This window comes from Acomys minous, assembly GCF_964271855.1.
Source record: "Acomys minous genome assembly, chromosome: 20".
Taxonomy (NCBI): Eukaryota; Metazoa; Chordata; class Mammalia; order Rodentia; family Muridae; genus Acomys; species Acomys minous.
This window is the reverse complement of record NC_140502.1, coordinates 10654610-10798788: the sequence shown is the minus strand read 5'-3', so window position 1 is coordinate 10798788 and position 144179 is coordinate 10654610. Positions and strand designations below refer to the sequence as shown.

Genomic DNA, 144179 nt, shown 5'->3' with positions numbered 1-144179 from the left:
GGAGGTAGCTTGATAGAAATTATTAGAAGCAGATGGCATGGGATTGGGGCAGGTATAGTATACCACTTTCAGAAGTAGTTGAGAGGATTAATATCTGCCCTGCCACAGGTTAACTAAGGCTATTTTAAAATAAAACAGTTGTCTTTGTCTGTGACTTGATTGATTGCTAGCCTGTTAGAAAATATACTCTAACAATAATTATAAGACTGATAATAAACATTATTAGGCTGTACTGGGTAATTAACAATAAATTGGCACCCAACATGGTAGGCCTAATTGTATTGATTGTTTTACCGCATTGTGTATGTATTTATGTATGTTCAACACATTCATACCTGTGTGTGCATGGAAGCCAGAACAAAGGAATTGGATCCCCTGAAACCGACGTTACAGGAGAGTGTAAGCCACTCTGTGAGTGCTCAAAATTTCATCTCGGTTTCTTTAGGAACAGATAGTGCTCTTTAACAATGAGACTCTCTCCAACCTATCCTCCTGAAAAATTTTAAGGAAATACAATATTTAGGTGGTACCCTAGTTAGTACTTTACTATCCAGTATGGTAGCTAAACAATAGCTACTGAACATTGGAATGTGGTCTGTATTACAATGATACTTTGAAAAATCATAGGTAAGGTATACTATACCAATATTAATTGTTCATAATGCCTTTTATTTTCTTCAATTACATTTACTTTTGTGTGTTGGTACACACACACACACACACACACACTACAGTATGTGTATGTAGAGGTGAGAGGAAAACTTGTGAGAGTCAATTTTCTCCTTCTATCATAAGGGACCCTGGGCTCACACTCATACAAGCTTGCAGAGCAAGATTTTACTTGCTAAGCCATGTTACCAGCCCTCATATTACTTTTGATATATTTATGAGAAAATATATAATATGTGTTCATGTTGAGGTTATTTTGACAACACTAGCCCAGAAAGTAGCTTGTGTATAAATTATAAAAATACATCAATATAATCCATCATATATTCAAACCTTTAAAAAAAGAAAAGCATGAACATCTTAGATGCCATAAAATCATTTTTAAAAATCCATCACCAATTCATGCTAAAATCTGAAAAATATCAGAAATAAAAGCACATACCTAGATATACTAAAGACAATATACAGCAAGCCAATAGCCAACATCAAAATGACTGGAGAGAAAGTTAAGTCAACTACACAGAAATCAGGGACAAAGAAGGGCTGTCTACTCTCTGTATCTCTTAAATATAGTACTTGAATTCTTATCTTGCACAATAAGACAACAGAAGAAGAAGAATATACTACAAGTTGTAAAGGGAGTAGTCGAGGTATCACTATCTGTACATAATATCATAGTAAACATAAGTGACCCAGAATATTATACCAAGAAAATCTTTTAGCTGAAAAACACCTTCAGCAAAGTGGCTAAATACAAAATCACTTCAAAAAAATCAGTAACCCTATTTTATATAAAAGACAAACAGGCTGAGAAAGAAATTAGGTAACACGACACCTTTCATAATAGCCACAAAACATAAAATAACTCTAGCCAAGCAATTGAAAGGCCTGTTTGAATAAAAATTCAAGTTTGTGAGGAACGAAATTGAAGAAGGTATCAGAAGATGGAAAGATCTCCATGCTCATGGATCCTTAGGATTAGAATAATAAAAATGACGATCTTATCAAAAGCAATATACACTTTTCAATGCAGTTCTAATAAAGACAAACACAATTCTTTACAGAACTTGAAATAACAATTCTCAAATTCATTTTGAGAAAACAAAAAAAAAAAAACCCAAATAGCAAAAACCAACCCTACAAACCTAAACAACTAAAGATCATCTCGAGGTAAATCCATCCCTGATCTCAAGCTGTATTATACAGCAACAGTAGTAAAAACTGCATGTATTGGCATAGAAATATAACAATTCATCAGTGGAACCAAATTAAAAACCATGAAATAAATTCACACACCATGGATATTTGATATTTGAAAAAGAAGCCAAAATCACTAATGGAAAAAAGACAGCATCTACAACATATGGTACGCTACTTATTGAATGTCTACATGTAGAAAATTGCAAATAGATCCATATTTATCACACTGCACAAAAGTAAAGTGCAGGTAGATTAAGGACCTCAACATTAAACCATACACACTAAATATTTTAGAAGTGAAATAGGGGACGAACCTTGAGCAGATTGGCAAGGAGGTAACTTCTTGAATAGAATGCCAATAGCTAAGGCTAAAAGATCCACAACTGAACTCCCTTCCTGATGGGAGGAAACAAGGAATAGGATAACAATTGACATGTAATATGAATAAATTAATAAAAATGTATTTTAAAAATTTAAAAAGATAGTAAGAATAAATGAAAAAAATACAGTTTCTTTGAGAAAATCAACAAGATAGCCAACACTTAGTCAATTAATTAAAAGACAAAGAGATAATATTCAAATTAACAAAATCTAAAACGATGAGGGGAGCATAAAAATAGACACTAAGGAAACCTAAGGGATTATTAGGTATTACTTTAAAAGTCAATGCTGTATGAAACTGAAAAATCTAAATGAAATTAATGGTTTTCTGGATTGCTTACGTTTGCCAAAGTAGAATTACGCTCAGGATAAGAACCTAAATACTCCAATACAGCTTAACAAATTAGAAACATTCATAAAGATCTCCCAATCAAAATGAAGCTAGGAACAGATGGTTTCAGATTAGAGTACAAAGAGTAGAGTACAACCAAACATTTATAAAAGAGCCAATACCAATCCTCATCAAACTTGTCCACAAAATATAAAGAGGAGGAATATTGCATTTCTCATTCTATGATGCTACATTCACTTCAAAACCTAAACTAAGCCGGGCGTGGTGGCGCACGCCTTTAATCCCAGCACTCGGGAGTCAGAGGCAGGTGGATCGCTATGAGTTCGAGGCCAGCCTGGACTACAAAGCGAGTCTAGGACAGCCAAGACTACACAGAGGAACCCTGTCTCGAAAAACAAAAAAGAAAAAACAAAACCTAAACTAAACAAGGATTCAACCACGGAAGACATTTTCAGACCCAAATCCCTTATTAACATTCACACAATTACACTCAATATAATACTTACAAATAAAGTCCGGGAAAAATTCAAAAACCTCATAGACAATGTTGAAGTCATCTTCACACCTGGGACATAGGAATGACTCAACAGTTGAAAAGAGATCAACGTAATTCACCTTATAAACAAATTGAAAGACAAAAGAAACACAGTCATAGCACTCGATGTTTAAAAATCCTTTGAGAAAATCCAACACTATTTCATGTTTAAACACTTGGAGAGATCAGAAATACAAGCCCCATATGTAAAAATAGTAACAACAGAATGCAGCAAGCCATTGGCTAACATCAAAATAAAGGGACAGACACTTAAAACAATTGCAGTAAATTGGAGTCAGTACAAGACTGTCCATCTTTTCATATCTGTTCAACATAGAATTTGAAGTCCTAGCTTGGGCAATAAGAAACTGGAAAGAAAGAAGCTAAAGTATTGCTATTCCTAGATGATATGATATTATATGTAAGTGACCCAAAATTTATACCAGATAACTCAGAGAGATTAGCAACACCTTAACCACAGTGTATGGATATAAAAATAAGTTTAAAAATTATAGCCATCTTTCTACATAAGAGAAATGTACTGGGGAACCAACACTATTCGGAATAGTTACACATACTATAAAATATCTTGGTAGAACTCTAACCAACAAAGGAAAAATCCAATAAAATAATAATTTTAAGATTGAAAAAAAAGAAAAATAGATGAGAAGCTAGAAGTATCTTACATGCTCTAGGATCAGTAGGATTAACATAGTCAAAAGGGGCATCTTACTGAAAGGAATCTACAGAATCAATGCGTTTCCCATCAATATCAACCAAATTCCTCATAGACCTTGAAAGAGCAATTCTCAAATTTGTATGTAACAATAAAAGAAAGCTCTGGATAGCAAAACCAGTCTTGCACAATAAAAGAAATTATGGAGGTATCATTAGCCCATATTTCAAGTTGTACTACAAGCAATAATAATAAAAATAACTGCATGCTATTGGAACAAAAAGAGACAAGTTGAGCAATAGAATCAAATGGAAGACCCAAAATTAATCCCATTCAACTATGGCCACTTGATAAGGACAGGGAAGCCTTAATCATATTATGTAAAATAAAAAAGAACATCTTAAATAAATGGAGGTGGTCTAATCAGGTGTTTATATAGAAGAATGCAAATAGATCCATATATATCACCCTGCACAAAATAAAAGTCCAAGTGTATCAAGAACTCAACTTAATACCAGATAGGTGAAATCTAATAGGAGACAATGTGGGGATGAGCCTGGAACTAATTGGCACATGAAACAACTTCCTGAACAGAACAACAAAACCTCAGGGACTAAGATCAAAAATTAGTAAGTTGGACTTTATGAAACTGAAAAGTGTTTGCAAGTCAAAGAAAACTATCAATTGCACAAAGCGGCAACCTACGGAATGTGGAAAGATTTTTACCAACTCCACATCTGATTGAGGTCTAATATCCAAATACATAAAGAAATCAAGAAACAAGATATTAAAAAACAAAATAAAACATTATAAAAATAAGTTACAGATCTTAACAAAGAATTTTCCATAAATGAATCTGAAATGGCTGAGAAACAATTAAAGAAAGTTCAATCTCCTTAGCCAGCAGAGAACTTAATATTCAAACAGCTTAAAGATAGAATCTTACTCCTGTCAGAATGAGTAAGATGAAAGAAAAAACACAAGTGACAGCATATGATGTAAAGAGTAAAAAAAAATAAAGGGATGACTCTGTCATTGCTAGTCAGAATGAAAATTTGTACATTCACTGTAGGAATCTATATTGCAACTTGTGAAAAAGTTGGGAGTAGATATCTCAAGATCCACTTATATCATTCTTGGGCATATGAAATGTTAATGGATCTTTATATCATGATATTTACAAATGGTTGCAACTAGAAAACATCATCATGAGTGAGGTAACCTACATGAAAGAGATAAATATGGTATCTATTCACTTGTAAATTGATATTAGCTGTTAATTAAATAATAGTCAAGCTGTAAACTATAGACCCAGAGAGGCTTGGTACAGGGCAAGGCTCTAAGGAGATATATTAGGAAGGGAAATAGAATCAATTTTGTGGGTGTACTGGATCCAGTGGGTTGGGAGGGTGATGAGAGGCCTGCCAATGTTGGGGTTCACTTGAAGCTCACACAAAGAGATGGAGCCCGTGTCCTCCACTATCTGAATGGCCAGGAACCAGACTGGTTAGTTCAGAGACCTAAGGTAAAATAAAACATGACTGACAAAAAGAAAATAAGAAAGGAAAAACAATAAAATTATTCCCAATAATGTTCTGCTATATTAATAGGCCGTTCTCCAGCCAACATAAGAGAGTCTTCCTCCAGCAGCAGATGAGAGCCAGTGCACAGACTCACATCAAGACATGAGTGAAGACTAATTTGGTTGCAAACAGTTGCATCTCCCTTGAAGATCAGGGAGCATAGCTGAAGAGGGGGAGGAAAGACTGAAAACAGGGGGAATGGAGGCCAACAAGAGAGCACAGCATACTTAATCCCTTAAGCAGGTCTCACTCACATAGGCTCACAGAGACCGAAGCAGCAAGAAAAGGTCATTATGGATCTTCACCAGGTCCTCTAGGTTCATGCTATGGCTGTTCACTTGGTGTTTTTGTGAGACCTCCTAATAGTGTGGGGAAGATGTTTCTCTGACTCATTTGCCTGCTCTTTGGACTCTATCCTTCCTATTGGTTTGCCTTCTCCTCCCTCTATATTAGGGCTCTTGGTTCAGAGGTAGTATACTTATTTCACATACACATGACTTGGAGTTTGTCTCCAGTCCTGTGAAAATGGGCATTATTACATCAGAGTTTCTAGGGAATTTGGAATTTGTGCTTCAAGCTGGGTTGGTGGGAAATATCTGAAACCTGGGGAGGCTGATGGCAGAGAAACTAAAGATGGGTGCCAGCATTGGCAATACAGCCAAGACTGCCATCAAGCCTGATGCCCTGACTTCCATCACTGAGTCCATTTTACCAAGGCTATGAAGTGGCACACACACACATACACATTACGCAAATAAATAAAGGTAAAATATTATGTATAATATTGGTATTTGTTTTTAAATGTAGGACACACACAAGCAAGTGATTATTGTAAAGATGAGTAAATGAACAACTGAATATAATCTAAGCCTCTTCCACTCTCTCATTATTCACCTCCATCTCCCAGTTTTGTTTTCTTATCCTCAAGTTCTAATCACTCATCACTTATACAAAAATGAGAAAATAAAAATGAATATATTGAAGAAAATGTTTTTCATCATATAAAAATTTTACTTAACCAATATTTTAAATATGAACATGGTTATATCGGGATGAAGAAATGTCACAGAGGTCAAGAAAACTGGCTGGACATCTAGAGGTCCTGAGTTCAATCCCCAGCAATCTCGTGGTGGTGTACAATCATCTGCAATGAGATCTGGGGCCCTCTTCTGGACTTCAGGCATACAAGTAGGCAGAACACTATTTACATAATAAATGAATAAATAAATAAATCTTTAAGAAAAATCTGATTAGAATCAGAAGATAAAGGTGGGGATTTAGATATGAAGGGGCATCACCAATAAATACCTGTGGAGATGGCTATCACGCTGGAATTCAGCTGGAGACCAGAAGACACAGAGGAGTGCAGAGGAGAGGTGAGCACGATTAGGAAATTTCCTCTTCATTTATCAGTGCAATACCAAATGATATCCTGGTGACTCCAGCTAACCTACCAGCAGGGCACATGTAGACTGAAGAGGCCAACCTCTAGTTAGATTGCATTATTAGTAGTGAGTGGGAAACATAAACAAACCCAAAAAATAATTTCAACCAAAATTTTCCCTGCCTGTAAGATGTGACAAAATAAAAAGCAAGCAAAAATTAATTGAATGTCCAAGTAATTCATAGCAACACGATGCATGAGAGCCAACCTTTGACACTATTATCAATACTCTGATGCACTCACAGACAGGAGCCTACCATAGCTGTCCTTTAAGAGGATCAACCAAGAAATCAATAGAAATGAATGCTGAGAGTAACATTGAAACATCTGGGAGAGCACACAGTTTGTGGAAAAGTGGAAAGAAAGAAGGCCTTGGAGGGAACACTAGCTCCACAAGAAGACCAACAGAGCCTAAGAATATGTGCCAAAGGGGGTTTAATGAGACTGCAACATCAGCCAGGGGCCATGTATGGGCTGTACTTATGCCTGAAAATGGCTGAAGGTGTTGGGATGTGAGTGACAGGTGAAAACAGTATTTAGAAAAATACAGAAGAAAATACGACAGTTATTGAAGAAATTGAGCAAGCACAAACTCTCAAATGATATAGAATCAAAGGGAGGATTTTCAATTGAGAAATGAAATCAGTAGTAAGATTAATCCTAGATACGGATGACAGAGAGAAAAAATGCTTGTTAGGTACCTGACATGTATGAGTGCCTGTTCCATAAGGTATCCCACTAAGCTGTATGAATGTGTAAATAAATGAATAATTATTATTACACACTAAAACTGGATACCATGCTCCATATCACATAGTGGAAATTTCACTTGCCAGCTTAAGAGATGATTTTTTTCTGTCTTCCTAGGAAAGCCTTCTCTGGTGACTTTCCTTCCTATCCATGTCTTAGCACCCCAGGAGAGCTCATCACAGGACCACAGGTCATGTATAAGTTAAATGATATTTCTTAACTATACAACAAGACACAGAGAAATATACAAACCTTGTGTTCTCATCTCAAATGCTAAATATGCTATATCAGCACAAAACCTGACAATTTTCTGCATTTGTCCTGCTTTTCTTGAACTCCATATGTATTTCAAGAGGGTGATGAGCCTAAACTAACTCATCAGTAGATGAACAGAAAATTACATAAGGGTTTACAGATTAAGCCCAGTATTCCTTCCTAGTTGTTATTTGCTTCTTAGATACTCAAGACAATACTTCTTCACAGCCATGACTGGAATGTAAAACGAGAAAAAAGAATGTAATAAATTAAAAGTAATGTGGGAAAAGTGGGTCAGCACACAGCATTGAATTTGAAAATGGAGAATCTGGGAGGGAGATAATGATTTAGAAGGCAAATATTCAACTTACTTTCCCATGAAAAATGAGTGGTTGAGTGTAGGACTGCTTGGTATTTTCTAGAATCTGAAACAAGGTACACAGATCTGATGTTCTCTCTTGATCTTGCTGAACCTTTAATATCAACCTTTAATTTGGAAACAAGATAGATAATTTTTGATATAGCAATACTGAGTAGATTTTTATATTGGACCTGTTAACTGATTTTCAAGACAATGGAAGCAAAGGCTTTGTTTGGATAATCTGTACCATTGCAAAGTGTAGCATAGTCCCCAATACGCTTGTTTTTTGAGTCTCAATTGTTCTAAATGTGTACAGATCTCTCTGAATTGGATTTTGCAATACACTTCCCAATGTGTCCGCATAAATTGGAGTGTTGTAAGTCTTTCCGTGACCATTTCTGCATGTCTCACTGTTTATCATCTCACACAATACGCTGAGATCATTTATAATTTTACTCATATAATGGTTTTGTTAGGACATTCCAAGGAACAAATTTGAACAAAAGACTTTTCTCCCAGAGGCTTCCAATTTTAAAACATGAATGATTTCATGGAACTTGGGACTGAATTATTCACATATTTATTTACCTACCCATGCTTTTCCTATGGACTGTGGACATCAGGTGCATAACCCAAGGGAAGAGGGTGTTCAAAATTCCTCCTGGAATCAGGACCAATGTGGAAAACAAGGAAACAAGAACATACAGCTAGAATCTCTTTGACCAGAGAAATAAAAGCAGGTCAAAAAACATAGGTTCTCATTTGATGTACTGATGGTGGTTCAGATTCCACATTGCCCAGGTTTAAGGCAGGACAAGTATGTGTGCTTTGAATTTCCATTTCTTGCTACTGAACGTCCCCCTTCTCCTGGCCAGTTTCAGTCATCCTAGGTGCTATTGGAGAATGAATTTGAAGGAAGACAAAGAACTGGACTTGGGGGCAAATTGTGTCTTCTTCATTCAAGCAACCACTGAGAAACTAGGCAGAGAGCATTGGAACAAATATCTGAATAAATTGTAAGTGCTTTTAAAATCTTCCATATAAATATCCTAACACATATTTCATGAGGTATTTGATAAGGATAATAGCAATACTTTGAGTTTCCTGTCCTATTCTCACAGCATGCATACCAAGCGTGAATTATTACTACTTTACAGACACTTTCATTTTTTTCTGCTTTTAATTCTTTTCAGGAGTTAACTGATTTTATTTCTGTTAGGCACCTTATTTAAAGCTGTAGGCTGTCAGAAAAAACATCTCCCACAGTGACCCAAAATATATAGTCCTCCTAATCAAGTTTCCATTATACCATAGCCAGGGATGTATGACTGAAAGCAATCCCATATAGTTCAACAAGTTTTATCCTAAGTGCATTACAGTAAATGACTGTACAGTCTGCTGTATCTCCTAGTGCATGTAGTGTTTGTGTTAGTAGTGTTTGTGCTACACATGGCTCTTGAGAGCTTCCACATAGATACAAAGACACTCTTCAATTCTTTGCATGTGGTCAAACTATGGTTTCTGAAGATGTACTGAGAACGGAAGTAAGAGATCAGGTTACTGGGAACAATGTTCCTGTTGCTCCATACTTACTGGTATAGATTTACAAAGACTAGCTTTTTTATATAACCAAGGTGAGCGCTTCACACTCTTGGACTGTAAAGGATAGATTTGGATTCTTTGAAAAGAGAGGCTATCCCTCATAATGTTTATAGTTTACATCCCTTTTTTTGGTTGGTTGAGTGGCAGTTGTGTCATGTGATAGGTGGCAACACTTGAGAACAGAGAGAGAAACTACTTACTAATTCAATTTTGCCATTATTTAATAACCATACATCTTCTCCCTTCATGTATGAATTGTCTATTTACTGAGACTTCAGTAATATTTACCTCTTTCATTTCTCTTTCAGTAATTTTGCTACCCATAGCTGAATGTTTTAGAAATATAGGATTCATATGAAGTATCTGAATTTCTCAATTGTTTCAAACGCAGAACATTGGACAGCTAAGCTAGGCATGCAGTTGAAATAATTGATGTTTCCCAACATTTGTTGTAGGATATAGTGATTGAAAGCACAAGTGTTGAATCTGAATTCTTTTTTCTGTTACTGAAAATCTCAATGATAAATGTTCTCTGTATAAGTAAAGGATATTCTAATAGAAACTCTTTTTATAAATAAAAACACCACAGAGATACAAATTTTATATGGAAACTGACTGTATTTAATTCTGAGTGAATCATTCAAAATGATGTAGGAAATTTGATGTATATTAGTTAGATAGGGCTTGACACGGAAGACACAGGAGTTATTTTTTTTCTCATAAACAAAACTGCAATATATTATTATTTTACAATTGATATGTTGCCTATTTTAATTTAAAAATTAACATTCGCACCCATTTTTGTATTCTATTTTATAAATACAAATTATGGCATTTACAAAGTTCACTGCAGTTTCTGAATATTCCTGGTTCTCAGTAGGGAGCTACAGTTATGTTGGTGTTACCAGAGAGTTGGTCAAAATAATGTTTTTTGAGACAATTTTTGGCAATGTCTTGGCTGTTCTGCACTCATTTCATAGAAAATGATGTCTTCAATCTAACAGTAATCTGACTGCATCTGCCTCCCTGAGTGCTGTCATTACAAGGCATGTGCCACCACATCTAGTTTAGGATGTCTTCTAGTAGAAAAATTGTGTTACCAGCGTATGCTCAGTGTGAGTACATCATATGTGTGTGTATGGGAAAAAAATAGGTGAATCATCATTGGATGGTGTCTTGGGATCTTATTCTCTGATCTCAGTACCAGAAACAAGTATGTGCATCTGCATTTGAGTCACAATAATCTAGAGCAAACCAGGAATTGTATTATCATATTGTGGCCTAAAATTTTGATTGTCCACACAAACATGTACATACATATTTTTATCAATTATTCTTTAGAGATAATATTTTGCATAACACTAAAATTTACAAAAGGATTTTATTAATCTAGTAGTTAAACTGGAAGAAAAAACACAGGAGATGGAGATGGAAATGAGGTGATTTGTTAAATATATTGCCACTAATTATAAATAAATTTAAGTACAGGAGCCAAAAGCAGCCCCTGATAAGGACTATTGTACACTCCTAATTCTTCCTTTTACTGCCTTAGCTAATTTCATTATAATAACCTAAGACATCTCACAGTCATATATATTTTTATATTGCTCAATAATTTCAAATTAAGATTTTGAGAATTTCTCTTTTGTCAAATATGTGCTCATGTCTTTACCTTCTGAGCCAGCATCCAAAAGCAAGACACAGAAACAGTCTCTGTAGAAGATGTCAAAACCATATATTATCAATGGGAGTCACATTCCCAGAAGTGTTTAAAGCATGTATAATTTCCAGCTTCTTATGTCATTATAATCTCACCACAGAGTACATCTTTTTCAATCTTTGGAGGTGGGAGGAAATACTGTTCAATAAATGATATTTCTTGTATTCATTACAAATGATTAGCTGCTTATATCTGCTCATAATAAACACTGTTTCCTTTTGCAGCACAACACCAGAAAGCCAGCGATTTGCTTTTGCATTGGCTTTTTCCATGAATGAAGTCAACAGGAACCCTGTTCTTTTACCAAATATGTCTCTGCTTGACTACATTGAGTTTGGTTGTAAGACACTGCCACAATTCACCAGTTATATGCGTATGGTCATAAATAATGCTCTACCTAATTATGACTGTACAAGAAACACATTGTGCGCAGTGTTACTTACAGGAACAAGCTGGGAAACAACAGCAACAATACAGACATTCATGACCCTCTTCCTAGGTTACAAGGTGAGAGTTTTTTGGAGTGGGACTTTTGATATCATGTCTCTTGTGGTAGGACTCAGAAATTCTAAGAAGAATTTAAGGAGGAGAATAACCTCATGATTCCATCAATCTATTTGTTAAAAAGGCCTTACTATTTACAGACATGATAGGTCTTCCACCCACATGTCCTTCTTTGAAATAGAGATGAGGGAAGACATAAGAGCTAATTGGTTTCTCTAGAACCCTCTGAAGAGAAATGTGTTTACAAGTTCTTGTATATTCTTGCTGCCTCATGCTATTACCTGTGTCCTAGGTCTTTCTGCTTACATTTGGGCCTTTCCATCCTGTCCTAAGTGATCATGAACAATTTCCTCTTCTATATCAGATGGGCCCTAAGGACATGCCTCTAGCCCTGGCCATGGTCTCCTTCCTACTTTATTTCAGATGGAACTGGATTGGACTAGTCATCTCAGACAATGATCAGGGCATACAATTTCTCTCATATTTGAGGAGAGAGATGGAAATAAACACAGTCTGCTTTGCCTTTGTGAGCATGATCCCAGTCAACATGGAGTTATACATGTCAAGAGCAGAAGTGTATTACAACAAAATCATGACATCTTCCACAAATGTGGTCATTGTTTATGGTGACATAGAGTATACACTAGCTTTGAGTGTAAGAAGGTGGGAATCTCTAGGTATAAAGAGAATATGGATCACAACCTCTCAGTGGGATGCCACTATAAGTAAGAGGGACTACACACTGGACTCATTTCATGGGACTCTTACCTTTGAACACCATCGTCCAGATATTTCAGTTTTCAAAACTTTTGTCCAGACAGTGAACCCTATCAAATACTCTGACAAATACCTGGCAAGCCTGGAGTGGATGGACTTTAGCTGTGAAGCCTTGGCATCTAACTGTAACACAATGAAGAACTGCTCATCCAATGCCACATTGCAGTGGCTAATGGAACACACTTTTGACATGGCCTTTAGTGGTAGCAGTTATGACATATACAATGCTGTGTACGCCTTTGCTCATGCCAGTCATGAGTGGTTATTTCACTACATAGCTCATCAGGAAATAAGCGCATGGAAGAACTCCAATCATCAGTGCTTTAAGGTACTGTTTCTTCTGTTGTATAATATTTGAAGTCATCAAAGACATACTTTTATAAGGCTCTCACAGGCGCCATGCGAGTGCAGTAGAAATGAAATATAAAGCTTTGTAGGGTGAAAGAGGGAGAAAAGGGTAATGGGAAGATACAAATGAGGAGATAACAATTGGGATATAATCTGATTCAATTATTTAAATATAAAAAAGGAAATAGCAGGAAAAAATGTAAAATGTAAAAGCACTAGTGTGTGGTAGGGAATGTTGTTTATGATGCCTATTGACTTTGATACATATGTCGTTTGGTTCTGCAAGTATGTCTCTGTGTTTTGTAGTATACTCTTGAGAGCTATAAAACTATAGTAACATTTTGATAATTTTTAATTTAATTAATTTTTTTATTCTCTTTATATCCTGAGGGTCGGCTATTCGCATTTTATGTCCATCCCCACTACCCTACTCCTCAGAAAAGACGATCCCTCTTACCCACTCACCCAAGCTCATTAAGCTGCATCAGGGTTGAGCATTTCCTCTTCCCTGTGGCCAGGTCAGGCAACTCCACTAAAAAGTAGTGATCATAGAGATCCAACTGAGTCCTAATCTGAGACATCCTGCTCTCTCTTTATTATGGAGCACATATAAGCCTACCTGCCCATTGGCTTTATCTGTGTAGGGGACCTAGGCACAGTCTATGCTTGATCCTCAGTGTGTGTTTCAATCTCCACAACCACTTTGTGCCCTGGTTAGCTTCCTATTTTGGCCTACTTGTGGAACTCTGTTACTCCCAGATATTTCTTTCTTTCCTCCAACTTTTCCACTAGACTTCATACATTTCACCCTGTCTTTGGCTGTGAATATCAGCTTCTGTTTCTATCCACTTCTGGGTGTAGGGTCTCAGAGAATAGCTTTACTAGGCTCCCATGTGCAAGCATGGAAAAATGTCATTAATAGTGTAAGGGTCTGGTTTTCTCCCATGGGGGTGTGTCTCCTGTTGGTCCTGGAATTTTATGGACATCCCTCAATCTCACTGCTACCTTTATCCTTGCATTTTCCATAGGCAGGGTAAATTTTGGGCTGAAGTTTTGTTGGGTGGGATGGTGTTTCCTTCCCTCCACAAATAGTTGTGTCTAGTCTCCATCCATGACCCTTGCTACTAGGACTCTTACCTAGACTCACTCCCACATGCTCCCAGAAGGCCTCCATATCTCTAGGTCTCCAGATTGTCACAGAGATTTTAATTTTATTTATCCAGTTGCTACCACTGAGATTTTGCTCCTGGATATGTTCATTGAATTTACCTTTAAAATAATGTGAGATTACACTGTCTGGCTTCAAGAAAGGGATTGTGCACTAAAGCATGCTATTTCTATTTCAGCTTTATGACATTCTGATGAACATTCACTTCACAAATCCAGTCGGTGACAGAGTAAATATGAACCAAAGAGAAAAACTGCAATGGGAAACTGATATTTTCTATATTTCCAATTGGCAACAAGGTATTGGAATTAAGGTGAAGATTGGAACTTTCAGCCCCTATTTTCCAAATGGCCAAAAGCTCCATTTATCTACAGAGATGATGGAGTGGGCCAAAGGAAGTACAAAGGTACGTTTGAACTGATTGTACTGATTTTCCTGACTAACCAGGCATCAGTGTCATGTGTGCACATTCTAAATTAGTAAAATAAAATAGATTGTCAAATAAGGGATCAAAAGGTGTCCTCTTATACTTTGTTTCTTATTTTTTCTTTTGATGTGATATATTTACTAGTATGTTGAACATTCAATTTCCATATAGTTACATTTAAAATATTAGATCTCTTACTGGTTTTTTGGTTTTTTGTTTGCTGGTTGGTTGGTTGATTTGTTTTGGGTTTTCAAGACAGGGTTTCACTGTGTAGCCTTGTCTGTCTTGGACTCACTTTGTAGACCAGGCTGGCCTCAAACTCACAGAGATCCACCTGCCTCTGCCTCCCTGGGATTAATGGAGTGTGCTACCACTGCCCAGCCTCTCTTTCTAGTTTTTAATATAACTATAACACTGTGTTTTACTACTGTTTTATATTACTTGCTCTAAAGTGAGCAAGTGTTTCTTGTTTCCAATCTTATTACAACACAATGATTTTCCCACTTCTGTGGGACTCTGGCACAGATTTCAAAGATACTGATGTTATTGAAAGGATGGAGCAAAGAAAAAATATCATTCATTTTATTATGTAATACTTTTCAAGCCTTTTTAGATCGAGCTTCTAAATTCTAAGTGCTTACCTATATGAATGTAAATTTTCATGAACCATTTTAGATTTTCTAAGATTTATAACCTTGGTTTTTTTTTCAACTAATTTTTTTCTTTCACGTGTTTATGAATGGTGCATCTGTATATATGTCTATGCAATACTGGCACATGTAATGCATATGGATTCTAAGAAGTTATGCAGGTTCGTGGGAACTTAAGGTGGATTTCTAACCAAAAAATTGGTTTTCAAAATCAAACATGGGTCCTCTTCTTGAGCAATAATTTTTACTGACAATGTAACATCTCTACAGCCCTGAGTCATACACTAGAGAAGAAATTTTTCACCAGAAGAATCTTATTTAACCCCCTGAATTATGATATAGTTCATTCCAATCAATAATGGGGTTTTATTTTTAATTCTCTATATGTGGTGAATTGATAGGAATACAAATGTGGCTTTATCAAAAGAAATTTCACATGATATGTGATTTGTATACTATAGCTATGAATTGTGATGTGGGTGATATTAAGGTATTCACTGGAAATTGCCCAACCCCAAAGGTCATTGAATTTTTAAAAGATTTAATTTCAGGAATGTCTTCAATTTTGATATCAAGTGATATGTCCTATTGCTCAGAAAATATAAAATTTATAGTAAATTATTCTCTTCAGTGTGATGAGAAAAGTCTATCTAAGGGAAAAGAACATATGAGCTGAAGGTGTAGCAACTGAAATATATATCAATTCTGTAAGTAGAAATGAACACTCATTTTTGGTATAACCACATCTTAGTAGAATATTACATAAGCAACCACGGGAAGAGCATACAGAACTCAAAACAATATAAACAATGCTCTGCTACCTATATTCATAACCCAATGTAAAAAAATAACCAAAAATATGAAGATATGGAAATGAATAACATAACTCTAATGTTATAGACTTAAATGAAAGAATGTTCAATGTCATATTAAGCAACAAATTGATAATTATTATAAGAGGATCCAAGATGGCAGCACAGATCATGTTCTATGATCAGAGAGACTGAGCCTAGGGACTGGGTTGAGAGATTCAGAACATCAAAGCTCTAGTATCCTGGGTGAGATGGGTCCACACTGTCTGGAACATGGTGAGTCTGGCCTCAGGCCACATAAACTAGGCCACAAAGACATTGCTGTGTCCCTGTGGGCATGAGCCCAGACCCCAGAGACTGGATGTGTGCCTGAGAGCTCCATCTATACTTTATATCTCTGACTCTGTGTCTGGGAGTAAACACATCTGAATTTTCATCAGAGGCCATCAAAGCCAAAATGGCCTGGGAAGAGGTCTTGCAAACCCTAACACTCTACAGATTAATTCGATTAATATGTCCAGCAAAGTTTTCAATAACCATGGATGAAGAAAAGGAGATATTCCATGAAAAAAATAAACTTAAACAGTACCTTTCCAAAAATCCAGCCCTATAGAAGATGATAGGAGGAAAACTCCAAACCAAAGAGGCTAACTAAAACAAGGAAAACACAGGAAATAGATAACTTCACTTTAGCAAAACAACACCAGATAGACACACTACCACCACATAAATCAAAATATACAACCTAACATTCACTGGTCATAAAAATCTTTAAATATCAATGGTCAATATTCTCCAATAAACCAAAAAATAGACTAACAGAATGGATAAATAAAGCAGACCCAATGTTCTTCTGCATTCAAGAAATGCAACTCAGCCACAAAGATAGAAATTATCTCACAGTAAAAGGTTGTAAAATGTTCTCCTAAGCAAACAGACAGAAGAAAAGAGTGGAAGTAACCATTCTAATATCCAATAAAATAGACTTTCAACCAAAATTAGAGAAAAGACATGAAGAAACACACCTCATACTCATCAAAAGAAAACTCAACCAAGATGAACTCACAATTCTGGTCACCCATGCCCCAAATAAAAGTGCACCTACATTTGTAAAAGAAACAATAATAAAGCTTAAACCAGACATCTTTACCACATACTAATAGTGGGGACTTAAACATTCCCACCCATTAATCAGTGGGTAAGTAATGAAATGAAACACAAGCTAAACTGAGAAGTAATTATACTAAGAGATGTCATGTATCAAATGGGCCTAACAGATATCTACAGAATGTCCATCCAAACACAAAAGATTATACCTTCTTCTCAGCACCTCATGGAGCCTTCTTCATAATTGGCCAAATAGTAGGTCACAAAGCAAGCTTCAACAAATACAAGAAGATTGAAATAATATATTGAATATTATCAGAAAACCATGAAATAAAGCTGGACCAGAACCATAGCAGAGATAACAAAATGCCTACATACACATGGAAACTGAAAAACTCTGTACTGAATGACAACTGGGACAGAGAATCAATAAAGAAAGAAATTATGGATTTCCAAAAACTCAATGAAAATGAAGGTACAACCTATTCAAATTCATGGGATACATTGAAAGCACTACTAAGCAGAAAAGAAGTGCATTCATAAAGAGATTGGAAACAGCTCATACAAGCAACTTAAAGAGACATCTGGAAGTGCTAGGAAAAAAAGAATGAGAAATACCCAAAAGGAGTAGATGGCTGGAAAAAATCAAACTTGTGGATGAAATCAATTAATTAGAAACAAAGGGAACAATTGACAGAATAAACAAAAACAAGAGTTAGATCTTCAAAAAAATTAACAAAACAAAAAAGTAACTATAAGGTAGAGAGGCATTATTCAAATCAACAAAATCAACAGTCAGAAAAGGACAACAGAAACCACAACCACACATCAGAGACAGCAAGATAACTAAAGGCCAGTGGGACAAAACATGATAAAAGCCAAAATAATATGGCATCTCCAAAACAAAGTTATACAAAAGCAATCAGATCTGGAAACTCTCTGACAACTGGAGCAAAGAAAAGGACCTCTAATTCTTCAAAATGAAGATAATAATGGATGAAAGAAATGTAAATCATATAAAAATACAGGAAGATAGAGCCAAACAATTTGGGGAACTTAGGCTGAGACAGAGGCCAGTACAAAGGAAGTTAAGAAATCACGGGAAGAAATTCAAGAAAATGCAAACATTCAGTTGAAGGAAATAAATAAAACAGCTCAGGACCTGAAGATGAAAATGGAAACTAATAAAAGCACAAACTGAGGAAATCTTGAAAAGAGAATTTACAGAGGAAAACAGAACCTGCAGAGGCAAGCAGACCCAACACAGTACAAGACAGGGAAGTAAGAATCTCAGGTATAGAAGATACAATAGAATAACTTGATGGAACCATCAAAGAAAATGTTGCTGACATAAAGCACCCAAGGAATCAAGTAGAGCATGAAAAGATGAAACCTAAGAATAAAAGGAATTGAAAAAACATAAGATGCAAGGATCAAGCCCAAGATACTATTTTCAACAAAATAATAGCAGAAAACTTTGGCAATTTGAAGAAAGAGATGCTTATAAGCATACAAGAGGTCTGCAGTGCACCATAGAGGGTAGACTATAAAAGAAAATCCTGTTGCCACATAATAACCAAAACACAAAATGCACAGAAAATGAAAAATGTTAAAAGCACCAAGAGAAAAAGGCTAAGTAATCTACAATTGCAAACTTACCAGAATCACATCTGAGTTTTCAGCAGAGGCCATAAAAGCCAGAAGGGCCTGGACAGAGGTCTTGCAAACACTAATAGTCTAGACATACCAGTCCAGATGACTATGCACAGCAAAATTTTCTTAACAATGGATGAAGAAAATTAGATAATACATGAAAATAAAATTAGATGATACCTATCCAAAAATCCATTCCTAATGAAGATGATAAGAGGAAAACTCCAAACCAGAGGCTAACTAAACTAAGGAAAACACAGGAAATAGCTACCATTACTTTAGCAAAACAAATCCAGAAAACACACTACCACAACCAACATCAAAATAAAGAACATAACAATCACTGGTCATAAAAAATTTATTTCTTTGTTATTATTATTTAATTATTCAAATTACATCTCAATATAATTACCTTGCTTCTCTCCTCCCATTCCTCCCACTGTCCTTCTTTCACAGACAGAGGGGGACCTCCTCCCCCATATGGTCACAGCCTTTCAAGTCTCATCTTGGTAGCCTTCCTATTCTTTCTCTGAGTACTACCAGACCTCCTCACCAAGGGGAAATGGCTAAATATGGGGCTCCAGAGTTCATGTCAGAGTCAGTCCTCACTCCCACATGACTGAGAATAATGACCTGTCTCTTGCTTATATCTGATTAGGGGTCCAAATTTTACTGTGTATGTTGTCTTGGTTGGTGCAGTAGCTTAAGCAGACACCCTGGTTCCAGATCTGCTGATCATGATGTGCTTCTTGTAGGTTCCTAGGACCCACTGGATCCTTCTATTTCCCTATTCTCATGTACTTTGCTCACCTGGAATCCCAATAGGATGTCCCCTTATCTATCCTAGTCTCATGGTTAGTTAAGACTTTCAGGGGACATCCTTGTTGGGCTAGTGTCCAATTATATGCATGTATACACCATGTGAGTCTTTCTGAGCCTGTGTTAACTCACTCAATATGATCATTCCTAGTTCCATTCATTTGCCCACAATTTTCAGGATTCTCTTGTTTTTAATAGCTGAGTATTATTCAATAGTGCAAATGTACCACAGCTTCTTTAACTATTCTTTGACTGAGCAACATTTAGGTTGTTTCCAGGTTCTGGCTATTACAAATAAGGCTGCTATAAATATGGTTGAGTATATGTCCTTGTGGTGTGGTACAACAACTTCTGGATATATTAAAAGGAGCGGTATAGCTGGGTCTTAAGGGATTCTTAAGTATTCTGAAAAAGAGCCAGATTGATCTCCAAAATGGTTGTACAAGTTTGCGCTCCCACCAGCAATGATGGAGTGTTCCCTTTCTCCACGTACTTGCCTACATGTGCTGTCAATTGAGTTTATGAACTTGTCCATTTTGATGGGTGTCAGATGGAATCACAACATAGTTTGACTAGCATTTCTCTGTTGACTAAGGATGTTAAGCATTTCTCAGCCATTCAATATTCATCTCCTTAGAATTCTCCATTTAGTTCTGAGATCCATTTCTTTATTGGATTATTTGGTTTGGTGGTGTTAATTTCTTGAACTCTTTATATATTTTGGATATTAGTCCTTTGTCAGAAGTAGAGTTGGTGAAAATCTTTTCCCATTTGTAGGCTGTCGCTTTGTTCTCTTGACAGTATCTTCTACCATATAGAAGCTTCTCAGCCTCATGGAGTCCTAGTTACTAATTGTTGACTTTATTGCCTTGGCTCTTGGATTTCTGTTCAGGAAGTTGTCTCCTGTGCTACTTACAGGCTCTTTCCTACTTTCCTACTTTTCCTTCTAACATTGATTGTCTCTGGTTTTATGTTCATGTCTTTAATCCACTTGGATTTGAGTTTTGTGCATGGTGATAAATATGGGTGTCCTTGCATTTTTCTACATGTAGACATCCAGTTATACCAGAAACACTTGTTGAAGATGTTATCTTTTTCCATTTAATAGATTTGGCTTCTTTGTCAAAAATCAAATGTCCATATGTGTGTGGATTTATTTCTGGGTCTTCAATTTGATACCTTGATCAACCATCATATTTTGATGCCAGTACAATGCTGTTTTAATTATTGTTGCTCTATAGTACAGCTTGAGATCAGGTATGGAGATTCCTCTAGAGGATCTTTTATTGTACTGGTTTGTTTTAGGTATTCTGGGATTTTTGTTTTTCCACATGAAACACTTAAAAATGCTGAATGTTAGTCATCAGTGAGAGCTAAATGAAATCACTTCTGACATTCCATCTTACACCCACCACCATGGCTAAAACAAAAAACTCAAATGGCAGCAACTGCTGTCTAGAATGTGAGGAAAGGGTAACACTCTTCCATTGCTGGTGGAAGTGTAAACTTGCACAACCAGTATAAAAATCAATCTGGCACTTTTTCAGATAATGGAGAATAGTGATACTTAAAGCCCTGCTATACCACTCATGGGTATATATGGAAAAATGCTCAATTATACAACAAAGACATTTGCTCAACTATGATTAAAACCACCAGAATCTGGAAACAACCTAGATGCACCTCAACCAAAGACTGTGTAAGGAAACTAAGGTACATTTACACATTGGAATCCTACTCATCTTTTAAAAACAAGGAAACCTTGAAGTTTCCAGGAAAATGTATGGAGCTAAAAATGGTCATCCAATGTGAGGTAACAGAGACCCAGAAATTCAGGCAGGGTGTATATTCACTTATAAGAGGATATCAACTCAAAATTGATGTCCTATGAGAGGCTCCACCCAGGGGTGGTTTAGCACAGATGCTGGGACTTGCTGCTGGACACCTGGTAGGGTACAGAGAGTGGGATGGAATAATTGGAGATTAGACCACTCGTTATCTCTCAGTTTTGTGTACAGTAGACACTGCCTCTGACGAAAACTATATTTCCCCATAATTGATCACTTCCATGTGGTGGGAGGCCCTTTGGAAAACAGAAGGAGAAGAAGGCACCAGGATGAGACCTTATATGCTGTAGCCATATGGTGAAGGAGGAAGTCCCCTGTTGTCAGAGGTCTAGGGGAGAGAAATAGGGGAGAAGAAAGATCATGGGAACATGAAGATACAAGTGAGTAGTAAAAATCAGGATGTAATCTGAAAAAATGATATAAAATTAGGGAAAAATAATTTTGCTGTAGCTGGGCATTAAAAACAATACCTAATTTCATTGGTTCTTATAACTGAGCTTCATCTTACATTCAAATATATATTTTAACTACATCTGTACCATTCACAAGATATACGTCTTTGAACCATTAATTCCATGGGCATCAGTTTATTTTTAATTGGCTTTTGGTCAAGATAACATGCTATATTGAATCCTTTTAAGATAGCCATGATGTAATATTTAAATTATGTAATATAAAAAAATTATAGGAGTTCCCGAAGAATTAAGAATCCGAATCAAATTTGAGAGCAAACAATGAGATGTTGAAAACTTGGATACAAAAAACACTGAGTGAAGAGTTGAAACAAGAAGGCAGGGAAGATACAAAATGTTGTTAAATAATCAAACTAAAATAGGGAAGGGAACAACATAGTAAATCAAATAAAAGCATCAGTGTTCTCACCAAAAGAATATTTCAAGTTGAAGATTGGATGCAAAGACTTGAAAACAAGACATATGAGTTAGAATGATCAAAGTATGATGAAGATAAAACAATAAAGAAGAATGAAATACAGAGTATACAAAGGGCATATGATGAGCAGGTCAATTTCACAAACCATCGCCACAATGAGAGAAAAAGGACAGACTGAAGGCATCTACGTTGTATCCAGTAAAATGTAGCTTTAAATTTCTTAAGTAAAAAACGATCTGTGGCTACACAGAGAGAGCACTTGTTAAGTACTAACCTCTCAACATCAGAAATGGTCCAACTTTGTTTTTAGTTGTTGTTTCTTTGTTTTGTTTTGTTTTTCTGGATAAGGATTCTCTGTGTAGCCTTGGCATGCCAGGGCTCACTTAGCAGAGCAGACTGGTCTCAGAGTCACAGCAATTGCCCTGCATCTGCCTCCCTGAGTGCTAGGATTAAAGGTATACATCACCACAAAAAATGAGCCAGAACTTGATATATATTATTTAATTTTGCTTTGAACCAAGATGAGAATATGGAATGCTTCTATATAAAGCCCCATTCATAGAATAGCAGCACATGAAGAATTGAAGATTCCACTATGGAGGCTCTTAAAGGAGAAGAGTAACAATGATGTGTGTCAAACATTTAGGCACATAATTGTCAAGGCTAGTTACTACACATAGTATTTTGATATCTAATAATAGAAGGATAGGGACCAAAGTTCAATAATGAACATAATTACAAAATTCATGTGCACTGAAACAGAGCTATAAATGATACTTTAAGAACTCCTTCACAAATATAAATATGATGAGCAAAAGTTTCCAATGCTACATAAAGACAACACTAGGATGGCAGAAAGAAAAACATCTATTAGAAAGGAATCAATATCGCAGTAATAACATGCAGAATTAATTAACAAATAATTATAACAAATAACTGAATTGTAGTAGTCACATTCTCTAATGGAAACACAAAGGCAATAAGAATTGCTTATGAGAAAGACAGGTTTCTTGCCTCCATAGGGAAAAGAGAAACTCATTCACATACATGAAGAGAGCTGTTCTATAAGAGTAGTGGAAATGCATTGCTTTAAAGTGTAATATAAACTATTAGAAAATCATCTCTACACCGGCTATGCATTGAATAATCTTGACTAATCACCTACCAAAAGAACTCCGCAACAAAAGAGAAAGATCACTCTCTTAGCAGAACATGACTTCATTCCTGGAATAAAAGCATGACTCAACATACATATATCAATAAGGTTGATCCATCACAAAATTCAACTCAACTATAGAGCGAAGTACTCAAACTGGGAAGGAAGAAACGGACCAATTATCCATGCAGTCCCCAATTTCAATGTTCATTGTCATGCAAATGACCTTCAAGTTCAATATTTTATTTCAACTTAAATTTCTTCAAATTAAATTAAACAAACTTTATTCAAGTGTTCTCATATTCACAGGCCCTGTGGAGCCTGTTGACCTCAGGAAACACTCCACCCTACAGCTCAATACACAGAAATTCAGCACTTTCTTACTACAAATAAACCAGGATTTGCCCACTCACTTCTTTGTCTCTTTATACTCAACTTGTCAAAGTTTACACTGTCAGATTACTGGAGGTCATGTTTGGTTTCTGAGATTCTAGGATAAATTTTCCTGGGTGCATGAGTCTTTTAGTATTACACACCTAATCTGTTGCTGTGATTAAATACTGACCCTAAGCAAAAGGAAGAAAGAGTTGATTTGTCTCACCCATGACTGTCAAAGGAAGACAAGGCAGGGCATCTGTGGATTGGAACTAAATCTAGACCCTGAAAAAGCTCTGTGTACTGACTTGTTCTGCTAGAATTCTCATAGATCCCTGCCTAGAAAGAGCATCTCCCACAGTGGGATGATAACTCATACATAAATTACCACTGAATGAAATGCCTCACAAATATGGGAACAGTCTAGTCTGCTGGACCTAACTTCTCAGGTAATTTTCCTCTATCTTTTTACTGTACTTGGTGTCAACTTGACAATCATTAGCTAGAAAAATCCAGCTGATGTTCTGTAGTGTTTGTATACAGAACACCATCAATTCTTGTTACTTCTTTTCTAGGAATTGGGAAACAACTCAATTTTTCATCAATTTTGTTTCCATATGTTTATGTGCTTGACATTATACAATGTACTAAGTGACATGTGCTCCATCAGTTCGTGTTTATAGAATAAGGTCATTCATAACTCAACAGGCTAATGTAATATATATGGAAGAAGTAGGTGAAAAAATCTGATATGAGCATGTGTCTACTTTTTCTCAGATATTGCCCTCTGTGTGTAGTGCTGACTGTGGTCCTGGATTCAGAAAATTCTGGAAAGAGGGAATGGCCACCTGCTGTTTTGAATGTAGCCCATGCCCAGAAAATGAAATTTCTAATGAGACAAGTGAGTGTTGCTGCTGTACAGAAACCTTCACATTTATCATCATCTCCTACCCACTTTGAGATAAATCACTTGTGAAAAAAAACAGGAGAAAAATTATATATATGTGTGTGTGTGTATATATATATATATATATATATATATATATATATATATATATATATATATATATATATATATATAACTTTCCTATGCAGGTCTTTGTGGAGATACAAATATCAACAATTTCTTAAACAACAGCAAACAATAAACCCTTATGGACACTGTGACTCATTTTCAGATGGCAGAGGAATATTTTGGTAATCAACCTTCAGTTCCATGAATTTTATAGATATTCTTAATGACTTATCTCTTCTAAAACTCTATGTATATACCATTTGACTCATTCTGCTTCTGGGTTAACTCACTCATTATGATCATATCTAGTTCAATCCAATTGTCTACAAATTTCAGGAATCCCTTGTTTTTAATAGCTGAGTAGTATTCCGTAGTGTAAATGTACCACTGTTTCTTTATCCATTCTGCTACTGAGGGACACTTAGGCTGTTTCCAGGTTTTGGCTATTATGAATAAGGCTGCTATAAGCATGGTTGGGCATATGTCCTTGTTGTGTGCTGGAGCATCTTCTGGGTATATTTCAAGGAGTGGAATAGCTGGGTCTTGAGGAAGCCCTATTCCCAGTTTTCTGATATAGTGCCAGATAGAGTTTCGAAGTGGCTGTACTAGTTTGCATTCCCATCAGCAATGAAAGAGTGTTCCTCTCTCTCCACATTCTCGCCAGCATGTGGGGTCACTTGAATTTTTTATTTTAGCCAATCTAATGGGTGTAAGATGGAATCTCGGAGTTGTTTTGATTTGCATTTCTCTGTTGAGAAATTTGAGCATTTCTTTAAGTGTTTCTTATCCATTCAATAGGCCTCTGTTGAGAATTCTCTGTTTGGTTCTGAGCCCCATTTCTCAATTGGGTAATTTGGTTTTGTGGTGTTTAATTTCTTGAGTTCTTTATATATTTTGGAAATTAAACCGTTGTCAGATGTAGGGGTGGTTAAGACCTTTCCCCAGTCTGTAGGCTGTCACTTTGTTCTGTTGACAGTGTCTCCTGCCTTACCGAAGCTTCTCAGCCTCATAAGGTCCCATTTATTAATTGTTGACCTTAAAGCCTAGGCTGTTTATGTTCTGTTCAGGAAGTTGTCTCCTGTGCCAATGTGTTCAGGCTCCTCCCCACTTTTTCTTCTAAGTGACTTAGTGTCTCTGGTTTTATGTTGAGGTCTTTCATCCACTTGTATTGAGTGGAGAGTGGGGTCTGACTTTCACATGCACTCTGGTGCCCCATATTTGACTACATCTCCTGGATGAGAAAGCCAGGTGGCACTCAGAGGAAGGATAGCAGGCTACCAAGAAGAAACTTGATACCTTATGAGCATAACAGGAAGAGGAGGTCCCCCTCCATCACAGTCATATGGGAGGGGAGTAAGGAGAAAATGGGAGGGAGAGAGGAATGGGAGGATACAAGGGATGGGATAATGATTTAGATATAATATGAATACATTAATAAAATATACTTAAAAAGTAAAACTCTATGTAGATTAGATTCTAGTCATGGATCTTTTAAAATGCTTATTTATTCTCTTTGCATGTATTTATGTGCCCCTACATGATTTGTGCACACCACATAGATACAGGATTCCATGCAGTACAGAATATGGCATCAGACGTGCTAGATCCTGTCATGTCACTATTGGGTACCAAATACAAGTTCTCTGTTATATTAATATAGAGGGAAAACATTTCTCTTATAATTATGATAATCTAAGAATTAGGTGGAAGATATTTTGTAATATCCAAGGACCAATTTTCAAATGTCTGATGTTATGTAATTCTAAGTATGGGGGCGGATGATTCTTCAGACATAACGTAGGAAATATGAGGATTCTAGGAATCAGTAGTTTATATACAGCATCCAATTAATGTAATAATATTATAGCTTAGAATAATTGATACAGAAGGAACTTAGTTCAAAATATTATCACCATCTACACACAACGTGTTAGTCAAGATTATTTATTTAGCAGTGACTAAATGCAAATAGTCAATGGATAATTTTTCAAGTATTTTGCCTGTTATTCTATATAACTAACTGAAAGTTCTTAAAGGGCACTAGTGGCAATTGAGATGACCCAGAATCTAAATCTCTTGACACTGGGGCTGACGAACTGAATACATGCCCAGGATCCATGTAGAAGGAGTAGGTATCTAACTCCTAGAAAATGGCTTCTTATATACATGCATTCCAACATACCACATTCTCTAAAATAAACCACATGTGATGAAATTGTTTTCAATGTAAAAGCAAGTAGTAGTAGAGGAGATTTAAATTAATATATTCCACAAAATTACAAAAAACTATTCTTATCACTTTAACTAGGTTTATGTTTTGGAGGAAGGTAGATGCATGTCACAAGTGCAGATGTAGGTGAGAGGCTACAGAAACACATGTAGATCAAGTTACATGCAGTTTTGAGACACCAGACATAAGTACTGGAATTTGAATTCTAATTTTCTGAGAAATATTTATATTCTCTTGACAGTTGAATGAACTAGTTAAGGTGTTTAAAAACATTAACTAGATATATCTATCCATAAATACATTCCTCTACATAAAAATAATGAAATGGCTTGAAGCATATCATCACTTTCTGCAATTATCCAATGACTGGGTGAAATTTCACATACATATATATCAGTTGCCATTCTGGATCGATCTTGCAACTTATGAATGAAGTATTAAGGGAAAATAAAAAATATTGGTTAGCACTATTGGAATCCTTGTGTTATTTTGCTCATGTTGTTTTTCCATGTGTATTTCACCCTTGAGTCCACTCACAGAGTCTGAGTCCCATAGAGATTAAAGGAAGGGAGGAGGAATGGGCTGAATGATTCCAAACAAAATGGAATCAAGATGAAAAATTTTAGTGCTCAGTAAGATCAAAGTTTTCTACTCTCAGTGTTAACAAGTATCATGAGTCTTGGTCCCTATGACCAGATAAGCACAAAACTGAGAACAGTGTTATTTAATATGTTGCAGTTTTCAATCATTAACTCTATATTAATATGTCATTCAACTCTCACTCTCACATACTACATCCTCTTTATAACTCCAATAAAACTCCGATTCACAAGATTTCTTATTACTTCTGCATTCACACACAAAATAATATAAACCACACATACAACCTGCTCATTACATTTATGTGAGTGTGTTTGGGCTACTGAATTGAACCTCAAAATATTACAACAGGTCATTTCCCACTAGAAGGCAGAGTCTTTTTCTGTCAAAGAGGCAATAGTGATAAAACAGTCAACAACCTCAGGACACAATGAACATACAGAATTTGTTATTTTAAAATACACTCAAGTACACTGTCACTAATTAATTTACCTTTCCTGAACTCAAGAGTCTAAGTCATTTAAGTATAACATGAAGAACAATGTAGAAAACTGTACTGACAGAAAACATTATAAATGATATCATCAACAAAATTCAATAAACATAGAAATGATTGCTTTTTCTTTAAAGAGAATGAGTATGATCAAATAAAAACACTGCTGTGCAACGCTGTCCGTGAGTTACAAAAACAGTATTAAAATGTGCATACTGCAACGTTTCTCTAATATCCTATCAATAAAATGCTGAACGCTACTAATAAAACCTCCCTTTTTCCATCAGATGTGGATCAATGTGTGATGTGCCCAGAGGAGCAGTATGCCAACCCTGAACAGAACCACTGTATAGACAAAGCTGTGGTCTTTCTGAGCTATGAAGATCCATTAGGTATGGCTCTTGCCTTAATAGCCCTGTGCTTCACGGCATTCACTGCTGTGGTTCTTGGGGTCTTCGTGAAGCACCATGACACTCCTATTGTAAAGGCCAATAACAAAACCCTCAGCTACCTCTTACTTCTATCACTCATGTTCTGTTTCCTCTGCTCCTTGCTCTTCCTTGGACGACCAAACACAGCCACCTGCATCCTGCAGCAGATCACATTTGGAGTTGTATTCACTGTGGCTATTTCCACAGTTCTGGCAAAAACAATCACTGTAGTTCTGGCTTTCAATCTCACAGGTACCAGAAGAAGGATGAAGTATATCCTAATATCAGGGGTACCTAATTACATCATTCCCATCTGCTCTCTATTCCAAGTGATTCTGTGTGCAATTTGGCTAGGATCTTCTCCTCCATTTGTGGATATTGATGCACACTCTGAACATGGCCATATCATCATTGTGTGCAACAAGGGCTCAGTTACTGCATTCTACTGTGTCCTGGGATATTTGGCCTGCCTGGCCATGGGAAGCTTCACTATGGCTTTTCTGGTGAGAAACCTGCCTGACACCTTCAATGAAGCCAAGTACCTGACATTCAGCATGCTGGTGTTCTGCAGTGTCTGGATCAGCTTCATCCCTGTATATCATAGCACCAAGGGCATGGTCATGGTTGCTGTGGAGATCTTCTCCATCTTGGCATCCACTGCTGGGATGCTGGGATGCATCTTTGTTCCTAAATTCTACATAATTTTGTTAAGGCCAGAAAGAAATTCTATCCAAAAGATCGGGAAGAAATTCTAGTCCGAAACTCAGTATATGAACTAATACTTACAAATAAATGGGTCTACACAGCCACGAAGTATACGGTTGCAATACAATATCTATTTGCTATTAGAATGACTCTCACACTTTTTTCTAATGGTGATGCTAGTCAGTATCTTATCTACTAATGTTATCTACCTTTTTCATATAATCATATGCTAAACCTTTCTTCTTTAGAGATTTATGTTTTTGGCGTGTGTACAGTGCAGAAAAGTCTTTTCTGCTCTAACATAAAAAAATTTAACAATAAACTCCAAGTATTCTTTAACACTTGGATGAATGAATGACATTTTTTACAGTTCAATAGTGAGAGTAAAATGCAAGGAAATTTTGGAGAGTGAACAGTTGTTTACAGATGAAATTGAAACAATGTCCCTCTTACAGGGGGATGGTAAAATACACCTAACAGTATTATATGAGTTAAATGAATATTACCTAGGATAGAGAGTAATGTCTTAATTAACAAATAAAAAAGTTACAAAGATGGATTGAAAGCTTACTAGTTAATAGTATGACTTTCAGTGGTAGAGGACCTGATTCAATATCCAGTCCAGTCATGAGAAAATGATTATTCCAACCACCTGTAACAATATCCAAACAGAAAATCCAACTGATGCCTTCTTTTGGACACCATGTGCATGTGAACTCATAGGTGTACACAAAAATATTCTAAGACACACACTGAAATACATACATGTACATACATGCACACAGATATGTTAGTGAGTCAGGAACTGTCGAGAACTTGCTTGCCCTGTCTTGGCAGAGTTTTGCCATCAACTTTGCTTCCATGCAGATTTACCCACTTTTGCGCAGAATTCTGTCCTTGGCAGAATGAGGCAGAAATGGGACTTTTTGCCCAATGGCAAGTTGCAGCATTTGAAACCATCTCCATAAAGAGGTTCTTTGGTGTTCATCATCTTCTTTGAGGTAGACTGGGTATTGTCAGTGTTTAACCTGTCTTGTTCCCAAAAATCTTTAAAATAATAAAAATATCTTTACATGTCATATTCTGTGGATCTTTGGGAGATTTCAAGACATTATCTAATGATTTTACCACATATATCTATAGAATCATATCTATCTGTTTAATGTAGGACATACATAATTGTGTTAAAAAACAGACTTATAATTGACATGAACATGATTTGATCAACTAACAATTAGCTTGTACCAATTATCTTAAACAAACTGCAATACCAGTTTTAAGGTATTAGAAATAGACCGCGTAATCTACTTGAGTAGAGTGGATATAATACCTCATATTACAGTAGAAATTATATATATATATATATATATATATATATATATATATAATCTTTGAAGAATAATCTTAAATTTGAGTTCTATGCCAAGGTAGACAGAGTGGACATAGCAGGACGGAACAGCCACAGTAACATGATCTTTTAAAAATTAATTCATTCATTTTACAACTCCGTTCTTATGCCATTACTTGTATCCTCCCATTCTTCCCTCCCTCCCACTTTCACCCTATTCCTCTCCCCTAGATCTATGATCAAGGGGGATCTCCTCCCCCACTTTATGTTCATAGGCTATCAAGTCTCATCTTGGTAGCCTGCTTATTCTTTCTTTGAGTGCCAACAAGGCTCCCCACCAATAGGAGGTTGGAAATTATGGGGCACCACAGTTCATGTCACAGTTAGTCCCTGCTCTCCACCCAACCTTGGAGAATTCCTGTACTTTGGCTAGATCCAACTAGGAGTTCAAAGTTTACTACTTGTAATGTCCTCAGTGAGAGCAATAGTTTGAACAGACTCGCCCTTGGGACCTGATTTTCCTATTACAAGGTTCTTCTTGTAGGTTTTTACGATCCTCTGGATCCTTCTATTTCCCAATCTCCTATATTTTTCTTACCAAGAATCCCAGTGTGATGTCCTCCCATGTATCCCAATCTCCTGGTAAGTGAAGACTTTCATAGGCCATGCCTTTTGGGCTAGTGCCTAATTATAAGTGAGTATATACCATATAATTCCTTCAATTTCTGGGTTAACTAATTCATTATTATCTTTTCTAGTTCCATCCATTTATCCACAAATTTCAGAATTTCCTTGCCTTTAATAGCTTAGTGTTCCATCATGTAAATGTACCATAGTTTCTTTATCCATTCTTCAACTGAGGGACATTTAGGCTTTTTCCAGGTTCTGGCTATTATGAATAAGGCTGCTATGAAGATGGTTGAGCATATGTCTCTGTTGTGTGGTGGAGAATTTTCCGAGGATATTCCAAGGAGAGCAATAGCTAGGTCTTGAGGAAGACCAATTTCCACCTTTCCGAAGGTTCACCAGATAGATTCTTCAAAGTGGTTGTACAACTTTGCATTCCCAGAAGCAATGAAGGAGTGTTCCTCTTTCTCCACATCCTTGCCAGCATGTGGTGTCACTTGAATTTTTGATCTAAGCCATTCTGATGGGTATAAGATGGAATCTCACAGTCGTTTTGACTTGCAATTTTGTGATGACTAAAGACATTGAGCATTTCTTTAAATGTTTGTCAGCCATTTGATATTTCTCTGCTGAGAAGTATCTGTTTAGTTCTGAGCACCTTTTCTTCTTTTATTTTATTACACATGTATAAAACAAACGACATACAGCAGGGAGAACCATGTGACAGTCATAAGAATAATGAGTTCTATATATGTTACATTCATGGTGACTTGGCCATCTGCATTCGTCTCGTTTGACATAAGTGTTTTTCCTGTCTTGTTGGGTCTAGATTTCCAAATGAGATTCAATATCTATCTTATCTCAACTCTAATAGCTTAAATTCTTTATCTTGATCTAAAATGATCAAGAAGAGCCCCTTTTCTTAATTGGGTTATTTGGTTTGTTGGTGTTTAATTTCTTGAGTCAGTTCTGTATTTTGAATAATAGACCATTGTCAGATGTAGGGTTGGTGAAGATCTTTTCTCAGTCTGTAGGCTGACGCTTTGTTCTGACACTGTCTCCTGCCTTACAGAAGCTTCTTAGTCTCATTAGGTCCCATTTGTTAATTGTTAACCTTAACACCTGGGCTGTTGGTGTTCAGTTCAGCAAGTTTACTCATGTGCCAAGGTTTTCCAGGCTCTTCCCCACTTTTTCTTCTAAATGATTCAGTGTCTCTGGTTCTATGTTGAGGTCATTGGTCTACTTGAACTTGAGGGAAATGGACAATTTTCATGAAGGATTCCACTTGCTACTCCACAAAATAGAAATGGATGGAACACCCTCAAACTCCTTCTATGAAGTCTCAGTCACTTGGATACCTAAATCTCACAAAGATCCAACAAAGAAAATTTCAGACCAATTTCTCTTATGAACTTTGGTGCAAATATACTCACTAACATACTCTCTAACCGAATAGAAGAGCACATCAAAAACATCATTCAACAAGACCAGGTAGGCCTCATTCGAGGCATGCAGGGATTTTTAAAATATGGAAATCCATCAATGTAATCCACCATAGGAACAAATGGAAAAACAAAACACATGATCATCTCCATAGGTGTAGAAAAAGCATTTTTAAAACTCCAACATCCATTCGGGTTTAAAGGTTTAGAGAGATCAGTGATACAAGGCACACACCTGAACATAATAAAGGCTATATGCAGCAAGCCAATAGCCAACATCAAATTAAATAAAGAGATACCTAAGGAAATTCCTCTAAACACGGGGACTAGGTAAGGCTACCCACTTTCTCCATGTCTCTTCAATATAGTTCGTGAAGTTCAGGCCAGAACAATATGACAACAAAATGATATCCATGATTCCAAATGGGAAAGCAGGAAGTAAATTATCCCTTTTTGTACATGATATAATACTGTGCATAAGTGACCCCCAAAATGCCACTTCAGCAAAGTGGCTGGATACAAAATTAACTCAAAAATGTCAGTAGCCTTCGTATATACAAATGACAATCAATATAGCAACAAGCAATATAAAATATCTATGAGTAACTCTAACCAAGCAAGTGAAGCACTTGTTTGAAAAAAAAAATTCAAATCTCTGAAGAAGGGGATTGAAGATGACATCAGATGATGGGAAGATCTTCCTTTTTCGTGGATTGGGAGAATTAACAGTAAAAATGGACATCTTACCTGTAGCAATTTACAGATTCATGTAATCCATATCAAAATGCCTACACAGTTTTTTAAAGACACTGAAAAATCAATTCTCAACTTCATATAGAAAAACAATAAACCCAGAATAGCTTAATCAATCCTGTACCATAAATGATCCGCCAAAGGAATCGCCATACCTGATCTCAAGCTGTAGCATAGAGCAAAAGTAATTAAAACAGCATGGTACTGGCACAGCAATAGGCTCGTTGATCAATGGAATTGAATTGAAGACCCACACATGAAGGCACACATATACGGACACTTGATTTTTGACAAAGAATCCAAATCTATTCAATGGGGAAAGGATAGCATCTTTAACAGATGGTGCAGGTCTAATGGGATGTCTACATGTAGAAAAATGCAAGTAGACCCATATTTATCACCATGCACAAAACTCAAGTCCAAGCAGATTAAAGACATCAACATAAAACCACACACACACACTAAATCAGTTCGAAGAAAAGTGGGTAAGAGCCTGTAATACATTAGCACAGGAGACGACTTCCTGAACAGAACATTTACATCGCAGGCTCTCAGGGAAACAATAAATGGGACCTCATGAGCCTGAAAAGTTTCCAGAAGGCAGAAAACACTGTCAACCTAACAAAGTGACAGCCTACAGACTCAGAAAATATCTACACCAGAGCTACATCTGGCAAAGGCCTCTTCCACCTCTCTCATTAGTCACCTCTATCTCCCAGTTTTATTTTCTTATCCTCATATTCTAATCATCTACCAGTCATCAAAAATGAGAAAATAAAACTGAGCATTTAACGAAAAATGTATTTCATTGTATAAAATTTTTACTTAATCCACATTTTATATATAAATAGGGTTACATTGGGTTAAAGGGAAGGCACAGAGGTTAAGAGCACTGGGTAGACTTCTAGAGGTCCTGATTTCAATTTCCAGCAAGTACATGGTGGCTTACAACCATCTGAAGTGACATCTGGTGCCCTCTTCTGGACTGCAGACATGCTTGTAGGCAGAACACTGTATGCATAAAAAAATAAATAAATCTTTAAGAAAAATCTGATTATATTAAGAAGAGACAGGTGGGGATTTAGATAGGAGGGGGCACACACAGTAAATACCTGTGGAGATGGCTATCACTCTGGAATTCAGCTGGATTCTGGAAGACACATAGGAGTGCAGAGGAGAGGTGAGCGTGATTACGAAATATCTTCTTGGTTTATCAACTCGATGCCACATCAGAGGGAAATGACATTGTGGTGACTCTAGCTAAGACAACCCACCAGCAGGGGACATGGAGACTGAAGAGGCCAGCCTCTATTAAGAATGCATGCTTAGTAGTGAGTGGGGAACGGAAACAAACCCAAAAAATACTTTGAACCCAAACTTACCCTGCCTTCATGATGTGAGAGGATGAAGAGTGAGCAGAAATTGAGGGAATGTCCAAATAATTCATACCAACACCATACACGAGAGCCAACCTCTTACAGTATTAACAATACTCTGTTATATTCAAGACAGGACCCTACCATAGCAGTCCTTTAAGAGGATCACCCAAGAAATCAATTGAATGCTGAGACTAACATTGAGACATGGGGCAGAGCACAGCTTGAGGAAAAGTAGAAGGAAAGTATGTCTTGGAGAAAAAACTAGCTTCGCAGGATGACCAACAGCAAAATAATATGTGCCAAAGGGGGTTGGATAAGACTGCAATATCAACCAGGGGCCATGTATGGACTGTACTTACGCCTGAAAATGGCTGAAGAGATTGGGATGTGGGAGAGAGGTGAAACCAGTATTTAGAAAAATACAGAAGAAAACACAAACTCACAAATGACATAGAATCAAAATAGGATTTTGAACTGAAGAATGAAATCAGTAGTAAGATTAATACTAGATATGGATGACACAGAGAAAAATGCTTGTTAGGTACCTGACACATGTGAATGACTGTTCCAAAAGGTACCCCGATAAATTGTAAGAATTTTTAAATAAATAATAATTACACACTAAAACTGGATACCACTCTCCACCTCACATAGTGGAAATTTCACTTGCCAGCTTAAAAGATTTTTTTTATCAGTCTTCCTAGGAAAGCCTTCCCTGATGACTTTCCTTTCTGTCCATGTCTTAGCACTCCAGGAGAGCTCATCACAGAACAACAGAACTTGTATAAGTTAAATGATGTTTCTTAACTATACAACAAGACACAGAGAAATACACAAACCTTGTGTTCTCATCTCAAATGCTAAATATGCTATGTCAGCACACAAACCTGACAATTTTCTGTATTTCTCCTGCCTTTCTTGAATTCCACACACATTTCAAGAAGCTCATAAGCATGAAATCATCAGCAGATTAATAGAAAGATTACATAAGGGTTTACAGATTAAACAGTGTTGTTTCCCAGTTGTTATTTGCTCTGAGATACTCAAGACAATACTTCTTCACAGCCATGACTGGAATGCAAAATGAGAAAAAGCAATTTAGTAAATCAAACATAATGTGGAAGAAATGGGTCAGGACACAGTATTGATTTTAAAAATCAGAATCTGGGATGGAGAAAATGATATAGAACTCAAATATTCAGATTACATCCTCATGAATAATGATTGGTTGGGTATAGGACTGATTGGAATTTGATAAAAGATGAAACAAGGTACACAGATCTCATGTTCTCTCTAGATCTTGCTGAGCCTTCAATATCAACCTTTAATTTGTACACCAGCTCTGATTCTGTGATGAACTAGATAATTTTAGATTATAGCAATACAGAGTTGATTTCTATGTTTGACAGGTTTATTGATTTTCAAGACATTGGAAGCAAAGGTTTTGTTTGGATAATCTGTACGACTGTGAAGTGTAGCATAGTCCCCAATATGCTTGCTTTTTTGAGCCTCAGTTGCTTTAAATGTGTACAGACTCTTTCTGAATTGGATTTTACAATACAATTCCAAATGTGTCCATATGAATTGGAGTGTTGTGAGTCCTTCCTAAACCATTTCTGCATGTCTCACTGTTGACCATCTGACACAATACACTGACATCATTTATAATTGTATTCACACAATCATTATCTTAGGACATTCCAAGAAACAAATTTGGGCAAAAGACTTTGCTCCCAGGGGCTTTCAATTTTGAAGCCAGAGTGATTTCATGGAACCTGGGACTGAACTATTCATATATTTATTTATCTATCCATGCTTAAACTATGGTCTGTGGACATCAGTTGCACCCCAGAGAGAAAGGTGTTGTAAATTCCTCCTGGGATCAGGATCAATGTGGAAAACAAGGAAACAAGAACATACAGCTAGAGTCTCTTTGACCAGAGAAATAAAAGCAGGTCAAAAAACATAGGTGCTCATTTGATGTGCTGATGGCGGTTCAGATTCCACATTGCCCAGGTTTAAGGCAGGACAAGTATGTGTGCTTTGATTTTCCATTTCTTGCTACTGAACATCCCCCTTCTCCTGGCCAGTTTCATTCATCCCCGGTGCTATTGGAGAATGAAGTTGAAGGAAGATAAAGAACTGCACTTGGGGCCAAATTGTGTCTTCTTCCTTCAACCAACCTTTGAGGCAATAAGCAGAGAGCATTGGAATGAATATCTGAATGAATCGTAAGTGCATTTAAAATCTTCCATGTAAATATCCTGACACATATTTTTGTGGGGTATTTTATGAGGATCATAGAATACTTTGAGTCTGTTTCCCTGTTCCCACAGCCTGTATAACAAGAGTGAACTATCACTTCTTTACAGACACTGTGATTTCTTTCTACTCTTAATGCTTTTCAGGTGTTTTTTTATTTTATTTCTGTTAGGCACCTTATTTAAAGCTGTAGGCTGACTGAAAAAAAATCCCTCACAGTGACCCAACAGATATAGCCCTCCTAATCATAGTTTCCATTGCAACATAGCCAGTGATGTATGACTGAAAGCAACCCCATATATTTCAACAAGTTTTATCCTAAGTACGTTACAGTAAATGACTATACAGTCAGCTGTATCTCCTAGTGCATGTAGTGTTTGTACTGCTTGTGTTAGTAGTGTTTGTGCTACACATGGCTCTTGAGAGCTTCCACATAGATACAAAGACACTCTCTCCAATTCCTTGCATGTGGACACACTGTGGTTTCTCAAGTTGGATTGAGAATGGAAGTAAGAGATCAGGTTACTGGGAACTATGTTCCTGTTGCTCCATACTCACTTGTATAGTTGTACAAACACTAGCTTTTATATATAACCAAGGTGAGTGCTTCACACACTTGGACTGTAAAGGATATATTTGGATTCTTTGAAAAGTGAGGTTGTCACTCATACTGTTTACAGTTTACATCCATTTTTGTTTGCCTGAGTGGCAGTTTTGTCATATAATAGGTGGCAACACTTGAGAACAGACAGAGAAGCTACTTACTAATTCAATTTTGCCATTATTCACTAACAATACATCTTCTCCCTTTATGTATGAATTATTTATTTAATGACACTTATGTCATATTTACCTCTTTCATTTCTCTTTCTGTAATTTTGCTATGTGTAGCTGAATGTTTTAGAAATAAAGGATTCATACAAAGTTTCTGAACGTCTCATTTCTTTCAAACACAGAACATTGGACAACTAGGTTATGAATACAGCTTAAAATTTTGATGTTTCCCAACATTGTTGTAGGATATAATGATTGAAAGTACAAGTCCTGAATCTCAATTCCTTTTTCTGTTACTGAAATTCTCAATGATAAATGTTCTCTGTATAAGTAAAGAATATTCTAATAGAGACTATTTTTATAAATAAAAACACCACAGAGATACAAATTTTCAATGGAACCTAACTGTATTTAATTCTGAGTGAATCATTCAGAATGATGTAGTAAGTTTGATGTATATTGGTCAGATAGGACTTTACATGGAAAAGACAGGAATTATTTTTTTCATGAACAAAGCTACAATATGCTATTATTTTACAATAATTGATGTGGTGCCTGTTTTTATTTAAAATTTAACATTCTCACACATTTTTGTATTCCATTTTAGAAACATAAATTATGGCATTTACAAAGATACTGGAGTTTCTGAATGTTCCTTGGTCTCAGTAGGGAGCTACAGTTATGTTAGTGTTACCAGAGAGTTGGTCAAAATAATGTTTTTGAGACATTTTTTGGTAATGTCTTGGCTGTTCTGCACTCATTTCATAGAAAATGACATCTTCAATCTAACAGTAATCTGACTGCATCTGCCTTCCTGAGTGCCGCCATTACAAAGCATGTAGCACCACATCATCTAGCTAAGGATGTCTTCTAGTAGTAAAATTATGTTACAAGGACATGCTCAGGGTGAGTGCATCACATGTGTGTGTAAACAGAAAATAGGTAAATCATAATTGGGTGGTGGCTTGTGATCTTATTCTCTTTTCAGTAAATTACACAGTGTGTGCATGTGCATTTGAGTCAGAATATTCTAGAGCAATGTATAAATTTTAAAAACCGTGTATTATATTATCATATTGTGACCTATAAAATTTATTGTCCACACAAACATGTGCATACATACATTTTTATCAATTATTCTGTACAGGTAAAAATTTGTATAACAGTAAAATTTACAAAATGATTTTATTTCTCTAGTAGACAAACTGGAAGAAAAAACACAGAAGATAAAGACCGATATGAGGTGATTTGTTAAATATATTGCCACTAATTAGAAATAAATTCAAGGGCAGGAGCAAAATATAGGCCATGAGAAGGATGACTTGCACTCATAATTCTTCCTTCAACTGCCTTAGCTAATTCCATTAATTTCATGATAAAAACCTAAGACATCTCACAATCACATATATTTTTATATTGCTCAATAATTTCAAATTAAAGATTTCTTTAGAAATTCTCTTTGATCAAACTTATGCTCTTATCTTTACCTTCTGAGACAGTATCCAAAAACAAGACATAGAAACAGTCTCTGTGGAAGATGTCAATATCACATATTGTATATGGGAGACACACTCTCAGAAGTTTTTAAAGCTCTTATAGTTTCCAGCTTCTCATGTCATTATAATCTCACCACAGAGTACATCTTTTTCAATCTTTGGAGGTGGGAGGAAATATTGTTCAGTAAAGGATATTTCTTGTATTCATTACAAATGGTTAGCTGTATATCTCTGCCCATAATAAACACTAATTCCTTTTACAGCACAACACCAGAAAGCCAGCGATTTCCTTTTGCATTGGCTTTTTCCATGGATGAAGTCAACAGGAACCCTAGTCTTTTACCAAATATCTCTCTGTTTGACTACATTGGATTTGGTTGTAAGACACTGCCACAATTCATCAGTCATATGCGTATGGCCATAAACAATGCTCTACCTAATTATGACTGTACAAGAAAGCCAGTGTGTAGAGTGTTACTTACAGGAACAAGCTGGGAAACAACAGCAACAATACAGACATTCGTGAACCAGTTCGTAAGTTACCAGGTGAGAGTTTTTGGAGTGGGACTTTTGATATCATGTCTCTTTGGGTAGGATTCAGAGATCCTAACAATAGTTAAAGGAGGAGAATGACCTCATAATTATATCAATCTATGTGTTCAAAGGCCTAACTATTTAGAGACATGATAGGTCTTCCACGCACATGCCCTTCTTTGAAATAGAAATGGGGGAAGATGTAACAGCTAATTGGTTTCTCTAGAACTCTCTGAAGAGAAATGTGTTTACAAGTTCTTACATATTCATGCTGCCTCATGCTGCTACCTGTGTCCTAGGTCTTTCTGCTTACATTTGGACCTTTCCATCATGTCCTAAATGATCATGAACAATATCCTTTTCTATATCAGATGGGCCCTAAGGACATATCTTTAGCCCTGGCCATGGTCTCCTTCCTACTTTATTTCAAATGGAACTGGATTGGGCTAGTCATCTCAGACAATCATCAGGGCATTCAATTTCTCTCTTATTTGAGGAGAGAGATGGAAAAAAACACAGTCTGCTTTGCCTTTGTGAGCATGATCCCAGTCAACATGGAGTTATACATGTCAAGAGCAGAAGTGTATTACAACAAAATCATGACATCTTCCACAAATGTTGTCATCGTTTATGGTGACATAGAGTATACACTGGCTTTGAGTGTAAGAAGGTGGGAATTTCTAGGTATAAAGAGAATATGGATCACAACCTCTCAGTGGGATGCCACTATAAGTAAGAGGGACTACACACTGGACTCATTTCATGGGACTCTTAGTTTTGAACACCATCATCCGGATATTTCAGGTTTCAAAAATTTTGTCCAGACAGTGAACCCTATCAAATACACTGACAAATACCTGGCAAGCCTGGAGTGGATGGACTTTAGCTGTGATGACATGGCATCTAACTGTAACACAATGAAGAACTGCTCATCCAATGCCACGTTGCAGTGGCTAATGGAACACACTTTTGACATGGCCTTTAGTGGTAGCAGTTATGACATATACAACGCTGTGTACGCCTTTGCTCATGCCAGTCATGAGTGGTTATTTCACTACATAGCTCATCAGGAAATAAGCACATGGAAGAACTCCAGTCATCAGTGCTTTAAGGTACTGTTTCTTCTGTTGTATAATATTTGAAGTCATCAAAGACATACTTTTATAAGGCTCTCACAGGCGCCATGCAAGTGCAGTAGAAATGAAATAAAAGGCTTTGTAGAGAGAAAAAGGGGAAAGGGTTAATGGGAAGATACAAGGGAGGAGATAACAATTGGGATATAATCTGAATAAATTATTTAAAGAAAAAAGAAAAAAATACAAATAAAAATGCAAAATTTAAAGGCACTAGTGTGGTAGGAAAATTTCTTTATGATGCCTATTGACTTTGATACAAAGATCCTTAATATCATCACACTGGTTCAAAACTGGAAGTTTAATCACTGTTTGCAAATTAATCCTCTCCATGTTGAGAGGATAAGCCCTTGTTCATTAATTGTCAAATATGCTGTAATAACTGTACCAATGTTTCCCCAAGGTTTTAAACTGATTCAGCACCCACTGTATGTACTAGTATCCTTACTGTGGTTTGTGAGAGTAACTACCAAGGAAACAGTGCTGGAATTCAATTCAGTACATACATGTTTGCTCATATGTGAAAATTTATACTTATCACTTTGTATATCTGTATGTTTTTCCTGTTGTTGTGCGTCACTTTGCACATTTGTGTTGCTGTTCCTGTGTATAGATTATTCATTCCACATGCCCATCTTTCCAAGTATCTGTGGGAGTGAATATAAAATTTTTAATGTAGCAGTATCTTTCTGTATGTGTGTTTGTGTCTGTTTTGATCTTTCTGTGTGTATTTGTCAGTGAATGTGTTGTGAGGTCACTGGGTGTGTTATTTTTTGTGTTTTGGTCTATGTACTTGCATGTAGGTATATCTGTGTTGCTCTGGGTGTGTGTGTGTGTGTGTGTGTGTGTGAGAGAGAGAGAGAGAGAGAGAGAGAGAGAGAGAGAGAGAGAGAGAGAGAGAGAGAGAGACTTTATGTGTATCTGGATCTTCCTGTCTATGTATGTTGTATACGACGGTAAATTTATCTATCTGTCAATGTCACTCAATGTGGGTGTTTTTATCTGTTTGTCTTCTGAGTACCTTTCAGGGAATGTATGTGATTATCTATGAATGCATTTTGTATTCTTCTACATCTGTATATTTGTCTACCTGTGTGTGCTTGATATGTTTATAGGTTTGGGGACACGTATGTGTATTTGGGTATAATTAATTCTGTTCTTGCACTGTGTGTATATTCTGTATGATTAAGAAACCTCTCTGTGTAGGAGTGTGTGTGTGTGTGTGTGTGTGTGTGTGTGTGTGTGTGTGTGTGTGTGTCAGTGTCTATCTGTGTGTCAGTGTGTATGTGTGTGTGTTCATACTACATATCTCATCTGGTTCTGCAAGTATGTCTCTGTGTTTTGTAGTATGCTCTTGAGAGCTATAAAACTCTAGTAACATTTGGTAATTTTTAAATTTAATTCATTTCTTTATTCTCTATATCCTGAGTGTAGGCTTTTCTCTAAGATCCTCCTAGTCACACTTTATGTTCACCCCCACTACCCTACTCCTCAGAAAAGAGGATCCCTCTTACGCACTCACTCAAGTTCATCAAGTTGCATCAGGGCTGAGCACTTCCTCTTCCCTGTGGCCAGGTAAGGTAACTCCACTAGGTTGTAGGGATCATTGAGATCCAACTGAGTCCTAATCTGAGACATCCTGCTCTCTCCCTATTATGGGGCACATATAATCCTAAGCTTCCCATTGGCTTTATCTGTGTAGGGGACCTAGGCCCAGCCTATGCATGATCCTCAGTGTTTGTTTCAATCTCCATAAGCCCCTCTGGGCCCAGTTAACTTCCTATTTTGGCCTACTTGTGGAGCTCTGTTACTCCCAGATACTTCTTTCTTTCCTCCCAACTTTTCCACTAGACTTCATACCCTTCACCCTGTGTTCAGCTGTGAATCTCAGCATGTGTTTCCATCCACTTCTGAGTGTAAGGTCTCAGAGAACAGCTTTGCTAGGCTCCCATGTGCAAACATAGCAGAATGTCATAAATAGTGTCAGGGTCTGGCTTTCTCCCATGGGGTGGGTCTCCCATTGGTCCAGGCATTTTTTGGACATCCCTCAATCCCACCGCTATCTTTATCCTTGCATTTCCCATAGGCAGGGTAAATTTTGGGCTGAAGTTTTGTTGAGTGGGATGGTGTTCCCTTCCCTCCACAAAGAGTCCTCTCTAGTCTCCATGACCCTTGCTACTAGGACTCTTACCTAGACTCACTCCCATATCCTCCCAGAAGGCCTCCATGTCTTAGGTCTCCAGATTGTCACACAGTTGGTAATTTCATTCATCCAGTTGCTGTCACTGAGATTTTGCTCCTGGATATGTTCATTGAATTTGCCCTTAAGATAATGTGAGATTACACAGTCTGGCTTCAAGAAAGGGACTGTGCACTACAGTATGCTATTTCTATTTCAGCTTTATGACATTCTGAGGAATATCCACTTCACAAACCCAGTTGGTGACAGAGTGACTATGAACCAAAGAGAAAAACTGCAAAGGAAAACTGACATTTTCTCTATTTCCAATTTGCAACAAGGTCTTGGAATTAAGTTGAAGATTGGAAGTTTCAGCCCCTATTTTCCACATGGCAAACAGCTCCATTTATCAGCAGACATGATGGAGTGGGCCACAGGAAGTACAAAGGTAGATTTGAACTGATTGTACTGATTTACCTGACTCACCAGTAAACAGGGTCATGTGTACACATTCTAAATTAGAGAAATAAAATAGATTGTCAGATAAGGCATCAAAAGGTGTCCTCTTATACTTGGTTTCTTATTTTTTTCTTTTGATGTGATATATTTATAAGTTAGTTGAACTAATTTCCATACAGTTACATTTATCATATTAGATCTGTTTCTGGTTTTTGGGTGTTTTGTTGGTTGGTTGTTGGTTGGTTGTGGTTTTTCAAGACAGGGTTTTTCTGTGTAGCCTTGCTGGTCTTGGACTCGCTTTGTAGACCAGGCTAGCCTTGAACTCACAACGATCCACCTGCCTCTGCCTCCTTAGTTCTGCGATTAAAGGTGTGTGCTACCACTGCCCAGCCTCTCTTTCTGGTTAATATAACTAAAACACTGTGTTTTACTACTGTTTTATATTGCTTGCTCTAAAGTGAACAAGTGTTTTTTGGTTCCAGTCCTTTTACAACACAATGATTTTTCCACTTCTGTTGCCCCTCTGACACAGATTTCAAAGATATTGATGTTATTGTTAGGAAGGAGTAAAGAAAAAATATCATTCATTTTATTATGTAATACTGTTCAATCCTTTTTAGATTGAGCTTCTAAATTCTAAATGCTCCTATATATGAATTTAAAATTTCATGAACCATGTTAGATTTTCTAAGATTTATAACCTTGGTTTTTATTCAACTAATTTTTTCTTTGACATGTTTATGAATGGTGTATCTGTATATATGTCTATGCAATACTGGCACATGTAATGCATATGGATTCTAAGAAGTGATTCAGGTCCCTGGAACTTAAGATGGATTTCTGACCAAAAAATGGGTTTTCAAAGCCAAACATGGGTCCTCTTCTTGAGCAATAATTTTTACTGACAATGTAACATATCTACAGCCCTGAGTGATACACTAGAGAATAAATTTTTCACCAGGAGAATCTTGTTTAACCCCCTGAATTATGATATCATTCATTCCAACCAATAACGGGGTTTGCTTTTTAATTCTCTATATGGGGTGGATTGATAGGAATACAAATGTGGCTTTAACAAAAGAAATTTCACATGATATGTCATATGTATACTATAGCTATGAATTGTGATGTGGGTGATGTTAAGGTATTCACTGGAAATGGCACAACTTCAAAGGTCATTGAATTTTTAAAAGATTGAATTTCAGGAATGTCCTAAACTTTGATATCAAATGACATGTCCTATTGCTCAGAAAATGTAAAACTTATAGTAAATTGTTCTCTTCAGTGTGATGAGAAAAGTCTATCTAAGGGAAAAGAACATATGAGCTGAAGGTGTATTTACTGAAATACATATCAATTCTATAACAAGAAATGAAAACTCATTGTTGTTATAACCACATCTTAGTAGAACATTACATAAGCAACCACGGGAAGAGCACACAGAATTCAAAACAATATAAACAATGCTCTGCTACCCATATACATATCCCAATGTAAAAAAATAAACAAAAATAAGAAGATATGGAATAACATAACTCTACTGTTATAGACTTCAATGAAAGAATGTTCACTGTCATATTAGGCAACAAATTAATAATTATTGTAAGAGGATCCAAGATGGCAACATCTGTTGCTGTGATTAAGTACTGACCCTAAGCAAAGTAAGGAAAATGTTGATTTGCCTCACCCATGACTGTCAAGGGAAGACAAGGCAGGCATCTGTGGATTGGAAGGAAATCTAGAGCCTGATAAAGCTCTGCGTACTGGCTTGTTCTGCTAGATTTCTCATAGAACCCTGCCTACCAAGAGCATCTCCCACAGTGGGATGGTCACTCATACGTAAAAACCGTGAAATTAAATGCCTCACAAATATAGGAACAGTCTAGTCTGCTGGACCCAGCTTCTCAAGTAATTTTCCTCTGTCCTTTTACTGTGCTTGGTGTCAAGTTGACAATCATTAACTAGAAAAATCCGGCTGAAGTTCTATAGTGTTTGCATACAGCACACCATCAATTCTTGTTACTACATTTCTAGGAATTGGGAAGCTATTCAATTTTTCATCAATTTTGTTGCCATATGTTTATGTACTTGATACTATACAATGTACTAAGTGACATGTGCTCCATCAGTTCATGTTTATAGAATAAGGTAATTCATAACTCAACAAGCTAATATAATATATATGGAAGAAGTATGTAAAGAATCTGATATCAGCATGTGTCTAATTTTTCTCAGATATTGCCCTCTGTGTGTAGTGCTGACTGTGGTCCTGGATTCAGAAAATTCTTGAAAGAAGGAATGGCCGCCTGCTGTTTTGAATGCAGCCCATGTCCAGAAAATGAAATTTCTAATGAGACAAGTGAGTGTTGCTGCTGTATAGAAACCTTCACATTTATCATCATCTCCTACCCACTTTGAAATACTTAACTTGTAAAAAAAACAAGAGACAAATAATATACATATAACTTTCCTATGTAGGTCTTTGTGCAAATACAAATATTAACAATTTCCTGAAGAACAGCAAACAATAAACCCTTATGTGTTTATGGACACTATGACTCATTTTCAATTGACGGAAGATCACATTTTCTCAAAGAAAGATTTTGATAATCAAACTTCAGTTGCATGAATCATATAGATTTTCTTACTGATTTATCTCTAAAACTCTAAGACTCTTTCTGCTTCTGGGTTAACTCATTCATTATGATCATTTCTAGATCAATCCATTTGTCCACAAATTTTGGGAATTCCTTTTTTAATAGCTGAGTAGTCTTCCATAGTGTAAATCCACCACAGTTTCTTTATCCATTCTTCTACTGAGGGACACTTAGGCTGTTTCCAGGTTCTGGCTATTATAAATAAGGTTCCTATGAACATGGTTGAGCAAATGTTCTTGTTGTGTGCTGGAGCATCTTCTGGGTATATTCCAAAGATTGGAATAGCTGGGTCTCGAGGAAGCTCTATTCCCAGTTTTCTGATATAGTGCCAGATATATTTCCAAAATGGCTGTACTAGTTTGCATTCCCACTAGCAATGAAGGAGTGTTCCTCTCTCTCCACTTCCTTGCCTGCATGTGGGGTCACTGGAATTTTTGATCTTAGCCATTCTGATGGTGTAAGATGGAATCTCAGTGTTGTTTTGATTTGCATTTCCCTGATGACTAAAAAGGTTGAGCGTTTCTTTAAGTGTTTCTCGGCCATTCGATATTCCTCCGTTGAGAAATCTGTTCAGTTCTGAGCCCCATTTCTCAATTAGATAATTTGATTTGATGGTGTTTAATTTCTTGAGTTCTTTATATATTTTGGAAATTAAACATTTGTCAGATGTAGGGGTGGGGAAGATACTTTCCAAGTCTTGTTCTATTGACAGTGTCTCCTAACTTACAGAAGCTTCTCAGCTTCATGAACTCCCATTTATTAATTGCTCATCTTAAGGACTGATCCGTTGGTGTTCTGTCCAGGAAGTTGTCTCCTGTGCCAATGTGTTCAGGCTCCTCCCCACTTTTTCTTCTAACTTACTTAGTGTCTTTAGTTTTATGTTGAGGTATTTTATCCACTTGGAATGAATGGAGAGTGGGGTCTGACTTTCACACGAACTCTGGTGCCCCATATTTGACCACGTCCCCTTGATGAGGAAGCCAGATGGTACTAAGAGGAAGGATAGCAGGCTACCAAGAAGAGACTTGATACCTTATGAGCATATACAGGGGGAGGAGGGCCCCCTCTGTCACAGTCATAGGGGAGGGGACTAAGGGAAAAATGGGAGGAAGGGAGGAATTGGAGGATACCAGGGATAGGATAACATCCCTGAGCTGTAATATGAATCAATTAATAAAATATATTTTAAAAATTAAAGCTCTATGTAGATTAGATTCTAGTCACGGATCTTTAAAAATGTTTATTTATTCTCTTTGCCTGTATGTATGTGCCCCTACATGATTTGTGCATACCACGTACGTACAGGATTCTGTGCAGTACAGATTAGGGCATCAGATGTGCTAGATCCTGTCATGTCACTGTTGGGTACCAAATGCAAGTTCTCTGTTATATTAATATAGAGGGAAATATATCTCTTATAATTATGAGAAGCTAAGAATGAGATGGAAGATGTTTTGGAATATCCAAAGACCAATTTTCAAATGTCTGATGTTATGTAATTCAAAGTATGGGGGGGCAATGATTCTTCAGACATAATGTAGGAAATATGAGCATTCTTGTAACCAACAGTTTGTATACAGCATCCAATTAATGCAATAATGTTATAGCTTAGAATAATTTATACAGAAAGAATTTAGTTCAACTTATTATTACCACCTACACACAACGTGTTGATCAAATGATTATTTATTTAGAGGTGCCTAAATGCAAATAGCAAATGGATAATTTTTCAAGTATTTTGCCTGTCATTCTATATAATTAACTGAAAGTTCTTAAAGAGCACTAGAGGCAATTGAGTTGAACCAGAGTCTAAATCTCCTGACACTAAGGCTGATGAACTGAATTCATGTCCAGGATCCATGTTGAAGGAGTAGGTAACCAACTCCTAGAAGACGGCTTCTTACATACGTGCATTCCAACATACAACATTCTCTAAAATAAACTACATGGAATGAAATTGTTCTAAATGTAAAAACAAGTAATAGTAGAGGTGATTCATATTAACAATTATCACAAAATTACAAGAAAATTATGCTTATCATTTTACTTAGGTTTATGTTTTGGAGAAATGTGGATGCATGTCACAAGTGCAAATGCAGGTGAGAGTCTATGAAAACACATGTAGATAGAGTTACATGCAATTTTGAGACACCTAACATAAGAATTGGAATTTGAATTCTGATTTTCTGAGAAATATTTATATTCCCTTTACAGTTCAACCAATGAGCTAAGGTGTTTAAAAACATTAACTAATTATATCTATCCATAAATACATTCCTCTAGATAAAAATAATGAAATGGGTTGAAGCACATCATCACTCTCTGCAATTATCCAAAGACTGGGTGAAATTTAACACACATATATTTCAGTTGCCATTTTGGATCTTGAAACTTATGAATGAAGTACTATAGGAAAAAAAAAACTAGTTAACACTATTGGAATCCTTGTGTTATCTTGCTCATGTTCTTTTTCCATGTGTATTTCACCCTTGAGTCCACTCACAGAGACTGGGTCCCATAGAGATTAAAGGAAGGGAGGAGGAATGGGCTGAATGATTCCAAACTAAATGGAATCAAGATGAAAGGTTTTAGAGCTCAGTAAGTACAGAGTTTTCTACTCTCAGTGTTAACAAGTATCAGGAGTCCTCGTCGCCCTGACCAGATGAACATCCAACTGAGAACAGTGTTATTTAATATTTTGCAGTTTTCAATCATTAACTTTATATTTATATGTCATTCAACTCTCACTCTCACCCTATTACAAAGTCCTTATACCTCCAATAAAACTCAGATACATAAGCTTCCTTATAACTTCTACATTCACACACACACACACACACACACACACACACACACACACAAATATAAATCACACACACAACCCGCTCATTCCGTTTATGTGAGTGTGTTTGGACTAGTGAATTGAAACTCAAAAATTTACAACAGGTCTTGTCCTAATAGAAGACAGAGTCTCCTTCTGTCATAGAGGCAAGAATGATAAAAGAGTCAACAACCTCAGGACACAATGAATATACAGAATTTGTTATTTTAAAATACACTCAAGTACACTGTCACTAATGAATTTACCTTTCCTAAACTCAAGAGTCTAAAGTCATTTCAGTATAACAAGAAGAAAAATGTAGAAAACTGTACTGACAGAAAACATTATGAATTATATCATCAACAAAATTCAATAAACATAGAAAGGATTACATTGTCTTTGAAGAGAGTGAGTATGATCAAATAAAAACATTGCTGTGCAACACTGTCCTTGAATGACATAAACAGTATTAAAATGTGCATACTGCAATGCTTCTCTAATATCCTATCAATAAAATGCTGAAACAGCACTAATAAAGCCCCCTTTTCTCCATCAGATGTGGATCAATGTGTGATGTGTCCAGAGGAGCAGTATGCCAACCCAGAACAGAACCACTGTATAGACAAAGCTGCGGTCTTTCTGAGCTATGAAGATCCATTAGGTATGGCTCTTGCCTTAATAGCCTTGTGCTTCACTGCATTCACTGCTGTGGTTCTTGGGGTCTTCATGAAGCACCATGACACTCCTATAGTAAAGGCCAATAACAAAAATCTCAGTTACCTCTTATTTATATCACTCATGTCCTGTTTCCTCTGCTCCTTGCTCTTCCTTGGGCATCCAAACACAGCCACCTGCATCCTGCAGCAGATCACATTTGGAGTTGTATTCACCGTGGCTGTTTCCACAATTCTGGCAAAAACAATCACTGTAGTTCTGGCTTTCAAACTCACAGGTGCCAGAAGAAGGATGAAGTATATCCTTATATCAGGGGTACCTGACTACATCATTCCCCTCTGCTCTCTATTCCAAGTGATTCTGTGTGCAATTTGGCTAGGATCTTCTCCTCCATTTGTGGATATTGATGCACACTCTGAGCATGGCCATATCATCATTGTGTGCAACAAGGGCTCAGTTACTGCATTCTACTGTGTCCTGGGATATTTGGCCTGCCTGGCCATGGGAAGTTTCACTATGGCTTTCCTGGCAAGAAACCTGCCTGACACCTTCAATGAAGCCAAGTACCTGACATTCAGCATGCTGGTGTTCTGCAGTGTCTGGATCAGCTTCATCCCTGTATATCATAGCACCAAGGGCATGGTCATGGTTGCTGTGGAGATCTTCTCCATCTTGGCTTCCAGTGCAGGGATGCTTGGATGCATCTTTGTTCCTAAATTCTACATAATTTTGTTAAGACCTGAAAGAAATTCTATCCAAAAGATCAGGAGGAAATCCTAGTCCTAAACTCATATTGAATGAACTGAAACTTACAAATAATGGGTCTACACAGCCATCATATATAAGGTTGTAGTACAGTATCTCTTTGCTAAGTGACTCTCACACTTTTTTCTAATGGTGATGCTAGTCAGTATCTTATCTACTTATGTTATCTTCCTTTTCCAAATACTCTTTGTGCTAAACCTTTCTTTTCATGAGACTTATCTTTTTGGCATGTGTACAGTATGGAAATGTTCTTTCCTCTCTCACATAAAAAACTTCAAAATAAACTCAAAGTATTCTTTAACACTTGGATGAATGAATGACTTTTTGACAGTTACATAGTGAGCGTAAAATACAAGGAGATTTCAGAGAGTGAACAGTTGTTTACAGATGAAATTGAAACAATGTCCCTCTTACAGGGGCATTTTAAAATACCCTAATAGTATTATGTGAGTTAAAGGAATATTACCTAGAATAGAGAGTAATGTCTTAATTAACAAAGAAAAAAGTTACAAAAGATGGCTTGATAACTTACTAGTTAATAGTATGCCTTTCTGTTGTAGAGGACCTGATTCAATATCCAGTCCAGTCTTGAGAAAATGATTATTCCAACCACCTGTACAATAGCTCCAAATAGAAAATCCAACTGATGCCTTCTTTTGGACACCATGGTTATGTGAACTCATAGGTGTACACAAAAATATTCTAAGACACACACTTAAACACATACATGTACACACATGCACACATTTCAAAATGCATTATTTTTTAAAAGTAGTAATATATTTAAAAATCTTCACTAAGATTTGCTTTCAGTTTTTAATTTTTAAGTTATATTTCTTTTTTACATACACATATTATTACACATAAATAAAATAAACTACCTACAGCAGGAAGAACCACAGAACAATCAAGACTTATACAAATGTTACATTCATAGTGTTTGGCTACTTCTATTTGGCATTCTTGAAGAAATTATATTTCCTATAGTGGTGAATTTAAAATTCTGAATGCAAATTAATTATATTTCATATCTCCTCTTGAATAACTTAAAGCATCTATATAGACTGAAAACCATCTTAACAGCTAAACAACTAAGTTTAATAGGAAGATTAAACTATCTGGTCTCAACTACATCGGAGACTTGAGCAGGAATAAAACTTAATTATCTACATAGACCAGAACTGTAGGTTAGCATCTTCCAAAATGAAAAAGTGACTGAGACAGTTTGCTTCTTGAAAAGTCACCCAAAGCTCTCATGCAGGTATAATTCAACATACAGAAATCCTCCAGTGTAATCCTTCATATAAACAAACTTTTAAAGAAAGAACCACATGAAAATCTCCTTAGATGCCAGAAAATTATTTTAAAAATCCAGCACCATTAATGCTTAAATCTTGGAAAGTTCATGAATACAAGCAAATATCTAGATATAGCAAAGGCAATATAAAGCAAGCCAATAGTCAACTTCAAACTAAATGGAGAGAAATTAAATCAATTCCACTGAAATCAGGGACAAGAAAGGGCTATCTACTCTCTGTATCTCTTGAAAATAGTACTTGAATTCCTAGCTGGAGCAATAAGACCACAAAAGAAGAAGAAAGTATTCTGATTTAGTAAGGGAGTAATCCAAGTATCACTATTGGTACATAATGTGATAGTAAACATAAGTGATCCCAAACATTCTACCAAGGAACTCTTTTAGCTGAAAAATACCTTCAGCAGAGTGGCTAGATACAAAATCAATTTAAAACCCAGTATCCATACTTTATGTAAAAGACAAACAAGCTGAGAAAGAAATTAGGGAAACAACACCTTTCACAATAGCCACAAAAATACATAAAATAACTCTAGCCAAGCAAGTGAAATGCCTGTATGAATAAAATTTCAAGTCTGTGAAGGACAAAATTGAAGAAGTTATCAAAAGATGGAAAGATCTCCAATGCTCATGGATTGGTAGGATTAACTTAATAAAAAATGGACATCTAACCAAAAGCAATATACACTTTCAGTGAAATTCCCATCAAAATACAAACACAATTCTTTTTAGAACTTGAAAGAACAATTCTCAAATTCATTTGGAAACACACAAAAAAAACCCAAATAGCAAAAAATCATCCTAGACAATTAAAGATCTTCTGAAGGTAACTCCATCCCTGATTGCAGGCTGTACTATGGAGCAACACTAACAAAAACTGCATGTGCCAGTTGATCAATGGAACCAAATTAAAGGCTATGAAATAAATGAACACACCTATGACCATTTGATATTTGACAATAAAACCAAAACCATACAATGGAAAACAGACATCATCTTCAACGCATCATGTTTATCTAAGTGGATGTCTACATGTATAAAAATGGAACTAGATCCATATTTATCAAACTGTAAAAAACTAAAGTGCAAATGTGTAACTCAATTTTCATAACAAATATATTTTATTGCAACTTATTAACTGAGAGTACCTCACTTATGAACATGGTTGAGCATATGTCCCTGTTGTGTGGTAGTGCATCTTCTGGGTATATTCCAAGGAGTGGAATAGCTGGGTCTTGAGGAAGCCCTATTCCTATTTTTCTGAGAAATCACCAGATAGCTTTCCAAAGTGGTTGTGCTAGTTTGCACTCCCACCAGCAATGAAGAGTGTTCCTCTTTCTCCACACCCTCACCAGCATGTGGTGTCAGTTGAGTTATTGATCTTAGCAGTTCTGATGGGTGTAATATGGAGTCTCAGTGTCATTTTGATTTTACAAATGACTAAGGAGGTCTAGCATTTCTTTAAGTGTTTCTGAGTCATTTGATATGCTCAAGCATGTTCATGGCTGCCTTATTCATAATAGCCAGAACATGGAAACAACCTACGTGTCCCTCAGTAGAAGAATGGATAAAGAAACTGTGGTACATCTACACTATGGAATACTACTCAGCTATTAGAAACAAGGAATTTCCAAACTTTGTGGACAAATGGATTGAACTAGAAATTGTCATAATGAGTGAGTTCACACAGAAGCAAAAAGAGCTAAATGGTATATACTCACTTATATCGAGACACTAGTCCAAGGTGTACGTCCCCATGAAAAACTGTACCTACCAGGAAAGTGGGTAAGAGGGGAGGACATCCTATTGAGCCTTTAGGTGGGAGAAGCATGGGAGAATGAGGAAATAGAAGGATCCAGCGGGTCCTGGAAAACTACAGGCGAGTCTGGGCCCTGGGTCCTCCGCAAATTATGGCAACAGCCAAGGAAAATATAGGCAGTAAACCTCGAACCCTGACACACACTAGCCGATGAACAGGAAATTCTCCACTGTTGAGTGGAGAAGGAGATCTGACTTTCACACAAACACTGGTGCCCCATATTTGACCATGTCCCTTGGATGGAGATGCCTGGTGGCCCTCAGAAGAAGGATAATAGGTCACCAAGGAGAGACTTGATACCCTATGAGCATATACAGGGGGAGGAGGTCCCCCTCAGACACAGACAGAGGGGAGAGGAGTAGGGGGGAAGTGGGAGGAAGGGAGGAATGGGAGGAGACAAGGGATGGGCTAACAACTGAGATGTAATATGAATAAATTAATTTTAAAAAACTAAAAAAAAAAGAGAGAGTACCTCACTTATAACCGGACTAACGCAAACAATAGGAAAAGAAGATTAAAGACTACAATAACAAAACCATAAAGATTTCAGTTCTGCTGAACGATTCTCCTCACATAAACAGCAGGATTTCTTCTGCTGGATCCTGGAGCCGCCAGAACCCAGAACCCGGAGCCTGGAGCCCCAAAGCCTTCTTACAAGTGGTTCTCTCTAGGACCATCTTGAAGTTGAATGATGAACAGCCAAAATTATCACAAATCCCTAAAGGCCTCACCTTTTGTTTTTGGCTCATTTTTATACCTCCTCTCAGAATTTGTTCAAGGATGTTTTCCAGGTGGTTAATAACCAATCTCCCACACATGGTTGTTCAACTTCTAAGGGGATAAACATCACCTGTACTCTCACAAGACTTTTCTCATCCCCGACTTGTGATCTAAAGAAAAAACTTCCTTATCTCCCCTTCACACGTGGATTCAAGATTTCAATATAAAACTAGACGCTCTAAATATGTTAGAAAAAATTCAGAAAGAGTCTTGAACTCATTGACACAGGAGATAACTTCCTGAAGAGAATGCCAATAGAATGCTGTAAGTTCAGCCATTGATAAATGGGACATCATGTAACTGACAACTTCTGTAAGACAAGGGACACTTTTAATAGAGCAAAATGACAGTATACAGATGAAGAAAACATTTTCACAAAACCTACATATGATCAAGGGCTAATTTCCAAAATATGTAAGTAAATCAATAAATCAAGTGCCACCAAAACAAAAAAGCTAGCGAAAAATGAGGTGCTGAAAAAAATAGAGAATTCTAAACAGAGGAATATTGAAAGGCTGAGAAATATTTAAACAACTCCTTAAAGTCCCTAGTTATCAGGAAAATTCAAATCAGAACCACTCTGAGATTCAATCTTATACCTCTCAGAATGTCTAAGATAAAAATATCGAGTGATAGAACCTGCTGGAAAGGATGAGGAGAAAGAAGAACACTCCTAAATTGCTGGCAGGAATGCAAACTTGTACAACCACTTCGGAAATCAATCTGCTTATTTCACAGAAAACTGAGAATATAGCTATACATGTCCCAGCTATACATTCCTAGGCATATACCTGAAAGATGCTCCACCATACAAGTACATTTTGCTCAAGTAGGTTCACAACAGTTTTTATTTGTAATAGCCAGAATCATGAAACAACCTACCTTTCCCTCAACTGAAGAATGGATACAGAAACTATTGTACATTTCAGTCAGATTTTAAAAACCAGGAAGTCTTGATATTTGCAGGCAAATGGATGAAACTAGAAACAATCATCATGAGTGATGTAACCCAGACCCAGAAAGATACATGAGGCATGTACTCACTTATAAGTGTATATTAGCCAATTAGTAGACTATAACCACACAACAATGCAGATACCTAAAGAAACTAAATGAGGAGGAGGGCCCTAGGAAGAATGTTTAACTCTCATTCAGAAGGACAAATAGAACAGACACATGAAGCAAGTGAAGAAAACGAAAAGCATCCTAACAGAGGGGTCCTCTGAATGACTCCACCAAGTAGGAGATCTAAGCAGAAGCTGAGGCACACAATCAAATATTTTGTTGGGGCACAGAGAATCTTATAGAAGAGTTATGGAATACAGGGGCCTGGAGGGGTCAGGAACTCCACCAGGAGCCCAGTGGAGCACACAAATCTGAGTGGAGGAAAAGGGTGCTGAAGAGACTGATGCATCAAACAAAGACCATAATGGTGAGGACTAAGACAGTCTTCTAAGATGTAGTAGATAGGCAGCACAGTCTCCTTGTACATTCCATAATTTGACATGCTGCCATGCTAGTGACATGGACTGTGGCCACACACATTGATCACTTCCCCCTGGCTTCATGGCATTGCCAGGAATAGGATACTGGTAGGCCAGGTGAGACTTCATAGCCTGAGAGCAGATGTTGGGGGACAAGTGCTGTCCTTTCTGAGGATTATGAAGGGAGGAAGGGAGAAAGGGGGGAAAACATAAAGGAGGGGGACTACAATCAAGATGTAAAGTGAACATTAAAAAAAAAGAAAGTCTCCCTTCTTTTGCATCAAGTCTGTGCTACATATTGATTCTAAGCCAGCCAGGTCTCATGTGGATACACTGCCTTAAAGAAATGATTATGGATTGGAAAACATTGTGCATTTATTACACTCTTCTTCAAAATAGATCTTAAATTCTCACCAAGTTTAAAAATAAAAATTTAAAAGCATTATATCAAAAATGAGGGTAAAAGTGCCCTAGTCTAAATTACAAACTTTAAGGCTACCTACACTACACTGTGTAACATGTGTCACAAACAAAAACAACAAATGATAGGTTGTGGTTAAGTGTGTTCGTGGAGACTATGCGATGAGCCCATACATAAGAGATTGAGAAAAGAAAAAAGAATTTAAAACATGCAGGCAAATATGGATCAAATTTTCAATTCAGTCACCCAGAAGCAGAAAGAGTTAAATGGTATATACTCACTTATAACGAGACACTAGTACAAGGGGCATGTCCCATGAAAAACTTTACTTACCAGGAAAGTGGGTCAGAGGGGAGGACATCCTATTGAGACTTTAAGTGAGAGAAGCCTGGAAGAATGAGGAAATAGAAGGATCCAGAGGGTCCTGGAAACCTACAAGAAGAACTTTATGACAGGCAGATCAGTGTCCTGGGGTCCTCCTGAAATTATGGCACCAACCAAGGAAAATATAGGCAGTAAACTTCGAACCCCTACCGAGACTAGCCACTGGACAGGACATTCTCCACCGTTGAGTGGAGAAGGAGATCTGACTTTCACACAAACTCTGTTGCCCCATCTCTGACCACGTCCCCTGGATGGGGAGGCCTGGCAGAACTCAGAGGAAGGATAGCAGGTTAGCAAGAAGAGACTAGATATCCTAAGAGCATATATAGGGGGTGGAGGTCCCCCTCAGTCACAGGCATAGGGGAGGGGAGTAGGGGGGAAGCGGGAGAGAGGGAGGAATGGGAGGATACAAGGGATGGGCTAACAATTGAGATGTAATATGAATAAATTAATAATAAAAAAGAAAAAAGCCAGTGTAAAAATGAATAAATAAATAAAATAAATAAATAAATCTTTAAGAAAAATCTGATTAGATTCAGAAGAAACAGGGGGGATTTAGATATGAAGGGGCATCACCAATAAATACCTGTGCAGATGCCTAGCACCCTGGAATTCAGCTGCAGTCCAGAGACACAGAGAACTGCAGAGGAGAGGTGAGTATAATTAGGAAGTTTCTTCTTCAATCATCAGCTCAATACCAAGTCAGAGGAAAATGGTATCATGGTGACATTAGCTAAGACAACCTACCAGCAGGGCACATGTAGAGCGAAGAGGCCAACCTCTATTTAGACTGCATTCTTAGTAGTGAGTGGGGAACAGAAACAAACCCAAAAATACTTTGAACCAAAATTTTCCCTGAATGCAAGATGTGTGGGGATAAAGAGTGAGCAGAAATTGAGGGAATGTCAAAGTAATTCATAGCAACACCATGCAAGAGAGCCAACCTCTGACACTATTAACAATGCTCTGCTATACTCACGGACAGGAGCCTACCATAGCCCTCCGTCAAGAGGCTCAACCAAGTAATCAATTGAAATGAATGCTGAGACTAACATTGAAACATGTGGTAGAGCACACAATTTGTGGAAAACTGGAAGCAAAGGAGGCATTGGAGGGAACACTACCTCCACAAGACCAAAACGGCCAAAAATATGTGCCAAACGGTGCTTGATGAAAGTGAAACAACAACCAGCGGCCATGTATGGACTGTACTTATGCCTGAAAATGGCTGAAGATATTGAGATGTGGGTGACAGGTGAAGCCAGTATTTACAAAACTACAGAAGAAAATACCACAGTTGATTCACAAATTGAGCAAGCACAAACTCAAAATTGACATAGAATCAAAAGGAGGATTTTGAGCTGAGGAATGAAATCAGTAGGAAGATTAGTACCAGATATGGATGACAGAGAGACAAATATTTCTTAGGTACCTGACACATGTGAGTAACTGTTCTATAAGGAATCCCAGTACATTGTATAAATTTTTAAATAAATAATAATTATTACACACTCAAACTGGATACCATGCTCCACGTTACATAGTGGAAAATTCACTTGCCAGCTTAAAGATTATTTTTTTCTGTCTGCCTAGGAAAGCATTCCCTGGTGACTTTCCTTTCTGTCCATGTCTTAGCACTCCAGAAGAGCTCATCACAGAACAATATGTCATGTATAAGTTAAATGATGTTTCTTAACTATACAACAAGACACAGAGGAAAATACAAACCTTGTACTCTCATCTCAAATGCTAAATATTCCATATCAGCACACAAACCCGACAATTTTCTGCACTTGTCCTGCTTTTCTTGCAGTCCATGTGCACTTCACGAAGCTCATGAGCATGAATTCATCAGTAGATGAATAGAAAAATCACGTAAGTGTTTACAGATTAAACAATGTATTGCTTTCCAGTTGTTATTTGCTTCTGAGATACTCAAGACAATACTTTTTCACAGCCATGACTGGAATGTAAAATGAGGAAAAGCAATTTAGTAAATCAAAAAAAGTAGAAGAAATGGGTCAGCACGCAGTATTGAATTTCAAAATGGAGTATGTGGGAGGGAGATAATGATTTAGAAGTCAAATATTCAGCTTACATTCTCATGAACAGGGATAGATTGGGTGTAGGATTGCTTGGTATTTATTAGGATATGAAACAAGGTACACAAATCTGATGTTCTCTATAGATCTTGCTGAACCTTTAAATATCAACCTTTAGTTGGTAAACACGATAGATTTTTTGGATACAGTAGTACTGAATAGATCTCTAAATTTGACATGTATAATGATTTTCAAGGCAATGGAAGCAAAGAATTTGTTTGGATAATCTGTACCAGTGCAAAATGTAGCATTGTCCCCAGTATGATTGCTGTTTGAGTCTCAATGGCTCTAAATGGGGAACAGTCTCTCTCTGAATTGGATTTTACAATACAATTCCCACTGTGTCCCCATATTGGAGTGTAGTGAGTCCTTCCTTAACCATTTCTGCACGTCTCACTGTTGATCATTTGACACAATACACTGAGATCATTTATAATTTTACTCACACAGTAATTTTGTTAGGACATTCCAAGGAACAATTCTGAACAAAAGACTTTTCTCCAAGGGGCTTTAAATTTTAAAACATGAGTGATTTCACTCACAGACCCTGGGACTGAACTATTCACATATTTATTTACCTAACCATGCTTTTCCTATGGACTGTGGACATCAGGTGCATAACCCCAGGGAAGAGGGTGTTAAACATTCATCTAGTAATCGGAATCAGTGTGAAAAACAAGTGAACAAGAACATACAGCTAGAGTCTCTTTGGCCAGAGAAATAAAAGCAGGTCAAAAACCATAGGTGCTCATTTGAGATGTGCTGATGGCAGTTGAGATACCACCTTGCCCAAGTTTAAGGCAGGACAAGTATGTGTGCTTGGATTTTCCATTTCTTGCTACTGAACTTCCCTCTTCTCCTGGACAGTTTAGCTCATCCTAGGTGCTATTGGAGAATGAAGTTGAAGGAAGATAAAGAACTGGACTTGGAGACAAATTGTGTCTTCTTCATTAAACCAACCTTTGAGATACTAAACAGAGAGCACTGGGAGAAATATCTGAATACATAGTAAGTGCTTTTAAAATCTTCCATGTAAATATCATGACACATATTTTATGAGGTATCTGATGAGGATCATAGCAATACTTTGAGTCTTCTGTCCTGTTCTCACATACCAAGAGTGAACCACTACTTCTTTACAGACACCTGGCTTTTTCTACTTTTAATTCTTTTCATGAGTGTTCTGGTTTCATTTCCGTTAGGCACATCATTAAAGCTTTTGGATGATTAAAAAACATCCCCCACAGTGACCCAACAGATATAGCCCTCCTAGCCATAGTTTCCATTTTACCATACCCAGTGATGTTTGACTGAAAGCAATCCCGTATGTTTCAACAAGTTTTATCCTATGTATATTACAGTAAATGGTTATACACTCTACTGTATCTCCTAGTGCATGTAATGTTTGTAGTGTTTGTGTTAGTAGTGTTTGTGGTACACATAGCTCTTGAGAGCTTCCACATAGATACAAAGACACTCATTCTAATGCATGGCATTTGGTCACACTGTGGTTTCTGAAGATGGATTGAGACTGGAAGGAAGACATCAGGTTAATGGGAACTATGTTCCTGTTGCTCCATACTTTACTTGTATCGTTGTACAAACACTAGTTTTTATATACAACCAAGGCAAGTTCTTCACACTCTGGGACTGTAAAGGATATGTTTGGATTATTTGAAAAGTGAGGCTTTCACCCATCCTGGTGACAGCTTACAACCCTTTTTTGGTTGCCTGAGTGACAGTTCTGTCGTGTGATAGGTGGCAACACTTGAGAACAGACAGAGAAGCTACTTACCAATTCAATTTTGCCATTATTTAATAGCCATACATTTTCTCCCTTTATGTCTGAAATATTTATTTACTGAGACTTAAGTCAAATTTATCGCTTTCATTTCTCTTTCAGTAATTTTGCTTTGCATAGCTGAATGTCTTAGAATTATGGGATTCATACAAAGTTTCTAAATTTCTCAAAGATGTTTTCAAACACAGAACATTGGACAACTAGGCCACTGGCAGTTCTTAAATAATTGGTGTTTCCCAACATTTCTTGTAAGATATAATTATTGAAAGCACAAGGCCTGAATATGAAATCTTTTTTCTATTAATGAAATTCTCAATTATAAATGTCCTGTGCATAGGTAAAGAATATTCTAATAGAGCCTATTATTATAAATAAAAACACCACAGAGATACAATTTCTAAACGGAAACTGATTGTATTTAATTCAGAGTGAATCATGTCTTTACCATCTGAGACAGAATTCAAAAACAAGACATAGAAACACTCTCTGTGGAAGATGTCAGTATCACATATTATATATAGGAGACACACTCTCAGGAGTGTTTAAATTTTTTATAATTTCTAGCTTCTTATGTCAATATAATCTCGCAACACAGGACACCTGTGTCGATTTGGAGGTGGAAGGATATACTGTTTGATAAAGGATATTTCTTTTATTTATGACAAATGATTACCTGTATATCACTATCCATAATAAACACTGTATCTTTTTACAGCACAACACCAAAGAGCCAGCGATTTGCTTTTGCATTGGCTTTTTCCATGGATGAAGTCAACAGGAACCCTGTTCTTTTACCAAATATCTCTCTGTTTGACTACATGATGTTTGGTTGTAAAACACTGTCGCAATTCACCACCCATAATCATATGATGATAAACAACGTTAGCCTTAATTATGACTGTTCAGGACATCCAAAGTGTACAGTGTCACTTACAGGACCAAACTGGGAAACAACTGCAACTATGCAGATATTATTGGAATTCTTCACGACTCATAAGGTGAGAGTTTTTGGAGTGGGAATTTTGATATCATGTGTCTTTTGGTACCATTAAGAGATTCTAAGAAGAGTTTAAGAAGGATAATAACCTCATAATTATATCGATGTATTTGTTCAAGGGCCTTAGTAAATAGAGACATAATAGGTCTACATGTCCTTCTTTGAAATAGAGATGAGGGAAGACATAATAGCTAATAGGTTTTTCTAGAACTCTCTGAAGAGAAATGTGTTTACAAGTTCTTACATATTCTTGCTGCCTCATGCTGCTACCTGTGTCCTAGGTCTTTCAGCTTTCATTTGGGCCTTTCCATCCTGCCCTAAGTGATCATGAACAGTTTCCCCATCTATATCAGATCGGCCCTAAGGACATATCTTTAGCCCTGGCCATGGTCTCCTTCATACTTTATTTCAGATGGAACTGGGTCGGGCTAGTCATCTCAGACAATCATCAGGGCATCCAATTTCTCACTTATTTGAGGAGAGAGATGGAAAAAAACACAGTCTGCTTTGCCTTTGTGAACATGATCCCAGTCAACATGCAGTTATACATGTCAAAAGCAGAAGTGTATTACAACCAAATCATGACATCTTCCACAAATGTTGTCATCATTTATGGTGACATAGAGTATACACTAGCTTTGAGCTTAAGAAAATGGGAATCTCTAGGTATAAAGAGAATATGGATCACAACCTCCCAGTGGGATGACATTATAAGTAAGAGGGACTGCACACTGCACTCATTTCATGGGACTCTTACCTTTGAACACCATCGTCCAGATATTTCAGGTTTCAAAAAGTTTGTCCAAGCATTGGATGCTATCAAATACTCTAACAAATATCTTGCAAGCCAGGAGTGGATGAACTTTAACTGTGAAGCCTTGGCATATAAATTTAATTCACTGAAGAACTGTTCAACCAATGCCACATTGGAACGGCTAATGGAACAGACTTTTGACATGGCCTTTAGTGATAGCAGTTATGCCATATACAATGCTGTGTATGCCTCAGCCCATGCCATTCATGAGTGGACATTTCAATATCTAGTTCATCAGGAAATAGGCACACTGAGGAACATCAATCTTATCTGTTTGAAGGTACTGTTTCTTCTATTGGAAAATGTTTAATGTCATGAAAGACATACTTTTAGAAGGCTCTCACAGACACAAACTGAATTTATTAGAAAAGAAATATAAAGCTTGATAGGGTGAAAGAGTGAGAGAGGGGGTAATGGGAAGATACAAGTGAGGGGATAGCAACTGGAATTAATATTAATAAATTATTTAAAGAAAAAAGAAAAGAAAGACCAGTAAAAATGCAAAATACAAAAGTATTAGTGTGGCAGGGAATTTTGTTTATGATGCCTACTGACTTTGACACAAACAACCTTAATATCATCACACTGGTCAAAACTGGAAGTATAATCAGTGTTTGCCAATTAATCCTCTCCATGATGAGAGGATAAGCCCTTGTTCATAAATTGTCAAATATGTTGTCATGACTTTATGGATTGTTTTCTCAAGTTTTTTAAACTGATGCAACACCCAGTGTAGGTATTAGGATGATTACTTGGGTTTGTGAGAGTAAGTACATAAGAAATAGTGCTGACAAATGGATTGAACTAGAAATTGTCATAATGAGTGAGTTCACACAGAAGCAAAAAGAGCTAAATGGTATATACTCACTTATATCGAGACACTAGCCCAAGGTGTACGTCCCCATGAAAAACTGTACCTACCAGAATAATGGGTAAGAGGGGAGGACATCCTATTGAATCTTTAGGTGTGAGAAGCCTGGGAGAAAGAGGAAATGGAAGGATCCAGTGGGTCCTGGAAAACTACAGGCGAGTCTGGGCCCTGGGGTCCTCCGCAAACTGTGGCAACAGCCAAGGAAAAAATAGGCAGTAAAAACCTTGAACCCCTACCCGGACTAGCCGATGGACATTCTCCACTGTTGAGTGGAGAAGAAGATCTAACTCTCACACAAACTCTGGTGCCCCATATTTGATCATGTCCCTTGGATGGAGATGCCTGGTGGCACTCAGAGGAAAGATAATAGGTCACCAAGGAGAGACTTGATACCGTATGAGCATATTCAGGGGGAGGAGATCCCCCTCAGACACAGACATAGGGGAGGGGAGTAGGGGGGGGAAGTGGGAGGAAGGGAGGGATGGGAGGATACATGGGATGGGCTAACAACTGAGATGTAATATGTATAAATTAATAAAAATGTATTAAAAAAAAAAAAAAAAAAAAAAAAAAAAAAAAGAAATAGTGCTGGAATTCAATTCACTACATACATGTTTGTTCATAAGTGAAAAGTTATACTTATCATTCTCTATATACTTATGTTCTTCCTGTTGTTTTGCATTGCTTTACATATTTGTGTTGCTGTTGCTGTGTATAGATGTTTCTCTTCCACCTGCCCCTCTTTCCAATTATCTCTGAAAGTTAACATAAATTTTTGTAGGTAGCACTGTCTTTAGTATGTGTGTTGCTGTCTGCCTGTATTTTCCATGAGGATTTGTCAGTGAACATGTTGTGAGGTGACTGAGTTTGTATTTTTTATGTTTTGGTCAATGTGTTTGCATGTAGGTATATCTGTGTTGCTTTGTATATGTGGTGTGTGTGTGTGTGTGTGTGTGTGTGTGTGTGTGTGTGTGTGTGACTTTATGTATGTATGGCTTTATACCTGCCTCTCTGTGTATGTTGGATGGGACCATAAATTTATCTTTCTGTCAGTGTCACGCTATGTGGTTGTTTTTAATCTCTTTTTCTCCTGAGTACCTGTCAGGGAATGTGTGTGAGTGCCTATGAATGTGTTTTGTACTCTTCTACATCTGTATGTTTCTGTACCTGTGTGCGCTTGTATTTTTTAAGTTTGGGGGCATGTATACATATTTCTGTGTAAATAATTGTGTTCCTGTATTGTAGTACATTCTGTAAATAAGGAACCTCCCTATGTGTAGGAATGTGTGTATCTGTGTGTGATAATGTGTATGTGTGTGCCAGTGTGTCTGTGTGTGTTCGTACTGTACATCTGGTTTTGTTCTGCAAGTATGAGCTAAAAAATTCTAGGAACAATATGGTATTTTAAAAATTAAACTAAATTATTTATTCCCTTTATATCTTGAGGTTAAGCTCTTCTATCAGATACTCCAAGTCACACTTTACATCCATCCCCACTACCTACTCCTCAAAAAGTGAATTCCTCACTCACCCAAGCTCTTCAAGTTGCATCAGGGCTGAGCATTTCTTGTTCCCCATGGCCATGCGAGGCATCTCCATCAGGTTGTAGTGATCATGGAGATGTCAACTGAGTCCTAATCTGACTCCTGCTCTCTCATAATTATTGGGCACACATGAAGCCTGAGGTTCCCATTGGCTTTATATGTGTAGAGGTCCTGGACCCAATCTATGCATGATTGTTAGTGTGTATTTCAATCTCCACCAGCCCCTCTGGGCCCTGGTTAGTTAGCTGTTTTGGCCTACTTGTAGAGCTCTGTTACTCCCAGATACTTCTTCCTTTCCTCCCAACTTGTCCACTAAATTTCATACCCTTCACCCTGTGTTTGGCTGTGAATCTCAGAATGTGTTTCCATCACTTCTTGGTGTAGGGTCTCAGAGAACAGCTTTGCTAGGCTCCCATGTGCAAGCATAGAAGATTGTCATTAATAGTGTCAGAGTCTGGCTTTTCCCCAAAGCATGTCCGGCTGTTGGTCCAGGCATTGTTGGATATCCCATCAATCTCACTGCTATCTTTATCCTTGCATTCTCCATATGCAGGGTAAATTTGGGCTGAAATTTAATTGTGTGGGTTGATGTTCCCCTCCATCTACAAAGTGTCCTGTCTAGTCTACATGACCATTGCTACTATGAGTCTCACATAGACTCACTCCCATACCCTCCCAGAAGCCCACCATGTCTTAGTTCTCCAGATGCTCACAGAGATGTTAATTTTATTTATCCAGTTGCTTTAATTGATATTTTGCTCCTGGATACGTTCATTAAATTTCTCTTTAGGATAAAGTCAGATTACACTGTCTGGCTTCAAGAAAAGAATTATGCACTACAGTATGCTATTTCTATTTCAGCTTTATGACATTCTGAGGAATATCCACTTCACAAATCCAGTTGGTGACAGAGTGAATATGAACCAAAGAGAAATATTGCAGGAGGAATGTGACATTTTCTATATTTCCAATTTGCAACAAGGTCTTGAAATTAAGGTGAAGATTGGAAGTTTCAGCCCCTATTTTCCACATGATCAACAGCTCCGTATATCTGCAGAGATGATGGAGTGGGCCACAGGAAGTACAAAGGTAGGTTTGAACTGATTGTACTGATTTATCTGACTGGCCAGTAAACACTGTCATGTGTGTACATTCTAAATTAGTGAAATAAAATAGATTGTCAGATAAGGGATCAAAAAGTGTCCTCTTATACTATGTTTGTTATTTTTGCTTTTGATGTGATATATTTATTAACTCTTTGAACATTCCATAATTCCATACAGTTACATTTCTAATATCAGTGCTGTTTCTGGCTTTTAATATAAGTATAATACTGTCTTTTATTACTGTGTTATATTACTTGCTCTAAAGTGAGCAATAGGTTCTTGACTCCAGTCTTATTACAACACAGTGATTTTTAAATTTCTGTTGGACATCTGGCACAGATGTCTAAGATATTGAGATTATTGTAAGGATGGAGTAAGGAAAAATATATAAATCATTCATTTTATTATGTAATACTGTTTAATTATTTTTACATTGAGCTTCTAAATTCTAAAGGCTTCTATATATAAATTTAAATTTTCATGAACCATTTTAGGCTTTATAAGATTTATAAACTAGGTTTTTATTCAATTAATTATTTCTTTAACATGTTTATGAATTGTTTATCTGTTTATGTGTCCATGCAATACTGGCACATGTAATGTGTATGGATTCCAAAAAGTGATTCATATTCTTGGGAACTTAAGATGGACTTTTGACAGGAAATGGGTTTTCAAAGTCAAACTTGGGTCCTCTTCATGAGCAATAATTATTAGTTACAATGTACAGTCTCTCCGGCCCTAGAGATGAAATTTTTCACCAGAAGAATCTTGTTTAACTCCCTGAATTATGGTATAGTGAATTCTAATCTATAATGGGATTTCATTTTTAATTCTCTGTATTATGTGGATTGTTAGTAATACAAATTTGACTTTAAGAAAAGAAATTTCACATGGTATATCTCTGAATAGTATAGGTATGAGTTCTGATGTGGATGATGTTAAGGTATTTACCTCACATTACCCAGTTTCAAAGTTCATTGAATTTTAAATGATTCAACTCCAAGAATGTCTTCCATTTTCATATAGAGTTATATGTCATATTGCTCAGAATATATAAAACTGATAGTAAATTATTCTCTTCAGTGTGATGAGAAATGTCTATCTAAGAAAAGAAAATATGAGCTAAACGTGTAGCTACTGAAATATATGTGAATTCTACGGTAAGAAATGAAAACTCATGTTTGTTATAACCACATCTAAGGAGAATATTACATGAACAACCAATGGAAGTGTATACAGAATGCAAAATAATATAAACAATGCCCTGCCCCCATATACATATCCAAAGGGAGAAAAAATAAACGTAAATATGAAGATATGGAAGGAAAGAACATGACTCCAATGTTATAGAATTAAATAAAAGAATGTTCAATGACATATTAAGCTAAAAATTAATAATAATTGTGAGAGGATTCAGAATAGCAGCACAGACAGATGGCTGTCTGATCAGAGAGACTGAGTCAATGGGACTGGGCGGAGAGATTCAGAACACCAGAGCTGGAGTACCCTGGGTGAGAGGGGTCCACACTGTCTGGAACATGGGTGGGTCTGGCACCAGACCATATAAACTGGTCCACAGAGACATCACTATTTAACTGTGGGCATAATCTTAGGACCCAGGGTCTGGATGTCTGCCTGAGATCTGCATCTGCACTTTACATGTCAGACTTTGTATCTGGGAGTGAACAGTGAGCTGGAGGGCACCAGAGTCTGTTTATTCAGGTTCAATTGAAACTGCACGGTTTGGAGCGCAGGAAGATCTGACCTCACATTCTCTGACTAATACAAGAAATACCCAAGGCACAGGTGTGCCACAGGTCTTCATTTTTATGTTTATTTTTTCTTCATTGAGATATGTATATGGGGGAGCCCACCTAGACTTAGGCCTGCACTCTGCATAGCCACACAATCTCAAACTGAACTGTGGGCTATAGGTACCAGAGTCTAGGTCTGATAGCTGAGGAGAGGCATGAAGGTGTGTACCACCAGTTGATCTATCCTCAATTCAACAGCCTAATGCAAGGAGAGTTCCCAGGTCAAAGCAGGCGCAAACAAAGGAAGGGTCCCTAAACATTAGCCACAAAGCTATAAGTGGACAGCACCCTAGCTCTCTGTGTTTGGTCAAGCAGTGGGATGCAAGGTACCAGTTGCTGGGCCTTCGTAACCAAAGGAAAACTCACATTGTGGACACAAGTGGATCTTTTCAAAGTTCCACCTGCCAATCCATGGAGAGTTCCCAGATCTGAACCTAGGTCACCTGCATGACTCAGGAAATGGTTCCCTGATACCTACTAGTGAGAGGTCTCCAAATAAAGCCACTCACCTATGACCTGCTCTCGATGGTCAGAAAAGGACAATAGAAACTACAACCACACATCAGACACAGCAGGATGACTAAAGGCCAATGGGTCAAAACAAATGATAAGCATCAAAATAATATGGCATCTCCAAAACCCAGTTATCCAAAAGCAATAAGCCCTAAAACCTCTAAGACAAATGAAACAAAGAAAATGGCCTAACAATCACTGGTCATGAAAATCTTTATTATTATTATTATTATTATTATTATTATTATTATTATTATTATTATTTTGTTCAGATTACTTCTCAATTTTTGTTCCCTTGTTTGTCTCCTCCCATTCCATTCTTCCTCCCTCTTTCACCCAATTCCCATCCCCTAGGATTGTGACAGAAGGAGACCCTCCTCCTTCACCATATGGTCACAGCCCATCAAGTCTCATCTTGGCACCCTTTCTATTCTTTCTCTGAGTGATACCAGGCCTCCCTACCAAGGGGAAGTGGTCAAATATGGGGATCCAGAGTTCATTTCACAGTCAATCCCCACTCTCCACATGACTGTGGATAATGCCCAGTCCCTTGGCTAGATCTGAATAGGGGTTCAATATTTACTGCATGTGTTGTCTTTGGTTGGTACAGTAGCTTGAGCAGAGCCCCCTGGGTCCAGATCTACCAATCATGATGTTCTTCTTGTAGGTTTCTAGGACCCTCTGGATCCTTCTTTTTCTCTATTCTCCTATACTTCTCTCACCTAGAGTCCAAATAAGAGGTCCCCACATCTGACCCAAACTCCTGGTATTTGAAGACTTTCATGGGACATCACTGTTGGGCCACTGCATAATTATTAGTGAATATATGTCATGTGTGTCTTGTTGGGTCTGGGTCAACATACTCAATAAGATCATTTCTAGTTCCATCCATTTGTCTGCAAACTTCAAGATTTCCTTGTTTTTAATAGCTGAGTAGTATTCCGTAGTGTAAATGTACCTCAGTTTCTTTACCCATTCTTTGACTGAGGGACATTTAGGATGTTTCCAGGTTCTGGCTATTATGAATAAGGCTGCTATGAACATGGTTGAGCATGTGTCCATGTTGTGTGGTGGAGCATTTTCTGGGTATATTCCAAGAGGGGAATACCTGGATTTGGAGGTTGCACTATTCCCAGTATTCTTAGAGAGGGACAGATTGATTTCCAAAGTGGTTGTACAAGTTTCCACTCTTACCAGTTCCCCTTTCTCCACATCCTCGCCAGCATGTGTGGTCATTTGAGTTTTTGATCTTGGCCATATAGACGGGTGTAAGATGAAATCGCAGGGTATTTTTGATTTGCGTTTCTCTGATGACTAAGGATGTTGAATATTTCTTTAAGTGTTTCTCAGCAATTCGAGTTGAGAATTCTATATTGAATTCTGAGACCCATTTCTTAATTTGTTTATTTGGTTTGGTGGTGTTTAATTTCTTGTGCTCTTTATAAATTTTGGATATTAAGCCATTGTCAGATGTCTGTAGGATGTCACTTTGTTCTGTTGACATTGTCTTCTGCTTAAAGAAGCTTCTCAGCCTCTTCAGATCACATTTATTAATTGTTGACCTTAAGGCCTGGGCAGTTAGAATTCTGTTCAGGAAGTGTCTCTTGTGCCAATGAGTCCCAGGCTCTTTCCTACATTTTCTTCTAACAGATTTACTGACTCTGGTTTTATGTTGAACTCTTTTATGTACTTGGACTTGAGGTTTTGCATGATGATAACTATGGGTCTACTACATGTTTCTACATCTAGACATCCAGTTAGACTGGCACCATTTATTGAAGATGCTATCCTTTTTCCATTGAATAAATTTGGCTTCTTTGTCAAATATCAAGTGTCCATATGTGCATAGATTTATTTCTGGGTCTTCAATTTGATTCCATTGATCAACCATCCCATTGCTATGCTGATACCATGGTGTTTTAATTATTGTTGTTCTATAGTACAGTTTGAGATCAGGTATGGAGATTGATCCAGAAGATCTTTTATTGTATAGGATTGTTTTAGGTATTCTGGGTTTTTTGTTTTTCCATGGGAAAAACTGAGAAACACTTTAAAATGCTCAATATTCCTGGTCATTAGGGAGAGGTAAATGAAATCACATCTGACATTCCATCCTACACCCATCATGATCCCAAAATAAAAAACTCAAGTGGCAGAAAATGCTGCCAAGGATGTGGGGAATGGTGAACACTCTTCCATTGCTGGTGGATGTGTAAACTTGTAAAACCACTACAGAAATCAATCTGGTATTTTTTCAGAAAATTAGGAATAATGATACTTAAATACACTGCTATACCACTCCTGGGCATATACAGAAAAGACATTCAACCATACAACAAATAAATTTGCTCAGTTATGTTCACCACAACCAGAATCTGGAAACAACCTAGATGACCCTCAACCAAAGAATGTATAAAGAAACTGAGGTACATTTACACACTGGAATCCCACTCAGGTTTTAAAAACAATTAAATCTTGAAATTTGCAGACAAATGTATGAAACTAAAATGATCATCCAAAGTGAGGCTACAGAGACCCAGAAATTCATGCATGGGATATATTCACTTACAAGAATATATCAGCTCAAAATTGTTGTCCTATGTGAGGCTTTACCAAGCAGTAGATCAGCACAGATGCTGGGACTAGCTGCTGGACACCTGGTGAAGTGCAGAGAGTGGTATGGAAGAATGGGGAGAGTGGACAGCTCATTCTCCACAGTTGTGTACAGCAGACTCTGCCTCTGACATGAACTATACTTACCCATATTCGATCACTTCCCCTTGGGAGGCCCTTGGGCACACAGAGGAAGAAGAAGGAACCTGGATGAAAGCATGGGAAAATGAAGATACAAGTAAGTAGTAAAATTCGGCATGTGATCTAAATTAATGATGTCAAATTTGAAAAAAACAAAGCATAATTATTTTACAGCTGGCATTAACGACACACCTAATTGCATGAGTGCTCATAACTGAGCTTCATCCTACACTGAGATATATTTTAACTACATCTGTACCACTGGAAAGATATATGTCTTTAAATCATGAATTCCTTGGGCATCAGTTTATTTTTACTTAGTTTTTGGGCAAGACAACATGCTATATTGAGTCCTTTTACGATAACCATGAAATAAAATTTAAATGATGCAATGGAAATAATAAAAATTATAAGAGAGTTCCCAAAGAATCAAGAGCACAAATCACCTCTGTGAGTATACAGTGACACCTTGAATATTTGTATACAATAAGACACTGAGTGAAGAGTTGAAACAAGAATGTAATGAAGATACAAAATATTGTTAAATAATCAACTAAAATGTAAGGGAACAACATAATAAATCAAATAAAAACATCAGTATTCTCATCAAGAGAACATTTCAAGTTGAAGACTGGATGCAAAGACTTGAAGACAAGACATATGAGTTAGAATGCTCAAAGTGTGATGAACAAAAAAACAATAAAGAAGAATGCAATACGGAGGATACAAAGGGCATACGATGAACAGAACAAATTTACAAACCATGGGAACAATAGGATAAAAAGGACAGACTGAAGGCACCTACATTATATCCAGTAAAATGTAGCTTTAAATTTCTTAAATAAAACATGATCAGTGGCGATACAGAGAGAGCACTTAATTATGTACTAAACTCTCAACATCAGAAATGATCCAACTTTGTTTTGGGATGCTGTTTGCTTGATTCTTTGTTTTGTTTTGCTTCGTTTTCTTTTTCTAGATAGGGTTTCTTGGTGTAGCCATGGCAATCCAGGGATCACTTAGTAGAGCACCCTGGTCTCAGAATCACAGCAATTGCCCTGCATCTACCTCCCTGAGTGCTAGGATTAAAGGCACACATCATCACAAAAAATGAGCCAGACCTTGATATACATTATTTAAATTTGCTTTGTACCAAGAAGAGGATATAGAATGCTTCTGTATAAAAATCCCGTTCATAGAATAGCAGCACATGAAGAATAGCAGATTCCACTACGAAGGCTCTTAAAGGTAGAGCGTAACTGTTATGTGTGTCAAACATTTAGAAACATAACTGTCAAGGCTAGCTACTATACACAGTATATTGATATCTCATAATAGAAGCAAATAGACCAAAGTTCAATAATGAACACAATTATAGAAATTCATGTGCACTGAGACAGCACTACAAATGATACTTTAAGAATTCTTTCATAATTATAAGTAAGTTGAACAAAAGTTGCCATTGCTACATAAAGACAACAGTAGAACAACAGAAAGAAAATCATCTATTAGAAAGGAATCAATATTGCAGTAACAACATGCAGAAATAATTAAATAATAATTATAAATGATAACAGAATTGTAGTAGTCACATTTTCTAATTGAAAGACAAAGGCAATAAGAACTGCTTATGAGAAAGACAGGTTTGATGCCTCCATGGGAAAGTCAGAAACTCATCACATACATGAAGAGAGCTGTTCTATGAGAATAGTGGAAATGCATTGTACTGAGGTGTAATAGAAAATATTAGACAATTATCTCTAAGGTGGATATGTATGGAATAATTCTTGACTAAACACCTACCAAGAGAACTCAACAACAAAAGAGAAAGATCACTCTCTTAGCAGAACATGACTTGATTCCCGATATGAAAGCACAGCTCAACATACATATATCAGTTAGCATTGATCCATCACATAATTCAACCCAATTATAGAATCACAATTTTATCTACAATAAAGAACAAAGGATTCAAACTGGGAAGGCAGGAATGGATCAATTGTCCATGCAGTCCGCAATTTCGATGTTTATTGTCATGCAAATGACCTTCACGTTCAATATTTTATTTTAACTTAAAATCTTTTCGATTTAAATTAAACAATCTTTATATGAGTGTTCCCAACATTTCCAGCCCTTGTGGAGCATGTTCCCCTCAGGAAACACTCTTCCCTCCAGCTCAATACAAAGAAATTAAGTACTTTCTCAAAACAAATAAACCAGGATTTGTCCACTCACCTATTTTCTCTTTACATTCAGTTTGTCAAAGTATACACTGTCAATTTATTGGTAGGCATGTCTGGTATCTGAGTTTCTGGAGAAATTTCCCTGGGTGCATGAGTCTTTTAGTCTTACATTGCTAATCTGTTGCTGTGATTAAATACTGACCAGAAGCAAAGTGAGGAAAGTTGATTGGGCTCACCCATGACAGTCAAGGGAAGACAAGACAGAAATCTGTGGATTGGAACTAAATTTAGACCCTGGAAAAGCTCTGCATACTGGCTTGTTCTGCTACATTTCTCATAGATTCCTGCCTGGCAAGAGCACCTCCCATAGTGGGATGGTCACTCAAACGGAATTAACATGGAATGAAATGCCTAACAAATATAGGAAAAGTCCAGTCTAATAGGTATAATTTCTCAAGTAATTCTTCTCTGTCTTCTTACTGTACTTGGGGTCAAGTTAACATTCATTAACTAGAAAACTGCGGCTGAAGTTCTATAGTGCTTGCATACAGCACACCATCAATTCTTGTTCCTACATTTCTAGGAGTTGGGAAGCAACTCAATTTTTCATCAATTTCTTTCCATACATTTCTATGCTTGACACTATACAATGTGCTAAGTGACATGTGCTCCATCAGTTCATGTTTATAGAATAAGGTCATTCATAACTCAACAAGCTAATATAATATATATGGAAGAAGTAGGTAAAAAAATCTGATATCAGCATGTGTCTAATTTTTCTTAGATATTGCCCTCTGTGTGTAGTGCTGACTGTGGTCCTGGATTCAGAAAATTCTGGAAAGAGGGAATGGCCTCCTGTTGTTTTGAATGCAGCCCATGCCCAGGAAATGAAATTTCTAATGAGACAAGTGAGTGTTGCTGCTGTGCAGAAACCTTCACATTTATCATCATCTCCTAACCACTTTGAGATACTTAACTTGTCAAACAACAACAACTGAATAAATAATACATATAACTGTCCTAAGTAGGTCTTTGGAGAACTACAAATATTAACAATTTCCTGAATAACAGCAAACAATAAACCCTCCTGTCATTATAGACACTGTGACTCATTTTCAATTAACAGAGGGTCACATTTTCTCAAAGAAAGATTTTGATAATGAAGCCTCAGTTTTCATGAATTTTATAGATTTTCTTAATGGTTTGTCTCTTCTAAAACTCTATGTAGATTAGATCATTAAAATTTTTTATTTATTCTCTTTGCAAGTATATATGTGCCCCTACATGATTTGTGCACACCACATATGTCTGTGCAGTACAGATTAGGGCATGAGACATGCTAGATCCTGCCATGTCACTGCTGGGTACCAAATACAAGTTCTCTGTTATATTAATATAGAGGGAAAATATTTCTCTTATTATTAATCTAATATGAGATGGAAGATATTTTGTAATATCCAAAGACCAATTTTCAAATGTCTGATGTTACATAATGCTACGTATGGTGGGCCTGAGTCTTCAGACATGATGGAGGAAATATGAGGATACTTGTAATCAATATATTATATATAATGTCCAATTAATAATGTAATAATATAATACTGTGGTAGCTTAGAATAATTTATACAGAAAGAATTCAGTTCAAGTATTAAAATATTATTGCCACCTACACAGAACGTATTAGCCACATGATTATTTATTTAGAGATGACTAAATGTAAATGAACAATGGAAAATTTTTCAAGTATTTCGCCTGTCATCCTATATAATTAAATGAAAGTTCTTAAATGACAGTAGTGGTAATACAGATGACCCAGAATCTGAATCTCTTGATACTGAGGGTGACGAACTGAATTCATGCCCAGGATCCATGTAGAAGGCATAGGCAACTAACTCCTAGAAGATGGCTTCTTACATACATGCATTCCAACATACAACATTCTCTCAAATAAAGTAAGCATAATGAAATTGTTTTAAATGTAAAAGCAAGTAATAATAGAGGCTATTGATATTAACAAATACCACAAAGTTACAAAAATTATTTTTATTACTTTAATTAGGGTTACGTTTTGAGGGAAGGTGGATACATGTAACAAATGCAAATGCAGGTGAGGGGCTACTAAAACATGTAGACTGAGTTACATGCAGTTTTGAGACAGCTGGCAAAAGTACTAGAATTGAACTCTGGTTTTCTGAGAAACATTTATATTCTCTTTACAGTTGGGCCAACTAGCTAAGGTATACAAAAACATTAACTCATTATATCTATACATAAATGCATTCCTCTAGATAAAAATAATGAAATGGCTTGAAGCACATCATCACTCTCTGCAATTATCCAATGACTGGGTGGAATTTCACACACATATATTACAGTTGCCATTCTGGATCTTGCAACTTATGAATGGAGTACTATAGGAAAGTATGAACTGTCTTGGGTACCACTATTGGAATCCTTGTGTCATCTTGCTCATGTTGTTTACTCATGTTTATTTCACCCTTGGGTCCACTCACAGAGTCTGGGTCTCATAGAGGTGAAAATAAGGGAGGAGGAATGGGGTGAATGATTCTGCACAAAATCAGGATGAAAGGTTTTAGTGCTCAGTAAGTACAGAGTTTTCTACTTTCAGTTTAATGTAGGTGCTTCCCATTAAGAAGTATCAGGGCTAGATACTCATACAACTGAAAAAAATGTTATTTAAGGTTTTTGCAGTTTTCAATCACTACTTTTATATTCATATGTTAGTCAACTCTCACACTCTACTACATCCTCTTTATAACTCCAATAAAACTCAGATTCATAAGCTTTGTTATTACTTCTACATTCCTACACAAAAATATAAACCACACATACAAGCTTCTCATTCCATTCGGGTTAGTGTTCTTGGGCTAGTGAATTGAAACTCAAAAATTTGCAACAGTTTTGGTCCCAATAGAAGGCAGATTCCCATTCTGTCAGAGAGGCAACAGTGATAAAACAGTCGATGACCTCCGGAGGCAATGAAAGTACAGAATTAAGGATTTCAAAACACACTCAGGTATACCATCATTAATGAATTTCCCTTTCCTGAACTCAAAAGTCTAAGTCATTTCAGTATAGCACTAAAATTGATGTAATGAAATTGTACTTACAGACAACATTATATATGATATATCATCAACAAAATTCAATACACAAATATGATTGGTTTTAATTTAAAGAAAGTGAGTATGGTAATTAAAATCATTGCTGTGCAACAATGACCTTAAATTGCATAATCAGTATTAAAATGTGCATATCGCCATCCTTCTTTAATGTCCTATCAATAAAATGCTGAAGCAGCACTAATAAAGCCTCCCTTTCTCCATCAGATGTGGATCAATGTGTGATGTGTCCAGAGGAGCAGTATGCCAACCCAGAGCAGAACCACTGTATAGACAAAGCTGTGGTCTTTCTGAGCTATGAAGATCCATTAGGTATGGCTCTTGCCTTAGTAGCCGTGTGCTTCACTGCATTCACTGCTGTGGTTCTTGGGGTCTTCATGAAGCACCATGACACTCCTATAGTAAAGGCCAATAACAAAACCCTCAGCTACCTCTTACTTATATCTCTCATGTCCTGTTTCCTCTGCTCCTTGCTCTTCCTTGGGCATCCAAACACAGCCACCTGCATCCTGCAGCAGATCACATTTGGAATTGTATTCACCGTGGCTGTTTCCACAGTTCTGGCAAAAACAATCACTGTAGTTCTAGCTTTCAATCTCACAGGCCCCAGAAGAAGGATGAAGTATATCCTAATATCAGGGGTACCTAACTACATCATTCCTATGTGCTCCCTATTCCAAGTTATTCTGTGTGCAATTTGGCTAGGGTCTTCTCCTCCATTTGTGGATATTGATGCACACTCTGAACATGGCCATATCATCATTGTGTGCAACAAGGGCTCAGTGACTGCATTCTACTGTGTCCTGGGATATTTGGCCTGCCTGGCCATGGGAAGCTTCACTGTGGCTTTCCTGGCAAGAAACCTGCCTGACACCTTCAATGAAGCCAAGTACGTGACCTTCAGCATGCTGGTGTTCTGCAGTGTCTGGGTCAGCTTCATCTCTGTATATCATAGCACCAAGGGCAAGGTCATGGTTGCTGTGGAGATCTTCTCCATCTTGGCTTCCACTGCCAGCATGCTTGGATGCATCTTTGTTCCTAAGTTCTATATAATTTTGTTAAGGCCAAAAAGAAATTCTATCCAAAATATCAGGAAGAAATCCTAGTTCTAAACTCATATTATATGAACTACAACTTACAAATAATGGGTCTACACAGCCACCAAATATAAGGTTGCAGTACAGTATCTATTTGTTTTTAGAATGACTGTCACACTTTTTTCTAATGGTGATGCTAGTCAGTATCATATCTACTAATGTTATGTACCTTTTCCATATAATCATGTGCTAAGCATTTTTTTCATGAGACAGCTTTTTGGCATGTGTACAGTGTGGAAATGTTCTTTTCTGCTCTAACATAAAAAATGTTCACAGTAAACTCAAAGTATTCTTTAATATTGGGATGAATGACTGACTTTTATGACAGTTCAATAGTGAGAATAAAATACAAGGAGATTTTAGAGAGTGAACAGATGAAGTTGAAACAGTGTTCCCCTTACAGGGGGAAGGTAAAATGCCCCTAATTATATACATGAGTTAAAGAAATATTAATTAGAAGAGAAAGTAATTAACAAATAAAAAGTTACAAAAGATGGATTGATGACTTACGAGTTAATAGTATTTCTTCCTGTTGTAGAGGACCTGATTCAATATCCAGTACTGTCTTGAGAAAATGATTATTCCAAACACCTGTAACAATAGCTCTAAAAAAAAGAAAATCAAACTGATGCTCTCTTTTGGGTACTGTGGTTACATGAACTCATAGGTGTACACAACAATATACCAAGACACACACTTAATTAAACACACACATGCACACAATTCCAATTACTTCATTTTTTAAAGTAGTGATATATTTTAAAACAACCTCACTAAGATTTGTTTTTCACTCTTTATTTTAATTATATTTCTTTTTTACATATACATTTATATTGTTACACATAAATAAAATAAACTACCTACAGCAAGAAGAACCACAGGACAACCAGGACTTATAAAAATGTTACATTCATAGTGTTTGGCTACTTGTATTCAGCAATCTTGAAAAAAGCATCTTTCCTATATTGATGCATCCAAAATTCTGAATGCAAATTAATCTCTTTCACATTTCCTCTCTACCAACTTAAAGCATCTGTGTAGATTGAAAAACATTTTAACCCCTAAACAACTAAGCTTAATTGGAAGACTAAATTATACGGTCTCAACCCCATCAGAGACTTGAGGAGGAACAAAACTTAATTACCTACATAAACCAGGAGTGTAGGTTAGTAGCTTCCAAAATGAAAAAGTGACTGAGACAGTTTGCTTCTTGAACTGTCACCCAAAACTCTCTATAACATTGTATTATCATCTTCAGCCTTCTGGCTACCTGACAAATATATTTGTGAGTCAGGAGCTGTTGAGGACTTGCTTACCCTCTCTTGACAGAGTTTTACCATGAATTTTGCCTCTATCCAGACTTACCAACTTTTGGGCAGAATTCTATCTGTGGCAGAAATGAGGACTTTTTGCCCAGTGAGTGGTTTGTAGGATTTGAATCCATTTCCATAAAGAGTTTCTTTGGTGCTCATCATCTTCTTTGAGTTAGGCTGGGTGTTGCCAGTGGTTAACCTGTCTCACTGTCAAAGAATCTTTAAAATAATAAAAATATCTTTAAATGTCCTATTCTGTCAGTCTCTGAGGCTTTTGAAAACCTTATCTAATGATTCTGCCTTATATATCTATAGAATCATATCTATCTATATATATATATGTTTAACCTAGGATGTATAGACTTGTGATAAAAATAGACTTATAATTGACATGACCATGATTTGATCAACTAACAATTAGTTTGTATCAATTATCCTAAACAACCTGCAATAGCACTTTCAAGGTATTGAAAATAAACCTTGTATTCTACTTAAGATGAGGGGTACAATACCTCATATAGAGTAAAAATTATATATATACATATATATTATATATACATAGTGTATATATATTATATATATACATAGTGTGTGTATGTGTGTGTGTGTGTATAATCTTTGAGTAATAATCCTAAATTTGAGTTCTATGCCAGTGTATCAAACTTGAACTAGTTTGTCATACATAAACAAAATTGTAACCAATCAATTAAAAATAACCTTATTTTTTATTAACAATTAAGTTTTTTATTCATTCTTCAGTTGACGAACATCTAGGTTGTTTTCACTTTCTGGCTATTATAAGTAAGGCTGCTATGAACATAATTGAGCAAATGTGCTTGTGGTATGGTGGACCATCTTTCGGGTATATTTCCAGGAGTGGTATGGCTGGGTCCTGAGGCAGAATTATTCCGAATTTCCTGAGATAGCTCCAGATTGATTTCCAAATTCGTTGTATAATTTTGCACTTGCACCAGTAATGGAGGAGTGTTCCCTTTCCCCACATCCTCATCAGGATGTGCTGTCACTTGAACTTTTGATCTTAGCCATTAGGATAGGAGCAAGATGGAATCTCAGAATCATTTTGATTTGCATCCCTAATGATTAGGGATGCTGATCATTTCCTTACATGTTCTTCAGGCATTCTATATTCCTTTATTGAAAAGTCTGTTTAGCACTGTACCCCATTTTTTAATTTTTAATTTATTATTAACTTATTCAGATTATATCTCAATTGTTATCTCTTCACCTGGTCCTCCCTTCCTCCCTCTTTCACCCTATTTCCCTCCCCTAGGTCTGTGACAGAAGGGGACATCACCCCCCACCAAATGGTCACAGCCTATCAGGTCTCATCTAGGTAGCCTGCTTATCCTTTCTCTGATTGCCACAAGGCCTCCACCACAAGGGGAAGTGCTCAAAAATGAGGCACCAGAGTTCATATCAGAGTCAGACCCCACTCTCCACACAACTGTGGAGAATGCCCTGTCCATTGGCTAGAACCAAGTAGGGGTTCAATGCTTACTGAATGCATTATCCTTGGTTGGTGTAATAGCTTAAGTAGAGGCCCCTGGGTCCAGACCCACCTGTCATGATATTCTTCTTGTAAGTTTCTAGTACACTCTGGGTCCTTCTATTTCCCCAGTCTCCTATACTTCCCTGACCTAGAATCCCAATACAAGTTCTTCGCATCTATCCCAATCTCCTAGAAAGGGAAGACTTTTGTGGGACATAACTTTTGGCCTAGTGTTCAATTATAAGTGAGTATATATCATATGAGTCTTTTTAGGTCTAGGTTAACTCACTCAGTATGATCATTTCTAGTTCCATCCATTTGTCTGCAAACTTCAGGATTTCCTTGTTTTTAATAGCTGAGTAGTATTCCGTAGTGTAAATATACCAAAGTTTCTTTATCCATTCTTCAACTGAGGGACATTTAAGTTGTTTCCAGGATCTGGCTATTATGACTAAGGCTGCTATGAACATGGTTCAGCATATATCCTTCTCGTGTGGTGGAGCATCTTCTGGGTATATTTCAAGGAGTGGAATAGCTGGGTCTTGAGGTACACTATTCCTAGTTTTCTGAGAAAGCACCAGATTGATTTCAAAGTGGTTGTACAAGTTTTTACATCCTCACCAGCATGTACTGTCATTTGAGTTTTTTATCTAAGCCATTCAGATGGGTGTAAGATAGAATCTCAGAATTGGTTTGATTTGCATTTCTCTGATGACTAAGCATGTTGAGCATTTCTTTAAGTGCTTCTCAGCCATTTGATATTCCTCTGTTGAGAATTCTGTTTAATTCTGAGCCCCATTTCTTAATTGTGTTATTTGGTTTGGTGGTGTTTAATTTCTTGAGCTCATTATATATTTTGGCCATTAGACCTTTGTCAGATGTAAGGTTGGTGAAGATCTTTTCCCAGTATATATACTGTCACTTTGTTCTGTTGACAGTGTCTTCTGCCTTACAGAAGCTTCTCAGCCTCATGAGGTCCCATTTATTAATTGTTGACCTTAGAGCCTGGGCTGTTGGAGTTCTATTCAGGAAGCTGTCTCCTGTACCAATGAGTTCCAGGCTCTTCCTCACTTTTTCTTCTAACAGACTTAGTGTGTCTGGTTTTATGTTGAGGTCTTTAATCCACTTGGATTTGAGTTTTGTGCATGTTGATAAATATGGATCTACTTACATCTTTCGACATGTACACATCCAGTTAGATGAGCACCATTTATTAAAGATGCTATCCTTTTTCCATTGAATAGATCTGGCTTCTTTGTCTAAAAGCAAGTGGCCAAATGTGTATGGGTTATTTCTGGGTCTTCAATTTTATTCCAATAGTCAACCAGCCTATTGCTATGCCAGTACCATACTGTTTTTTTTTATTACTTTTGCTCTATAGTACAGCTTTGTGTAGTAAGCTTTATGCTAAGACATGGGAGAGCAGACCCCCTGCTGATAACAAACCATCAGACCCAAATATGTTAAAAGGCTAGTTCCTTGCAGATCCTAACCCACACAAAAGGTGTCAAAAACTGGCTCTTTGAAGAAAAACATGTCAAAAGTGCCCTGCAGACAAGCCCTGGGATGGGTCCTTGGAGTGTCTCCTGTTATTCAGGTACCCTTGGTTTAAAAACCCAGAGGTTGGAAGGTTGGGGCAACACACTCCCCACTTCTCCCTTCATAGCCCCCTGTCCTTGTCTTTCTTTTATCATTAAGCTTAGTGAATTAAAATCTAGTTCTTTGACTCTTGGCTGCCTTTATATTAATCAAGTGTGGTTACCTGGTCTTTCACAAACCAGAGGCTCCCTTGCCACTCTGGAAGGGATGCAGATTTTCATTGTCTCAACTCTGGATGAGTGTGGCTGCCCTGTGCTCCCTCCCTGCACAGAAGGCCTTCTTCATGACCGATTCTCAGGACAGAGACTTTTTCAGCTAGCCTCCAGAAGGCTGAAGAAAACTCTGTGGCCAGATTCTCAACCCAGCCTCCCGGGGAAAGGAACCCACAAGCAGGGTCTCCCATGCTCTTGGGAGAGGCTGGGAAGCCCTGAGAGGTCGGTAAAAAAAATGGACCAGTGGCCCCAATGCAGGAGGACTGAACTGCCTCAGTTGCATGATCTGCACAGGGCCTGGCAGGAGCCTACCTCTGCTGACCCAGCAGAGAGCCTAAGGTGTGGAACAAAGTCGCATGGAGTGGAAACCAGGTCACCTGCCTGTTTCACAGAAGAATTCCCTGATACCCACAGGCAAGGGCCCTCGACCTATAATCACACACCAACAAACCACTCTCAACAACCAGAGAAGGAAACCAGAAGCTACCTCCCAACATCATAGACAGCAAGATGTCTAAAAGCCAGTGTAAAAACACAAACAACAAAAACCAAACCAGTATGTCATCTCCAGATCACAGCTATCCCAAAGAAAGCAACTCTGAGAACTCAAACACAATCAAAATACAAGAAAATGACCTCAAATACCTAATAATGAAGATAATGGAAGAAATTAATAAAATCCATAAACAAATGCAAAAAGTTACAGCCAAACAGAATGAAGACATAAAAGAAGCCTATGAGAGGCAATGGAAGAAAGTCAGGAAAATATAAGCAACCAGATGAAGAAAATCAATAAAACAGTTCAAGATGTGAAGGCCTATAAAGAAGCACTGGAAGAAACTCAGGAAAATACAATCAGATGAAGGAAATCAATAAAACAGTTCAAGATTTGAAGATTTAAATGGAAACAATGATAAAGGCACAGACAGAAGAAAAATGAGAATGAGACAACTTCGAGGAGAAAACATTCAACATAGAGGTGAGTTACTCTAACTCAATCCAAGAGACGGAGGAACAAATCTCGGAACTATAAGATACAATCATAGAACTTGAAACAACCATCAGAGAAATTGCTAAAAAAAAAATTCCTGACACAAAACATCCAAGAAATCAAGGACACCACTAAAAAACGGAACCTGAGGATAATATGCATTGAGGAAAGAGAAGATGCCTAACTCTAAGGCCCAGAAAATATCTTCAACAAAATTATAAAAGAAAAATTCTCCAATTTAAAGAAGATGCATATAGACATAAAGAGGCCTACAGAACACCAAATAAAAGAGACTCAATAAGAAAATCTTCCTGCCATATAATAATCAAAACACAAAATATACAGAACAAAACAAATATTAAAAGTGACAAGGGAAAAAGGCTAAGTAAAATATAATGGCAACCCTATCAGAATTACACCCAACTTTTCAGCAGAGACCATAAAAGCCAGAAGGGCCCGGACAGAAGTCCTACAAATCATAAGACACCACAGATGCCCAGCCAGACTGCTATACCCAGTGAATCTCTCAATTACTATTGATGGAGAAAACAAGATATTCCATGACAAAAACAAATTCAAACAGTACCTATCCACAAATCTGGCCTTACAGAAGTTACTAAAAGGAAAACTCCAATGCAAAGTGATGAGCTACAACCAAAATTACATGGGAATTTTGTTGATTCTTTGAATTGTTCTCTTTGTTTCTAATTTATTGATTTCAGCCCTGAGTTTGATTATTTTGAGAAGTCAAATCCAAAGCAAAGGACTTAATAGTCACTAGTCATTAATATCTTTCAACATCAATGGTCTCCATTGTCCAGTAAAAAGGCACAGAATAACTCAATGGATGCATAAACAAGACCCAACATTCTGCAGTCCAGAAATGCATCTCAGCCATAAGGATAGACATTACCTCAGGGTAAAAGGCTAGAAAGGGTATTTCAAGCAAACAGACACAGGAAGCAAGCTGTTGTAGTCATTTTAGTATCTAATAAAATAAACTTCCAACCAAAATTAATCAAAAGAGACGAAGAAGGACACTTCATACTCCTAAAAGGTAAAGTCAACCAAGATGACATCACAATTCTAAACATCTATGCTCCCAACACAAAGCTTAAATCACACATCAATCCCCACACATTAATAGTGAGAGACATCAACAACCCGCTTTCACCAAAGCATAGGTCATTGAAACAAACTCAACTGAGAAATAATGACACTAACCAATGTCATGAATCAAAGATTTAACAGTTATCTACAGAACTTTTCAGCCAAAGATCAAGGATTATAACTTCTGCTCAGCACCCCATGAAACCTTCTCCAAAATTGATCATATAGCAGGTCACAAAGGAAGCCTCGACAGATTCAAAAAGATTGAAATAATGCCTTGTATCATGTCATATCACCATGGCCTAAAGATGGACTTTAACAACAACAGAAATAACAAAAAGCCTACACACACATGGAAACTAAACAACTCTCTACTTAACAACACCTGGGTCAGGCAAGAAAGAAATTAACGACCTCTTGAAATTCAATGAAAATGAAAGAACAACATTCCCAAATATGTGGGACACATTGAAAGCAGTGCTAAGAGGAAAATTCATAGGACCAAATGCCTTTATAAATAAATTGTAAACATCCCATAGAAGCAACTTAAGGACACATCTGGAAGCCCTAGGAAAAAAAGAAGCAGAAATACCCAAGAGGGTTAGATGTCTGGAAATAATCAAACTCAGGGCTGAAATCAATAAATTAGAAACAAAGAGAACAATTCAAAGAATCAACAAAACCAGGAGCTGATACTTTGAGAAAATCAACACAATAAACAAACCGTTAGCCAAACTAACTAAAAGGCAGAGAGACACTATCCAAATTAACAAAATCAAAATGAAAAGGGAGACATAACAACAGACACTGGAAATACAAAGAACCATAAGATCCTACTTCAAAGGCATATGTGCCTCAAAATTGGAAAATCTAAGGGAAATAGACAGTTTTCTTGCCAAAATTGAATCAAGATCAGATAAACAAATTAAATAGTCCTATTTCTCCTACAGAAATAGAAGCAGTCATTAATAGTCTTCCAACCAAAAAAAATCCCAGGTCTACATGGTTTCAGTGCAGAATTTTACCAGACATTCAAAGTGGAGATAATACCAATACTCTTCAAGCTACTCCACAAGATAGAAATGGATGGAATGTTACCAAACTCATTCTATGAAGCCACAGTCACATTCATACCTAAGCCTCACAGCGATCCAAAAAAGAAAGAGAATTTCAGACCAATTCTCTTATGAACATTGATGCAAAACTACTCAATAAAATACTCACAAACCAGATACAAGAACATATCAAAGACAGCATTCACCATGACCAGGTAGGCTTCATTCTGGGCACGCAGCCATGGTTTAATATATAGAAATCCATCAATGTAATCTACCATATAAACAAACTGAAAGAAAAAAACCACATGATCATTTCCAGAGATGTAGAAAAAGCATTTGACAAAATCCAACACCCATTCATGAGAGATCAGGGATTCAAGGCACATACCTCAACATAAAGGCTATATACAGACAAGTCCAAGTGGATTAAAGACCTCAACATAAACATAACACACTAAGACTGTTAGAAGAGAAAGTGGAGAAGAGACTGGAACTCATTGGCACAGGAGACAACTTCCTGAACAGAACTCCAACAGCCCAGGCTCTAAGGTCAACAATTAATAAATGGGACCTCATGAGGCTGAGAAGCTTCAACATAACAAAACAACAGCCTACAGATTGAGAATAGATCTTCGCCAACCCTACATCTGACAAAGGTCTAATGGCCAAAATATATAAAGAGCTCAAGAAATTTAACACCACCAAACCAAATTACCCAATTAAGAAATGGGGCTCAGAACGGAGTGCAAACTTGTACAAACACTTTGGAAATCAATCTGGTGCTTTCTCAGAAAATTGGGAATAGTGTACCTCAAGACCCAGCTATTCCACTCCTTGGAATATACCCAAAAGATGCTCCACCACACAAGAAAGACATATGCTCAAACATGTTCAGAGCAGACTTATTAGTAATAGCCAGATCCTGGAAACAAGTTAAATGTCCCTCAGTCGAAGAATGGATAAAGAAACTGGGGTACATTTACACTCCTCAGCTATTAAAAACAAATAAATCTCAATGTTTATGGACAAATGGATAGAATTAGCAATGATCAAACTGAGTGAGTTAACACAGATGCAGAAAGACTCACTTGGTATATACCCATTTATAATTGCACACTAGCCCAAAAGGGATGTCCATGAAAGTCTTTCCTTACCAGGAGATTGGGATAGATGTAAGGACTTCCTATTGGGACTCTAGGTGAGATAAGTATGGGAGAATGAGGAACTAGCAGGATCCAGAGGATCCTAGAAACCTATAAGAAGATCATGAAATGCAGATCTGGACCCAGGAAGGTCTGCTCAAACTACTGTACCAACCAAAGATAATACATGCATAAAACACTGAACCCCTACTCAGATCTAGCCTAGGCCTCCCAAGTGCTGGGATTAAAGGCATGCACCACCACGGCCAGTGCAAATTTACATTTAAGATGCTGAAATGCTTTCCAGAATATTCTTTGTCTACAATAACTGCTTCTACAATTAGTAACCAGCATAGTCTTTTCCCTTTGAACATAAAGCTTCTATGGGAAATTACTGTACACTCATAGCCATGCCTGAGAATTTCTGGGTTGGTACTCCTAGGATACAGAGGATTGCAGAAATATATGTATGGCATCATTAACACTAGTTAGGGAAATTTTATTTATAATACAAAGTTATCAAGTTTTTTCATTTGAAATTGATGCTTAAATTTCTGTTCCCATTCATATATTGTGAGCTTTTAGATACACTAAATGCTTTTAATGTTTCTCCTTTTCATTCTTTATAATATTAGTGTACTGTGTTTTGGAAAAATAAACAAAATTAAAATTTTAGGTATGGCAAAACAGTGTGATTGATTCTCCAAAAGACAAGGAAATAAAACCTATATATCAATAATAAAAAAAAAAGTCCTTTCACACGTACTTTGGTGCCTCATATTTGACCACATCCCCTGAATGGGGAGACTTGGTGGCACTCAGAGGAAGGACAGCAGGCTACCAAGAAGAGACTTGATACCCTATGAGCATATACAGGGGGAGGAGGTCCCCCTCAGTCACAGTCATAGGGGAGGGGAGTAAGGGGAAAATGGGAGGGAGGAAGGAATGGGAGGATACAAGGGAGGGGATAACCATTGAGATGTGATATGAATAAATAAAATAAAATTTAAAAAAGAAAAAAGTCCATATATGTGCTGTCTCACCCAATAATGTGTAACATCACAAACTAATTTCACATACACATAGAATATTCAATAAGGGTAGATACATGTACTTATTAAATTGCTCATTTTTAAATTAAATTATATGCACTCTGGGGGCTGGAGTGATACCTCAATGCATTATATGCTTGCCAGGCATAAAGACTGAAGCTAAATCCCCAGAACCCACACAAAAGCAGTGGGGTGTGGTTGGAGGCAGGAGAGATGATGGCTCAGTGGTAAAGTGCACTTGCTGCTCTTCCAGAAGTTTCAAGTTCAGTTCCCAGCACCCCCACCAGGTAGTTCACAACTGCCTGTAGCTCCAGCCCCAGAGAATTCAATGCCCATTTCTGTCCCCCATACACACTTGCACATACTTGCACAACTTCCACAGACACGCCACATATTCAAATAAAAATAATGTCAACCTTATAGAGCCCAAATAACTCACAGAGAGTTAGCATGAGTCTGGTTAGAGTAAGTAAAACAAGAAAATGGCCAAAACCAGAGACTCATGATTATAACTGTAGCTCTTGGAAAGATAATCCAGGAGGAACGCAAGTTTAAGACCAGCCAGGGCTTTAGAGCAAGTTCAAGGTCAGTGGGGTCCACTCAGTGAGACCCTGCCTCAAAAGAAACAGAGAACTTGGAATGAAGATCAGTGAAAGTGTACCTGCCTAGCAGGACTGAGACCCTAGGTTCAATCCTCAATCCCAAAACAAAAAAATGAGGGCAGATCTGTCACCCGTCTCCACTGGAGTCTGTGTGATAAATACTACACAGGCCTGAGATTAAGACCCAAAAAAAAGAAGAAAGTCTCCTGGGCTGGGGTCAGATATTCCTGCCAACAGAAAAACTACAGTTTAAACTCTCATTGCTTTGAGCTTTTTTTTTTTTTTCCTATTCTAATTCTAACTGTACTTCACTCCCAAAGTAAGACTCCTCAAGCGTAACAGTGGTTGTTGGGAGACACTAACTTGGGACTACAGGCAGGGACTGTCCAGGTCCGAAGTAGTTCTGTTTCACTTCCACTTATTTTTTTAAAATGACTAAAAATTAATCATTAGTTAATAAGTTATACTATGGCCTGCACTCAGATGGAAACTCAAACTTGAGTCGCCTCTGTTTGCCAACACCTTATCTCATGTTCACTGATGCTCAAGAACTCCCGATCCCAAGGACCTATGCCCAACTGAGCTAATGGTCCATGACACAGGGCTGGGTATATAGCTCCATGATAAGAGCATTTGCCTAGCATTTGTGAGGTCCTAGGTTCAAATCCCAGCACTACCAAAAAAAACACATTTTAGGTCAAAAATAATGGTACACGTTTATAATCCCAGAACTTGAGAGGTGCAGCAGGATAATTAGAATTTCAAAGTTATCTCTGGCAACACAGAGAGGCCAGCCTAGGCTATAAGAAACCCCAATTCATGGGGCTGGAGAGATGGCTCAGCGGTTAAGAGCACTGACTGCTCTTCCAGAGGTCCTGAGTTCAATTCCCAGCAACCACTTGGTGGCTCACAACCATCTATAATGAGATCTGATGCCCTCTTCTGGCAAGCAGGTGTACAAGCAGGCAGAGCACTGTATGCATAATAAATAAGTAAATAAATAAATCTTTAAAAAAAAAAAAAAAGAAACCCCAATTCAAAAGCTAAAAGGGGGGGCTGATCATGTGAAACCAGCACTCAGGAGGTAGAGACAGGTGGATCACTGTGAGTTTGAGACCAACTTGGTCTACATATTGAGTTTCTGGACAGCCAGGGCTATCTAGAGTTACCCTGGCTCAACAAAACATAAAATTTCTAGGTCCATAATTTCCACCCAACTCTTTAAAATTATTTATTTGCTTTACATCCAGAGCGAAGCTTTCCCCCTCCCTCCTCCTCTTTTCCCAGTCCCTCCTTTTCACCTCATCCACATCATTCCTCCTCCCATCCCACCCCCACCCTTCCTTCCCTTCTCCTCAGAAGAGGTGTGCCCCCCCCCCCAGGACATCAACCAGCCTTGGCATAGCAAGTTGCAGTAGGACAAGGCACATCTTCACCTGTTCAGGTTAGACAAGACATATGAAGAACTCAAGAAACTAGGTGTCAAAAAAAACCAAATAACTGCTCAGCTATGAAAACCAAGGAAATCATGCAATTTGAAGGGACATAGTTACAACTTGAAAAGAGACCCAGAAAGACACACATGCTATATACTCACTTATAAGTGGATTTTGACCATATATTACAGGTCCGCCATACCACAGTTCACAGACCCAAAGAAGACAAGTAAACAAGGAAGACCCAGGGGAGGATGCTTACATCTCACTCAGAAGTAGAAATAGAATGGACAGCATAATAGGTTAAAGAGAGGGGACAGAGCACAGAGAGAATTGTGGGTCGCTATCAGACCTGGAAGAGTCGGGGTAAAGAGGAAAGAGAGCTTGCAGAGAGAAAACTTGAGTGGGGGCTTCTCTATGACACGGTGAAAACCTACCACAGATTAAGCTCCTGGGAGGATGTGAGGATGACCCTGGCTGAGACTCCTTGTAGCAGGGTTCATGGAGACTGAAGAAGCAACCTTCTAAATAGACACAGCTCCTACTGGAAGAAGGGAAACACCAACCCTCTCGGAAAAACTTCAACCCAAAACTTACCCTGCCTACCAGCAGTGCAAGGACAAAAATAAAGCAGAGATTTGAGGAAGTGTCCAACCCAATGCCTGGCCCAACCTGAGACCCACACCATGGGAGACAGCCAACCCTGACACTATTAGTAATACTCTGCTATGCTGCAGACAGGAACCTGGCACCACTGTCTTGTGAGTGACTCACCCAGCAGCTGATGGAAACAGATGCAGAGACCCATAGGCAAATATTGGGTGGAGCACAGGGGGGTCTTATAGAAAAGTCAGGGGGAATGACAGAAAGGCTCAGAGTGAACAAGAGCTCCACAAGAAGACCAACAGAGCCAGCCAACCAGGGCCCAGAGGGACCTGTGGAGACCGAAGCTCAGGACTATGCATGGACTGAGCCCAGGCCTCCTATACAGATGTAACAGATGAGCAGCTTGGTCCTCATATAGGTCCTCCAGAAAGTGGAATGGAGATTGACTCTGACATGGACTCTGTTGCCTGCTTTTCAATCATTTTAGGCCACAGAGGAATAGGAGACACTCAGTGCTGATGCAACTTGATACACTGGGTGTGTGGCTAGGAAGGGCTCACCTTCTCTGAGGAGTATGGGACAGGGAAATGGGAAAACAGGGAGAGAGGGAGGGAGGGAGGGAGGGAGGGAGGGAGGGAGGGACTCAGCACAGGGGAGGGAAGGGGCTATGACTGAGATTTAAAATGCATCATTAATTTTTAAGACGTTAAAAAAAATGAGATACAGATCTGAATAGAGGCTTCTCAACAGAGGAATCTCAAATGGCCAAGAAGCATTTAAAGAAATGTTCAATCTCCTTAGTCATCAGGGAAATGCAAAACAAAACGACTCTGAGATTCCATTTTACACCCGTCTGAATGGTTAAGATCAAAATCTCAGGTGACAGAACAGGCTGGTGGGGATATGGAGCAAGGGGGACACTCCTCCATCGTTAGCAGGAGTGCAAACTTCTATATCCTCCTGACTTTTGTTTGCTCGCTTGCTTATAGGTTTGTTTGTTTTTTTATGCCAAGTGGAACCTGTCACAGTGTACATATGCAAGTCAGAGAACAACCTTTGGGGTCAGTTTTCTTCAAACACCATGTAGTTTCCCAATTAAACCCTCGTTGACTGGCTTGGTAACACGTGCCTTTATGCACAGACAGGGCACCAAAAAGTGGAATAAGGTTGATGATACGCCAAAGACTTGGGAGAGGGACAAGTCTGAGACGGGTACTAGAGAGTGAGGTGTGTGAGTGTGTGTGTACAAACCTATAAACAATGAGGGAAACAGTACTAATTTGCTGTAACAAAGTCCCACAGATCAGGTGGCTTAAACAGCATAGACGTTATTTTCTCAGTTGTGGAGGCGAAAAAGTTGACGTCACGTGTCAGGGTTCCTTTTTTCCTGCAGCCTTAAATTGTTGTATATGTGGCCCTATAGTCTTCCCTGTGTGTGTGTATGCCATGGTCTCCTCTCTTCCCTTTTATTTTTCTTCTTTCTCCTCCTCTTGAGTCTCTCTAAGTATATGGGTATTGTGAGTGTGCTGATTTAGTTAGGATACAAAGTAATGGGTTTCATTAGGACACTTTCATTTTTATTGGCGTGTGTATATGTGTGTGCAGGAGCCCACAGCAGCCAGAAGACATAGAGCATCTGGAACTGGAGTTACAGATAGTTGTGAGCCACCTGACACGGACGCTGCAAACTGTGTTCCAGTATTCTGAAGATGTCCCTGAACTGCCGAGTCAAACCTTCTACCCCACATTTTTTTAACTTTTTAATTTTTTTAGTGTGGGGGCTTACACGCTTTAAACACATATGTACTACAATGAACATTTGAAAAGTCAGAGGGCAACTTGTGTGAGTAAGTTTTCTCCTTCCACCATGTCCTTGAGTCCTCACACTTGTATGGAGTTCTTTAACCCTCTCTCTGTACCATCTATCTGGCCCTCATTATGGCATTTTCATATATACTTTTTGCTGATTTCCCCCTTCCTCAATTCCTTGCCCCATCCTTTTTCTCTCTATCGGACCCCTTCCTCCACGAATAGTGCCCTGATGTATTGTAACAAGGATATGTGAGCTATAGTATTAGAGCATTCTGTAGCAGCATCCTGTCTCCAAGGACAGCCATGTCCTGAGGCCCCTGCCTGGATTGGGAAGAAGATTTGATTCACCGTCACAATGACTGTTCATATATGTATTGAGAGAATGCTCCACCTCATATAGCTATCAGGAGGAGACAGAGGACCGTGAGAACGGAAGAGTATGTGAGACAACAGCATAAGAGTCAGAGTGCCCTTGTCCAGCTGGAAGCAGAGTGGCTGAGACCCTGGCAAAGAGTAGCTTCTGTGACAACAGGACTTCGGCAAAGTTAGTTTTTCCACCCGAGTATATTATCCAGAAGGAGCTTACAATGTGTCCCTGAGGTTCCCACCCCCCCCCCAACAAGCCCCTGCACTGTCATAATCTCTGGCTCCCTCTGCTGTGCAAGAAAGACAAAACCCGATTCAACTATTGTGGAGTCACTCAGGTTTAGAGATCTTGAGACTCGGTATGAATGCGTCTCTGTAGTGACGGGATCAGAGGCAGGCTTCATCACATGAGGCTTGAAAGCCCGGTATTGTTAGGGACTAGCGGCCGGAACAAATGATGCCACTTTCCCTGGTTGTGGGTCCTGGGTCTGAAGCTGTAGCTGCAGGTATATAACTGCAGGAACCAAGCAACATAAGGAGACAACAGAAGAGCAGAGCTCTTCAGAGGGCAGAGGACATGGGTGCTGGTGGACAGGATGAGTTCCAGGACAGCTGGGACTACAGAGAGATCCTGTGTCTCCCAAAATAATAAGAGGCTCTTGCTCTTGCCCTTGCCCTTGGTTGCTTCCCAGGGTCTACTAGCAATTCTTGTCAGAGCTGAGCTCCTGTGAAGAAGTCGTTTTTGTGGTGGTTTCAGTCTTAGTTTTGGAGATACCTTGGATGTCCTGGAGCTCAGAGATCCCCCCTGCCTCTGTTACATGAGTATTAGGATTAAAGGTGGACACAGCTGTAACTGCCTCCTATACAAGAATTGCTGAGACTGGGTTGCCTTGTCATTCCTTTGATGTGATGGTATGTGCCTGGCCTTATTGTAGTTTGCTATGCTGTGTTTGGCTGATGTCTCTAGGAGAGCTGCTCTTCTCTGAGGGAGAAGGCAGGCATGGGGGGAAGAGGTGAGAGGGGAAACGACAGTTGAAATGTTATTTAAAAGAGAAATTTTTCAAAAGAATTGGTGAGTACAGAAGTCTCTGAAAAAATAAACACATGGTCTTTGAGTAAGACCCAGATGTCCCTGTGGGCTCTTGTATCACACCCATCACAAGGCTCCACTGCAGTTTGCTCGAGTAGGCCACACCCACCCATGACATCATTCCCAGACATAGATGAAGTTCAGTTCTTCACTAGAGTTGCCATTAGGCTAGTCTTGGATAATCTGACTGGGCTGTTCACAGCATCCCACAACACAGGCCATTCTGCAAGACACTCCACAGGATTCTTCCCTCCTGACCTCTTCCTTCGAAATACTTTCTTTTTTCCAGGAAAAGAGATTAAATCTAGCACCTCCAGTACGCCAGGCTATACTGCTGAGCTACAACCCTGTCTTTGCTCTTTCGTTTTGGGGCAGTCTCGCTCACTACGTCGCCTCGGCTGGTCATCCTTTTGATCTTTTTGTGACAGCTGGGACTGCATGTACCATGTAGCCTGGCAACATTGGGGTAATTGTGGTTAACTCATGAACACATTATTGTTGTGACTTTTTTTTTTAAGTTGCACATGTCTGGTGTTTCACCTGCACATGTTTCTGTGTACCTCCTGTATATTGGTACCAAGGAAGCTAGGAGAGGGTCTTGAATTGTAACTACAGATGGTAAATCTTACTCTAGTCCTTTAGAAGAGCCACAAATGCCCTTAATAACTGAGTTAATAGCTCTTAGCAGTAACACCCCCAAAAGTCACTAGCAAATGTAATTACCATTTTGAAAAATACTACAGGGGAGGACTGATGGGGCTCCACAAGTAACTAGGCTGGCCCAATATAAATTCTGGGGGGAAAAAAGCAGGCATGGCAATAGCCAGGTGTTTCCAGATCTGATATTGTCCTATCCAGTTCTGTGCATTAGATTTCTTACTCTCACTTGATACCCTATGAGCATACACAGGGGGAGGAGGTCCCCCTCAGTCACAGTCTTAGGGGAGGGGAGTAAGGGGAAAATGGGAGGGAGGGAGGAATGGGAGGATACAAAGGATGGGATAACAATTGAGATGTAATATGAATAAATTAATTAAAAAATAATAAAATAAAATAAAATGAAGATTTCTTACTCTCCGGCACCGCAGACTGAGCCCAGAACTTTGTGCATGCTCAGCAAGTGCTCTCCTAATCTCATCGTCCACTGCACTCAAAAGCATCCCCCAGCAGTTCTGTGTTTGCCTGGAATGTGCAGGGGCCATGCCCTGAAGCTCGGAGTTAGACTGCCAGGGCTGCCCCAGTCCTTCAGTTTGTGTTTTTCTGTAGCATTGCCCAGTAGTTACTAGCCAAGATGTGCCCACAAGTGTGTGACAGTAGCATGAAGGTTGTAACTGCTCTGATTAGAAACATGACCAAAAGCCCAAGGCTCCGGAAGACACAGGACCTAGAGGGGTACATACCACTGTTGTTTGCTAGATGCCCAAATTAAACTGCTTTTGGAGTATTTATGCCATTTGCCCATAGATTAGTGCTGCTTTCAACCTCGGCCTGCCTTTCTGCAGACTTTTAACTAGTCAAAGTGCTGACAGAAAGTGACTAATGATTGCTCAGTCCTAACTGGGACATCTCTTTCAACCCTTTTCACCAAGGGGGTAGGGAGCAATGCACAACGGGAGCGAACGGAAGGAATGTAAGATCTAGAAGGCTAGGGAGGGCTGCAGTGAAGTGTTGTCTTCTGGACACTGTAGTCGGAAACTCACAGTAGCTACAGCTACCTGCACAGACTCAAGCAATAAGCACAGGCAGCATTGAGAAGGCAGCACTAATTAAACATAGTGGGTTAACAAAAGCAAAAACAGACAAAAAATATACGTAGAAGAGGGACACGTTGGGGAGTACCTACTGAGTGGGAGAGAAGGGCTGGGTGTGAGCAAGATACATTTGATTGCTCACTTTTTAAACATTTATTTGTTCATTTATTTTTTAAGACAGGGTTTCTCTGTATAATCATCCTGGCTGCCCTGGGACTTGCTCTATAGACCAGGCTATCCTTGAACTCAGAGAGACCTGCCTGCCTGTCTCCAGAGTGCTGAGTAGAAAGGCTTGTGCTATCAACCCTGGCCAAGCAAGAGGTTGTTTAAGTCTGCATTTAAGCAGAAATTTTAAAAATAATGCTCCTTAAAATTTGCCAATTAAGCTGGGAGGTGGTGGCGCACACCTTTAGTCCCAGCTCTCGGGAGGCAGAGGCAGGTGAATCAATGTGAGTGCAGGACAGCCAAGGCTACACAAAGAAATCCTGTCTCAAAAAATCAAAAGATAAAAATTGCCAAGTCAAATAGTGCGACTAAAACACAGATCTACTTAAAATAAAAACAGAAGTCTGAAGGCATCTCCAGCCAGAACCAAAAGAAAATATAACAATTGCTAAGTGGGAAGTATGTCAGAATCCTACCAAAAAAAACAAACAAACTGGGGCTAGAGAGATGGCTCAGTGGTTAAGAGCACTGCCTGCTCTTCCAAAGGTCCTGAGTTCAATTCCCAGCAACCACATGGTGGCTCACAACCATCCATAATGAGATCTGATGCCCTCTTCTGGCATGCAGGTGTACATGCAGGCAGAAAACTGTATACATAATAAATAAATCTAAAAAAAAAAAAAAAAAGAGGGTTCCCAAGAGGATGGAGATGCAAGGGTAATGCTGGAGGTTATGGTATGGAATCTCAGCAAAGGAAATACAGGAATCTACAAACTTTCTTAGATCCAGGTGGTGGAGTCTGCAGGCAGCTGGCCTACCAGATCTTTCGCTGTGGTGCAGAGCCACCAGAACTTTGTGGCAGCAAATCTCTGTCTACAAGAACCTGTGGTCACAAAAAAACAGAAGTGTGAGATTAGCAGGAAATACGGGTTCCTGTTTCGTGCACAGTGAGACAGAGGAGAGAAACAAGGTCAAGACAGTATTGGGAACTGGAGTTCCCAAGTGAGCAGCTGCTTAGCCAGAGCAGGGAAAGCACACATGCCCCATCCATGGTGGTACACTGCCAAGGGGACTACAGGGAGCCAGGTGGCGGCAGAGCCCCCTGGAAGCCAACTAGAGCTTAGAGCTGATACACAAACCAAGCCGTCAATCTGCCATGACAACCAGAGCTGCCATGGAGGATCCTGTTAGGCAAAGACCTACAGGCTCCCTGCCTGCCACCCAGGCCAGACCTTTATGAACCAAAACTTAGGAATTCTGAGTCCCTCCCACCTAATCTATTATCCAGGGGAGCTCTGTTGTGGAGGAAGCTACAGATTTGTCTCCTCCAGGTCCATGGCATAGATGCCCAGGTCAGAAATGCCCACATACCCCATGCCAACTAGTAGGTCATTTCAGCATGAGCTTTAGTCATCTCTATCCTCAGTTCGTCAGGATCCCCTCACCCTTTATGACAGGGCTTTTTATGCCAACCGCCCCCAAGTGATGTCTCCTTATTAATGTTCCACCCACAGACCCACCTGTCTCCATGACTTGTCCCCTGCACTGCGGTCACAGTAGAGCCAAGTCTCAGTGCCCTGCTGCGAGACCCAGCCACGAGGGTCCCCGGACTTGTAATAGCTTAATTTTTCCAACTGAAGAATCTTTTGTATGTAGACATGTAAGACTTGGTTTTCCAGGTGTTCACACGCCTGAGCATACATGGGCTGGCAGGTGTCTTCCTCTCTCGCTGCTCTAAGTCTGCTAATGTATGTACACACGGGTATGTGCATGGGCACACATGAGGCTGAAGAGACAACTCTCAATATTAGCCCTTATCACCTCCTACCTTGTTGGGAGAAGAGCTAAGCTGACGTAAGCGTAAGAGCATCCAGGGATTCTCCTTGGTGCCCCCGTCCCTCAGTGGGAGTGCCGGGAGAGCAGACACACCTTTCTGTGCCTTTCTGCGCATCTGCTTTACACATCTCATTCCAAGTGCTTTACCACTGAGCCACCTCCCCAGCCTCCACCTTAGCTTTTGAGAAAGGGTCTCTCACAGAGCCTGGAGTTTGCTCATTCACCGAGGACGGGTTAGCCAAGGGCCTCCAGGAGTCATTTCCTCTGCGCCCCACCCGTTGGCTCCCCTTACTGCACCTTGCTTTTTTAGGTGGGTGCCACAGGCCGGCTGAGCAAACCCTTGACCTCTGCTGAGCCTGACCCCCAGTTCCTGATCACGCTGCTTAGGGATGAGGTGTGACTAAGGAGCTGCCTCACTGCACATCCGTGGAGTCACTGCACACTCAGATGCTGGGCCTCACACACAGGCTCCCTGGAATGGCAGTACCTGCTAAAATTCTGGCGGGTGGAATATTCTGGAAGGAGGCGTAACTGAGACACAGTCTCTTTGATGATGCTTTGTATTTCAGACTGTGATGGGCGATAGGAAGATACAAAGAGGGTGTGCAAAGGTGGAGTTGTGGCTTCCACGCCGTGTGCTTTTGGTTTTTCTTAAGTGTTTTGAAGAGCGGGTGGACAAAACATCAAAAATCACCCGCCAGCAGGCTGGGCAGTGAATGGATTTGAACTTTCTTCCTCCTGTGCTTAAGTGAAACTGGTGTTAAGCTCAATGGCAAAAATAAATAAATAGGTGGATAGATGATTGATGATAGATAGATAGATATTCATGATAGATAGATAGATAGATATTCATGATAGATAGATAGATAGAGATAGATAGATAGATAGATAGATAGATAGATAGATAGATAGATAGATAGATAGATAGATATTCACCCAACACACTTCCGTCCGAGCACAGGGTTTGACCCGAGTAGCCACCCAACCATGAAGTCACTCAAACCACAAGATAAAGAGCCCTCGTGCCTCACAGCCCAACTGAGCTGCCCTAAGAACACTTCCCCCTAAAGCAGACTACAGCAGAGGACAACTGGGCACACCTCCCAACACCACCAGCCCAACCAGCCAGGTAGACACACCTATGGGAGCAACCTAGGGGCCCACCCTCCTTCACTACAGGGCGGCAGCCACTTCCCCCATCCTCTTCAACCTTCCCAACACCCCTGGCCTATAGGAGGAAACAGATGGGGACCAGTGTGGTCCCTGTTGTCAGTGCCAGCAGCCACTCCACAGCAAGTAATGAACCCAAACCCTCACCTCACCACCCTTTTGCTCGACAGTTTATATGGGGTACTGGCCCTAGGGTCATCTCCAAAGCCCCCACAATGCCCTTGACTGCTATCTCCCAGGTACAACCTCTCTGGGTACTTTTTGGGGGTACCTTTAACTGTCCTGGGTGCTGCTCCTAGGCTCCAGCATGGGAAACAGAGTCATGGTGATATCACCATCTGTTAACCACAACCCTCCACAAGAGAAGTGAGAGTTAAGTCTCACATCTGTGCTGGCCTGATTCCCACCCAGCCTTCAACCAACGCAAGTGTGGCCAAGAAAATGAAGCCAGCAGTCAGGACCCACACCATGGGGAATGATGAGAGACCACACATGGCAGGAAAAGTCAGGAAGCATGGAACAGCACTCTTGGCAAATACCCATCTGTGTATGCGAGCTGGCAGGGGCGCCCTCCCCAACAGGCATCCCAAGGACTCACTGACGTGGTCCGGCTCATGAAAAGAACACACAGCGATGGCAAAGAGGAGGTATCTGGTGATCCACTGGGTTTAGCCAGCAGAGGCTCATAAGGGTTCCAAAGAGTGCTGGGATGAACTACTGGTCCCTGGGCAGGACTCGGTAACACCAATGCCCTGTGTCCAGTGTTACTATTTCTTGGTAAAAATTCTTAATACTCCCACCATCCCCACCATCTAACTCTAACACGATGACCTCAAGCCACATTGCTTCTCTCTGAAGCCTGGCATTCAATGACCTGTCAGCTCCCACGTGGGGCAACCAGATCCCTGAGTGCCTGTGACACGCATCAGAGACGGGAGACGGAGTCCTTACACTAGGGCCATGGCAGCCATAGCCCAGGTCCCTCCCACCCTCACCCAGCTCAGCACATCTCAAAGAACTGAATCAGGGAATCCAAGGCTTCAGAAAGGTTAGCTCCCAGTTGACATCAAGAGGTGGCTCGGTCCAAACCCTGAGTCTGCCCTGGAAGAGAGGCTTCTCAGGGACACATGGATGGGAATTTGGGGGAGCCACACCCATGAGAATTGCCATTTATTCCCGAAGTTGCCAAAATCATCACCAAGGATTCACCAAGGGGTGCCAAGGGAACGAGGAGGCTCAAACACTGATTGGGGGCTGTCAGGAGTTTGGAGGGAGGTGGAATGGGTGGGGGAACCCCAGCTGTCCCTCCCCCATCTAATGCCACAGAAAAGGGTCCTCCTCTGGCCGGCTCCCCTCCCCATCCCCCAAGTCCAGTTTTTCTCAGGCGGAGGTGGGTTGGGGACTTGGGAAGAGGGTGTAGTGTGAGTGGGCCCCAGGAAGGGGAAGGGCACTGGGGGGAGGGTCCCCCATTTTCACATGCACTCACAACACTGATCTCCCAGGGAGCAGAAATTGGGGAAGCCAGCTGAACCAGGCCTCCCTCCTACCCTGGATTATAGGAGGAAGGGGTTAGTGTTGGGGGCTGGGGGACCCGGGGGCATCATGGGGGGCACGCCAGGGCCTCCACCAAGAGGAGAGATGTAGGTGGGTGGCGCTCCAGGTACTGGGGGCACAGGACTGAGACGGAGCTGGTTCAGGGTGAGCGTCGCAGGGGGTGCTGGCTGGAAAGGATTGGTGACGGAGGGGCCAGTGGCTGTAGCTCCTACAAAGAGAAAAGAAATGACAGACATGAAGCAGTCCCCAGGTGCTGGTCTGCCCAGTTTCTATGTCTGAGATACAAACCCAGCTGGAGAGCAACATGCCTGCTCCATGAGAGGGACCAGAGAGAACCAGGGCACAGGTGTCCCCCTCTGCACACTCACCGCTTGGCAGGAATGGGTTGGAAGCCTTAGATCCTGGCTGGGTGGGGCCTGGCCGGCTCACCAGCGAGTCCAGATCCACGAGGGCTGCATTGGGGCCTAGGAATGACTCCGGAGTCTTCCGTGTGGGGGGTGTGGGAGTTGGGGTCGCAGCAGGTGGGGGACTTCCCACAGACTCAGCCAGAGACCCCCCAACCCCACTCATGTCGAATGCCCCAGGGCTGCGAGCGGGTACCTCTCCTGCAAGCAGCTCCAATTCCCCTGGAAGAAGCCAGGACAGTGCTCAGAGAGACTGGCAGGTCCACCCTGGGTTGGGGGAGTGGGGTGGGAAAGGAAGTGGGTGAAGTCTCAGGAAGGGACAGAGATGCACAGTGACAGGCTGAGCAAAGCCTGGACTCAAAACTACGAGGATCTTATTGTGGTGAGCAGGTACAGAGGGAATGGCAGATAACTTCCTAGAGTGACAGTTCCAGCAAGTACAGTCTCTGAGGGAGGGACAGGCCTGCCTATGGAACAGTCTCAAAGGAGCACCTTCCCAATGGGAATACTCTAGCTATATATGGAGTTTTACAGTGCAGAAACCAGGGAGACAGCTAAGGGCTGGAGGACAGAAGTTGCCAGATGTTGCCCCACTGGGAATTAAGCAATGGAGCAGTGGAAGCACATTTCTGCAGCTCAACCAGTGCCTCAACTAGGAAAATAAAGCCCAGCCCAGGGGTGCAAGCCTGTAACCCCAGAACTTGAGAGTCTCAGGTAGAAGGATCACACATTCTTTCAAAGCCGGCCTGGGCAATAGAATTTAGCAAGATCCTGTCCCCAAATCCGAAACAAGGAAGAAAAAAATTAGCTTAAACAGCAAGCTGGGAATGTAACTTACTTGCCTAGCATGAACAACTGGGATTCAATCCTAGTATAATAGAAAAGGCAGAGTGTGGGGAACGCATCTATAATTCCAGATGCTCAGGGCTGAGGCAGAAGGACCACAAGTTGAAGGACAGCCTGGGCAACCTAGCAATGCTCCACCTCTAAAGAAAAAGTAACCCTGTGAGTGCCCATGCGGAAGGCACTAGCATGGAGACACAGGCCCACTCTTGGGGTATTTACAGTTAAGGGTCACAAAGCTGGCTCAGCCCACAGCTGCCGCTCAAGGTAGCAGCTACTAGTCTGCTCCTGGGCCTCAGAGACACAGTTAAGCACAACGCAGCCAGGCAGCAGGGTTTAACACGTTGACTCCATTTGTCCAATTCCTGCCCTCACTCAATAAATGATCCAGAAGCAGAAACAGGACAGATGTGACTAAGATTTCCAAAGTTACACATCTCTCTGTTTAGAGGGGTGGCTGGATCCGAGTCACTACCATGTGCATTCTACACCCGTAAGTACAGCAGACATCACCTGGAGCAAGGCAGAGACAAGGAGGAACTGGTTATAGGGGCTCCTGGGGGTTCAGGAGGAGGGGTGACTCACCCGTGCTGCTCCCAGAGGTTGGCAGGGTAGTGCGGAGTCGGTCGAAGTCTGAGAATTCATCAGGCTCTGTGTCAAAGCCCCCGACAGCTGTGGAGCCAAGATGGGCAGCTAGCTCAGCACCAGCCTAGGGACTCTACCTCATCCTCCTCCACCCTCGGGACCCAGATAAACTCACACCAGGACTGCTGCCCCAACCCGGCCCGGGGCAGCGCAGTACCTGCAGTGCCGTTGCTGCTGGGCTTGGCAGGTGAACCTCCCCAGGGGTCTGAGAAAGCCGGGGCAGGTGCCCAGGGGTCAGAAGACGGGGGTCCACTGACGGGAGCACCACCTAGATGAGGAAGGAGACATATGGATGAGGAGCCTCTCCTGCTTAGTCAGCTGCTGCCTCTCAGTCTGTGGTGGTCCAAACCCACCCAAACAACTAGCCTTCTATCTACACACGCACTAGCATCAGCCAGTCAAGGGTCACACTGGGCCCACCCATCTGCCCTCAAAGCACGCTCAGCCTGCCCACTCTTTGCCCCTTACAGCCTTCCTTACTTAGCTTCATACAGCCAAGGCCACTCCTCCTCCCCAGCCATCTCACGGCCCCACCACGCCCAGGGCATCCCTGCCTGAAGGGATGGCTTGGCCCAGGGGGCTACAAAAAAGCAGATGGTGGTGCTCACCATCAGAGCTTCCCCAAGGGTCAGGCGTAGGGCCCTCTCCAGCTGCAGGAGCCGGGCCCCCACCCCAAGGATCAACAGAGGGCCCTGTAGGGGCTGCAGGCCTCCAGGGATCCCCAGAGGCTGGCGTAGGGGCTGCACCACCCCAAGGATCAGCAGCTGGAGGGACGGCAGGTCCCCCCCAAGGGTCTGAGGCAGCGGCAGCTGCAGGGATGGCAGCAGCCACAGATGCTGGGCCCCCCCAGGGGTCTGAGGCCTGTGGAGGGGCTGGGGTTGTGAAGACATCGGCAAGATCCATGAGCGATGACTGTGGGAAAGAGAAGAGAAGGGACGTGAGACGCAGAGTAGGAGAGCGCCACAGGGGGCTGCACCTCCTCGTCTCAATCCCAGATCTGCCTACCATCTAGCCTCCCAAATACCCCATCTGGCCGCTTCCCACCAAGTCTTCCTCCAGAAAGCCCCAACTTACCCTGCACACCAACCCTGAGTCCTCTGAGTACAGACAGAGGTGAAGTCCTCCTCCCTGGGACCAGCAAACTGAATGGCCTTCCCTCACTCACTGTGTGTGTGCCTTGGCTTAGATTTTTAAGCTGATCCAACCCAACCCTCACCACAGCAAGCTTTCCTTAACCCTGATCACATTTCTCCTGATGCTACATTGCTATCCTGCAGTGACCACCATGCAGCACAGCCTGCCTAAGGCTGCCTGTCTATATGCAGACACTTAAGCAACACCCTGGTGTTCTGAGGGCAGGCACGTAAAAGCAGCCAACCTAAGCCTTCACCTGACAGTGGAGATCACCCACATAGGCATGTGCGCACGACACACACTCATTCTCATCGGTACCCATGAGGCAAACAGCCTCAGAGAGGACAGCCAGGTCTTCCCCAAGTGGCCACATTACACTCTGAGTGTAAAGGCAAAGGCAGAAAGGATCAAGTGCATCTCCTATAGTACTGGGATGCAGAACCTCCCATGCCTAAGGTCAGCCTGAGCAGACACTGCTGCCTGGCAAGAAAACCGCATTGGGGCTAGAGTAGAGTACTTGCCTCAGATGCACGAAGCCCTGGGTTCAATCCCCAGCCATGCAAAAATCAGGCATGGTAGCACACACATATAAATCCCAGCACTCAGCCGGGCGTGGTGGCGCACGCCTTTAATCCCAGCACTCGGGAGGCAGAGGGAGGCGGATCGCTGTGAGTTCGAGGCCAGCCTGGTCTACAAAGGGAGTCCAGGACAGCCAAGGCTACACAGAGAAACCCTGTCTCGGAAAAAAAAAAATCCCAGCACTCAGGGGGTGGATGGGAAAGGATCAAAGTCCAAGGTCACCCCAGTTACACAGAACTGAAAGGCACCTGGGCTACATGAGACCGTGACTCAAAAAAAGAAAAAAAAAAGTCTCATCAGCTAATCACAGAACACTGACTAAGGAGCAGCTACAATGCCAATGCTGCTGATGCTGCTGCAGTCTCTGCCCCAAGTGTAGCCAGTCCCGACAGAAAGACCAGAAAGACTGTCTGGCCTAAGCCTGTCTAAACACAAAACTATGAGAAAACAACTGCACATGGCCAGAAAACTAACAGGATCAAGCCTACGTCAGCTGTGAGCACAGGAGTAACAGACCAACTATTCTCTGCCTTGGTCAGGGGAGGCTCAGGCGAGGACCATCAACCCAGAGTGTCTAGTAGAGACAGTCTTTGGAAGGCAGCTGGCAGAACAGCATGGGCAGATGAGCCCCGAGTCCCGCTGAGGGTGGTCAGGCGGTTGCTAAGATTCTAGGCCCTCTTGCCTTCAGCCGCAGGGGAAGCAGCAGCACCCACGTTACAGGACAGTCATCCCTGACCCGGAGGACACAGCACACGGGCACTCACCTCCTCCTTGCCCCCAGTCTCCCTCTTGCTCTCCTCTATTGCCATCTGCAGCCTCAGGTCATCCCCACGACGGATCCGCTCTTCCTATGGGGTGCAGCCAGACAAGTGGGGTTCAGAACAGGAGCCATGGGAGGGCAGCTGGCCCAGCCTACAAGTCCCCATCCCAACCCCCTCTCTCCCACTCTGAAAACAAAACTGGAAAAATTAAAATGGGATGTGGACAATGTATGGAATGGGGATGGGAATGGGACACCTGGGTCAAAGGTGGGGCAGGAGGCGGAGGAGCTGGTGCGGCCTAGGCAAGGAGGGGGCTGTGCACAGTGCTATGAGAGGGACGGCCGAACCTGGCTGTGAAAACAGCTTAGGAAGCACTGGGACCCAGGAAGAGCAGGTGGTCCTGCAAGGTGCATGACTTAGTGACTTGTACACCCCAGGGAGTTATAGCCCAGAGTCCTGGGTATCCTCCCTGGCTTCTGTTTGGACCAAGGTTTCTACAGCTAAAGATACTAAACTGAGGGCTGAAGGTGATGAACACAGCTGAACTCAGGGAGGCACACCAGGAAGGGGCAAGGAGTGAGGACCCATGGGCCTGAGCAAGGAGTCAGGAGAGCCCTGGGAGGGGCAGGCAGCCCACTCTGACCTTATCGTGTTCCTCTCGGCTCAAACTAAGGGCCAGCTGGAGCTGGACGTCATCCTCGGGGCCGCAGGACGGGGGCTGGCGGAGAGAAAGTTTGAGGGGCAGGGCAGGGGAAGCCAGAGCCAGAGTAACAGGCAGAGAGGCAGGCCAACAAAGGGACAGAGGTCCAGAGCCGAGCAAGATCAGAAACGAAGGGACCCTGGTTCTCCCAGATCAGTGAAGATGGGCAGAAAAAGGAAGAAAGAAGCTGCGCACCTGGCTGCCAAAGCCCAGGACGGCTTCCAGAAGGGAGGAACTAGAGGTGGAGGACCAGGAAGCACCAGAACAGAGACAGCAGGGGATGGGAGGGGAGAGGAAGAGCAGGTGGAGAGTGAGACGGGCGAGGCATGAGGACAGGATGGCAGAACAGAAGGCAGCCCCTCTCCCTCTGCAGTGCCCCGTACCTGGTCAGCCTCCTCTTTGCTCATGGCTAGGGCCAGCTGCAGCTGCAACTCCTCCTCCCCGCTGCTCTGTGGCCAGGCCTGCTCTGCCTCGGGGGGTGGTCCAGAGCCCACGGCTGCTGAGGAGGCTGGAGATGGGAAGACATGAAGACACAGATGGACCAGAGGCCAAAAGATGCAAACCCACAAGAAGTGGGGCTGCAGCCCAAAGCCCAACACAGCATCCCCACCCACACACAGTAAAAAAAAAAAAAAAAGCCTCTGAGGGCCCAATTGGGAGGGAAAGTTATGGAGCCAGAGTCCAGGGAGGGGCAAAGGACAGCCCCACCCTGAGAGCAGCAAGCAGCTGATAAGGAGAGGGAAGACCAGGGTGCTAAAGGGCAGCAGGGTCCTGGCTTCCCAGGCCATGAGAGCAGAAAAGGGCCACCGAGTCCAGGCAAAAGTGCAGCCCTGGCAAGAACAGCTGGCACTTAAGAGGGAAAGCAACATCTGAACCGACTGCAGAACCCAACAAAGGGAAGAAGAACCCTTGGTGTCGGGGGAGGACAAGGAGACAGGCCACAGGAAGATCAGGAGTCTGGCTCCAGAGCCAGCAGAAGGCGGGAGAAGTCGATGGTGTCCTCCCAAGAGGAGGACCGAGACCCTAGTTCCTGCAGTCAGCACCTTCTCATCACCGCCGTCGGCCCTGGCACTGGTTCCCCGACAGAAGGCAGGCTCTCTAAGCTCTGCTCCAGCAGTGATCCAGAGCCGATCCACACACCACAGCAAGCTGTCTGCTTCTGTCCCCAAATCCCCTTCAGCCTAGGACAGATCCTGTGTGGCATCCTCCTGGGGTGAGTGCTGGCAACCCTCACAGTGCTAATACCTTGAGGCTCCTCCCACCAAGGCTGAAAGTCCTGAGCTGAAGGCCCCACTTCACACCTCACAAGGAACCAGGCACCAACCAACAGCTTCCTACACCAGCCACCCGGGTTCACGCTTCCTGTGGCTTCCAGCCCTTTGTAGCCTCTCCAACTCCTCTAGCAACCATCCTCCCTCTCCAAGCAGTTTGCTCTGGGACATGGGTCAGCAGGCCAGAGCCGATGGCCAAAGCTGGATCTTTAAATAGTTGAGAAAGAAAATGAAAGAACATAGCAATCATTAAGAAATTTCAACTTAAGGCAGGCAGTGGCGGTGCACACCTTTCATCCCAACACTTGGGAGGCCGAGGCAGGCAGATCTTTGTTTGGGGCCAGCCTGGTCCACAGAGTGAGCTCAAAGACAGTCACGGCTACACAGAGAAACCCTGTCTTGAGAAACAAAAAGCAAACAAACAAAAATACCAATTCCAGTTTCAGGGTCCCTGATAGGAACGTGGGAAGCATGTGGCCCAGCTCGTCACCTGTGTGGGGAGCAGGTGAGGCATGTGCCTCAGGCTCCTTCGGTCAGCAAAGCTCAGGGTTCCCAAGTGTCTGGCCTCTCTAGAGCTTAGCCATGACGAACAGCTAAGAAGCCCTCCTCTCAGACTCTAGGAAGATGGCTTAGCGGTTGACACACTTGCTGCCTAAGCACAAGGATGGAGTTCAGATGCCCAGAACCCACCCAAATGCTAGGGAGTCTTAATGGCTCACTCACTAGCAATCCCAGCCTAGGAAGATGGAGAGGAGCTGGCTCCCAAGACTAGCACATTGGTGAGCTCTGGGTTTGACTGAGGCCATGCATCAAAATAAGCCCAGAGCAATCAACGCTGGGCCTCCACACGCACGGCCATCTGCCCGTATGTGCATCCCCATACACACATACGCATGCACACCACACACTTTCCACAAAGCCAAGCAGGCATGCGCCTTGCTCCAGGTATCCCTCCTCAGGCCAGCCCAATCCGGCATTAGAGCTTCCGCTCTCTACCCCTGCCAGCCATTCCTGGGCCTCCCACGTTCCTTCCCTCAACTGTGCTCCTTGCTTTAAGCTCCACATGAGTACATCCCACAGTGTCTCCACATCTGCGTGTGAGATTAACAATGACCCAAAACGTGACGCACCAGACAAAAGGCCTCCAGCTAGAACCAAGGTCACAGACTTGTGGTCCAGTCTACCCTGAAAAGTCCAACTCAGCTCACCCCCAGGGAAGCACTGTCTCCCCATCACCACAACCACTTGCAAATTCAAGTGTTCACAACTGTCCTCCTATAGTCTTCCTAACACTCTTCCCACTTTCCCTGCCTTGGTGCCTCAGCATGATAAAGCGAAACCCCTATATAATCCAGAACCCCACACCTGCCACTGAACATGTCACTAGAGAGACCACAGCCTTATGACACAGGATGCACTTTCTCTTTATGCTACTTCCATTTTTTTTTTAAGTGCTCATCACTACCCATTCAACTTGAGTTCACTACCTATAGACAACATTCTCTGATCTCACAAAGTGACCCTGGCAGTCCCCTCAGCCATGGTGCTGACCTTCTTCCTGTGCCATCCGGGCCTCTGCACTGCCCTTTAACTTGAAGGACAATCTACAGAAGGCCAGACTGGCAGCTCCATCACGCCTGAGCACGTATGTCCCCATCGGGGGCTGACCTAACCCTGTAGCTGGGGAGTCCCGAGCCCCAAGCAATCTGACAAGATGTGGGTGCACCTGCCTGTCCATCAGGGACTCTCCTGGCTACCCTCAGGGTCTGGACACAACTGGGCCCAAAGGAAGTATTCAGTAAAACTCCAGGCAAGCTGAATAAAATCTCTAGAGCCGGAGGCCATCACACAAGGCAAGGGAGGAGAAGGTGGATCAGCTGGAATGGGGCCCACAGAGAGGAACAGAGGACAGATCGTAGCTGTCAGGGACGTCCAGGAGTGGGAGAGAAACCTCACCCGTGGCAGTCTGTGCCAGCTTCTCCTTGGTCTTGAGCGCGTGGGCGCGCTCCTCCCGAAGCCGATCCTCATCCCGCAGCAGAGCCACCAGCTGCTTGGCCTTCTCCCGCACATTCACACCCTGGTCCTTGCCATCACGGTCCACATACTGGAAGTCCTTCAGCGTCTGCACAGCGTACATGTTCTCTTTGCACTGTTGTGAGACACGCTCAGAGCCAGTCTTGATGAGGTACTCCATCAACGTCATGGCCTGCAAGGTGCAGGTACACCAGTCACTGACACTGAACTCCACTGGAGAAGAGACTAGAGACTGTGTGAGCATTTGGGCCCTGGGGCAGCTGGCCACATTCAAGTCTCACAACCCACTGTCTATCCACACAGTAGAGGGGAGAGAAATGGGACACAGGCTACCACGAGCCACACACTGTGCTCGGTGAGAAAGACACCAGGAACGAAGGCCACACAGTGTGTGGTCCCATGGATATCATGTGCCCACAAGAGACTAATTCGGACAGATAGAGAGGAGGGCTGCCAAAGGATGAATGTGATGGGAAATATTCAAGAAGTTCATGCACCTGCCGGAGGTGTGGCTGGCTACCAGCAATGAACACACCAAATGCCAATGGACTCATCACTCGGAAAAGCTGACTGCTGTGCATGGCCTCTATGTCAATCAGTGGCAATGACACAGAAGACAGAATGTCAACCACCAATGCAGCAACAGAAACAAATTAAAGTGCAGGAAGTCTTAAGGAAGCAGAGATGGCCTGCTCCTAAAAAAACAAGATGCCGCGGGAGCTTTCTGGGCCCTGGTTCTCTCAGAAAGGACACGCACCCAAGCAAAGCCACACACCACAGCAGCAGGGATGGCAGACACAGCAGGAGCACTGCCGCTCAACAGCATCCTTTACTATCTTCCCTACTTTACAAAATGCAAACAAATCCATTTTCAGCAAGATGAAATTAAGTCTTAAGGGAAAAAATAGTAACTACAACCCAGGAGCCAGAGAGTTGGCTCAGTGGTTAAGAGTGCTTGCTGCAATTGCAGAGGACCCCCAGTTCCGTTCCCAGCACTCACAGGGTGACTCACAACCATATATATTCCAGGTCCAGGGGTCGAACCCCCTCTTAAGACCTCTGCAGGCTCAAACACACAACGTAAAATTAAGTAAGTCTTAGACAAATGAAATAAATAACCAACCCAAGGAAAGATCTAACTCAAGGACTATTTCCAGAGGACTGTCACTGCCATGCTCCGTATAAGATTCTGAAACAGGCTGGGTCACTTGGTCAACGAGCACACCTTAGGTTTTTGCAGATGTCTACAGAACTTCAAGTTCCCAGGTACGGAATGGAATGGGAAAACATTTAACAGACGAAGCAGCCACAGGAGCTAAACACTATCTAAATAGTGAAATTTGCCACGAAACACTGCTGCATCCCATTGACGCTGTGTAATGGGGGTGGGGGGACAGGACAGACAGACAGACACAGGGATTTGCTATGTAGACCACACTGGCCTCAGAACTCACAGTACTTAAGCCTCAACCTGAGAATTGGTATCAAAGGTACAAGCCACGCCCCTAGCACTGGAAAGGCTTTCTGATGAGTATGTAGGCCCCAACTGGCCCTGTCAGTGTTTACTCTCAGAGGAGAAAGATCTCTATGCAGTCTTACACCCCAAGGGAAAAGGCAGAGAGGCAGGCCTTGTGCTTTGAAATCCAGAATCTTTGAGACTGAAACCAGGAAGACACTGCACCTGAGAATTCTGTCAGAACAGAGTTCTGCCAACAGCCATGCAGGGACGGGGACAGGAGGACAGTATATAAATGACTTCACCTTAGGAAACACCGCACTTTGTGCTGGATGGTTATGAGAAACTTTCATCTTTGTAGCTCTCTGGACTTTGGAATTGCAGCTAACAACTATGTACAAAGCAGGAAACTGCTCAAATACCCAGGCACAGTGCCATGCGCACAGAAACCACTGCAAATGCACTGAAAGTGCCCACCAATACAGAGTGTCAGTGTATCAGGGGCACAACGGCTATGTGCAACAACACACAGAGGCACAGATCACCATCACCCCACATCTGGTAAGTAGGCAAAGGAAGACACCCCAGAGAGCACACACTACTGGTCTCTAGAAGAGACTTCACAGAGGCGCTGGGCACAGGAGGCCATGAGGAGGCCTCCTAGAGAACTGGGCGGGTCTCTGCTATCTCGCTCTGAGAGGCAGCCGCAGAGGTGTGTACGTTCCCGCAAACTCATTGGGCTACACACTTATGCTTCAGCTGATCTGTTACACCCCAGTGAAAAGCTTGCATTTTGTTATTGTGGTGGTGGTGGTGAATGCAGGCTCCTGTGGCTCTCAAATATATAACCCATGGAACTTGTTAAGTTTTAAATCAGTTCCACCAAAGAAGTCTTCCTACATTAAAACAAGCATTTAAAACAGGGTCAGCATCTTTCTCTATAAAGGTCCTGGTAATATCTTCGTTTTCGGGGCTGGAGAGATGGCTCAGTGATTGAGAGCACGGGCTTCCAGAGGACATGGGTTCGATCCCCAGCACCCACATGGCAGCTCCCAACTGTCTGTAGCTCCTGTTCCAGGGGATCCAACACCCTACACAGACACACATGCAGTCAAAACACAAATGTATGATGGATAGATAAATAGACAGACAAACAGACAGACAGGCAGACAGATAGGCAGAAAGATGGACAGATAGATCAATCTTCCTTTTCATACTACACAGTCTCTGCCCAACTACTCCAAAGTGGTGGCTGCAGGGGCCTGGCTGTGTCCTGGTGAACTTTACTTAAAAATCAGGTAGTACACAAGACTGACCCACAGCCTGCAGTCGCCGACTTCTAATTAGTGTACGTTAAAGACTGGGGCAACTGAGACTTAAGTTCCTCTAAAACCACAGAACACAGAGGTGGATTACAAGTCTCCACTCCCTGACGGCCAGGCCCATAAAGCACATAATCTCCACAGGGGTTGACTAGACCTACAAAGGGCCCCTAGGCTGCACCAGTAGGAACTCCAGCACTGCATGAGAAACCAGAGATTTCAAAGCAAGTGGGGCACGGTCATAGACACAAGGGTTAGGCATTTGCAAGCATTCAAAGGCACACGCAGCACCCCAGGATCCCTGCCAAAGAGACCACATGATCAGAACTGGGGGGAAAACTGCTCTCTTGCTTGGTAGAGTAGCAATAAAAAGTGAATTCTGTCAGAACTCAAGAGGACTGAACCTAGGAAGGGGAGATTTCTCTGTAAAGAAATCATATTTTGGTAAATCTATCTTAAAGAATCTGTTTTTAGAGAAAAAAAAAAAAACAAGCCAGGCATGGTGGCTCACGCCTTTAATCCCAGCACTCCGGAAGCAGGGGCAAGTGGATCTCTGTGAGTTTGAGGCCAGCCTGGTCTACAAACAGCCAGGGCTGTTACAGAGAGAAACCCTGTCTCGAAAACGGAGGGAAATTCATCTAAAGTCTGGTGTGGTAATGCAAAAGTTTGAGACCAACCTGATCTACATAGTGAGTTCCCGGACTATATTTGACACTGGGGGGGGGGGGAGCAAGGGGAGAGCACAGGACCACACACGCGCACAGGACGATGGACAAACAGACAGATGGGGGACAGGGAGAAGAGCAGAGCAGAATCAGCTGGGATCCATGAGCAGCCCTGTAGCCTCTTCCAGGAAGCCTTTTCTAACTGCGGGAGGCCAGAGTCCTCCAACAGCCCCCCTCCAACTGCAACAGGCCAACCGCTACGTGCATGAGAGCTGGCTAAAGGATGGGCCCACAGTAAGGCCAGAAGCAGCAATGGACAAGGGAATCAAGACTCAGCCCTCCTGGACTCCCACTACCTCAGAAAGCAACCCCCACCCCGCTCACTTGCCCTCAGAAGCCCATCCACACGTCCTGCACGCCCTGCCGTACCCCATCTCCAGTCACTACGATGGCATACTCCAGAACACACTGGCCCTAACTAAGGCCCTCACTCTTCCAGGCTCCCAGCAGTACACTCTCAGCCAGTGAGTCTGCCTTCTAGGGCCCTCCCCACTAAAGCCCAGCAGTCCTGCTTCCTGCTCATCCTACCCCACCCTCCCCCCAGGGCTTGCTGGTGACACTGGGACTTTCCCCAGTTCCCAGCAGAGTAAAAGTCGCCTAGCTTTTGACTTTTAAGTCCAGTAAAGAACTGCATCAGTGATTAATCACGAGCTGTGAGCAAGCGGTTTTGGTGTGTACTGTGATGAGCGTGAAAACAGGTCTCGGTTCTCTGATTCAACATGCAGACGGCACTATGGAAGCCGAGGAGACCATCCCACCTCCGCAGGAAGTCTCTTGGATAGTCCAGGACAGTGCAGACTTTTAAGCTGGGGCCATGAGAGCAGATGCCTCAAAGTCTCCTGAGATACAAGGCAGGCCCCCAAAGCAAAGAGGCAGCCACCCATCCTATGGAAGGCAGTCCAGCAACCAGCCTAATGCCCCACAATCAACAACGTAATTCAGCCAGCTGACCCCAGTCTTTGCTCCTCTGCCACAACATGAGAACAAAATGACCAAGTGCGGGAGGTGACAGCAGCGCCCCCAACTCCTCAACAGTACTGGCCAAACCTGACACCTACTTGCTCAGAAGTGCCCTGGATGCATTTCCTTCTGAAGAAAGCCTGAAATCTGAGTGTTTGACTCCTTGTGCACGTAACACCAAACTTACACACCAGTATGCCCTCTGACCCAGCAACTCCAGCACCAGAAAAAAGCAAACACATCAGGATATTAATAGCATCAGTTTTGCTAAAAAAAAGCAAAACCCTGCCCCAGTCTGGTAGTTGTAGACCTGTAATTCCAACTGCCTGGGGGACTGAGGAAGGCCACAAATTCAAAGCCTACTAATTGTACCACAGAACAAGGCGGAAGAGAACCGTGACAATTCAGCAAAACTTTATCTCAAAACGACAAACAGAAGACGCGGCAGTGTTGAGCGTGGAAACAAACGATGACCTGTTTGCCTACTGTGCGTGAAGGGCCTAGATTTAAAAACCCAGACTCACAAGCAGCAACCAAAGTTCCCCTGCACTCCACTGTGTTATCACCCTACTACAGACAACACTGCACAGGCACCAGCCTGTCACCAAGGCTCTGCCTTTCGTTGCAGGTCAATAAATACCAGCAAGCCTGACATCCACCTAAGGTACTAAGGTACCTGAGAGTCACATGCTGTACCAACATGCCCACAGTCCAGGGCCATCTGGGAAGCAGAAGTACACACCTCAAAGGGAAGATGAAGATGGCCTTCAGAAGCTGGGGGCTGGTACCAACAACAACAAACAAGGACCTGGCGCTCACATCAGCTCCAGAGTTCAAAGCCAGCCTGGGCTCCATTAAACCCTATCTCAAAAAAATAAATAAAACTAAATAAATGAATAAAAAGGTATGTCTATGCACTGACAGAATCTCAAAACTCGAAAGGCAGAAGAAGGATCACTACAAATTCTAGGTCAGCCTGAGCAATACAAAAAAAGATCAAAAGAAAACAAGTAAGTTTATCTGCACAGATGTTTCTTCTTGTCGTTAATTATTGCCTTAATGACACAGTGCAACAGGACGTTACACACCACTTGCACTGTGTAGGTGGTGTAAGCAATCTAGAGACACTTGAAAGATACAGGAACGTTACCCCGTCTTTAACAAACACTGCACCATTTTATAGAAGATACCTGACCATCATCAGACTCTGCTCAAGGAGAAAAACTAGAAATCTAGGTCCCAGGGACTTAAACATAAGAGAACAGTCGTTAACTACTCCTCTTCTTGAGAAAGGGTGGGGGTGGGGCTGGAGGCAAGGCACACCCTGCCGTGCTCCAGTTCTGTGGCCCCGGGGGACCACACCCAGGTGCTGACCTTGTAGACGTGCCTCCAGTTCTTGCCATGGTCATTGAGCCGCTTCCAGATCATGCTCATGATCAATCTCTGACATGAGCGAGCTGGACGGGCCCCAGGGATCATTGCTTGTGGCCTCCCGGACCTTGATCTCGGCCTCTGAGTAGTTGTGGACGATATTCTTCATCTGACGCCGCAGTGACGACGTCGACATGGTGCCCAGTAGTGGTGTCAAGGGGCACCAGCCCCCCGGGGCATGGAGAGATGACGCGACTCACAGAGGGAGACCGCAATGGGCGCTGGTAGATCACCACATCTGAGGAGGGAGAGAATCGTTGGAAACACAAAGGAGACATAGGGCTAACCAGTACCCAAGCTGCCCTGAGTCTCCCCTCGGCAGGTTTCCCACCACCCTTGAGGGGAAAGCTGAGAAGACTCCCGGCCCTGTGAACCTCCGTCTTAAAATTAGCCTGTTCTTTCGGTTCCTCAAACAAGCCTAGCTGCTTCCTGCCCAGGGCCCCAGATCAGCTGAGGCAGAACCTGCAGTGGCGGGTCAGACTCCGACTTCTTCCCCTAGATCAGCCACTTCCTAACAGGACAGGCCTCAACCTTTGGACAGACCTTAGTTTTCTGTGATACAAAACGAAGTTCTGTGCGATAAGGTCCTACCAAACAGATGGTTTCAGTAAAGGCTGCCCTGCTAATAAATTCCCCCCTCTTCCTCACCAGAGACCTGCCACACATCCCCCGGGCTCTGCTTAAACTCCCCAGACCTGAACTCAAATGTCATTGTCAGTGTTCTTAGGAGTGGACTCTTGTGATTTTAAAGCTCTTTGTCTGATTCTGAAACTAGGGTTGACCTAAGACCGACAGCAGTGGCAACGAGATTTGTTTGGATATGGTTTCCCCTACAAAGAAACTGGCTGGGGGCAATAAACAGTGCAGGAAGGAGAAAGAGGGAAGCAAAGGCCTCTGGGACAGGAGTCATGTCAGAAAAGGCCAATGAAGGGATTAAATAAATGGTAGGTAGACAGAGGAGATGTCCCAGGGCAGTGAGAGACTGGGGGATGCCCAGGGACTAGGTGTCCCAAGGGCAAGCTCAAGGCTCAGAGGAGAGATAAGAAATGCAGGAGCCCCCACTAATGGACACAAACTGTGCCAAGAGGCGCATATTGTATCATTTAACTCTGAATGCTGACAATGGCCTCAAGTAAGTTAAAGAATTTGGCCATGGTCACATCATAAATGCCAAAGCGGACTCAACTATGAAACCCACTTCCCCTCTATGACTCAAGAGTTTTTGAGGGGTTGCGGGTGTTTTTGAGGGGTTGCGGGTGTTGGTGGGTTGGCATAGCATCGCCCTGGCTGGCCTGGAACTCAGAGACCCACCTGTCCCTCCCTCTCTCCGAAGGTCTGGGTTAAAGGTGTGTGCCATTAAACTCATCATGCTTTTAAATTAACCTAAATAAAGTAGCCTGTGCTGTGACCAGCTGATGAGAAAAGGGATCAAGGGCAGGAATCAAGCAAATTACTAACAAGCACTTCCACAGCCCTCACGTCCTCCTAGGCACCCATTAAAAGTGTCTTCCGCTGTCAACTCAACTAATCCTTACCAATGCATGACTCACAGGCGCTTTACACAGGAGGGAACTCGGGCATACTTAGCACCTTGCCCAGGGACACACACCTCACAACTGGAGCCGCCTGGGTCCAGAGTAGACTCCGATCACCAGTCTATGCCTCTCCAACAAGCCACGGAGGGAGATTTACTGAGCCCTACCATGATCCAACCTGAGGGAAGACACAGGTGAATGGGAGAGGCTGCTCTCCACCATAAATCCAGGCCAGAGAATAGAGCACCCGTTAACAGTCGTAACTGAGCAAGACACAAAACAAATCAAAAAGGAAGAAAGAGATGTGGCAAACAAGGGAACAGAACCTCAGGGGAAAAGAAAGCAATACAGAATTATGGGGAGACAACAAGACAGGAAGACAGAATGACAGGGACACGGAAACAAAGCATACAACACACTGGGTTCTGGACTAAGACCAAAAAATTTAAAAAAAAAAAAAAGATATAATTAAAAAGAAACAAAATTCAGACTCCAGCCACATAAGCAACCAGCAAAACAAACCTTGTGACTCAGTTTCACCCAACTGGGTAACAAAGGGGAGGGAGGGAGGGAGGGAGGGAGGGAGGGAGGGAGGCTACTTGTCAAGTTTGCTGATCAAATAAGGTGAGTACCTAAAGGGCTTCGTTCTGTGCCTCACAGATAGTACGTGCTCGATACCGCCGCCTGCTATTATATTATCAGAGAAAACCATTTCCAAAAGGGTGGCATCTAAAGATGCATTATCCTAACATCAGCTACCTACTTCAAGCATGTTTGTAAAAAATAGTAATAATAATTGATCTCACAGAAACTGAGAATGAGGCCGTTTTCCACTTTAATAAATGCTTATTAAACAGCGCAAACAATACAGTGAAATTCTCCAAAGGGGAACTCAAATAAATGGTATCAAACACTAAGTGAAGCAAAATCTCTAATAATAACCAGAGCCTCTAGTAATCACCCACTTAACTCCAGGCCAGACAGTTAGGCACTTTTCCAGCACCACCTCTATAAATGCGCAGAGACCCTGTGGTAAAGGAACTAGGAATGCTTCCACTTAGAAGACTAGGAAACAGGTCTGGAGACCGAGGCAAGCAGTAAGGGCTCTAGATTCCACAGCCAAGAGCCCTACCACCACACCAGAGACTCAGAAACCTGGGACGAGGCACATCCTAAACCAAAGCAGAGGTTCCTGAAATAAAAATTAAAAATTAAAAAAATTAAAAAAATTAAAAAAAACTTAGGGTCTGTGACGATAGCAATGACTGGGAGAGAAATATGCACCAGAGGGAGACAGGTCTAAGGAAATGAAGACACAGAAACCCAGAAAAGACAAGAACAACATTCTGACAGGAACACGGAGCGATCCAGGGGCACAAACACACGGCATTCGGATCTCCAAACCCTTCTGTACAAACACCGAAACACAGGGGCAGGGCAACACAAGCAACAGGGCCGTGGGAGACTGGGACACTGACAAACCCAAAAAAGACACACACCGGCAGGCAAACCCGACCCGGGCACAGCGGTACAAAAGCAGCCACAAGCCATCAGCGGCTGGAACACCGGCTCCGAGGCTGGCCGGACCCGCGCGCGCCAAGGCCCAGACCGGAACACCGGACTTGCCGCGACGGAGGCCAGCATTGCGCCCCTAGCTCACCTCGGCCCGCTTACACGGGGCTCCCAGGGGTCATGACGGTCAGCCCCCTGCCCCCGCTCGGCCTCGGTGTCGCCGGGCGCACGCCGGGCTGCGGGAGGCAGAGATGCGCACGAGCGCACGCGCCGACGCACGGACGCACGGAGGGCCGCACAGCGACGGCCCCGCCGCCCCGGCGCCCGGGAGGGGCGCAGAGAGCCGGGCGGGGGAGGGGAGCCGCCGAGCGGACGGGAAGCAACCGAAGGTGGCGACAGACCGGAAGCGGAAACGAAGGCGCGCGCCCCGCCCTCTGCACCTCGCCCGGCAGCCTCCACTTCCGCGACCAAACCCACTGGGGTATCATTTCCGGCGCACGGGACTGCGTCCGTATGCTCTTACGTCACTTCCGCATCAAGTCAGCGGTGGAGATCCGGGAAATGTCTGAGCTTCCACTCAACGTGGGCACGCAAGCAGAGGCCCTCAGGCCTGCCTCCCTCCCTAGGTGCCACCCTCCATACCCACGACCGAAAGGGCGGACACACTGGACACAGAAGGAGCGCCATAAAGTAAAATACAACAAATTGTTTAATGAGCAAATTCGTATTAGCAAATATGAAACTGCCACAGAGAGGAGGAGCGGGACAGAGAGCACGGGTTGAGGGTCAGGAAAAGACTAAGAAGAACCAACTACTTAAGAAACCAGGGTGGAGAACAGGAAGGACCAGAAGCCAGAGGACGGGAGCTGTGGTCCTGCAAAAGGAGAGGGCCGGGCACTGAGGGCCAGACAACAAAATTCAAAATAGTTTGGCCATAAAATATAAACACGCTATGTTCCTACCATGGGGGAAAGGAGGAGGAGAGGGTGTTAGGGGTAAGAGGGGGCTGTGTGGGAAGGGGCTGTGGGGGTCCTACCCGCCCTGCTGTGCACACAGCCCTCGTCCCAGCCCCTTCCCCTCTGTGTCTGTGTGGGTCAATGTGTCTGTGTGGCCTGTGTGCACTTGCCCAGTCCCCTTCCTGCCCTAGCCCCCCACCCCCCACCCCCTTAATTGCTGCCATTCCAGTTGCTGCCGGCTGTCATTCGGCTGTCACTCCTCTGCCCATCATCTTCAGAGAGGGGAGAAAGGAGGGGGGAACAGGTGAGGGGAAAGTCCCCAGCCAGCCCTGTCCCCACCCTCCCCCAGCCACCTCTACCAGAAGTCCCGACGGTGGTAAGAGTCGGGGTCACAGTATTTCGTGACCACCACTCTGTTGGCGAACTTGCGGCCCGTTAGACCCTGCATGGCTTTCTGGCAGTCAAACACAGAGGTGAACTCGACAAAGATCTGTAGGAACAAAACGCAGATAGGTGAACAAGGCTGGCTCCCAGCCACTAGTGAGCATTCATTCAAGTCCAGAATCAGCACAGGAAATGAGAAAACACCTCACCACAGACTGCAGAGAGGCCTTCAGTTCAGTTTGAGGGTGTTTACCCAAACTTTCTCCAGGACCCAAGAACAGAGCACAGAACAGAGACATCACAGAAATGGAGAAAAGCAGGCAGGCAGGCCTGAGTCATCCGAGTACACAGGACAGGTGGCCAGAGACAAGATCCCAGAGGACAGGAGCCACTTCTGCCATCCACAGGGTGCTCTCTAAGCCACTAACTGTAAGTCATTCTTTCCCCACAGATAGTAGGTAAGGAAAGCTCAGAACTTAGGATTCAAGCCCAAGAAGAATTAAAGCAGGCTCCCCTGCTCATGCATTTATCTTGCTTGAACCACCTGCTTACGGGAAAGGACCACAACGAAGCTACACTCTAACGTGGGTAACTGCATAACTACTGCCCTACTTCAACAACCAAACCAGCTGGACTTTAAAGGGGAGTGAAAGGAGAACGAGATAAAACTGATAGGAGAAACTTTATGCAACCAGCAAGATGGCCAGGTGGGTAAAAACCCTTGCTGTACAACTCTGATACCCCCTTGACCAATTTTGGGAAAAAACCCGACTCCTCCTGAAAGCTGCCCAATGCTTGCACAAACACAAAAATAATAAATTAAAAAGCTCTTTAAATTAAAAAAAAAAAAGCTGCAAGCAAATTTGGGGGTTGGGCCTTACTAAAACATTTTGGAGACAATGGACGCTAAGAAATTAATGAAGGCTATTTTGCTGTAATAGTGACATTCTTTGGTTTAAAAGAAAAAAGTGGGGTATCAGGCTAAGACACTGGTTCTCAACTAGGGACAGAGTATGTCCCCAGGAGATAATAGTGTCTGTTATCACAAAGGTGTGGCGCCTACCCACTGATGGGCAAACCTCGAAACACTTACCTATTCCAAATGTCAATAATAAAGAATACAGCTAAATATCGAAGATGAACTCTTGAGACAGGCTTTAAGTACTGCCCTGAGTAAGCCAGGTGTTGAGGATACACACTGGACAACTTCAGCGCCAGGCAGGCTCACTGGCCCAAGGCCAGCATGGGCTACACAGTAAACCCCAATCTCAAAGCAGACACAAATAAAAGCACTCCCCAAAATACTGGTAACTTAGAGCTAGATAGTATATGCTAGGCGTCTGCATTAGCCTCTTAAGACAGTTTTAGAAGACAAGTTTCAGAACAATAAATAAGGTGGATATGGTAGTGCATGCTTGCAGTGCCATGAGTTCAAGGCTAGCCAGCCTAGGAAACAGAGCAAAACCCTGTCTCAAACCAATGGGGGAAAAAAGCTGCTCAAGAAGCCAGCCTGTCTGCATTCACCTTCTCCTGTGTCTACTCAATCCCACTGAAGACAGGCTTCCACTAACTGCCAGACGGAGGCAGACCAACAGTGGTCTATCAAGTACTGGCACAGAGCAGGCAGGAGCCCTTTTAGGCAGATAGTCTTCTTCCTTTTGACCGCCACCATTGGCCTCCACATGAGGCCTCTGCTGCGCTCCTAAGGTGCCCTTGAATCCTGCCCAGCCTCCCCTTACAAATTCCCACATGGAGCTCTCATCTGCCCAGCTGACTGCTTTCTAGCAGTCTCTATAAAGGTATCTAAGTAACCCCAAAGCTGCTGTTCTCCACCTCACCTGCTCACCAGCCTTGCTTCTCACATGACACTACCTATCACCAACAGCCTCCCAAACTCATGCATTTCTCTCATTACCTACTATAGTCAACACACTTATGGACACAAATGTGTTCTGAATGTTGCTGGACAATTTCACCACTTCAAATTTTATGGGGAGCACAAACTACGCAGTATCACTAGATAGCATCACCTTACAGCACCGCGTGCAGTATGACCTATCCTCTAACACAGGACCATACTTTAAAGCGGACCACCATCTTTCTCCCAGATCAAAAGAAACCTCAAAAGGCAAGGTAGAGCACACCTGTAATCCCAGCACTCCAGGAGGCAGAGGCAGGCGGATCTCTGTGAGTTCAAGGCACCTGGTCTACAAAGTGAGTCCAGGACAGCCAGGGCTACACAGAGAAACCCTGTCTCAAAAAACAAGAAAGGAAAGAAAAGAAAGAGAGGGGAGGGAGGGGGAGGGAGGGAGAAGCCTCACAGATCAACTGACTCACATCTGGGCCCTCTCCATATCAACTAGCTGGCATTACATCAGCCTCCCTCCATCCGTGAAGCCCTGCTCCTCTGGAAGAAAGTGTTAGGCTTCTTTCTTAAGCTCATAAGGCCCTCTTCAATCCTTTCTGCAAAATTGGCTCCCTTCAGGCATAACAAAGGTTCCAAGAAACCAATGGCTGAACATCCTGTCCTCCGCTCACTCTCTCACACTCTTGCCATGCAGCAATCAGCTTTACAGGAGCAGAGCAAGCCCCTACTTTGAATACTCCCACCACCAACCACACACACAACTGAGGTGGCAAGATAACCTCACCTCACTGAGCCTTATTGCCACTTTTCAACCACTACCCACCTATCTACACCAGAACCTAGGCCTGTGGATGCGGCTCGGTAGGAAAGCACTTGCCTAGTTGGTATATGAGGCCCTGAATCTGATCTTCAGTACCAAAAAGAAAATACAAGAATGTGACAACTCCAATTCCCACCCTTTCCTGCTACTGCCCAACACAGCACCCTAGTAACAGTCTCTCCAGCTGTTTGCCAGATTTGTGGGTAAGAGCTCTGTTCACAACCAAATCTTACTACTGACAGTAAGAATGCCACCAACGGGCTGGAGAGATGGCTCAGCGGTTAAGAGCACTGACTGCTCTACCAGAGGTCCTGAGTTCAATTCCCAGCAACCACATGGTGGCTCACAACCATCTATAATGTGATCTGACGCCCTCTTCTGGCCTACAGGGGTACAAGCAGGCAGAGCAATGTATACATAATAAATAAATAAATAAATCTTTAAAAAAAAATAAAAAATAAAAAAAAAAAAGAATGCCACCAACTCTCAGCAACACTTTCCAAGGGGGACATCAGAGCTTAGCTAAACCTAGCACAGTGCAGAAGTAGGTAATAACTCAGTGGCTTCTAAAATCAAGACCACAAACATTGTAATGCCTAGCTGTGTGGCTTGTCACCTCTGTGCCACACCCAACAAAGAGGTTCAAGAGCTACTGAGAGAACACAGATGCAGCTCCAAGGAGTATGTGGCACATGAGACACTTAAGTAGCAAGGTATGTGGTAACATTCTCTTCACCTCAAAGATAAGCAAAGCAAAGCTACCGGCTTTGAGTGAAGGTACATCAATAAAGAGAATGAATTCTCCACTCTATGCCCCAAGCCCGCAGAAGGCCTTGATCCCCTCTGGGCATTACCCGTGGCCAGAACGAGACAGCTACTGAGGAGTACAGAGGGTGGTAATAGAGGGACACAAAACAAAGAGGGCACCCTGACCTTTCCACAGCCAGGCACCTCGACGCCGTCCACGGGCCGGGGAATTTCAATGGACTTGACCAACCCATACTTGCTGCACTCGTCTCGCACATCCTCTACAATCTCCTCATACTCCTCATCGTCCAGCAACTCCTCAGGCAGCACCATGTTCATGAGGCACAGGACCTCAGTTGGGTGACCGCCCATCTGCACCTGAGAGCTCATCAGGCCAGGCACTTGAAGGGTCACGGGTGTCTGATTGATGGTGCTCTGTGGAGTGAGGGAGAATAGAGATGTCACAAAATGGCTCTGACTAGCCTCCCTCCACGCACACCTGTGCCTCTCACATCCAACTGGGGGGCCATTCCTCTACTTAAACACTTATGAACCCATTGCCCAAATCCCCTCCCATGAAAACTGGGGCAGAACTTAAGAAAACCTTCCCATCCAACCCTTCCCACCCCCAGGGTCCCTCTAGCCAATGGAAGATGACGTGCCGGGAGGCTCACCAGCGTGGCATTCTTGGCTCCCACACTCGCCCTCTGGACAAGCAGCTTCTTGTCCCCTAGCTGCATCCCATTCAGCCCCGCAATGGCCTATGGTCAAGAGGACGAAGGGTGGAAGGGGTGCAGGAGAGGTACAGGTCAGCAATCAGGGCCCAGCATTTCCCCCCAAAGAGCCAGGCATCGACGGGGAAAGAGTGGAAGGCAACGGAATTAAGTTTGGAAAGAGGCAAAACCAAGGGAAAAGGAGTTGAGTCCCCCCCACACCTTGCTTCACAATAACCACCGCCCACCCTAGCCCAAAGAGAGCAGACCTGAGCTTGGAAACAGAGCAAGGTTAAGAGGGGCAGACGGAGGGAGCAGCTAGGCACTCTGGGCTCACCTGGTCTGTAACGTTGATGTCCACGTACTCACAGAAGGCATAGCCCTTGGAGAGCCCTGTGGCACTATCCTTGACCAAATTGAAGGCCTTGAGAGGCCCAAAAGATGTCAGCAGCTCCTTCACCTGCAAGAGGCCAAAAAACCCATCAGGGTTTGGTCAAGCTGAGAGGGGTAGCTAGGAAGGGAGCAGAGGACTTACCTGATCGTCATTCAGGTAGTTGGGCAAGCCCCCGATGAACAGTTTGTGGGCAGAATCTGGTACTACAGTGGATACAACTCCTAAAGACAAAAAGTATAAAGACTTCAATTCCAATACAAAGGCATTATGTCCAAGAAGAAAACTGGGAGTGGTGACATACACATTTGTCTTTTCAGCACTTGGAAGGCTAAGGCAGAAGGATCAGTCTCAAAAACCAAAAAACAAAAACAAACAAACAAAAATAACCTACCATGAGCCCTTTCACAAGTCCTATACTGCCTAAGATACCCGATAAATAAAGGTTAGAAGAAGCCGCACTATACACACTTCCCTCTTGGCCACATACCCCCATATTCTGACAAGTACATGAGCATAGAACAGCAACAACTGAACTGACAAACACCTAGGATCAGTTCATCTCATTCAGTTATTCTCAATCCTTTGCCTTCAGGGTCCTCTCTAAGCCTCTGCAAGGATGGCCTGCTTTCTGAGGTAGTGTGACATGAAGAATCTCAGAACACACCTCAGTGCAGACTAATGGCCAACTCTGACACGCTGTGCTCAGAATCCACTAAAGCTCCAATATAATTACATGGTGGTTATCAGCTGAGGGAGTTTTGCATGACTTCTCTACTTAACTCTGGACCAACGTGTAAGTGACAGCCAGACATTTCTTAGCACATCACACAACTTTACCAATATTAACACTCAATTCTTTTTTTTTTTTTTTCTTTTTTGGTTTTTCAAGACAGGGTTACTCTGTGTAGCCTCGGCTGTCCTAGACTCACTTTGTAGACCAGGCTGGCCTCGAACTCACAGAGATCCACCTTCCTCTGCCTCCCAAGGGCTGTGATTAAAGGCGTGCGCCACCACGCCAGGCTCTTACATTCAATTCTTAACAGCCATCATCAGGCCCCAGCATCAATGCAGCCTTAACTCCTCGGTTCCTAAGTCCCACTGTGTGTAGCCTCCCCATACTAAGTGCAGTGGTCCATCCTAATCTACAAAAGCATCAAGTGAGCTATTTGATGGGCGTGCCCTGGAACCTGAGCCACTATGCCCCCTCCATCTTCCAGGTTGTCATCCGCCCTACTGTAACTCGTTAGCCCCAGAGAATGGCAGCCCTCAACTCAGATATTTCTCCACACCAGACACGTACCCCAGAGTGGAGTCATACAGACCACCACCAGACCTGAGCTAGAGTGCCACTATGACAAGCAGAAGCACTAGGAGCCACACCATATCCAGGGGCTGCCACAGGCCAGGGACAACCACTTTAAAAATCTCTATGGGGCTGGAGAGATGGCTCAGCAGTAAAGAACACTTGCTGCTCTTACAGTGCACCCAGGTTCAGTTTCCCAGCACACACATGATGACTCTCAACCATCTACTAACTCCAGTTCCATGGGGATTCGAGTCTCTCTCTTCTGACCTCCTTGTGAACCAGGCATGCTTACAGTACAGACTTACATGCAGGCAAACACTCAATATACATAAAAGGAAAATTTTAATTTACCTCAGTAGGTGCAAAAGCCCCATCTTAATACTGGAGTAAAGTCCTAAGAGTATGAACACGTGACCTCTAGAGGACAATTCAACATTGCCTTTCGAAGGTAGTTCAGCAGGCTTAGCTCTACACCAGTCTCTGCCAAGTAAGCAGCAAGGCAGCAACTAGACCCCAAGCCCAAATCAATCACTGTGTGGTTATCTCAGAGGCAGCACAAGGTAGGACCCAAGCTAGGTGCCATGAGTTCAATTCTGTGCTGCCTACACCTACAGGAACAGGGAGACCACCACACGACATATTAGGCACATATACACGCACTCTGTGCCATTTAATCCCAGGGATACGAGGGCCTAACACTTGTAGAACAGCTTCACTTCTGTGAAAATGCAGCTTCAGCTTCATTCCAGGTGATATCAATGTAAAGTTACCAGTCAATACTTTCTCACCAGGGAAGTCAGCCTTCCAATTTACAAATTGCTTTTTAACTCTATCATCAACTGTTTTTCCTCTTTAATCTATGTAATGACATTCATTTTCCTCCTTTGCAAGAGGAAGTTCAGAAAACAAGATACAGGACCTTTAGTGGTAATGATGTGGAAGCACAGGCAGAGCTGGAAAAGCCTGGCCTCTTCAGTTAGGCACATCCAAAGAGATTCACGACTCATCTTCCCACTGTCTCATCAGAGCAGGGCACAGACTGCCTCTGAAGAGGCTTGCCACTTAGCAGCACAGTCCAAAGCAACTGTGCTTGTATCTACATGTTTTCAGCAGAAAGTTAACATGACAGAGTACAGAGAAAAGCTAGCAGGGACTCCAGAGCCAACCTGTACAACCCATGAATTTCATGACCGTGAACAAATTATTAACCATCATTCCTAGCTTTCCTTCTCTGTGAAATGACAATTCCACAGAAGTCAAACTGTGATTAACACAAGACAGAGGTGGGGATTGTATGGCAGATGCTTGCGATCCCCACACTGGGGTAGGGAGCAAAGTTGGGAGACCAGTCTGGGATACACAATTATAACATGTATCAAAAAACTCTACAGCCAGGCCTGCTGGTACAAGTCTATAATCCAAGAGCCATAGCTCAAGGCCTCCCTGGTTAATACAAGAAGAGACTCTGCCTCAAAATACTAGTAAAAAGGCTGAGGATATCAAGTGGCAGACTACCTGTTTAGAACATTCCTAGTACCACAATGGTAACAGTAATAAAAAATAGGTAACATAAAAGGCCAAAAGTGACTCCAAAGATTCAGGTACAGGCAGCACCCTGGCACACCACACAGTAAGACCAGCAGGTGGCTGGCTGTTTATGTGACTAAAGACCAATCCAAAAAATAAATTTAGTAGCAAGAGGTATAAACAAGATGTTCTAAAGCTTTAACTGAGAGATATACTCAGTCATCAAGCAAGCTGGACCGAGTGGCGCAGACCTATAATCCCAGCTACTCAGGCAGCTGGTGGCAGGCTCAAGTTCCAGGCCTGCCTAGGCAAACCTAGACTCCATAACAAGATAAGAATTTAAAGGGGGTTTGGGATTCAGGTCAGAAGTGAAATGCTTTCCTAACAAGTTCAATCCTAGGGCTCAATGCCCAGTACCACAGTGAATTTTCTCCATGCAGTACTTTGAGGAGGTGCATGATAGTTTTAGACATAGGTATATGTAAGGAGTGGAAAGAGGCACTGACCTCACCAGAACCTGCAGTAAGAAAGCATTCAGTAGTCAGAGCCCTGACAGCAAGTCCTCCACCACCAGAAATGTGCCCTTACTCTACAGTGAAGGGGTGACTGGGTCCCAACCGCATCCTACAAATGCTGAGCATCAGCCAACAGGGCTCCACATTCTACAAGTTCCAATCACCTCATTCCCGGGCCTCACTCACCTAGAGCTCCAGCACCAGTGCTTCCTGCAGCCCAGCAGGGAGGACATCAAACAGCCTACGTACCTCCACTTACACCCCATCTCACCTGCCAAATGCTAGATCAACAGACTACAGCTTGCAGAATGACACACATAGAGCCTTCTAAACTGTGAAACATTAGGGCAGAATGTGAAAAATCACACAAAATCCCTATTTTCAATGACCCTGTCTGAAACTTTCACATTGAGCATCTATTGTGACCTACCAATCAGAGGTGATACTCAATACAACTACGGGAAACAGGCCAGACCATGTGCCAGACAGACATGGCAATCAGTGAGCACTAACACGCTAGGTCCACACACCAGCACCAATGGAGAGGGTCTGCTGATATGCACATACACATCAAGCCCTGAAACTTCGGGGTCAATTGGCCAAGGCAGGAACAACGCCCACACTACAAGCCCAAACTTCCCAGAACACCTCTGATCTGGACCTGGTTCTCACGCTCACAAGCAAGCTGTGAGTGCTCAGATCACAGCTCACCACCTCAGAGGCCTAGGACTGTAATAAAGTTTTGGTTTCTTTGTAAACTCAGTTGTTAGATAAATGTGGTTTTTTTTTATTCCCAAGTGTGGGATTTTAGTTTGGGCTTTGGTATGACCACAGCTGACAACTGTCTCCTGCAGGACGAGGTCTCTGCCAGCTGGTAGGCCTGCCCCATACAGCACGGAGAAGGGACATGGTCTTAGACTCTTGAAGGAGATAAATGGGAGAGCCCAAAGAGAAAAAGTGCAGTGTGCAGTAGTGGCATGAGGAGTGCAGCAGTTTGAAGACCCAAAGACAAGAGACGGAGGAGACTGCTTACTGCATTTGCTGTTGACATAGACTGGTATTGCCCCAAAAGAACCCAATTGAGCCTAAACAGTCAGGAGAAGTAAACGGGTCGGTGCCCATTTCTCCCCACTAACCTTCTTTCTCTTTTACCCAGGGTTAAGGGGTTGGTGGAAGAGAGGTAGAAGCTTCAATACCCCAAATGAAATAGAGTTTAAAAGCGAGCATCATCACAGCACACCTGTTAAGCTGACAACCACAGCACACACACTATCTCCTAAGCAACTCTACCTAGGCTAAATACAGGAACCTGGGTTAAGAGAACAGTGACCTCCCTCCAAGGCCCCAGTAAAGTCCAACTCACCAGGCACATAAACAGAGGGGTTCTCTGACATGCCAGGCAGCGGCTGGTAGTCGTGAGGCCTTCGAATCTTCAACGACTGACCCTGGAAGATGATGCCATCAAAGGCCATGGCCTGGGTTGTCTCATCCACTGACCGGAACTGAAGGAAAAGCAGCAGGAGTAGAGCTAAGGGTTGGGTAGGAAGAGAACAGCAACCGCACCCAAAACTCTTCACTTCCCTCCCACTTATATAAACAAATGGCATGTAGGAAACCCTGGCTAGACAATGGGGAGAAGTGTGAGACTGCTTCTAGACCCTCACACTCTAGAAAGCAAACACAATCATAAGTTCTGACAACGTTGGAAAGGCCAGCATGAGAAAGGTAGGTCAGCTGAGTTAGGTGGCAATGACAGCCCAAGCTTTCGGATGAAGTAACACTGAAGCTGAAGTCTCCCAACAGTACAAATCAAAGCAGACTCTGATGGGCCAGTGCAGACTAAAAGGAAATGCTCAAAAACCTCTTCGGCAACTTATATCACATCAGCACCACCAATGTGTTTTAAGAGTGTAGGCCCAGAGTTGAGTTAGGTCTTTACAGACAGTAGGAGTAACTGCCAAAAATTGTTACTTTAAAACATCTGGAGTGAACTGCCTCAGCTTAGGCCCCGAACAAGAAGAAGCATATTGTGCCCTCTGGAAGATCAGTGTAGCCTGAGCAGAGTGGACTGGGCCAGAATACTCTCAAAAAATAAAGCAGGCAGGCCAAAGAGGCCTCGCAGGCAAGAGAGAAGGGATAAGGCAGGATGGGGACTGCAGAGCTCCTCCAGCAGCCAAATGGGAAAGCAGCTGCAGAGAAAGCACTCAGTCCAGCCCCACTATCCCTTACCCCGTCACTGGAAAGCTCACCTCCAAAAAGGCAAAATTCTTGTCTTGATTGATCTGCACAGCCAAAACTGGGTTGCCAGGGGCCTGAGTCAAGCCCCCCAAGCGCATCTGGGCGTTGAAGAAGTCCATCATAGCCTCCTGCAGAGGGAATAGGAGAGAGGGGAGGGCGGGGAGGGAGGTGGAGAGAGGAGGGGAAGGGTGAGAGAGGGAGACACAGAGGGGTTTGGGGGTAAGGGGAGAGGAATGAGGGAAGGGAGAAGGGGGAGGGAAAGGGACAGTGGAATATGGGTCAGGAGTGTAAAGGTCAATAGTAGGAACAAATGCAGGAGGAAGATGAGGAAACAGAGAGGAAGCAATACCAAAGGACAGGAGACAGGAGCAAAAGGGCCAGACAGGACAGGCATGAGGGATGAGCCATGGACCCAAAAAATTAGGAGGAAAGTTATTCAAGAAAAGATGGAAGAATATGACAAGAGTAAGAAAAACATGAGGATGACACAAGGGAGAAACACCCGGTGCAGACAAGGCAGGAAAAGGCAGGAGAGCAACAGGCAGGAAGAGAGAGACAAGCAGAGGGACAGGAAGGGAGCCCAGAGAGGCAGAACAAGGAGGAGAGTGCAGGGGCAGGGAGGAATGGATGAGCAGGGGAGGAGGGGGAAGGGTGGGAGGGGAGGAGAAAAGAGTGATGTGGAGGGATCTGGCCCTGGAGTCCGGGGGCTGGTTTATCAAATGTAGCAAAGTGCAGGTTGAGAAAGTCAGAATGGACCTTACTTGCCTTCAACGACGGTAGCAAACTTTTTGTTGCTACGAGGGATCTCAGCCCCACAATATTTCACTTTAAAGAGAAATGGAAACAACTCTTTGATCTCGGGATTCTCAGGGGTGCCACGGGAAGGGGGGTGGGGAGAGGGATGGGGGAGAGGAGCGGTGGGGAAGGTGAGGGAGGTCAGGGCTATCAAAAATAAAAGAACAGCGACCATGGGAGGGATGTGGGGAAAAGGATGTGGATAGACGGCAGAAAAGGAGAGCATGTCAGAAAAACTGCAGGGGCGTGCGTCTGTTTGTATGTGTGTCGAGTCTCCCTCTCTGTCTCTCTCCAACACGTAGGTACAATATGTAGGTAAGTACGTTATGTGTGTGTTTGATCCCTGGGTTGCTGGAGGAGGTTGGGGAAAGGGAGACGGGAGAGGGGAAGAGGAGGGAGGGAGGGGCCACCCCCAGCCCGGCCCCTGGCTGGCTCAACTCCATCCGTCCGTCTGGGAGGGGGCCGGGGGGTCTTGCAGGAACAGAGTCTGACCCGTGCAGGTTGGGGAGAGGGAATAAAGGGAGGGAAGGAACAGGGTGGGGAAACATGGGAGAGGGCAGGGGCAGGAGGAGGGCAGTACCTCAGTGATGCCAAAAGGGATATTGCCCACGTAGAGACGTCTGGCCTGTCTAGTCATCTGGCTCCCAACCACGGGTACAGGTGTTGGGGTCACAGCCAGACCATCGGGAGTCATGGTGGGGAGAAGGGCAGTGGCTGGAATCTGACCCGCAGCTTTAAAGAGGGTAAAACCCCATTAGCAACCAGGACCTCACAATACACTGAGCCCACTCACCCTCCGCCCACTTCATCTGAAGGTCTCCATTAGCCAGGTCAACTCAACAGCAGGGCTTCACCCGATACCCACTACTAAGAATCCTGGCTCCCTAGGGGCCCAAAAAGGAAGATTTCTTCCCTCTTCCAGGAAGGCTGCCACACAATTTTAACCCCTACAACAGTCCATGGCAGGGAAAGGCCTACCTTGCATGGCCTTGTACTGCATTGGGGTGATGTGCTCAAAGCCAGGTGGTGGCACGTCCCAGTATTTACGCACCTTCTTCTTCTTCTCATGTCGGGGGGACCGACTGGGGAAGGGGGGGGAGCAGAAAATGGGGCAGGACAACCTCAGTCTGACCAACACTGGGCCTGCACGTCCCCTGCCAGGAGCTCCTCCCAGCCCTCCACACCCTCCCACAAATGAGCTCCACTGGCTCCAGGAGGGAGAGCTGGGCCTGGGAAGGGACTGTTCCCCAGTGCTTGAGCCAGGGTGGGGATGCAAGGCAGGCAAGATGCACAGGTGAGGGAGGAGGAGGGAGCGGACAAGGGGCACAAGGGGCAGGAAGAGAAGCTCACATCAATCCACCGTGCTCCTCTTTAGCGCCTCTGGTCAAAGGTTTGCTGGGGGTGTGGGAGGGAAAGGTATGGGAGGAGTGATTGGGGACCTTTGTCTTCCCCACACAATACACCCCTCCAAAGTCACTGAACCCCACGACTGCGGCAGGACCAAGGAGACAAGTACACACAGGCCACCTCGGCCCTGCCAACCACCCCCCCAACCCTACCACTCCCAGGAAAGAGGAAGTAAGGAGACGGAGCAGAGAGAGACTAGGCCACTCTATGGAGAAACTGAGATAAGGAAAAAAAGGCTTCAGTCCCCCACACTCCCTTACCTAGAAGGCATAGAGTAAGGGGAACCAAGGAAGGCAAGATGACTCCCAGATCAACTAGGTCAACCACCCTGAGCTGTAAACTAAAGCCTGCCCCACTCCACAGCTATCAGGAAGCAGGGAAGAAACAAACCAGTGCTAAGACAGCCCCAAACAGAACTAGAGAACAAGAAAAATCAATTGCACCCTTAAAGACAGCCTTACCCTTAGAGGGGAGAAAGGAAAAAAAAAAACCTCATTCCCTGTCCCAAGAAACTATTGTCCCCAGCAACCCACTGGCACTGCCAAAAGAAAAACTGAAAGAAATCCCATAAACAGGGAAAACCAAATTCAAGGCAGACCAAGCAGCACCCGCACAGAGCAGCTACACAGACCCAGGCTCTGACAGGGGATCCAGCCAGAGGTCCCAAGAGCTCTAGTACCTTCGTCGTCTCCTGTCCCGAGAGGCACTGCGCTGGTCCCGGTTACGCCGATCTCGGCTCCGGCTCCTGCGCTTGCGGTCCCGGCTTCGAGAGCGGCTGTGGCTACGCTTCCGGTGCCGGTTCTCCTTGTCCCGTTCTGGACAAGTGTGAGAAGAGATGGAATGAGTGAAGAAAAAATGCAGGCCCAGCCCACCCTGTGCGTGCTGGTGGCTATGCCAAGACCCAGGGAAGCCACCCCCACCCCAAGGGAAGGGATTTAATGGAAGGAGACAACAGGCCTCCTGGGTCCATACCCGAGTCCCCAAGGACTCTGAAGGGACCAAAGGGACAGGGCCTGGAAATGCCCCCGGGGTATAAGATACCTGAAGATGCTCAAGAGGAGCTGAGGAGCCAGAGAAGACAGAGGAAGCTGGCTCCTGGTCCCCCTCGAGGGCTGAGGGGCCTGACCCCAGGGTCGTCCCTGAGAGGGGCAGGGCTAGAGGCTGGGGAATCAAGAGACCCAATGATGTTTTCCTGAAGAAACCCAGCAACCCCTCAGGAAAAACCTCTGCAACCAGCTTGTACCCACAGTCCCACCATCAGGCCCAATGGTCAGGTGCCAGGCAAGATCTAGTAACCCTAAGAAGTGAGGAAACTCAACTCCATCCCTTCCCAACCAGGTGAATAATGCAAGAGCAGGCACCCTCCAAAAGGAAGGGACTTCTTTCTGGATGTACAGAGAGAAAAGATACCTCCCCAAGACTTCAACTGATGGTCCAGAGTAGCCTCATCCAAACTTGAAGTCCAAACCACCAGACACCCCCATACCTCACTTCCTAAAAGCCAAAGGCAGGATGGACTAGAAGAACCTGTGTCTTCACCATTATCTAGTCGACTTCCTTAGCTCCACTGCCTAACAGAGCACAGCCTTGCAGGAAAACCTCCAGAGCCTCGGAGGACAAAGGCAGGCCGATGGATCTCTGTGAGTTCGAAGCCAGACTGGTCTACATAGCAAGTTCCAGGCCACCCAGACCTACATAGTAAGGTTCCGCCTTAAACAACAGCAGTATTCCTAGTCTACAGACTGGCACCTCAAGACGGAGGCTAAACCATGATCACTTTAATGTATTTCCTTAATTCCAAGGTACCACTGATTTCTCAACCATCACACAGCTCCCCCCACACACACAGATGAACACAGCTAGGCGTGGTGAGCACAACTATACTCCCAGCATGTGGAAGGCTGAAACATGAAAATAAAAGAGTTGGAAGAGAGTAAGTTAAATGAGGTCCTATCTCAAAAACAAACATACTCAAAAGCTGTTAACAGGTGTATCCTAAAAGTACTGACTTCTGAGACTAGCGGTAATAAAAGGCCACGAGAAAGATTTCAAAGTAGATTTTTGCATTATGTCCTTTTCTGATACATAAGTAGAAAAATGTGAAGTCTATCTTAACTCTGTAAATATTGATAGTGAGGAAGGAACCCAGGAAAAACATACTTCTATCTCAATCTGCAGACAGAATGTCTTCACTTGCATTTAATTATTACTACTTTAGAAACTCTATGTCAGAAGCTCATACAGCAGATAAGGAAACTGAGGCATGAGATCATGACTTGCTCAAAGCCCAACAGCTGGGACACAGTGAAGCCCAAATTGAAACTGTCATGCCTGTCTTAGGCACCAGGCTATATTCTTGAGAAAAATCAGGCAGAACACTCACACCACTGTCGGGGTACAACTACTGATGACAAAGAATTTGCATGCATACATGCAAATAATGAAAGAAAACAGTCAAGAGCTAGACAGAGGCAAGCAACGCACCAGGCCAGTCTGGCTCCACACCTGGAAGAAGGGCCACTTACAAATCCCCAACGTCTTCCCTGCTAAGACTCAAAACAAGCAAGAACTCCAGAGATGAAGCAGAGACTGCACCAGGTGCCTAGGACACAGACAAACCCCCTGCAGACTTAGGGAAATGAGGAGGGGGCTGAAGCTGAGAGACGCAGGGAGGCTGGACCAGAGACAAACACAGACAGCAAGTGTGACAAGGTGGTAGAACTTTCTTCCAGCAAGGCAAGAACCTTCTCCCATATGCTAAATACTTGAGAGTTGAGAAAAGGAGCCTTCATTTGCTCAAAATGCTACACAGTAATTGTCTTACGTACATAGCTCCATCAACCAACCCTGGCGTGCCAGGTCTCAGGCCATTTCCAACACCAGCAGGGACACTATAGAACTAAGTCATCTAAACTACCACAGCCTCAAAGGCCAGCTAAAGCAGCTCCACTTGGAGCACAATGAACTAGTTTTGCAGCCAGCTCTACATAAAAGCAGGAACTTAGCTTTAACACTCAGTTTTCTCTTCCTTGAATGAAGGTCACAGCTACAACACTCAGGTCTCAAAGTCTTATGTGAATAACATCTGGGGCATCCACTCGCCCCATGCTTCTGTAACGCCAACACCAGGTCTATCTGAGCCACAGACCACCTATCTTCACAATAACAAATATGGCTACTTATGCACTTAGCATAATCTAAGCCACATAGTAGATATACATGCTGCTCCATTTAATCTCAACTCCAGCTTTCCACCAACTAGTGCCTGGAGCTTTTAAGAGAAATAAGTATTAAAACTTCACGAGCCTCAGTTTCCTGCCCAATAAACTGGAAATTACTTTGTCCTCAGAAGACTGTTATAAATAATGATTCACTTAAGTAAACTATTTAGAGGCAGGCAGTGGTGACACACACCTTTAATACCAGCCCTTGGGAGGCAGAGACAGGAGGATCTCTGAGAGCTCCACAAGTTCAAGGACAGCCACGGCTACACAGAGAAACCCTGTCTTGAGAGAAAAGAAAGAAAGAAAGAAAATAAGAAAGAAAGAAAGACAAATTGCCTGTACATGGTAAGGCCTGAGTTTGATTTCAATTATAATTAGTATGTACCACCATTACTAATTCCAAAAGCCCAGTCAGAGAGCAGCAAACATCAGCATACACGTGACAGACGTATTTAGCATCATACCTACCAAACAGCAATGCAGGTATTCGAACAAGGTACATTCAACTCCTAAGCCCTATACTCTTAACCAGTACACTACTCAAAGCAGTTCCAAGGGCACTCAGAAAGATTACTTCTTCCACGTGCACTGTGTTTCAGTTATTCTCTCAATTACAGCTTCATTTCAAAGAATCCTCAAGGTGTCAACGGTTCTTTTAACACAACAGAGTTTAAGCCTCAAACTCCTAAAGGCAATTTAAGCCCTTCTTAAGTCTCAAGCCAAAATACAAAACAAGAAACAAGACAAAACCCAAAAAACCCACAGCACCGACGTAGCTTGCCTTTGCCTTTCTTTCTGATTCAAATTCATAGCATAGAATCCTATCCTACGAGTACCTTCCTCCACTAACCCATTAATGGGTCAGATCCCTCTTTCCCACTTGGTTGCCTACGTTCTGGTCCCTATAGATTGGGTCTAAGTGCCCGAGTTTAGAATGATACAGGGCTTGGGGTTTGGCAAAAAACCCCACGGGTTAGGAATCGTTAGGGATATGGGAAACAGAGATTGTCGGTCGCCAAAGACCCCAAGGCATATATGATTCATGCTCATCGAGGGCACAAAGAATGCAGAGGCTTCCCCCCTTTGGCGGGCAAACAGGTGCCGGACACATTTTTATCTAAGGCGCCGCACAACTGGCGGCTACGACAGAAAACACCTAGGCGGAAGAATTCTGGAAAAAAAAATCGAAAAAACCATGAACAGGCTCAAAACCTAGAAGCACCGGGCGATTGCAGCCCCAGTCCACGTGAAGGAAAAGGGGGGGAGGGGGGAGGAGGTGGCCTCACTACCGCCATTTTGGAAACAAAGGGGGCGTGGAGAAAGGAAAAGTACGCCCGACCGGAAGCGGAAGTGCCAAGGCAGCAGAAGAAAAAAAGACAGGATCAAGAGACCTAAAATTCATCTTTCTCAAAATAAAAAAGTTAAAAAGGAGAAAGGGAAAAAAAAAAAAAACCTCACGTAGAGAAACGCGACGCGACGCACCGCCTCCGCCGGGGACCACGTGGGAGCGGGGGGGGGGAGGGATATTGCTGCGCGCACGCGCCCTGCGTCTCGCCCGCCACCCCTTCCCTCAGCTCAGAGAGGGGAAGGTCACGTGAGCGAGGCGCGCGCGGCACGGACAGGGTTGGGGGGGGGAGGGAGGGCATCCTGCGGCCCCAGGGAAGGGAACAAGGAGGGAAATGGCAGAAGGGGGGCGGTAAGGGGGGGGCACGAAGCGGAGCAAGAAGTCACCCCACAACCCCGGCGCCCTCACCTTGTTTATTCTCGTTGAGCTGCCGCTCGAACTCGTCGAAGTCGGACATGCTTAGGCGGCCGCGTAGGGCCCTGTGCAGCTCTCGCCTCGCCTTGCCGCCCGCCCGCTCCGGCTACTTCCGCCGCTGGCTTCGGCTACTTCCGGCCCCCCGCCGGCGCTCCGTCGCCTACCTAATCAAGCCCGCAAGCCCCGCCCCGCCCCGACTCCACCCCCTCGTCCCGCCCGCCCCACCCCCCCCTCGAACTGCCCGGAGCTCAGCTCCGAAGCCTCTCGGCTACTTTCGGAGAGTAGACTCAGAAGTCTGCAGCAGCGGCGGCAGTGGCGGCGGCGGCGGCGGCGGCGGCGGCGGCGGCTGCCCTGGAAATCACCCGAAGCGAGGATTTTTGCCCAAGTTTCGGTAACTTTTCGGAGACTAGCGTCTCAACGTTCGGAGGATTCCGTGTGTCCTCGCGTTCCCCTACGCCAACCCCCTCTAAAAATATGAGATTTTTTTTTTCCCTACAACTCAAACCGTCTCAGTCTCTGGCTTCCTCTGGAGATTCGTCCCACCCCTCGCCGACCCTGTCCAGGCAGTCGGTCACTTCCAACAATCCTAACCGTCCGGGCCTTCGGCTCTTTCCGAAGGTTTCCAGCGCTCGCTCACGGCCCCTCAAGAGATTAAGCCCGATTCTAATCTTCGGCTCTTTCCGGAGGTTCCAGCGGGTCACTCCGCCCCTTCCGGAGAATTTCGTCCCGTTCCGCCACTGGCTTCGGGAAGGCCTCACGCGCAGGGGGAAAGTTCGGCTTTTTCCGCCATGGCTTCGGCTCCTTTCGGCTTCCAGAGCGGATGAGAGGTGGGTCCGAGAGCTACATTAGGAGAGGGGCGGGGTCTCGGCTCTTGGCACCTGGCTCTCTGGGGGAGAGAACGGAGGAAAACCCGACCTCTCGGAAGGCCAGAGAAGGTGTGTGGGACAATAGCCGCCAGTGGGGCAAAGGGTGTTCGGGGCCGCTGCGTAGGTTGTTAGCGCGGCTCGGGGCGCCTGCGCACGGTGACTTCGGAGGCGGCGAGGGGGGCGGGGGTCTTTGCGCCTGCGTAGCGGTCTGAGGCTCGTTTTCTCAGCGCACGGGAGGAGCCGCCACTCTAAGTCCACATTGCGCGTGCGCTGGGTCTGCCCTTTTTCCCCCCACCACCACCTCCTCCTCCCTCCCTCGCAGGCACTAACCCCAAGACCGTTAAACTAGACCGCACTTCCCCGGTTGCCTTGGCGATGGCGTTAATCCTCCCACTCCCCGGCCCCTACCGCGCAGGCGCTGAACGTGCCACCTATGGGACTGCAACCTCCCTGACCCCTGGTTGGCTGACAGGCGGGCGGGAGAAATCGAGCCCGCACAGCGCCCCCTGGTACCTCCAGGAAAGGTCATTTGAGTCAGCGCCCCAGCCGCCGCGGCTTTAGAGTCAAGCTTTTCCCTTAAAAGTTTTTTGCAGAAGAGTTTGCTGCCCTGCTTTCCGCCTATGCCTCCTGGGGCTAATTACACCCTGTCCTCCCCAAACTCTCTAGAGGTTCCTGCCTGAGAGCCCGATCCCGGTCTCCGTGGCAACGGCCACCCCCTACCGGCACACACATCCCTTTCCTAGGAAGACCTGGGGCCCAGTTTATTGAAAATTTTCATGTCTCTTTAATTTAAATTTCTCTGAATAATGCTCTGGCTTGTGGGATGCAGATGGGTTGGTTACTCCTGGCTAGCGAGGCCGAGCTGGCAGCCCTTGAGGAGTGTGGAATGGAGATGGGGGTGCCTTGCCTGTGCGGCGGCGGGGAGACAGAAAGGGCAGTCTTCTGGCCCTGGCAGCACCCAGAGAAGCCCGGCCTAGCCAACGGTCGGCCGGCCCCGGGGAGGCGGCTCTCACCGCTTGAAGCGGTAGGTGATGGGCAGGAGAAGCTTGCTCTTTTTGAGAGCCTGCACCTTCTTGAGAGTCTCGTCGTCCAGCGCCAGGAAGCAGCGGCGGGAGTACTCGAGCAGGCGCTCCTTGGATGGGTCGAACTCTCCCACCTCGGCCAGCTTTTCTGGAGCCACAATGAGCAGCTCCGCGATGGGCGTGGTCAGCGCCACCGTGTTCCGGTCCACGCGGTGGTGCTCGAAAGCTCTGGACATGCTCTTCAGCTTCTGGAAGGTGCCCAGGATCTTCTTGTAGCGGCAGAGCACCCCATCAGCGTCCTTCACTGCAGAACCACCAAAAGGGCAAAAAAGAGGAGGACAGGGGAAGACACCCGTGGGGGGGTGGGGCGGGAACCCAGGTAGAAACAGGAGGGCAGGCATGAGGAGGAAGGATGGGGTGAAAGATACAAAGGTTAGAAAATGAAAGGAAGGAAGGGGGGGGAAGGAAGTGGAGACACATGAGCCCCATACAGGAAGAGAAGGGAGGCAAAACGGAAATCAGAAGAGATCTGAACAAGAAATAGAGATGGACTAGGGGAAATTAAAGAAGGCAGCCCAGGACACCAGAGATACAGAGAGGCTATGCCATGTGCCCAGAGAGCCCCCTTTCTGATGAGGAACCAGGATTAACTCTGCTGGTCGGTGTAAACCGAAATTTGAAATTAACTCAGGACCACACAGGGCTGTGAGATGGAGTTGGGTCTGACTGTTCTGTATAGGGAAGTTAGGGTATCACTGGAACCCATGCTGCGATTCTGGGTGGACACCCCTCAGCACACCCACCCCATGTACCCACTCACCCCGCTGCCTCTCTCGAGCCTTGGGTTTCCCAAACCGCCTCCGGCCAGTACTTCCCTTCTGCTTCTGCCTCCTCCTTTCACTGGCGCTGCCCTCTTCGGACACCCCGCTGAAGGAGGAGGCTGCGGACTCAGGGTCTGAGGCTTCCCCAACCCCAGCCCGACTGTCCCCTTCAACCCTCCGAGGCCCAGGCTTCATCCGGCAGTGGTCCTCTGGGGAAGAGACAAAAAATGTACAGTGACACAATGTCCTACCACTACCCTGAAGGAGGCCAGGTCCTCAGGATGAGGACAGGGTGAACCCCCAAAATGAGACGTTAGCTACACTGAGTGGCATAAAGCCAGCTAGGATTCAGGGAACACTGGGAGCATTTTTCTAGACTCTGAACTTGACTGAATCAGGTCTAGGGATTCGTGAGGACCTTCAAGTTTTGGGGGGCTTCTGAAGGGGAAACATCCCAGGGGCCTCCAGATAATAGAGTCCCAATCCAGAGGCCTCTGGGTGGAGAACTGGCTGTCACACTCCTACAGAAGTCAGGGTTCAGTTTGGGTACTGGGGAAGGCTAACTCCCTGAGGTTCAGACTCAGCATTTTCAGAAGGATGGACTCTGAGAAGAACTGAAGTCAGGAGGATTCTGCCCAGCCACCCCAGGGCGAGAGTAGAGTCATGAGGATAGAGCTCTCAGGGTAAGACCCAAGATAGGTCCCCCAGTAATCTAGCCCCTCGAAATGCCATAGGCCCTTTGCCCAGATGTTTGCCATTGTTAGCAATGAGAAAGCCTGCCAGCGGCTCAGCTTGATACGGAGTTATGGCCTGAATAAAGGCTAAGCTCGCCACGACCTGAGCTAAAGATCTGAGGAAGGGCAGCCCAGAGTGGGGAGTGTGCCAGGAACAGCCCTCAGCATATTATTAAGGAGATGGGATCCCGCCTACCAGAAGCTATGCCACCACGATGCCAGTCCTAGGTTAGACCAAGGCAAGGTGGTGGGAACTGCCCAAGGACGCTGAGGCAGAGTTTAGGGGACAGCAGGTACTAAGACTTCAGTCTCTGTGGAATAGGACACATTAACCAAGAAGTATAGAACAGGGTGGTGGGAAGACAGGACCCCAATTATTTCCAGGGCATCTCGGATGGGTGGATGACTGTGCCATTCACAAGTCCTGGGGTGCAGACAGGACCCCTCTGAGGAATCCAACAGACTGCAGTGGGCCTACTGACAAGGAGATAAGGGATGGTTCCCCTAAGATGAGGACCCTAAGCTGGAAGTCCAGACACTCAGGGAGACAGGCCAAGTGCTTGAGGCTGATGGCTTATGAGACAGTCTGTGACAAGGCAGGAAATGAGACGTCTTTGAAATCAGTAAAGAAATGGCTGGGGAAGACCCTAATACAGACCTGGGCCTCAGTGAAAGGGTAAAATGGCATTAGGTCCACCCAATTCTTGAGTTGGGTCTTGAATTGTGCGGGTTCTGGGGAGAACAGTGTGCCCCCGCCCCCACCTGCATCCATCCGGGCCGAAGAAATGAACTTGTCCAGTTGACAGCGCAAAAAGTCTCTCTCTTCCTCCAGGTCCTCAATGCGCTTCTGCAACCACGAGTTCCTCTCCAGGGCCATGTGCAGCTGGGCTTTAACGCTGTTCATCAGGGTCGGGGAGGTGGCCTCTGGAGGATCTGAGGAAAGCAGGGGTGAGGGGGTGTCATGCCCCAGGATGAGGCAGTACCCCCCCACACACACAATGGCTCCAGTTCCTCCACACCCTTTCTCAGCTCACCCTCGAAATTTCTCCCAGAGGGACTCAGGCTGTAGAAAATCTGTGACTCTAGGTGGGGTGCCTCTTCGAAGGGGATGGAGATGTCAAAGGTCTCTTCGTCTTTCACTGGAGAGAGGCCGGCATAGGTCACGACCTGGGCCTTTACAGACCACCCCCAACCACAGCTACCCCGTGGATAGAGGGAACCAGAATGTATGGCCAAGGGTGGGGACAGGGTTCCCAAGTGCCTCACTTGTGCGCCTACGGTGGTTTCGGTCATTCATAGCGAGGCTTCCTGCAGCCCCAGCAGCTGAGCCCTCAGAAGCGCTGGACAGAAACAGGTCACCAAATGTAGTCAGTCAGTCCCTGGAGAGGTTCCTCCGGAGTACGGAGGGATCACCGGGCTGGTGCCATTGTCTGGAGGAGAAAAGGACCCATATTTCTGGACAGAGACACTGAGGTTTCCAAAGTGTGTACCCAGAGCTTGGGGGGGGGGGGGGCGGCATCAGCGAGAGGGCTCTTGGTTGTGAAGGAGTTCGGCCCTTAGATTCATTCATTGGTTTCTCATGGGGTGCACACCACAGGGACACTTTAGCCTGAATAGGAAAGCTCCTCACTATGGGCCATCTCCACATCCAAAGCCATAAATGGGAGGGAGAAACTGCCCCCTAACGTCCACGTATGGGGTTGGGGTCCGTTCTGCAAGCGTTCCTCTGACCCAGTCGCCCATTCCTCCTACACTAGCGTAGGCGAGCAAAGCCCTCCCCCGAAGTGGGGGCTGGGCGCGTGCGCAGTGCGGGGGAGGTCAGCGTGGGTAGGCACCCCCGCCCTTTGTCCCACTAGTGGGAGATGGGACCGTGGCAAAAAAAAAAAAAAGGTCTCAGAGAGGGCAACCGTCATGAGGGTGTCGACCATGGGCACCATTCCCCGCCCTTGGGTGCTCAGGGTACATGGGCCAAGGCCCCGCTCTCACCCACCCGCGCACGGACTCCAGCCCTGGGACCTACGGCAGTGGTGGCGCCCATACCCAGCGCCGGGGAGCGTCTGCAAAGTGTCGCAGAGAGAAGCGCCCACCCACCAGTAAGCGGGCGTAGCGGCAGAGGAGGGGGATTCTCGGAACTGGATAGCGGAGCGCGCAGAGTCGCGGGCACTTGCCGGATCGGGCCTGCCGGGCCTGGCGCTCCTCTTCCTAGAGCCCAGGTGAGGCCCGCCGTTTGTGCGGAGGTCGGGGCCGCACTTGCGCGATAGCCCCTTGCAACACGCCAGCCCCCCCGCCCCCGCCCTTCCCAAAGCCTAGGCAGGGATCCTCATGAAATTCTCATCCTGCACAGCTGACGCGGTTCCCGGGGTCCTCCAGGTGAGTAGCTATGTACCCAGCGGGCCTAGGAAAGTCGGAAGGTATAAGGCAGTAAGGAAAATTGAAGCGAAACTTGAGTCCTTAAGGACGCACCTCTAGCCCTAGATGCCTCAGGCAGATGTAACCCCCACCCCATCCACGAAAAGGTTTAAAGGAATAAGAGAACCAGGATGTGAGAATAGATTGTGTGGTGGATAATTCTCCGCAAAGAATGGGTCAGGAATAGCCCCCACTGTAGCTGCCCGTGGAACAGCTACCTTCCAATCCCTGCCGCCTCGTTCCTCCATAGCTTCAGTTTACTCACCTGTTAAAGGAGAAGTTACTCTCTAGGGTATTTGCGAGGATGCAGTGTGTGACGTACCAAAGGCTCGGCCCAGAGCAGGACCATTCTTGGGACTTAAGATCCAAGCGCTGTTGGTATTATTTGAAGTCAGACGGTGGAGCAGAAAGAAGCACAGCCTTTAAGACACTCCCCCTCACCCTTCCGCCCCAAAAGAAGCCCTGTAAAGAAGCTCACTGCATCTGGCACAAGACAGGTAATGAAAAGGGACGGAGAATGCATATTTATTAGACCTGCAACAAGGTTCCACCTGCCTCCCCGGTTCGCAGGCTGCACCCTTTTGGGAGTTCTGAAGCCCTAATGGACGCATGGCTTAAACTAACCTTGCAGCCAAGAGACTACGTCGCTCACTCTCGCGCTTCGCTTTTACAAATAAACTGCAGCCTGGGTCAGCAAGTCCAGGGGGAACCACCTGCCCTAGATCAGAGTGCCCTGTGCACACTCAAGGTAACTACCGTTAAAATTGTTCCACGTGTGTATGCTGTCCTTACGTTCTGTGTTGCTATTTAAAAAGAAGAAGAAGCCGGGCAGCGGTGGGGCATGCACTCAGGAGGTATAAGCAGCCGAGTCTCCGAGTTCCAGGCCAGTCTGGTCTACAGAACGAGTACAGAGCCAAGGCTACGCCGAGAAACCCGGTCTCGAAAAACTAAAAAAAAAAAAAGAAAATGTGGATTGCAATTTAATTGCGGAAGGGTCGGGTTCTGACCCTTATTTCCAAAGGTGCTGAGAATGCGGCCCAGTCTGTAGGATGCCTAGCATGCACAAAGCCCTGATGCCCAGCTCTCAGGAAGTGGAGGTAGGACCATAAGTCTAATATCACCCTGAGCTACATTATAACTGTCTCAATAAATAAGGCTTGGGGGAACTGAAGTCAGCCTAACCCCCAGAGGAGGAAGGCCGACACCCATTCCCCAGTCAAGGTTCCAGGTGGTGAGTGTAAACTAAGATTCTTTAAAAAAAAAAAAAAAAAAAGTAAATACTAATTGAGATGGGGTGTTTGTTGGGTGTCCAATCTAGGGCCCTACCTTCAGTGTCAAAATAGAGGAGACTTCTGACTACCCACCAAAACTTCCAAGGCAAGACTTTTCCCAAACAGCATTGTCCTCCATTCAGGACTCCGGAATAATACATATCCCAAGGGTTCGAAGTGCAGGGCAGTTCTCGGTGAGGCCTCAGTCCCACCACGGCTCCAAAGCACTCTGACCCGCTAACAGCTCAAAGACTCTTCAAGGCAAGGCTGGGTTTGTGTCCAGGGCCTTGAGAGCCAGGCTGCAACTCAGGCCAGTGTCTGAGAAACTCAGGAATCCCACAGTCTTGATGTCTCCAGGAGCAGCAGTTCATGGATGCTTCTGTAGTGCGTTCTGCTTGGCCAAATGGCACAGGCAGAGCTGGCGCTGGAACAGGTGTTCCCGAGTGCACACAGCCCGAATCCCGGAAGCAGCCAGGGCAGAGCGAGCAGCTGGCTATGCGGCGCCCATCACTTTTGCCCTATTAGTGGAGTGGTGCCCAGCGAGGTGGCTGGCCCGCTTGAAAGCCTTCCCACAGGTATCGCTTTTGAAGGGCTTCTCCTCCGAGTGGGTGATGGTGTGTCGCTGAAGGTAAGACACGTACTCGAAGACCCTAGGGCACACTGGACGGCTGTAGCACTTTTTCTGAACCGGAGTCCCATCTGCCCTGTGATCCTCACCCACCAGCTCTGTGTAGGAGACACCCTAGGTGTCAGTGAGAAGATAGTGGTTGGGCCCTGGAGGGGACAGAGTCTGTGAAGAAGGCACAGGTTCTGGAGACCCACCTGTCCGACAGAAGGAGGCCTTCATGGCCTCAATAGAGGAAAGCTTCGGGGTATAGGGGAAGATGGCAGCACCAGCCTCCGTAGGTGTAAATGAGGCCTGGTGGGTGGGAGAG

General features: G+C 42.5%; 6 protein-coding genes and 1 long non-coding RNA gene across 13 annotated transcripts; 4 read left to right on the top strand and 3 right to left on the bottom strand.

Annotated features, from left to right (window-relative positions):
• Nucleotides 1–9109: 9109 nt before the first annotated feature.
• Nucleotides 9110–29637, top strand: LOC311590795 (vomeronasal type-2 receptor 116-like; the record flags this gene model as incomplete). Its single annotated transcript, XM_084770054.1, has 6 exons — nucleotides 9110–9222; nucleotides 11753–12035; nucleotides 12850–13137; nucleotides 14504–14731; nucleotides 24840–24963; nucleotides 28688–29637. 6 exons carry the CDS (start codon nucleotides 9110–9112, stop codon nucleotides 29584–29586), a joined length of 1935 nt encoding a protein of 644 aa, XP_084626180.1. The 3' UTR covers nucleotides 29587–29637.
• A 10399-nt stretch (nucleotides 29638–40036) lies between these two features.
• Nucleotides 40037–50855, top strand: LOC311591408 (vomeronasal type-2 receptor 116-like; the record flags this gene model as incomplete). The annotated part of the gene is made up of 4 exons (XM_084770969.1): nucleotides 40037–40163; nucleotides 43805–43911; nucleotides 46158–46281; nucleotides 49957–50855. Exons 2-4 carry the CDS (start codon nucleotides 43882–43884, stop codon nucleotides 50853–50855), a joined length of 1053 nt encoding a protein of 350 aa, XP_084627095.1. The 5' UTR covers nucleotides 40037–40163; nucleotides 43805–43881.
• An 11053-nt stretch (nucleotides 50856–61908) lies between these two features.
• Nucleotides 61909–77799, top strand: LOC311590903 (vomeronasal type-2 receptor 116-like; the record flags this gene model as incomplete). The annotated part of the gene is made up of 5 exons (XM_084770198.1): nucleotides 61909–61944; nucleotides 62225–63037; nucleotides 66034–66261; nucleotides 74327–74450; nucleotides 76893–77799. The coding sequence occupies 5 exons, from the start codon at nucleotides 61909–61911 to the stop codon at nucleotides 77789–77791; spliced, it is 2100 nt and encodes a 699-aa protein (XP_084626324.1). The 3' UTR covers nucleotides 77792–77799.
• Nucleotides 77800–99756: 21957 nt separating this feature from the next.
• Nucleotides 99757–117611, bottom strand: EPN1 (epsin 1). Its single transcript, XM_084770318.1, is given in 13 exon segments — nucleotides 99757–100365; nucleotides 100526–100783; nucleotides 101990–102076; nucleotides 102207–102317; nucleotides 102658–102961; nucleotides 104527–104610; nucleotides 105167–105241; nucleotides 105607–105731; nucleotides 108451–108700; nucleotides 114366–114429; nucleotides 114431–114597; nucleotides 114599–114660; nucleotides 117457–117611. Coding segments are annotated over 13 exon segments (1941 nt in total). The 5' UTR covers nucleotides 117602–117611; the 3' UTR covers nucleotides 99757–100156.
• A 544-nt stretch (nucleotides 117612–118155) lies between these two features.
• U2AF2 (U2 small nuclear RNA auxiliary factor 2) lies at nucleotides 118156–136306 on the bottom strand. 3 transcript variants are annotated; one of them, XM_084770330.1, is made up of 12 exons: nucleotides 136116–136306; nucleotides 131818–131953; nucleotides 131082–131126; nucleotides 130710–130813; nucleotides 130312–130463; nucleotides 128948–129064; nucleotides 128062–128200; nucleotides 123492–123571; nucleotides 123294–123416; nucleotides 122906–123004; nucleotides 122430–122678; nucleotides 118156–118915 (listed from the first exon to the last, which is right to left on the bottom strand). In XM_084770330.1, exons 1-12 carry the CDS (start codon nucleotides 136162–136164, stop codon nucleotides 118781–118783), a joined length of 1428 nt encoding a protein of 475 aa, XP_084626456.1. In that variant the 5' UTR covers nucleotides 136165–136306; the 3' UTR covers nucleotides 118156–118780. The 3 variants fall into 3 exon arrangements, with proteins under 3 accessions (XP_084626456.1, XP_084626457.1, XP_084626458.1); XM_084770331.1 differs by having other exon boundaries at nucleotides 122918–123004; nucleotides 136116–136305; XM_084770332.1 differs by lacking the exons at nucleotides 130312–130463; nucleotides 130710–130813; nucleotides 131082–131126; nucleotides 131818–131953; nucleotides 136116–136306 and adding an exon at nucleotides 129702–129760.
• A 135-nt stretch (nucleotides 136307–136441) lies between these two features.
• Nucleotides 136442–137775, top strand: LOC311591012. Its single transcript, XR_014777010.1, has 2 exons — nucleotides 136442–136948; nucleotides 137310–137775. It is a non-coding gene; the product is annotated as an uncharacterized lncRNA (long non-coding RNA).
• On the bottom strand, nucleotides 137748–141860 carry CCDC106 (coiled-coil domain containing 106). 5 transcript variants are annotated; one of them, XM_084770348.1, is made up of 6 exons: nucleotides 141733–141860; nucleotides 140831–140994; nucleotides 140599–140703; nucleotides 140327–140497; nucleotides 138830–139039; nucleotides 137748–138313 (listed from the first exon to the last, which is right to left on the bottom strand). In XM_084770348.1, exons 2-6 carry the CDS (start codon nucleotides 140859–140861, stop codon nucleotides 137997–137999), a joined length of 834 nt encoding a protein of 277 aa, XP_084626474.1. In that variant the 5' UTR covers nucleotides 140862–140994; nucleotides 141733–141860; the 3' UTR covers nucleotides 137748–137996. The 5 variants fall into 5 exon arrangements, with proteins under 5 accessions (XP_084626474.1, XP_084626470.1, XP_084626473.1 ...); XM_084770344.1 differs by having other exon boundaries at nucleotides 141656–141814; XM_084770347.1 differs by having other exon boundaries at nucleotides 141585–141813.
• Between the last annotated feature and the right edge of the window lie 2319 nt (nucleotides 141861–144179).

Coding starts and splice junctions, on each gene's coding strand:
- U2AF2 (XM_084770330.1), bottom strand. CDS start 136,164: ATGTCCGACTTCGACGAGTTCGAGCGGCAGCTCAACGAGAATAAACAA. Junction 128,201..128,947: donor AGAATTTTGCCTTTTTGGAG/GTGAGCTTTCCA, acceptor CTTTTCCTTCAG/TTCCGGTCAGTGGATGAGAC. Junction 122,679..122,905: donor CCACGCTGGTGAGCCTCCCG/GCACGTCATCTT, acceptor CTCACTCCACAG/AGCACCATCAATCAGACACC.
- CCDC106 (XM_084770348.1), bottom strand. CDS start 140,861: ATGAATGACCGAAACCACCGTAGGCGCACAA. Junction 140,498..140,598: donor CTCTGGGAGAAATTTCGAGG/GTGAGCTGAGAA, acceptor TGCTTTCCTCAG/ATCCTCCAGAGGCCACCTCC. Junction 138,314..138,829: donor GGCTCGAGAGAGGCAGCGGG/GTGAGTGGGTAC, acceptor GTGGTTCTGCAG/TGAAGGACGCTGATGGGGTG.